Genomic DNA, 126,882 nt, shown 5'->3' with positions numbered 1-126,882 from the left:
TTATGTATAAAAGACATCAACAAGTGCATTTTGCATGATAGGTCCGCTTTAAAGAGATTATTAATTTATCTCCTAAATCGCCATTTTCCTCCCAAATGTGTCTGCAAACATTTACACACAACCTATTTTATTTGTTATCCCTATACTATTTGCAATTAAACAATATTAACGCTCTTATATTTATATTTAGGTTCAACTCAGAGCTCTTGGTTGAAATTAGGGAAAAAGTTTCCGAGATTTTTTCAATCTTGACCCTAAACCACAATTTATTTCTGTCAAATACTTTTCTAAATGTATTTAAACAGGAACATTTCAATTTCCTATGTCGAAACCTTGGACTTTGTCTATGGTGCAAAAAGTGCACACTTATTAAACCATAGAAAACTCATGTCAATCAGTCAATATCATTCATGCAGAAATAACATTATAACATGGAATATTTAGGAGTCAAGGTTGCTCTTTGAGGCACTCGACAAGAGGAAACGTTACACTGTTTTAAAGCTGGAATATGCTGAACAGGATTACCTTCATGTGTAAAGAAGTTGATATTCCCTTTAAAGTATGAGCTGGAAGGTTAATTAGGAAATCACTCGCTCTCATTTAGAAAAATAATCTCTGACTGTCATGCTTTTCCTAACATGATGCCAAGTCTTGCTTTTTGTGCTATTTATCCACATTTACCTCATCGCGAAGTCAGCTTTGAATAATGTTGCTATAAACCCACCCCCCCTTCTGGCCTAAATTTAATTGACAGATTTAGTTTCTTTCTGCCGGAGCTGACCAACATCAGGTCAACGACTCAGTGTTCAGTCCAAGCAGCCGCCACGTCAGTCTAAATGAACATTTGCTTTATTCAGCTCAGACTCTGCATACTACCTACTTTGTATTTGATAAGTTAACAAGCCATATGAGTTGATGACATGAAATCAGCTGGCTCTTCACAACCAGAATCTGAAACAGGTGTCCTGCCAAGTAGTTTTTCACATTTAGTTGAAGGAATTAGACTAAACGTTGTTATTGTAAGATACAATAGCAGATCAAAGCCGGTGTTTATGCAGACCCGCCGTGAAATGCACCCCCTGGCCTGCCGTAAAAATCCCACCCTCAAGCACTTTGGATGGTATAGTTGTAGGACTAGTACCAATAAATGGAGCAAGTTTCATGTATGTGACACGTTTATTGTCAGAGATAGCAAGGGTGCATATCGTGGCAACCAGGCTGTTCATAAAAAGCACCCCCCAAAATCAAATGTTTCCATTAATCCCACCCTCAAGCACTTGGTGTAAAAATAAACAATACATTGTAAAGCATAAGTACAAGCACTAGTAAATCATAATTAAATAAAAACATATATTAAAGGGGACCATTCATGCAAAATACACTTTTGTACGTCTTTTATACATGAACATGTGTCCCCGGTGTGTCAGGGAACTCACCAAGTGTCAGAACACACAACCCTCTCTCTTTTCTTCCATACCCAAATCTCTAAAAACGGGGCTGCAACTGATCTGATACAGACTGATCCAGATTTCAAATTGTTCTGATGTCAGAAACGGGGTGCTCCGCCTATATGTACAACTCTCCACCTATCAGGGGAATGAGAGGTTGGGTGGCATGTTGACAGCATGTTAACAGCATGGTAACATGACGCTCGTGCCTCGCCCCCGTCCTTTGCAGGGGGGCGTGGTCAGCTGCAGCTCATTTGCCACAGAATCAGCCGTTGTGAAGACAGGGATGGAATAGAGCAAATAGAGCGAAATGAGGCATGGCTAAAATGCATGATCTGTTTGGTATTTTGAAAAAAACACTTAACAGACATGTTTTATATAGGTATGGCCCTACAATATATTATTCAAATATAGCATGATAGGTCCACTTTAAATAAAAAAATAACTGAAAGATAAGTGACGAATTAATGCAAAATCCAGGATTCGACCACCCAACCATCAAAAAGACAACATAGAATAGCGGACTATACATTCAAATGCGCGTTCCCGTGTCTAGGGGTGCATTTCACGACTGGGGTGCATAATTTGACACAACACCGGCACTACAGTAGCAAACAGCGAAGATACAAAAAATGCACAGAATAACCGTTTCTTAAAGTAAAAAGCTGTACATTTATGTTCAAAATGTGAACAAATGAATCTGCTAAAGTTTACGGATTAAAGATTTGTAAATAGCTGCTGGGTGGAGCCGTACAGCGAGTTGGGAGCAAAGTGAGCAATACACATGATATTTGCAAAGCTTACACAGAGTTACAAATGAGGGTACATGGAAAAAAACGATACACATTTTTCAGTTCACCTTACCTTGAATCCTCTATTTCTACTTCGGTCACCTTGTCTTGACTCTGTTAGTCCTGAATTACGTTCCAGCCCGGCCACATATTTACGTTTTTTTTTCTGTCAGCCTTTTAATTTTGTTTCGCTAGCAGCTGGCGTGCATTAGTGTTTTCTGTTTTGTGGACAGCTTAACTGTGCAAGGTCAACGAGACGACTGGAATCTTTTCAATTTTAGTGTTTGCAAATATGTTCTTGCTGGGCGTTTGACCTCATGAACGTCTTTGCAGAAGGATGTGCTTTCCAAGGCCAGATGGTGCTACAACGTGTAGCATTCCTCAAGCTCAGGGACGCGTATATTGGGAGTCTAATCATAAAATGTAAGTGAAAAAGAAAAAGAAGAAAGGGATAATAAAGAAATGCTTTGCTTTCTATCCGCTCTCCTGTTTGAAGCACACTTGTGTTACCTTTACGATCAATAGTAAAAGGAATAGGAATAGTTGTGCTTGATTGAAGATGGGCTGTATGAGGGTTTTATCTATTGTAGCTGTACTGTTGTGTACGAGGGAAGCGTATTTCAGCCACAAAATCAATATCAGTTATAGTGTTCGCTATATTTAGAACAGCCCTTTCTGATGGTGAATTAAGTTGTTACATCCGTCTTTTGCTCTTTTTATAGTCAACAAACGTAACGAAGTACGTTTCTCCTTGCATGACAAGAAAGGTGCTGCTTCGCTTCTTCCTAAATTGGTGAGTTTGTTGGTGTTAATGTTGCAACACAGTCTCACGGCATTTCATGTTATAGTCACGAAATTAATCTATTTTTCTATAATGGTGTCCTCACAGGTCTCACTAAAAAATCTATTAGAAAGCTGTAGCTGATTCAGAACGCTGCTGCTCGAGTCCTCACTAACACTAAGAAAGTGGATCACATCACTCCTGTTCTGAAGTCTTTACACTGGCTTCCTGTGTGTTGAAGAATACTGCTGCTGTTTATAAAGCACTGAATGGTTTAGGCCCAAAATACATTCCTGACCTCCTGCTAAATTATGAACCATCCAGATCTCTCAGGTCTTCAGGGACTGGTCAGCTTTCTGTCCCCAGAGTCAGAACTAAACATGGAGAAGCAGCGTTCAGTTATTATGCTCCAAATATCTGGAACAAACTCCCAGAAACCTGCAGGTCCGCTGCAACTCTTACTACTTTTAAATCCAGGCTGAAGACTTTTCTTTCTGTCGCTGCTTTTAATTGATCTATTCATATCTTAGACTGCACTGTAACTTTTCTCCTTATTTTTCTTTTAATGTTTCTTTTTATTAACTTTTCTTTTTAATGACTGATTTTAAATGCCATTTTCTTAATGTCTCTCATTTTTTGTTAAGCACTTTGAATTGCCTTGTGTTGAAAAGTGCTATATAAATAAACTTGCCTTGCCTTGCCTATTGATTCGTGTTCACCAACACGATTTCGCCATTTTTTTTGTGCCACACATAACGATTTGAAAAGCAATGTAAATAATAACAAATTAGAAGGAAAAACAGATACAAAAATTACAGATTTCCGCATTCTGACACAGAACGATTTTAGAAGCAATGTATTTCTATTGGTAGTATGTTTCGTGCCTGCACCAAATAATAATAAATCAGAAGGAAAACAAGATGACAACAAATACAGATTTCAGTATTCTGAGGCTCTGAGCCATTTATTTTCCTCGTGGACGGCAACAAAACTCCGACATTATACAATTTAAAATAAAAGGGATAGGGTTAGGCTTAGGGTAAGATATTGAGGAAGAAAATGTTTTTATGAACCACACAGCTTCCGGTCTTCGAAGACCCGAACGGACAAAAAGACGTGGTGCAGGCATGAAACATACTACCAATAGAGATACATTGCTTTTCAAATCGTTCTATGTGACACAAATCAATAGATTAAATTAATGTTGTGACTATAACACGAAATGCAGTGAGACTGGGTGAATCTGAACCTCTAACCATGCTAATGGATTCATGCATTCACAAGCTCACAATGTGGCTGCCAAAGCGTTGGGAAAAATGTTTTTAACCAACATGATCCTATTCCATACTTTTAAATTGTAGTTAAAGGTTTTAAACTGAGCTAAAGCTAAAAGCTTAGCTTAGTTTTGCTAGCAAGCTCCGATTGTAAGCATGGGAAAACAGCTAGCCTAGCTCTCTAAAGCAACAAAAGATGCTAAACAAAAGCTCTTAAGATCACTTACTCGCATGTTATACTTTGTTTATTTAAAATATACACAAATAAATGTAAAAACAATAATGTATGGACGCTTATACTGTGCTGCAGCTTATCTTTGACAAACAATCGCTTTTGGACTTCCTTTCATTTAGTCAAAAAATAGTGATATCTTTCTCTAAAACCACATAACATTGTTTTTACATTTCTTGTTTGTCTTCATTTGTTGATCGTTGTTGACATTTTATTTTAAGAATTAGTCAGGCTAGCTTATGCCTACTTCCAGTCATTTTGCTAATAGCTAGTGTAAGTGTAGAACCCTGAAGGCAGGAGAGACTGAAAAGAGTCAAGGGAAGCTTATCAAAGTTAACAGCATTTAATTACACAAAAGATGCGGTGGTGTACAAAGGAAATGTGCGACTGGAGGCGCTCTCCTCATCTGGCCGTTTGGGTCAGGGGGTAGAAGAGATCGATTCTTGGCTTGCCCTTCCTGTTGTCATCTGAGGTCTTCTCCTATTGGCCGGCGTCGTGGGGGGCGGGTCCAATGCAATTCCTGCCTTTTTCTGTTGTTAAAGGCCATGTAATGCATCTAACACAGGTGTTTTTTAACATGTAGTTTAGATATCACCAGAATAAAAATAAATACTTTTTTTTAAAGTTTGGTCATAATTAAATGACATATACGTTAAAAACCGATGTTGGTTCCGAAGTTTGCCGAGTACGCCCCCGATCACTCCCAAACGAGCGGTGACGTCACACGTGGCAAATATTGCCATTTGATCAAATCAGTCCAAATGGCAAGCAACGCGACAACTTCAGACAGCGACAGCGACAGCGATCATTCAAGCTCAGATTCGGTGGGTTATCTGGATTCAGTTACAGAAGTAGAGAGCAAACCAGCTAGCCTTTCACTTCAAGGCATCTTGCCTTATCAGTACGAGCCTCCTGCCCGGCAATCGAACAACGAGGCAGAAACTTGTGAAAGAGAAGCGGATTCCGCAGCCGGCGAGACTCGAGTCGGCAATACTGAATGGTAAATTCTGTTTTATTTAATTTGACCTGCACTAAATGTCGATCTTAATTTGTCATCTGTTCCTCACACGTCCGGCAGATATATATTTTTATGTTATGTACAATATTCAGGTGTACATGTCAATGCTGTGAAAGCATGCCCACTGCAGATGAATGTGTATGCGGCAGAGAGATCTGGCAGGTGATGGAACAAATAGACAGTTTGCAACCTACTGACCAGATAGAAGACACCGACGAGAAACCAAGGTGCATTATTAGCCACCCAGGCTTTAGAGAAGGCTGTCTCAGTGTTTGGACACTGAAAATAGCGTATCTTCAATACAAACAACAACACAGAGCAGTTGATGGCCCACTACACCAGTAAGTAAATATTGATTGACCCAACTGCCTATTGCAGCTTTGCTTTCATATAATACTTTTAGTCGCTAGAGATATGGTACACTTTTAAAGATACCATTAAACTCTTTCAAGCAGTCAAAAACAGCTTGGCTTTTATTTTTTCTGTGTATGCAAGTTCAATGTATGCTTGGGAAAAGAAACAACTACACATGTGAGGTGAGGAAATATATAAGAGGTCTATGATTCTGTCAAGCAGTCATGTACAACCTCATATTTATTTTGTACAAGTAAAATACAAATATCATGTTATAAGCCAATTTGTAACCATTGCTACATAATAGTACTACATAACATTTTATTTTTCTCCAAATATATTTATAATCTGTATACTTTTTTTTCATTAGGAAGTATCGATATACAGCTTATCGACAGTTTGTACGTTGGTGCTGGGGTGTACTCGGCCCAAAAATCAGAGTCCCGCTGCCTGCATGTGCTGTAACCGAGATACGGAAGACTTACCCTGAACCGGGAGGCCGCTATCAGGGATTTCAATGGCCAAATCTGTAATTTGACATAAGTCATGCAGCTGAACTGGTTAAAATGGTTTCGCATGATGTAAATAATTTACAAAGTACATCATTTACAATATTATTTTTCCAAAGAAACATGTAAATATAACAACATTTTCCAAATCACAAGTTTGTAAGATTGTATTAATTTACTGTTTGATAAATAAAAAAGGGTTCTTTTGTTAATTTTTCACTTGTAACATTTGATCTTTATTGCAGTGTACATTAGTCTATTTTGGTATGTGCGAGCCCACAAATAATTAAAAGTGGTAAAAATAATAAAGATATTCAGAGGTAATTCATTTTTGGCCTTACTTATTTCACTTCAACTTTTATATATTTCAGTCACTAGGCAAGTTCACTGTACTCTGGTGACATTTAGCTCAAGCTGGCATAACACCTATAGTAACTTAATTCTGACCCGAGTTTTGTGCACAATCTTCCAGCACCCATGATCAATGTTTATAGCAATCAGGAAAAATTCACAGCTCACAACTACACATCGCTTCCCCATCATGAATTGTTAGATAAAAAAAGTTTAGCGAGGTCCGGTTACACATATGTTGAGCGAAAATAGCGGAAGGATACAAAACAAACAATCCATACGAGGCTGGTGTTTGCCACGTGTGACGTCACACAGCTGGGTTAATGGCTGGCAAGCTTTTCGCTACCGGAGCGGAATAACACGGGAAAGTGGCACACATTTCATGTTATTTGGGGGGTATTTATGGAAAGAATCATTTATGTTGATATGTCAAATGAAACAGTGGAAAGTGATGAAGCAATTTATTAACACAAAATAACGTTTATTTTGGACATTTCATGGACTTTAAATTACATCATTCTGGTGTCTGTGGTTAATTAAACATTCCCTGATAAACGTTATTGAGCGGCAATAAATGAGTGCTAAACCCAGTGTGCTCAGTGTACAACATCACATGTCATTTCACCTTCGATTCAAGGTTTGAAAACGTAGCATTTCGCCACATGCTAATGCTAACCAGAAGTGGAAAATGTTCAGAATAAAAGTATTAAGTTAATAGTTAGTGTGAACTTCCGGTTTTTCTGAATAAAACTGATTTAAATTAAATAGTGTATTTAATTCAAATTACGCCATATCAAGATTGATTTTAATTTCTAACACTAGAAATAAAATACAATACAACATAAATACAATTTTTTTCAAGTAATTTGCAGCAAGACAGTGAATAAATATATTTGTCCCACAGTTCATTGATTTATTGAAAGTATTAGTTACATTCTACAAACCAGCTGCAGACCAAGAACTTGAAAATCTGTTAAATATTCCTTCTATGCTGTTTAAAATGTAGTTTTACATTATTGTCTATGCCACAGGTAGCCTATCTCAATTATACCCCTCAATTTGCATGACTTTTTTTTCTTACCTTGAAAGTTGTTTTTCAAGTAATTGATTGAACAGAATTATCCCTCTTTCCAACATTGCATTCAGCCCAAGTCTTCCGCTCTCCCAAACAAAAACACCTCTTGTGTCTCCCACATGTTTTACTCACCTGTTGCACTAATGACTGTTCTGCTGTTTGTTGTCAGATGGAGCCAATTAGTCAGGTGTGTGGGATTCATCGAGTCCAAACACATCACATCACTTTCCCCGGAGCAATGATCTGCAGCTGTGTACAACGCTCAAAGTGTTTGTTTGTTTGTTCGGTTGCGCCTTTGTATTGTTTGCATCCCTGAGTTTCTGCTTATTTGCATGTTTCATGAGGACTGTGAATGGAAATGAGACCTGACATCATGCATGTTGGACTCTTCCCTGTCCACTTGTGTTGCCAGATCCTGTTAACTGGTGTATTTCACTACTTTCAAAGTAGCTCACCAGTCCAGACATTGTATTCAGTTTGTAGCAGAAATACACAAGATACATGTGGGAGTGAGCAGCCCGTCTGCTAACTCTTTAAATTATCTATAATATGTGAAAAGTGCATGAAAGATGGAGGAATGCATTGTGTTTTAATGAATTCCATGCAGGTTTCTTATAGGCTCTCTAACAATAGCTGCTTGTATTCACTCGGGTGGCTCATTAATGACTTTCATGGAGCAGACATCACTTTGATCGCCACAATTTTACACCCACCTCCCTAAAGAAATATGAGCGATACACTAATTGCCTCATGTTTATATTGATTGCATGCACCTCCTCCAGTAGTTGCTCATCCTTCCTTCTCCAGTTTCTCGGAGCATATCGAGCCTGTCAGGAATCAGCCGCGTTCACAGGATAAAGTGTACGGACTGGCACGACATGTCAACAATTTTCAGATTATCTGCGGCAACAGAAAACATTCAACTGTGACTAATGAGCCGCTCTGAAAAACTAAATCTCTGTGTCGTGCAAAGCTACAGTCTGCATTTGTACTCATTGGAAATTCTTGACAACAATTTAAGCGTTGTAATAACGAGAAATAAGTGTTTCGCATCGACTTGGTTTGTGTATTATACTATATAACCAAAAGCAAAATAACGTTTCAGTTAATGTCTGTTTACAGCCGTCCCTTCGCATCCTTTCATCAACCTTGATGTAATCAAAGTTTACAACATCCCACATTTCCTGTGGGCCTGGAGGTAATTGAATTGCTCTAAAAGGTCTTATCTGTGAAAAGCCTCCCTTTGCTCATCACAATCAATCACCCAACTCTGATGCCTATTTATATTCCCCTGAATGCATCAGCCACAGGTGTTCTTTATTCATTTCCAGCTTTATGCCGATGACGTCCTGGTTTGTGTGACAGCTGATGGATGTGATTGAGCGCTCCGTCAAATACTCTTCTGGGAAGTGTCAGCTGCTTTCAAGGTGCATCAGGATCAAGAGGAGAGCACTCTGGGAATGGGGACGTTTCCTGGGAATTAAACGCTGCTTCTCATCCATTCAGATGCACACACAGCCTCCCGTGTGAGTTCACCAGCAAACAGAAAACCAGTGTTACATGGTGTTTTGGGTGTATTGGCAACCAAGCAGACTATTCTCACTCTCAGTTCGTACTTATACCAATGGAAAGTAATGCATTTAATCGTGAGCAGGAACATGCAGGGTGTGGGCAGTTAGGTGAAGTTGTAAAAAGAGTGTAAGGCCAACATTTGGGTGGATGGTTAGATCAAGCAATACAGGGCTTTCACCTCGGATGCCCAGTGGCGGTTCTAGACCAATTTGACTGGGGGGGCCAGGCTGGGGCCAGTTATTTTCTGAGGGGGGCCCAATAAATGCAGGACGAAAAAGACAAAGACAGTATGAAGTAATTGCGCATAAGAAAACAATGCAATGCAGTTATTGGTATTTGTTCCAGTACACATATTTATTTCAGATATTTATAGTTACAGTTTTTACGCTCTAATGCAGGGGTCTCCAACCTTTTTTAGAATGAGAGCTACTTTCAAAATATAAAACAAGTCGTGAGCTACTTTTACTCCTCTTTTGTTGTTTTTTCGCAGTGTATATATTTAGCACATTTTAACATATGCTTACCTTTAACCTTTGTGTGCTGTTTGGGTCTGTGGGACCCGTTTTTAGTGTTTACTAAAATAAAATCTATGCAATTTAATTATTTTAACCTGCTTTATTTACGGGGGGACCTCACCTCCTCTCGGGGGGGACCTCACATCCTCTAGGGGGGTCCGGGGTCATGCACCCCCGGGAAATATTTGTTTTAAATGTTGAAGTTAAATGCATCAATCTGGTGCACTTTGAGCACCAAATGAATTGATAGATACAGCTCTCAACACTCAGATGAAAGGGAGATGTATACTTTTCAATAATCCAAACATCTTTAGAATATGATCACAACCAATACCAAATCATTTCAACTTGTTTATTCTTATTTTATGTTACCTAGTTAGTATTCTTTCTTTTTATTCATGCATATTTTACTAATCACTCCCCTTTTAAACTGTTGCAAGAACGTGATTGGTCGATGAAACCTGATGTACTTATATGATTCTGTTTTCTTCAAGGTTGTATCTTCCTGGTCGAATGCACTTATTGTAAGTCGCTTGTAGCGTCAGCTAAATGCAATGTCATGTAATGTAATGTAATGTAATATTCATTGTGGGGGGTGGGGGGAGGAGGGGTGTTAGATAGATATAGAGTCGTACTAAGTACACTCACAGAAATGAATCATGGTAGAGTTTATTTTTAAGAATTTAAATCTATTTGATTTTATTTAAATACTCATATTTTTTAAATGTATGTATTGAAATGAATTATAATCTGTATAATTCCTGTAAATTCTAAAATAAATTGAATGTAATTAATTAGAGGTTAAACAATAGCAGGATACAGTTTGCTATGATTGAGCTTTCGTTTATGCATAGGGTAGATTCTTTTAATTACATTCCCTTTTTTGTGTGTGTATTTTTTACATTTTGGGTTTGCTTGGCGAGCTACTTATTCAGGGCTTGCGATCGACGTTTTAGAGACCCCTGCTCTAATGGGTCCGACTAGAATGACAAATAGCGTTAGTTACGCCTATTCCATCAGCCAAGAAATCATTTCATCATAAACTTTTTTTTTTTTCATTTTCAGGGTGGCCACAGGGGGTCCAAAGTCAGTGTTAGGGGGCACTGACCCCCCCTGCCCCCCCCTAGAACCGCCCCTGCGGATGCCTCTGTTGTTTGAAACCAAAATACAAATTACTTTAACTTAATTTTGTTACGTACCTTATTTACTTAAATAGGGCCACCTTGAGTTGAGTCACATACGTAGGTTAGTTATTTGAACGCAAAACAAAGTATTTTCCAAAGCTTAACCAAGCAGTTCTTTTGTCTATAATTAGGGTTTTTCACTGCAGATGCTTTGGTTGATCGTTTGTGTTGCTGGACATTTGTAGGAGAATGCACAAATAATATCAGAATAATACTTTATTGTCCCTGTAAGAAAATGTGTTCTGGACTCCGCCTTGCAGTTCCACAAAAGATGTAACAAAAACAACATATTTACACACGACTTATGAACATATACACAGTTTGCAAATACACAGACAACACAGTGTCCATGGTGACCTGTTGCATGAGGATACACTGCTCTGAATTGGTGTTGTTGTTGATTGGCTCGTTCAGAGTTTATTTAACTTCCACTCTTTGCAGGATCCACTTTGGATTATTGCAGGTGCATCTGGAGCTTTGGCTCTGACTTTTCAAGACCTCCTATTTTTATCAGGTAAGTGCCTGAGTGATATTGATTCATTTATTACGAACCTCATTCACAATGGTAAACATACGCTAACTCAAGGAAACCTTATTCGCTTGCTAGGCTAACAAGAATTAAATGGATGCTTCACACTTAGATAGAAAAAACAGCAGACACAAATAAAATAAATATATCTATCTAGTTTCATTAGTCAAACGGTAACTTTAAACATTTGCATAGTGCAGATAATTCAACCAGTAAAGGTACATTACATGCTAGATGTGTCTTAACAGCTTATGAGCTCATTATCACTGATGATCTTTAACTTCTGTGTTTCCTGTATTTATTTATTCTTCTCTCTGCTCCTCCTGCAGCTTTTTATATCTGCACTATTGGGACTCATAGTTAACACTGACCCTCGACGAAATGGTAAGATATTTGTAATGCTGCTTAATACTTTGAATCTATGCATCACTGAACCTAAAACCATGTACGCTTTCATGCTCCAGCTCATTGTAATGGTCTCATTACTGCCTGGTTGTGATACTCTGAGCTCTGCAGCCTCCATGATGACCTGAGGGTCAGCAGCCCCTCGCCGTCAGAGAACAGAGAGCCGCTCTGACATTTATTACATCGGAGTGGACAAACAGCCCACCTCTGCCAGGGAAAACCAGCTCCCCAGCTGCATTTGATGAACTGTTTAAATTCCACTTTGTGCTCAGCCTGTCCGATGAAGAGTGCCTGGCCCTGATTTACACCTTTGTGCTGGCGAGCGTTTATAACGTCGACGCTGGAACAACAACTGAGGCCATCTTTGAACTGCAGGCAAAAACTGAAAGTAAGAGATGAGAATTTCAGCACGCTCTGGTGTTTCATTTGTCAGGAATATGAGCAGCCAGTCAGCGGTATCTCCACTTCTTTGAACTTGTTGTTTTTATCTGAGCTCAAAGTTGAAGGCAAGCCTGGGCAAGATTATTTACAGTATAAAGCACATTTCATAACAAAGCAATCCAAACGGTCTAACAAAGAAAATGAAAAACATTAAAGTAGCCCTTCTGCCCATTTCAGGTTTCATAATATTTTGTTGTGCCTCTACTGTAACATGTTTACATGCGTACATGTTACTTAAATATTAGCCTACACCAGAGCAGCTTACAAAGAAGAAATAAAACGTGGTCCTTTTACAACTAACACAATTTGCTCTTTTTTGTTTTTGTGTAACATTGGAATCCTGCTAGTAATCCCCAAGTTTTTAAAATGTTACAGTAATCTGATTACGTATTTTTTTAATGTAACTTTTAGGGAACACGGTTTTAAAAAAAATCCTGTTACACATAATCCGTAACTCCCCAAGCGTGCATTTCATATCTTTAAGTGAAGAGAATGCACAGATGGACAAAACAACACTACACCCGGATGATATGAACACATGTCCTTCACCAATATATGTTATATGAGGACATGAGGGACATAAGGGAGCCACTTGGTGCTACTGCTGCTGATGAGTTGATTTAAAATGCCCGAGCTTGAAGCTTCTGCACACTGAAGAAGTCAAACATCTGTCCTGTTTAGCTTCCTATACTGAATGTAGTAACTTTTAAATCTAATCTAAATACTTTTGTTGTACCATTGCCTTGACTTGTTATGGTCTTGGCACCTCAGCAGTAATTTTTTTCATTACAGATGAATATATTCACTGGCAGCGCTCCAGCTTCACAGAGCAGTTTTTCTTGCCATTATTCTCCAGCCAGTCAGGGCTCTTTTTAAACTGCCTCCAATCATCTGAGTGATAAGTACGACTTCACAGGCAGCGAGAGGAGATGTTCACAGCGCGTTTGCAGCCATGCCAGGCCGCTGAAGACATGAAAACATTCACTGACTCTGCGTGCCAACTTGGCGAAATTTTGGAATACATTGACAGTTTGATGAATACCTACTCTGCTGGAAATGTGCCACCAACTTCAGCATATTTTTGTGTTCCCCTGAAGCAAAGTAAAATTGCTGAACAGCCTCACACAGCCGTTGTTCTGCTCCTAACCAAACATTTCATGAGTACAGTGATCACTCCTGCCTCAGAAACACAGTGTACATGCTGTCTCTCTCTCTGGGGATTCTCACACTGCGGAGACAGAGAAGCTTTCAAAAAGCCTCCTGAAAATTACATCTGTCCAAACCAATCACAAACAGAGCGGGGCTGCTTCCACAAAGATCCTCGTGCTGAATGATGAAAGGACTCACAGTTGTTTTCTCATCTGTCGGTCTCAACGCTTTGTGCAGGAATCAGATAATTGATGAAATGTGATCCTGCTCAACACAATGCAGGGAACAAGACTGATGACTGACAGAGAGACATGTCTTTCTTTGTAAACACAAGTAAGTTTAACAGACGGTGTTTAAAGATTGATTCATGCACCTGTACTTCTTAATGTTTGTAGACATGCGTTGGTTTTTAAGAGATAGTGCTTTGTTTAGAGATACAGCTTTAAACGTTTTGGAACCATCTATGGAGGAAATAATGATTATAAAAAAATGATACAGAAAAAAAAACTATCATTTCTATGGCAGTATAAATTACTTATTCATTCATTTATTTATTCATTTATTTACTTAATTTCTAACTCACTTAATAACTTTTTTTTTTAAATGTTTACACTGCCAACTCCAAACATCATCAATGGTTCCCATTTTTAATATGAGCACAATTATACAAAGTTAAATGTTGCAGACAGTACATCTCAACTGCAGCATTTTTTAAAGGAACAGTGTTGCAATTTCTCCGACACAGAGACAGACATTTCTCATTAAAAACATTTTCTTTCACAGATAGTTCCAGCAGCACAAAGCTTCATTTTTCTTTTCTAACTTTAATCAATCAAAAGTCAACTTTAATCCGGGCAATAAAATATTTAAAACGAGTGCACAAGATTTACCTTTTTCAAATAAGTCTGATTCCTCAGCTAAGTCTGGTGTGTCCTCCAAACCAACTCAGTGTTTTAATGAACTGTATAAATAATGGACAACTGCAGAAAGAGACTGGTGACAAGAGACGTGTTGCTGATCGACTTGCAAGAAAAACCAGAATCCATTAGTTTTGCACAGTCTTAAGTTCACTCAGATATTACATAACCTAAATCATTTTCTGTTACTGACTCCTTAGACAGTGTGCCTTTTAATTCATCGGACTTCAGCAATAGTTATATAACTGAATTGTTTTACTATCTGCAGTTTGGGTTCACACCATGTTCTTGAACTTTTCTGGAAATTAAGCAGTTGTTCCAAATAACTCAATAATGTGCGCGCTGAAGTGAAGTTTGCAGAGAGGCTACTTCATACAGACAGATGTGCTGTATGGGTTTACTCAATATAACCCAATGTAAGACATTCTCATATATATACATTCATAAGTCAAGGTGAGCAATGTTTTCTGGTGTTTATTTTCTGAAACCATTTGCAGGATTTCTGTGGGATGAACCCTATATTGACCTTATCAATTCAAAACAAATCACTGAGTAAATTTCACAAAATAAGATGTCCAATGACATTACAGCACTTCATATATCTCTCATTTAAAAAAAACAGCACTGACTTGGTTTCTTTTATTCCCAGTCAGCTTTACAAATGATGCAGTCCTGCACTCCTGACCTCCAACAGCTCCCTCGCCACATAGCATCTGCCCCCCCCCCCCCTGTCCCCCCACGAGAGTGAGCAAGTCGGACCGTAGTGTGTTTCCCTACGGGCCGGATGATGAGACGGTGCATTACATCAGTCCAGTGAAGCAGCAGCAGAGCATCTGGCAGAGGGAAGGAACTAAGTAGATTTACTGAAGTACCGTGGTAGTCTGGGCTCATTTGCACCCTTTAAGTTTATTTATTTATTTGTATTGATACTATTTTTTTATGTTCTTTCCCACTATTTCATTTCATTTCATTTTTATTCGTCCCGCTCATGCTTGTGACCTGCCCTTTTCTAAAAAAAATAAATAAATACAAATAGATGGTCTGCCCTTCATAACAAAAATGTTTCACAGCCAAACATAACAGTATCTTAGGATAATAAGAGAAACACACAAAAAAATACTTATTTCCCACTTGACGGTTAATGGAAAGAAACAAAACAACAAAAAACAACAACACCAAAACATCAACACCAAAACATCACATCTATAAGGAAAAGAAAAGGAAAAGAAAAGTGCAACACCCTCATCTGAGTCCTACTGGAGAAGAAGGTGGAAAGCGGCGCATGATCATAATAATAACAATAACAACAATAACAATGGGACCTGTAAATAAAGAACAGACATCACATCAAAGACATCAAAAACATTTAACAATGCAGGACCAGAGTACATAGACTTATTCACATTCTGCTTCATATACAGTAGTCCCATCTTTCTTACTTTATACAATTTCTTTAACTGAAAATATACAATTCTTTAGATCCTTTTGTTGAGAATTCCACAATTTTTCACCAACCACCAAAATACACATTTGCTTAAGAGTAGTCCTTGCCTAAGGATGCTTACAATTTAATTTCCTTCTGTGGTCTTCCTTGTCTGATCCAAAAACAAACAACAGTTGTAAATATACTGGTATGTCATTCAGTATGTTATTTCCTGTCATGCTATGTATTTTCTTTATTATTTCTTGTTGGCTGTTATGTTTTTACTCCATTATGTTTATTTAACACCTTTAGTTACTGGATCTGGATTAATGATGTGAAATATAATAAAGTGTTAAATCAGACTTTAGTTCCACCTGGAGTAAATTCACAAGCTACCCTGCAGTTACAAAGTCATTAAAACTAGTTGCACCTTTACCAGCTTTGAGAACACTTTAATGATCAATATAAAACATATCATATATATTATTCTGAAATGGACCAATCTGCACAATGACTATTTCTACTTTTGGTACTTTAAGTGTATTTTGATGTTTATAGTTTTGTACTTTTACTTGAGTAACTTTTGAATGTAGGACTTTTGCTTGTAACAGAGTATTCCTACGCTCCGGTACTTCTACTTTTACTCAAGTACAAGATCTGAGTGTTTCTCCCACCTCTGGTATCTGGTGGGTCTAAGCTCACATCAGGAGCCAAACGTTCACACAGACTGATCCTCTACTGGTTCACAGTCAGGTCATAAAGTCAGATAAACAGTTATATTCAGAAGTTAATTAGCCATTGCTCATTCAGCCAAAGTGTTTGTGAGCCAAAGAGGGAGGCGGGATCCTGGCCGGCTCCTCAGGCGGTTATAAACAGAGAGGGAAAGTAGAGAGGAGAGAGGGGCCCCACATCTCTTGGCTTTGGCAGCGAGGGGACCAGGTTTTTGTTTTCAGGGGGAAATTAGGGCGGAGAGAAAGTCATTTGGTGAAATTACCTTGGACACCAACTGCAATCTGCCTCCCAACAAGCGGGGAATTTTCCTTGGATTTGAGCGTGACTTTCAATAAAGATTCAAATGGAAGGGGCTGAAAACGGGACATTAGAGCGGCACTTTGTGAGATACACTTAGGTACACCAAATGTGAATTTCCATTAGCTGGAGTGGAGGATGGACACTCTAATGGCAGCAAGCACAGCAACATTTTGTGAAGTGTTGCATTACACCAAGATTTGCTGTAAAAGAGAGGTGGAATAATGCAGTTCTTCAGCTGAATTGGGTAGACATTGCAGAAATTGTTATGCCCTATAGCTGAAATTAACAATAAAAGCACCATTAAGCATTTATCAGACTGCTAAATGCAGCAGAATCCATTCATGTTTTTATATGGACAAGAACATGTCATGTAACAATGTCAAATATTTCAGCATTTAAAGCATGTTTTAGTTTAAGGCCCACTACGAATGCACACTATCTCAATACTTCAACATATACTGAACAATTCAAAAACACTATCAATGTTAAAGCAAAAAAACATAGATAAAAACCATAGACTGTATATATATATACTGTAAAAACTCAAAACTGAGCTTCTTGAGAATATGGCGATAGAGAGAAAGACGTGGCCATGTAATAAATAATAATAATAATAATAATAATCCTTATATTTATTATAGCGCTTTTTCAATGACTCTCAAAGCGCTCCTTACAAATACACATTACACATACATATCATACATGTAAATTAATGGTCATGTACTGTGGACAATACCCACATGAGCAAGTTCAGGTGAAGCGTTTTGCCCAAGGACACAACGGCTTTACAGACGCATACCTTTATATCAATGCACAGCGCACTGCGCCACACCGCCCATCTTCACACCTCGAAGTCATCAAGGCGCTTTACAAGTACACATTGATATCATACATGTACTGTGGACAATACCCACAGGAGCAAATTCGGGTGAAGTGTCTTGCCCAAGGAGACAACGGCCTGGCGTAGTGGCGGCGGGTTTCTTTCGAACTGGAGTTCCCCAACGCCCCCTTGATCTGATGATATGTAAGATAAGGAAGAGGAACGAGTCATAAAACCTGGGAATTAATTAGCATTTGACCACTTCTGGTTCCCTTGCCTTGACAATGCGAACATGTTTTTGGTTAAATGCCTTCAAAAAGTGTGATTAACAGAAGCTTAAGCAATGTTCACATTTTAATCTACGACACAACAAAGGCCATATGCCGCCTTTAGCTTAGTGATGGTGACATGAAGGCATGTGACGTGATGTAGTTCGTTTATAGCCTAACGTTAGCTTTTTACTTCTGAAGATTGCATTAAGACTTCAAAAGTCATAAAAAATATGTTGAGTAATGATGATCATACTGAACAAAACGTGTGTTTGCCACGCAGCTTATTTTCTGAGAAAAGCAGTGTGATGCTAACTTCTGGTTCGACCTACTTTAAGTGTTTTGACCAATCTGTGACTATCTCAACAGCCTCCATTTTGAAATAAAGTGCTTCACATACAGAAAAACCTATAAGCAGCAACAATAACAAAGGAAATATACAGTTTGTACAACGAAACACACCAATAAACAGAGATGCCATGTAGAACATGTTAAGAAAAATTTCGTTTTAGAAGAGATTTAAAAGATAACTTTGATTTTGCTACAGCCTAATACCCTCCAAGTGGTTCAGTGGAGACGTTGGTGTTTCTCCATCTTGTGCTTTCTTTCTCTTGACTCAGACTCGACCCCGTAGAGCTCGGGTCTCCCTCTCTACTCGTGGTCCAGTCACCCCTGAAACTAGATTCCCTCTTCCATCATGCCTGAGGGAACAATTTAATTAAAAGCCAGCTCCGAGCAAAGGACACCCATCACCCTATTCTTGACGAGTCCACAGTCAACAAACATGGAGAGTGAATAAATCCTCCTGTGGACAATGTCCCTGCTCTGCTACACTAACTATAAATACATAGCGAGTGAACAGACGGTGGGGTAGTGACTGTAATTCTCCGGGTTAGGGGCAGGATTGAATATATTTTGTGCTTGGAGTTATTTTCATGAGAATGGTCCCGATGATTGACGTTGTTTAATTGAATCCGGTCCCTGTTTTCCAATTTGGTACAACCTGAATGGGCTTCATTTTTATGCTCCTTCTGGTAATATAATCCATTCATTTCTGCTATAATTACCTGTCAACTGTTATTATCATGTTAACAATGTGTTTATCTCACAAAGAGCCAAACCTCACTTCCACTTGAACTCCATGTTTCCTCTGCTTCAATACACACTGTGTTCAACAGTTAAAGAGCGGCCTGGAGGTTTTTAGCTCCATAAAAGTGATTTTACTTTCACATTTTTCTGATTTAGTGAAAACATACCTGATTGCTGAGTTGTTTAAATAATGTTTGAACATTGAAGAGCATTTTATTCTACATTTCTTTGTAGATTAATCTCAACTCGAGGTCCCACGATGGGAAGCACATGGAGGACGTTTACATCTGATACCAGAAATCATCATTTAAAACAGACAGGGGTAAATATGCCCACAACAACAACAACAACAACAACAGCAACAACAACCTGTTATTATTCTGACTTTTTCTGAAAGTGGATACAATACTATAAGAGGTAAAAGTCAGTTGAATAACATTGAGATATTGAGTTTAGTAGATGTTAGAATAATAGAGTTTATCAATACAGCTACAATATAGACATCATCATTTTCATTTAAATTGGCTGAAGCCCCAATGTCATAAACTGTACTTCATTAGTCACCTTTTGGAAGTACGTTAATCAATTTTAATCTACCATCATGGCTGCCATTGTTTAAATTAATTTTGTCACAATGTGAAAATGAATTAGGCAACAATAAAACCTTTTAAATTCCTCCGCTCCCTTCACTGGCTTCCAGTAACTGCTAGAATCCACTTCAAGACACTGGTACTTGCGTACCATGCTGCGAATGGATCTGGCCCTTCCTACATCCAGGACATGGTTAAACCGTACACCCCAGCACGTGCACTCCGCTCTGCATCAGCCAAACAGCTCGCTGCACCCGCACTGCGAGGGGGACCCAAGTTCCCGTCAGCAAAAACACGTGGGTTTGCTATCCTGGCTCCAAAATGGTGGAATGAGCTCCCCATTGTAATCAGGACAGCAGATAGCTTACACATCTTCCGACGCAAACTGAAAACTCATCTCTTTAGACTCCACTTCGAGCGATAGAATTACTAACAAAGCACTTATATACTAATAAAGGGCTGGCTTTCTAAATGCCAGTTGAGTAGCACTTGAAATGTTTGGCTCTATGAAACCTGATGTACTTATATGATTCTGTTTTCTTAAAGGTTGTATCTTCCTGGTCGAATGCACTTATTGTAAGTCGCTTTGGATAAAAGCGTCAGCTAAATGCAATGTAAAAAATGTAATGTAAATTAGTTTAATTTGTCACCGTCACTGTGTGAGAATGACATCTTTCTTTGTGTGCAGGTGTAAGTGCAGACTGATGGCAAATAAAATACAAATATGAACCTGTAAATGAGCATAGTAAGACCTCTTAAGTACACAAATATTACATAATTTACACAATTTCCTGGTATTAATCCATTTGACAGTAGGTCTTCTAATTTCTCAGAAATGTAGCAAATACCATATAACTGTACTGTTTTACGATATGCAGCTGCTGTTATTACCGTGGCAACCTTCATTGAACTTAAGCAATTGTTCAAAATGGCACAATTGTGTACGCGCTGAAGTGAAGTTCGCAGAGAGGTTGCTTCATACAGACAGAGAAATATGTGTTTTCTGAATAGAATCAGAAATCAGAAACAGAAACAGGTTTATTGCCAAGTGGCTGCAGAAACAGGTCTACACATACGGCCGGTCCTAGACATTTTGGTGCCCAAAGGCGAGATTATGATTTGGTGCCCCCCCCCCCCCCCCCCCCTACTCCAAGCAATACACTATAGAATATATAAAGAATAAATGAAAAATCTCACAAAAGACCAGTACACTACAAAAACTGAAACGTATCGACATGTTGGTTATATACATAAAGAAGGTTTCAAATGTTTTCATTATTGTATGAACATGTTTTAATTGGCGGGTGGATGTAAAAAAATGTTTTAGATCTAGGGGGTACAACTCTAAACACCCATATGAAAACGATCGGTTTACATTTTAATAACCAAATAAGTATGTGAACATAACCAATAACCTACCATAGCCAATAACAAATAAATGTAACTAATTTTATTTTTGTTGTTCATTTATATCTTTTTTTTTTTTTTTGAGTTAACATTTATTTATTCATGCATTTTTGTAATATCTCCAGTTTTAAACGATATTTTTGGTTTACTGTCCTATAGTATACATTGGAATGATTTCAAATCTGTTTTTATTTATCCTAATAATTATAAAGGTGTGCCTTGGAAATATGTGTTTACATACATTTTGACCAAACCGTTTGAGACCCACTGAGATAACTTAGACTAAAGTGAACTATCTAAACACTCAAGAACACCAAAAAATGAAATCTATTATAATAAAATGATAAAAAAATGTTTTATCATAACATGAAAATACAGAAAATTATTTACATGAAATAAAGATACACCAAAAAGCTACGTAAAGTATACCGTGACAAAATAATATACGTGCAGTATTGTTATGAAAAGTGGAAAGCTGTGCAGATATTAAGAGCTTGTGTACAAACGGAGGGGTCAATATAATTCAATATTAGATACACACATACATTCATACACCAAACCCCCTTAGGATTGGGTCTCCCCTCCTCTGGTATTCACTGTTGCTCGTTCACCCGAACAGGACAGCCGGCGAGCGTTTAAACGGCTCATAATTTGTCAGAGGACCCAGGGGTAATGAACGGGGTGAATTGGATGTACTCTCTAATTATGGAAAGGACAAAAAGCCGGTCAGATTCTCTCGTCAAGGTCCTCCTCCTGCAGCTCTGTGGGAGGCAGCTCTCACTCATAAATCAGATCTGCGGAGGATTAGAGAGAACATAAAACTGAAAAATATAGCACCGTGCGGACTCCAGACAATCAACCATGTAACGGCCGACGACAGGAAATAAGTAGCAGGCCCTCCTTCCTATAATAGGCATCGTAAACACTGTGGTGGCATCAAGTGAAGTACAATTACTCAAAGGGAATTGTAGAGATATTTCTACTTTACCTGAGTATTTTTTGTTTTTGCTGCCTATTACTTCTTATCCACTACATTTTGGAACCAATATTTTACTTTTTTACAGCACTAAAAGTATTTAACCCTCAAATCTAATAGCTACTTTTTACATTTGAAACACATGATATACTTGTACTGTACGTGATGATGATGATGATGATGATGATGATGATGATGATGATGATGATGATGATGATGATGATGATGATGATGATGATGATGATGATGCAGCAGGTAAGTGCACAGACATTTGGAGGGGCTATTGCTCTAAACTGGAAAAATGGCCTCCCCCCCGAAAACAAACATAAGACCTTTTGAAAATTGTAACTTGTTTTTAATGTAAAAGAAACCAAATGATTATTACATCAACTAAATTGAATAGTAATTCACATCTCATAACAAAATAAGCTAAAGCGACTACTTGCATTCGTTGACTTAATTTCAAAAATGAAAATCCAGGACATTTTTGGTTTTGCGGTCCATATCTCATTAAAATATCTAATGTTAGTAACTATTAAAGACAAAATGGGGACAATTCTGTTCTAATGTAGTTTGACCATTGTAACTGCTGTGCAGTCCAGACATACTGATAAAATAGGGCCTCTAACTAATTAGGCTACCTTAAATAAACTCACTAATTAAAACCAGTTCAATACGCATTATTCTTATTCTTATCATTATGAGCGCAGCCAGTAACGGTAATGTATCTAATTACTTATTTATTTAGTATTCCGTAACTTAATAACAGAGATGGTCCAACTAAAGAAGTAGAGACATGGCAGAAATCCTACAATGAAGCGGGACAGTGAAGTGTTCACCCATGAGAGGGCGATCAAGAAAAGAGAGCGAGCGGCCCGGTTGAAGGAGTTTACAGATGAAAAGACACACAATCACAACAAGTAGGCTATATTTAGGTGTTTTTTTGTATATAACCAACGGTATCAAGAGGAAGTAAAGTCCACTGGTTTGTCCCTTATTCCCTAACTGCCATGAGACAACTCAAAATCATGTTTCCAAAATCCGACAATGAGGTGGTCTTAACGCACCGGCAGATGACAGCGCTGACAAAGTGTGTTTCCCGCAGCGAGACGCTACTAATTGTGGGCTTATCATGTTGATTCGGCCACAAAATAAAAAATAAAAATAAACTCCCACTCTCTCCAGAGGGGCAGGTCAGCCAAAAAGGCCAAACGTGCCGTTGCCCTGACAACATTAGCCCGTACCTGTGCACGTCCCTGTGAAGCAGTACTGTAATATTTAGCAACCAAGTAGGCTTTTTTATAGTGTATCTTAAATTGGCTCAACATAACAAGCTACAACATTACTTTATAGATGTATAATATTAACTAATAGAACATATTAATTAACTAATACATAGCAGTATAAAGCAATATTCAAGTAATTACAATTAGCTCTTTCTTTAGCTGTGATGAAACAATAATCATTATAAAAAGTAACCTACTTTTAACCGCACATTTAGATACTTTATAGATTCAGATTAAAAGCAAATATAAAATAACACATAAAAGAAGATTACTATATAATTATAGGTCAAGATCCTTCCTGCTGCAGCACATGCGAACAATTAAGAGCTTTTTCAACATTAAAGCATTGAAACATGTCACAGTAGATGAGCTAAATACAAATATGAACCTGAAAAGAGCATAACATGTCCTCTTTAATGCATCAATAACCCTATCAAGTTATTAAACATATATGATTATGAAATGAGCCATTACACACAACGAGTCCCTTTTACTTTTGGTACTTTACGTGTATTTGGATGTCAATAATTTTGTACTTTTACTCAAGAGCTTAAAACCACCAGACTCAGGGACAGTTTCATCCCACAGGCCATGAGACTGTTAAACACCTGAACTGTTGAAAGAACATCCATAACATTCATCTGTCTGCATCTTACAAATGATTTATCTTATTCCATTTACTTTTATAGACTCTTCTTGCACTATTTCTATTCTACTTTAATTGTATTTGCTTAGACTATGTTATCTGTTTTATTTGATCTATGTCCAATATATATGTTGCGCTGTTGGAGGAGCCTGTGGCCTAAGTTTTTCATTGACATATCTACACTGTAGCTAATGTACAAATGACAACAAAGCCTTGAATCTTGAAGTCAAGTTTTGAATGCAGCACTTCTACTTGTAACAGAGTATGTTTAGTAATGCTACTTTGACCTTATCTGAGTTATTTCATGAGAGGGGCACAATAAAAGTGGGTTAAAAAGACAAAGACAGTATAAAGTAATTGTGTAAAATAAAGATAAAATAATAATTGGTATTTGTTTTTGTAAAGTTATTTGTTTTAGTAAATTACAGTAACAGTGACAATTTCATTAAGGTAATGAACAGTTTAATCTCCACTGTACATCCGGGCCTCTGATCTGATTTAGTTCCAATACATCGTAATATTGTAATCTTCTTTTTTTAAGGGGGGGCCACAGGGGGGGTCCCATGGTCAATGTTACGGGGGCACTTGCCCCTGTTGGCCCTCCCCTAGAACCGCCCCTGCAGTGAACCGGACCATCAATGGCTTCTCTCTGAGCACAGTGACCTCAGTGTTACGAGCAGCATTAACATCGATCAACACGCTGCTGCTGCTGCTGCTGCTGCTGCTGCTGCCGGCATGTTGCATGTTGATTGCATTTTAAATGTGTCTGACTGCTCAGGGATCGTCATGGCCGAGCCGCCAACACACTGGCCCCTCATGAATACTCTCAGTAAAGCTTGTTGTAAAACGACTTGAGTTAAAGTTCACTAAAACTGTTGTTATTTTAAGAGTTAGTGCACATTTCTCTTCCTGAATGCTTCTTCCTCCTCCTCCTCCTCTCTTGAAAAGCAGAGAGATCACTCCAGCAGAATTACCAGCACAGACTTTTAACAGCACATGGAAAACAAAATAGCTCTACTCTAACTTCTCTCTCTTCATAACAGTTGCCACAAACTCACACTGGATGTTTGATCCTTTTATCTTACAAAATAATCATGAATAATGCATAAACACTAGCATAGCATTGAATATTTCCTTTCATTTAAATCCTTTTTGAAGTATACCAGAATAAACCCCTGCTAATCATCGAAATAGAAGCATTCAGTCGCATGTAGTTATCGTGTTCATTTCCTTTTGAAAATGTGTCCTCGTTCTCTAATTTTGAATGTATTTGTAACTCATGTTGAGGGACTGTAGCAGCAGTTTATAAAAACTCGATGAATATTAGTGCAGGTGTTTCCATGTATAAGTCATGTTCAGGTGGCTGTGGCTCAGTGGATAGTGTGCTGGACTTCGAATCAGGGGGTAGCAAGTGCGAGTCCCACTGCAGTCAGCATGTCGTTGTGTCCCTGGGCAAGACGCTTCACCCCAAATTGCTCTTGTGGGGATTGTCCACAGTAGCCTACTGAATGTATGTAAGTCGCTTTGGATAAAAGCATCTAACAAATGACATGTAATGTAATGTTTACTGCTAAGGGCTTGATGAACTTTTGGTACACTTTCCTCCTTTTTTCTAAGAGGAAGTAAGTATGTAGGGGATAATGTGCTGCGACGCGGTCATTATGGGGAAAAGAACACCGATAGGCTGATCAGGAGCCCGACGCGAAGCTGCATGCAGTTTGCTTTTCGGCCAAACTGTATACAGTTAAATCGAACGGACTTGTTTGTGCAGATGTGAGCGTCCTTAACAACGGTCAATAAGTCCTTGACAGCGGTCTGTCTGTTCGGTATTAACAACGTGTCACGTGTTCTGAATTGACCAATCAGAATCGAGTATTCAACTAAGCCATGTAATAAGCACATATAAAATGCTCTCCTTAAAGCTGCACTCGATATTTCGCTCATTGTCTATCCGGGGATTATTACAGTTTTATGTAAGAAATAGGATCTAAGCTTCTTCTCTCTAAAGGGTAAAACACAACTGCAATGAAAATGGCCATGAACTTAATGCATGCAGTGAACAGTGGTGGAATATAACTACACATTTCAGGTACTTGTACTTAACTTAAGTATGTTGGTTTTTATGCAACATCATACTTCGACTCTTCTTATTTCTTTATTATTTAGTTACTCTACAGATTTTGTAATTCCTTCCTGTCCACTGAAAACTATGTATCTCAAGAGGTGTTGAATGTTGAACATTCGTCATAAACCGAACAATTAAATGTTTTCTTTCTTTGTCGAGAACATAATTGTAACTTCTTAAGCTAAATGAACAGTTTTAAACCCCTCGAGGATAAGCAGGAAATGCATTGTCACAAAGCTCAAAACAGAGCTGTTTATTAGAGCTTGAGAAAAGTTGACTTTTTAGAGATAAGTGGGTCTCAGAGGATGTGGGCGAAAAAACTCATGATTATCTTTTAGAATATGATGCATTGCTAATGATAAAACTACCCAACAATATTCAAGCACAACCTTAAACATTGAAACCAAGAAAATGCAACATAAATGCAGCATCAGGAAACATTTAAAACTAGCCATTGATAAATAAAATGCTCTTAACAAAAAATGGAAAGGAATTGGGTTTCTATTTCTGTCGCAGGCGGTACTGTAATCCACACTCAGTCGTTCAACACTTTATAGCATGGCAGCTGTGAAAATACTGTACCATAGCGATGTTTGTTGTTTATGTTCATTATAATATATCTGAGTCCTTAATGATCATTTTGTGGTACTGGCCTTTTAGGTCGGCCTGAAAAGACTGAAAGTCATGCCAAGTGATTCATCTTTATCACTAGATTAATCAACTTTTAGATTTAGTGCTAATGCTGGAAAAGAGCTGGTAACACTGGGCCTGGTTTTCCAGTTTAAAAATCAACTTTACTCTTGCTAGCTTCCCAATGTTACATTCCCAAGCTTTAAGTACATCCTGCTCAATTTTATTTGACTTGATTACAATTTTTAAAGAGGACATATTATGCTTAAGTTTGAGGTTGATATTTGTATTCTGTGTGACACGTCTCAATGCTTTAATGTTCTAAAAAAGCTCTTTATTTTCCTCATAATGCCTGTGCTGCAGCACCTCTTTTCACCCTCTGTCTGAAACCAGAGCCCAGTCTGCTCTGATTGGTTAGCTGGCCGGCTCTGTTGTGATTGGTCAACCGCTTAGAAACGTCTCACCCCTTAGCCTATCACGTGCAATGTGTTGGAGCGCTAACTAATAGAAGCACAGGTGTTACAGTGTGATGTCAGAATGTTGCAGACGTAAACAAAGGAGTCCAATGGATGCGATTCAGGCAAGGGGGGGGGGGGGGGAGTGTGTGAGAGAGAAGGGTTTTTTAGCCTTTACAGACCATTTACATGCACACAAACCTATACATCACACTACAGGAAATGGAAAACCACTACAAAGCATAATAGGGCCTCTTTAAGTGCAGGATTTTTTTTCTCGTAGTGACAGTTTTTTCATATGTGGTATTACCAATTTTGTAAATAGTCTGAATACCTCCCATACTGTGCAAAAACACATGAAGACCTTTGACAGTTATCTCTAAAATGTATTTGCCAAATTCCTTGAATATCCCCATTTAAACGCAGAGATCCACATGCCCTCTCCCTGCCCTCAGTAAAAGCACACTTCAAAGACGGCCTCCCTTTGAAACTGTTTTTCTGATGTGCTGCGTTTGTTGTTGTTATTGTTGTTGTGTTTCAGCACATTATTCCCCCGTGACAACGATGGCAACACTGATGGGGATTACTGCTTCTGGGAAGTCGCTCATGCATCTCCCGTGGGGGTCTAATTTTTTGTAAGCAGATTATACAGAGTGACAGGCAGATGTGGGTGAAACATGCAGCTGCCCCACAGCTTTAATGCATTGTTATCTGTGGGTTTAACTGTCCATTGTGGATTAATGTGTCATGGCGACACAGGGAGATACGTGGAGATGAGGTCATTATATAAACTATTTAAAGGATTAATCTGTAGTCATGTCATGTTTCTTTTAGGGATACAGCTATTTCCGTGGGCCATATATCTCCATTGTTGTCGCACTGGGTGACATGTTCCTTCCTTTCAAAGATCACAAAGTCAATCCTACATAGTATCCCTGAGAATGACATCTAGTTTGAACAAATCTGAACCTAATACCCCACATATCATGTATTTTGTTTTTGCTATGTTTGTCAAATGTAATTTTCTTAAATGTTTTATGTGAGGGACTGCGGATGGAAATTAGCTCAAAGCTAAATCTGGCACTGTTACGCTTGACACATTTGAATGTTTTAAGTGTTCATTACTGTGCATTGTCCCTGCCAAATAAACGATTAAATGAAAAATGAACAGTCATTAAAGGAAGTAGTGGCTCTTCAAACACTGTACTTCTAATCAGGGATTTATCAGAATTAACCACTATCATTGTTCCGGTCCAGCAATGCAGTTGACGTGCACTGTTTTGGTAACGTAAATAACCACGAGAGCATCAGATGCATATCGTTTTTTAACATTTGCTATGATAACTAAAGTAACCAGCTATTTAAGGGAATCATTAGCATCTGTATAAAAATTGATTAATAATATATTTGTATGCATTTTTTATGGCCACTTGGGGTCAGCAGAAACAGCTTTAATCACCGAACTGGCACATTATCACATTATAAAGTTGAAAGGGGAAAGGTGTTAGCGGAAAAGTTGCTTTTTTAAATATCCAACAGGTAAATAGCAAAATTAGCCTTTAGTTAGAGTGAAAATTCCCTCTCCTCTCTACATTTTGAACAACTCCAGCAACAAGACTTCAAACTAAATCTACGATGATCTAAGACCTGACTGTATTTCTTTTACCTCGTCGATTTTAAATCATCATTTTTTAACATTTCTTTTACCACCTTTCAAGTCTTCTGCTGAACATATAGCAAACATCTCAAATTAAATCCAATCAGTGTTTTAAAAACATGGTGTTACATTATTTTTCTTCTTCTCTCAGTTTCTTAGTGGTAACTTTAACTCTATGTACGTACATGTATACTATACTGCATGTGCATATTTGGTCGTGCACTGAATGTATAAATATCTACACATGCATGCACATATTTGTATATCAACATGTGCACATATGGGAAGCGTTACACAGTGGCTTCTGCTCAACAGGGATATGCATAAATCAACACTAAAACAGGAGCAGTGAAAATTCAGCACCAGGCTGCATGCTGCGATAATGTTGATGTACAGTGAACATGATTAGGTGTACTTATATTTGAATACTGACATCCAAGCAAACTGATTTATAATAGCTCTTTTAATTCAATAAGAAAGACACAAGAAAATAAGGTGTGCAATGCACTGAATACAGAGAAAACTGAATAGATAGATAGATAGATAGATAGATAGAGATATATATATATCCATCTATCTATCTATAGATAATATAGATAAATAGATAGATAGATTGATAGAGAGACAGATAGAGAGATAGATAGATAGATCGATAGACTAGTATTATATTATATACTAAGATAAAGTTAAAATACCTCAAATGAGTTGAAAACTGCAGTACTTGAGTACAAATACCTCCCTGATTAAAAATGACTCAGTGTTTGGTTGCTCTCCAAGATATCATCGCAGCTGTTTAGCTTGTCTTGCATTCATAATCCCCATAATCATACTCAGTGCAGTGGAAGAAGGAGATGACACGGAGCGGGTTCACTGTACTCCAGAGTAATCCGAGTAGATTTCAATCAAATACTGCTCAGCAGGGGCGGTGGGTACTGTAGGCTAGGGAAGGCTAAACCTTCCCAAATATTTGTGTCACTGCATCAAAAGAAAAATATAATGTATAATGTTTGTGTCTTTGACATTAGCACTGCTATGCAGCCACCTGTGCCCTGTACTACGACGCTGGTTATCAACTCGGTAAATCACGCCGGGGTTTCTCTCTCCAGCTGAGAGCGCGTTCACGTGAAAGGGGCGGGATTAGCAACATTTAACCAAACAGGAACAAGTGTAGCCTACTGACAACGTAGCGTCATACTTCATTAATGAAAATTAAACTAATAGACAAATATGAACTTTAAACATCCATGACTTCAACATATAATCCAGGATACAAGCCACATAGCCTAGTTGCACCTGCAAGGTGAATACAGCTGGTAACAGAAAAAGTGTTTGAATGCGTACATTAACAGTTGTATGATATCACTGCCCCGTCTAAGACACGAGTGGATCTGACTTTAATTACATTTGACTTGAGTGTTTCGTCAACTTAATGTGTTGCTTAAAATAATACTTCTGCTGCATACAGTATGTGACAATGTAAGTGTTGCACGGCCAGATACGGCTCGAGAAGCTGACTCAGATAAGGATATATATGATATGATATTATATGATCGATGATCTGATTGATAATGTGACATGAATGATAAGTGCGACACGTCGGCATCTTCTCTTCATACGGTGGTTTAAACTGTATTTCTTTTATACTTAATAGATTTAAACTCCGCACACTGAGTCATCAGGCATCAGGCCTATGATGAATTGGAAATGGGGGACCCTGATGTAAACCAGACGAAAGTCTTTCTCTGGTCTGCATCCCCTTAACAATTGTATGTTTTGAGCTGTACTGTACTGTACCCAATATACAAGCTGTTAATAAACTTTCAATCAATCAATCAAAGGCGGTGCTTTCACTGAGTTGATCTATTTTCTATGACGCCCCGGTCGGAGGCAGGCAGCGTCAGGTAAAACAAGTTATTTAGCCTTCCCAAACCTGTACCTCACGCTCCGCCTATGCTGCTCAGCAGGAAACAACCATTAAACAAAACGGCCTTATCACCCTCTCGCAGGTAGTCTCTTTAATTAACTGCGCCTATACTCTCCCAGCCGCTGTAACTCGGGGGACTTTAAGACCCGGCAGAGGTGCCACAGTGAACATCTGTCGCCTCGTCTCCTCACTATGAATGCGCTGAGCTCCGGTACGGAGACAGTCAGCGGCGGCAGGAGGAAAGGAGAGGAACCGGGACGAGAGCAGATGGACGATGAGAGAAAGTAGAGCCGGACGCACTGAGCTGCAGGGATAAGACGGAGCTCCGCAAAATGAAGACACCTATGGTAAAGCTTTCTGCCATGCTGCAACTGTTTGGGCTTTTTACACCCAGCATTGTTCAGTGAAGTGCGCTCCGACCACCATAACGCGGCTGTGTGCACTCTGTCGGATCAAAAGATTAGGATCTGAACAATGGTGATACAGCTGTGCGCTTTGTGCCACTAAACTCCGGATTTTTCCTAAAAACACTAGACAGCATGAGGGGGGTTTCCGGGTTTTTAAAGCAGATGCATTAATCTTAAAAGTGCTTTTTGTATTCTCTCTATCTATTTTCCTAATGCACGCAGTGAAATGAAAAAATATGCACATTATCAAAACAAAAATCTGCTTATGGGCATGTGGGATTTCTGTATGCACCCTTTGATTTACAACGTCAATGTATGTTATTAACTTCTTCTTTTTCTACTTTATGGCTTATTGTAAATTCCCGTGCAGATGTGCACCTGTGCGTTACAATTCATGCATGCAAACTAAGTAAAGATTTTCATTAACAACCTGGCATCTTGTCAATGTCATGATTCTGACTGTGCCCTTAAGTTAAGTCGATAAATATGGGCTCAGAACAGTCTCATAATACACACATGCACACAGAAGGATTCAAACTTGTATTTCATGATCCGCAAAAGGATTCACTATTTTCGGATCCACACAAATGTGTTCCGTTTCATATACATGTAAATAAAATCAAAATACAGAAAAAAGTTTTACATATGTATTTATGATCCACACATTTGTTTTCCGTTTAAAACCTCTGAACCTGCAAACACAAAAAACACTTTCTGTGCACGGATCGCTGTGCATTTGTGTGTGGGTTTTTTGAGACTCCCCTGACGCTCACCCGATTCGTACTTGTAATTGTTTCTATCTATAGCCAATCAGATGTCTCCTCAATTCTAAGCCAATCACATGAGCGCGCCCCCACGAGGCTATCATTTCTTGCGTTCATGACACTTCATATACGCATTTTGCGCAGTCCGGTCAGCTCGCTAAACAGAGGGCGGAGCTTCAGGTGATCATGCAGAGCTGCATGTCTCCGTCAGACTCAGCAGCTGATCTGATCTCTCTCTCGCGTCCGGTTACACTTCACTCGCGTTTATGTCCATATCGATCAGATACAGCTATCCTGATCGGCCTTTATAGAGAGCACCGATCAAACTATTTAGAGTGAATATCGTTCGATAATGACCGGCGGGGCTCCCCCCGTTGACAGTTCACTGTCTAGCACTGGCTTCGTAGTGCACTGATCGATTAGGCTAAGCTAACCTGTAGCTGCTCCCTCCACACTCACAACAACTTCATACAGACATAAATAAAGCAGCTGTATTCGCCATACAGGAAACACACATTTAAAACGGTTTTGCCTGCCGTTGTTGTGTACACACAAGCATTCATCAATGGTTCGGAAAGTGGCGCTGAACCTTAATAATATAAAGGCTTGTATTTTCATTGCATTTCCTGTTCGGAAAGTGGCAATGTACTGAGAGTGGAGGTGTCCTGAGATTAGCGCCTGCAGGCAGGCTCCATGGACCTGTCAGCTCCGGACTGCGCAAAATGCGTACATGAAGTGCTACGTCATTAACGCAATAAATCTACCCTCGTGGGGGCGCGCTCATGTGATTGGCTTTGAATTGAGGAGACATCTGAATGGCTATAGATAGAAACAATTACAAGTACGAATCGGGTGAGCGTCAGGGGAGTCTAAAAAAAAACACACACGAATGCACAGCGATCCGTGCACAGAAAGCGGTTTTTGTGTTTGCAGGCTCAGAGGTTTTAAACGGAAAACAAATGTGTGGATCATAAATACACATTTAAAACTTTTTTCTGTATTTTGATTTTATTTACATGTATATGAAACGGAACACATTTGTGTGTGCATTGAAAAACACAAGTGTGGATCCTTTTGCGGATCATGAAATACAAGTGTGAATCCTTCTGTGTGCAAAACACAAGTGTGGATCCAGAAATATAAGTTTGAATCCTTCTGTGTGCATGTGTGTATTATGTGACTGTTCTGAGCCCAATGCTAAAAGCTGTTTGTTTTTAATTGTGTTCACACGTGACACGACTTCGAGGAAGTTGTGTTAATGTTGATTGTCAACCGACAGTGAGGGAGGAAGATGAGGGTGCAGGAGCAGTTTACAGTCAGTACGGTGCAACAGGAATAATCTGTATCTGTTTGTGTCTTTGCCTCAGCGCCATGGGATAGCTGTGCTCCTCGTGCTCCTCCTGTGCGCGAGCTTGTTCCTCGTGTACAACGGAAGCTTCAACGGCACTTCTTCCAGGGACGCCAACGACACCCACACACACACCCACACACACACCCACACCCAGCAGCTGCGGCGGCCCACTGAAGCCCCCTCCACGGCCAGGCCTCACCCCCCCATCCTCCAGGGGTACAGTGGCATCATCGACCATAAGGTAAACGTGTGTGTGTGTGTGTGTGTGTGTGTGTGTGTGTGTGTGTGTGTGTGTGTGTGTGTGTGTGTGTGTGTGTGTGTGTGTGTGTGTGTGTGTGTGTGTGTGTGTGTGTGTGTGTGTGTGTGTGTGTGTGTGTGTGTGTGTGTGTGTGTGTGTGTGTGTGTGTGTGTGTGTGTGTGTGTGTGTGGCTCTCATAATGCATGGAGAGGGTGGATGATTGGCTTCAAAAGTTTGGATAATGCGCTGCAAAATGGGCACCAAAGTGAAGCCAGTCTCTCCCTTAAGATGCCCATTTGTGCTCTGCATCTCCATTCCTTATTACCTGTAACACACACACACACACACACACACACACACACACACACACACACACACACACACACACACACACACACACACACACACACACACACACACACACACACACACAACCACAACCCCATCCCCCTGTCTAATGGCCAGCAGTCATCTATCCGCTCAGCTCTTTAGAGAAAGAACGCCTCACCCCTCTGTCATTTATCACAATTTTCTCCAGCACAGTGTAGCGCCACACTCAATACCCACCTGTCGTTACTAATAACAGCTTAGGCTACAAATGAAATTCTTGGCTGCATTCTTGCTCTCTAATTGGTAAACCCAGGAGACCTGCAGCTAGGTGAACCCTGACGTCACAGCAGGAGTGTGTATTGACTTCCATCTATTTACCAAGCCAGGAGAAAACAATCAATGTGAGTACCTGGGAGCGAAGCCGCTGCAAGTTAAGCAGACCTAATCACCTTGTAAAGGCTTTCTCTTTTTTAGGCAACATACAAGGCAGCTTCTCTGCAGGCAATTTGGTTGATGGTGGGCGGTGTGCAACTCTGAGAGTAATGATCTATGCAACTGTTCTCCAACCCGTTTGGATTTAAGATGCTAGATTTAGATAATAGAACGTTTTGACAATAGATCCAATGAAAAACACGCAGAAATCGTTTTTGTCTCTCTGTAATTGTTTTTGTAGTTGCTTCATATCTCTCTGTAGTTTTTTGGCATCTTTTATGGAGTTTTTGTGCCTTTCTTTGTAGTTTTTTTGCATGATTGTATTCAATTTGGGGCTCTTTGTCAGGTATTGTTTTCAGCTCATGTGCATTTCTACTGTATGTGTTTTCATGCAAAATGCCTTTTGTGGTTGGAACTACAACAGAGCCTTATGCCAGGTGTTAGATGTCTATACGGATGTGGGCAGATTTTGTCACGGTGATAGAGCTGCAACAGTGCAAGACCCCGACACTAAACTTTACAGATGTGTGTTTGATAACAAAATGAAGATCATGCAGCCTGACAGGGGTGGCAGAAGGGAACACTTTATCTCCCTGCTTTACTCTTCTGACATGATTGATTGTCATGGCTTGAGTGATCCCATTACAACATGGTCTCTAGTTTTATTTGTTTTCCCTCCCTGTAGAAGTTTGTGTGTCTTTGTTGTCGATTTGATTGACTTTCCGCCGATAAAGGTTAATAGTCACTTCGACCAGAGCCCTGAGGGCCTGTGTCCGGGAGTATCTCTCCGTGGCAGGATGGATGACACTTTGAGTGACAGAGCTAATTAGTGTTGCCATCTTTCTCTAAAGAAAATGATATGTTGGCTGCTGCAAAACTGCTTTAAATCATCAGATTTATGTCACAGGTTGATTTGCATATGAGTAATTTCACAGCCTCCCCTCTGCTCTCAGAAGAGGCTGTTGCTTTGACAAATAGGCAGCGTGTACGTGTATCAGCTGGACAGATTTGGAAGTAAACACATTGTTCGTAAATGTCAGAAAAAGTAGCCTGGTAGGGAAATGAACTTTTGCTAAATCAAACACCAGGGGCTCTGAAGAGTCACTTAATCTTGTGAAAAAGCACTGCAGGTTGGCAACAGAAGGTAGAACTATTATTCATTAAAATAAATCCCATTGGTGCGGAAACCAACAAGTGCAGAAGCCTCTAATTTCGATGGCTGTGAAAGGTTCAGCTGGCAGAGTTTTCTCAGGAGAAATGCTGCTCGTCTGGCTACTTCAAATTCCCATTTGAGTCACTCGGCTCTACAGGGAATGCACGCTGGGGATGGTGTGAACCGTGAATTCGCAGTTCACTTTATGTATGACATACTGTGCCCAACTGCATGTAGTCATGGTGACTTAATATCTATGTGAGCAGAATGAGGCAACCATTTTCAACCTATTTCTAAGGAACCTTTTCAAAGGGTTACAATGAAATTCAAATATACATATTGTATTAATGGGATGCATTCTCCTGTGACTCAGTGATGATTAATAAATCTCTATATGACTGTCTGTGTGGGTGTCCAAAGATTACAGGAAGCATCTCTCTGTATGTCTAAATGTAATGGAACGTATTTTCGTCTTTGTAAGCTTTACAAAAGTTCGTTAATGGATACTGAAAGAAAAGGAAGTAGCTCTCGCAGCCTGAAAAATATTTAACGCTGTCTGTTCACGCTTGCAAATGTGAAAAAAAAAAATCCAGAACAAATGCTGTTTGTGAGCTCCCTATTTCAGAACTTTGACCTCCTTATATAATGGACAAAATATATAATTGTCTTACGCGCATTTCTGCCTTTATATTGAGGACGTTGTGTTTCATTGTTGGTGCTTCGAGCCAAAGATAAATAAGCACCACGACTGTATTTAATTATATCTTACTTTTGTAGTTTAGTTTGGTTAAGGCATAAAGCTTTGAAGGTTACTTTCAGTTTTTGAACGGCCATGAATGTCTACATGGGCCGCCTCTCATACAGCATTGACATTAATCACCATGCCAACAGTGATGTGGGAGCATGGCTCCTCGGGCAGATATCCAATGGAGTTGAAAGGGGACATATCATACTTATTTTCAGGTTCATGTTTGGTTTTCGTACTCTGTGACATGTTTCCATGCTTTAATGTTCAAAAATGTCTGTTGTGATTGGGGTGGAGTGGGAAAGAAACTCCCTGTGGATGGAACTGCAAGATCTTAGCCTTAGCAGACCATTCACATCCTATAACACACTACAGGAAAGCTCTATATGGTCCTCGAAATACATTTTGTTTCATTGAATGGACAATTCTGAATAACATTTCACAGGCATTCATCTTTTACTTTAGATTATTTGGTTAAAGCTGATGTTTTTGCCCACCCTGTTTGTCCCTAAAGATGTATTTAAGGACTCGAACTGTGTTTAGTTCAGTTGCTTCCTTGAGATCGTAGTACTTTAACTTGTTTTTAGAATCTTCATTAAAGTGTGTACACTTTTTAATGTTGTGACTCTGTTTATAAGTGGGATGTGAGACAGGACATTATAATCCAGTTCATATTTGTTGTGGTCAATATGCCAGAGGCTGTATTAGTGTTTGGTCTTGAATTCAAAATTAATATTATGAGTTCTGACAGAATTTGCGCGATGCACATATAAATATAAAACGAGTTATTCATATTTAAGCCAAGGGGACACGCTGCAGCATCTTTTTTTCTCAAGGCCTGAAATGCCAATATTCAGTGACAGTGTTGGTTTTGATTTGATGAGGATTTGTCTGTAATGCGTCAGTAAACCCAGCTTTGGATGGGAATTGATTTTCCCGCTCCGACGGGAGCAGCCGAGCATCCTAAGTAAACCGCCAATTTATTTTTTTCTCTTGGCAATAAACTTATTGACATTTTAGCGACAAGGGACATCAATTAGGGCCAAGGCTCCACTGAACATCATTCATGCTTTTTTCTAAAGCTGCTATTATATCACCCTTCACATTGTTCCACTGCAAGCTGCAATCAATACTCTGATTCAAATGCACTCTGCTACTACAGCATGTGGAAGTGTAAAACACAGGCCGACTTTCAAACACATTTACGTTCAGTTTTTCGAGACATTTTGTTCTGCCGGCGGTTTGACTTCACAGATGAGCTTTCTCTGTACATATGGAGAGTTTAAGAAATGATTGACCTTGCCTCACATTAGTTTTTCCGCACTGCTGAATGAGCGGTGTTTGGAAAAACTCCTCTGACATGAACATTTGTCTTCTTCATCTTTGCTTGCTGACCTCTCTGCCATATTGATCTCTCCAAGATACCAGCAGGCATGCGCTCGGTGCATAGCCAGCCAGCCTTTGACCATTTTACTTTATCTTCTACCAGAGTATCAAACTCATCACGACCCTGAGAAAACTCAACTTGAAGCCTTTCTGTACACTTTCTTGCCAAGATTTCTAAACATTTGAAGAATATTGCAAATCTTTCTTTTTCGGGTTATGAACCGATACTTATGACAGATATTTGTTTGTATCTTACAGACACTATGTATGAAACAGAAATCCATTAAAACCCTGTGTACCAGTATGTTTTAATGCTGATGGGATTTAGTGTCATTGGTTGGCTGACCGTTTGCATTGAGGATAGGGACGGAAGGAATAAGGAAGCAAAGAAAGGAAGTTGGGATGGAAATAAGAAGGAAATGACTCTTGAAGACTAAGGTCCAACAGAACAAGAGAAGAAGACAAAAGTAAAAATGAGTGGAGATTGATAAAAGAGAATATAGGAGCCGGGAAAGGTTCAGCCTACGAGAAATAGACAAGTGAGTGAAGGAGGCAGAAACCAAGAGCGAACGATAGAAAGATCCCGAGGGGTTTCCTTTCTTCTAGCAGTATCTTACATTTGATTCAGTCAGTGAGGAGGATGAAGGAAACCAGTCTTGCCCGTCTCTTGTGGGAGATGGGAGGACAAGTCAGCGTTACGCCTCCCTCTGATTGCCTCTCTGAAACCACTATCATGCAGATTCTCCAACTGATATCCTGTCAGACAGGGGAGAAGTGATGGAGGAGATTCTGGTGCAGACGAGGAGTCTTATCAAACACGAGGGACGCCCTGATGTCACGCATTCACACCGCAGTACTTTTCCCACAAAGGTTCATGAGAACTTAGTTCATGAGAACTCTTTCTCATGAACTAAGTTCTCATGAACCTTCACACCGGAATAAGTTCCTGGGGAAGGATTAGCCAAATGAAGCCGCTGACGTCACTTCTTCTTCTTCTGCTTTGGGTTTACTGGCAGGCCACAAACAACTTTGCAACTTTCCCTAGACCTTTTATTTATTACCCCCCTTTTATTTTATTTGTATTGTTTATTTTTATTGCTTTTTAGGAATTTTACCGTGTTGTGTAATGTTTTTCATACTGTTCGTGCTCACTGCTTCTAGCACTTCGGGATTTGAAGTCAAATATGAAGTGCTTTATAAATGAAATCCATTATTATTATATTATTATAACTTCACGGCGTATACTGCCACCCGAAGTCCCCGGCCGGAAATCCCCGGAGTTGGGGACTGGCTTCAGTAGACTCAACGTGTCTCAACAAAACTTTTTTAGAGTTTTACGGGGCGTGGTTTGCATTCCGCCCAGCCGATCAGACATAGGAACCTTTTTCTCCCACGAAAGTACCTGCTCTCTAACAGGGACGGAAAAGGGGGTAAAAAAGGTTCTGATCTTTTTGGTGTGAACGCGACATTTCGGAACTATATCGGAACTAAAGTAGGAAAAGTACTGCGGTGTGAACGCGGCTAAAGAGTCTGCTTAAGAGAGCACCCGGAAGATTTATCGCACTCCTCTAACAATGTCACGATCAGGATGGATAGTTAAAAAAAAGACGATAACGTTTTTCTCTTTTTGTTCCAAGTCTTCCATATTGTCAATTCTTACATGCGGATGTAAAGCAAGTAGGTTTACCATCTTCAAAATCTTTAAATAGTTTTTGATCCGATCGTAAATATTGAAATGTTGACCTTTTGATCATAGTGCTAGATAAAGTTAAAGAAATTAGCCAAGTCATTAAAACGAGTCCTAATGGGGGACATGAATATATCTGTGCAAAATGTTATGACTATTCATCTGTGATATATTTTACACAAAACCAAATTGAGAAGTCCGTGGATCAAGAATGTCTTTAGGTCTTATCCTGTGAGGACGGTGAAAGTTTGAACCAAATTTCAAATGTCAAACTCGTTTAGTACATCTTGAGATTTTTCAACAAATGTGAAATGCGTGAAACGTGCTGATAAAAAAAATCGAATTAATCACCAAAAACTCTGGGAACAATGAATGTTTCCCTTACATTTCAGTAACAATCCATCCAATAGTTTTTGAGATATTGCCATAAAAAGTGGTCCAGCTCCAGGAGATTTTGTGGAGTTGGAGCCAAAAGACGACAAAAAAGATTCACAAAGCAGTTTTTTCTGCCCAAACTCTGGACCGTCTTTTACGACCTGCTTCACTCTGAGCCAACGGAGAACAAAGCCATCTGTGCCAATGAAGAGATGACAAGGCATCCCTCTCCCGACCACTGCTTTACTGACAGCTGGAGGAATGAGATGTTCAATATTTCATCTCAGGCAGCCACATCTTCTGTTTTCTCCAAGCTACAAAGTCATTTTTCACCATTCATTAGGGTGTGTGTGTGTGTGTGTGTGTGTGTGTGTGTGTGTGTGTGTGTGTGTGTGTGTGTGTGTGTGTGTGTGTGTGTGTGTGTGTGTGTGTGTGTGTGTGTGTGTGTGTGTGTGTGTGTGTGTGTGTGTGTGTGTGTGTGTGTGTGTGTGTGTGTGTGTGTGTGTGTGTGTGTGTGTGTGTGTGTGTGTGTGTGTGTGTGTGTGTGTGTGTGTGTGTGTGTGTGTGTGTGTGTGTGTGTGTGTGTGTGTGTGTGTGTGTGTGTGTGTGTGTGTGTGTGTGTGTGTGTGTGTGAAATAGAGGTCTTACAGTATATACTCCTGTCTTGATGTATCTTGCATTATTGAATTCATCCAGCCCGGGATATTGTAATCTTCGATAGATAGTTTCAATAATCCGCTTATTGTTGTGTTTTTTTAGTTTGTTTTTAATCTAGATCCGCTGTCTGTATATTCTCCTCCATAGAAGCCCAACCTTTTAGACTAATGAAAGCATCACCTGAACAGAAAGTGAATAACCAGAATACAAATGATTCCAAAACCTCTTATGAAGTGTGTGTGTGTGTGTGTGTGTGTGTGTGTGTGTGTGTGTGTGTGTGTGTGTGTGTGTGTGTGTGTGTGTGTGTGTGTGTGTGTGTGTGTGTGTGTGTGTGTGTGTGTGTGTGTGTGTGTGTGTGTGTGTGTGTGTGTGTGTGTGTGTGTGTGTGTGTGTGTGTGTGTGTGTGTGTGTGTGTGTGTGTGTGTGTGTGTGTGTGATGTCCTAGCATTACTATACTTGTGGGGACCTAAATCTGTTTACACAGTCACGTGTGGGGACTCGCCTCCCTTATGGGGACAAATTGGAGGTCCCCAGGGGAATCATTAATTTTAGGGTGAAGACTTGGTTAGGGTTAGGCATGTGTTGGTTAAGGTTAGGATAAGTCTCCGGGAAATGCATGTAAGTCAATGTAATGTCCCCTGAAGTGATGTATACATGGTGTGTGTCTTGTGTTTTCTACCTTTCAGAGTTTTACGTTACATTAGCAGCCAGATAACCAGTATTTTTATGCAGAGACTCTGTTAGAATAATAAAAATGCTCCGTTGCGACTGAAGAGAATAGTGATTTCTCTCTACAGCGCTCCCAATTGGGCCACAGTCTTGGATTTCAACTTATCTCCAGTGCATTCTGCTCCCGCTAAACATAACAAGGCTTCAGGGTCTTTCCAATGCTTACTTGGAAAGCAATTATGAATGAGGAGTGGGAGGGTGGAGGGGGGGGGGGGGGGGGCACGTCTCGATAAGCATTCCCTCGACGGAGTAATCTCACACTTGATGCCTTTTGGCATTCGGTGGTTTGGGAGTCGCTGGTGAAGTCGTACATTTTTCAACATAAAGGAAGTGGAGGGAGATTTCCTGAGACGTGTGTCATGAGCTGAATGGTGATTTCATGCTTCTGCGTGTTTTAACCTTTGGTGCTTGTAAGCGGCGGCCTGTGGGGGGCTCTCCTCATCTGGCCCCTGAGAGACCTGTAAAGGATCTGAAAAGGTTAAACTATGATAAATGGATGATACCTTTTGGCACAACATCAGGAGAGAGATGATGAGCCGCCGCTGGCTTCTGCATCGTTGAGGGCAAATGCAAAGAGACGGCTGGCAGGAAGCTCGGCAATAAAACCCAATTTCTTTGCTTTGCCTTCCTCTGGCTCCCCAGACCTACGAAAGGCTACATTACTCAGCTCTTTAGACGTGATTAATGAGCGTGTCCTCCATGGTGGGGGAGAGGGATGATCAAACTCTTACTTGTATTTTGCCGTAATCGCTTTCTGTATGCCGTGAGCGTCCCCCAAAACTCCCCAGATTAGAAACATATTGGATACCAAGGTCATTAATTACGGAGGCCTGGGGCTTGTTGGTTGGTTTCTTTGTCAAAAAATAGAGCATAGGAGCTGTGTTTAGAGGTTGGAAAAGTTTTTGTAAAACAAGAAACCACGCAGGAAACATTAAAAGAAAGAAGTAGCGTTGAAGTGTTTTGCTGATGTGACATTAAGTCGTTGCACCCCGATGTTTGCCTTCAATAGAAACAGTCCCAATTACAGAGAAGACTTTGATATACATCCCCCCCCTCATTGAGGAGACCCTGTCATGGTTACTCATTGAAGATATTTTGATCTCCAGTGGTGTCGGAGTAAGCACTTTTTCCTGGACGTTATACAAAGCTTATTCCGCCTCCTCTTCCTCCCTCACTCCTCGAGGGACTCCACATTAATTCAAGTTACATCAACAGCAGGGTCTTTCACGGGACCACGACTCTCTATAGCGGTGGGTCGCGACCCAAAAGTGGGTCGTGTACCCGTTTCGAGTGGGTCGCTTTGTGTGAGTGAAGAACAAAAAATAGAAGAAAAATAATTGCTTTTTATTTTTTTGGGGGAAAAAGTCAAACTTTTATTTTGAAGTCCCGATTTTCTAATGCTGTGAATGCAGTAGGCGTTGGACTGGAAGTACCGCAGACCATAAACGGTTTTGAAAAGTTCTGTCACGTAATGATCATCTTCTCAATAATATATCTTTGCTGATGTTTTTTCGAGTCTTCTGGCCAATCAGAATCAAGATTGTTGCCGGAAGTCCCCACGGAGAATAACTTTGCGGTAGAACTACTCTTTATACATCCATGGGTACAACTTCAGATACAAATTAACACATAATGAAATATATGTTTGATGATTGACAGGTCACAGAACAATGGGGGCTATCTACCCTTACCCATCATTTAAAGTAATTCACACAGACTATCTCCTCTTTACTCTTGAGGAGCAGCAAGTTCAGATGTCAGAACTACGTGAAAAACAAACAATTGCATAAAATATTATTAATATGTCGGGTGGAATGGGTAGTTTATATGTTATTATTTCTACAAATCTCCTGGGGGAGAATGGTTTTTCAGCATGTCTGCCTTTTTATGTTAAACAGTTCAGCTTTCATTCCATCATCTCATTGAACCTCATTTAAAAGCATTATTTTGATCTGTAAAGGGATATAAGGGATATGTGCACTGTACTTCACTTTAATTAATATTGTATGCTGAAAAGCGTATATATATATTACAGCACGATGTTTTGTTGAATAGATTTGAGTGGTTCAAAATTTCGGGTCGCGATTTATTGACAAAGGAAAAAGTGGGTCTCGAGGCCTGACCAGTTGAGAACCACTGAGATACCGTAAATACTCCTTATTCTCTCTCAGGGCTATTTCAGAGGACGCATCGTCCCCTGCACTGGAAAAGATCAAAAACAAATGGCAACAAATTCAAGAAAGAAATCAGAATAAATGAGTGTAAAGCAAATGCAGATGCATGCACAGAAAGAAAAAAAGAGGCTCGCTGGATGGTTTAATGAGTATGAAAATGAGTTTGTGATTCATATGCTGTGGCCTTCAAAGTCACCAGATCTCAACCCAGTTGAACACCCATGGGAGATTATAGCGTGACATGTTGCTCTGCATCAAAATGTTTTGCAGGAAGTGTTCCTCCAGTTAGCTTCAGAGACTCTAGTGAGATAATGTCAGTAAGGAGCGGTAGAGACACATTTGCAAATGTGCATTAATACTGTACATAAATGTACAGACAAAAGATGCCGTTTGTTCTGGAAGCCTCTTGCAGACACTGTAATCATGTCAGATAAGGTGCACTGCAATCAGCCAATATTCTCACCATTGAAAAAGAAAGGTGAGAACAGCATTTCATAAACGTGAACCTGTTGCTGAGTTGTTATGGTTATGTAAAGACGACACAGTGTGAGTGAAAGCCTGTAAAGAAATGCAAAACCTTTTTGTCTGGCCTGTATTCCGTTAATAAGAGTTATTATCCAAAATGGTTTTGTTATGCTAAACTTCACAAGTTCTTCTTCTGGTGTTTTCATTAATTACCACTGCACTCTGCTCACAATCCTCTGTAAGCTAATGTTAGGAGCCGTTGTGATGCACTTCCATTCTAATACCTGCAATATTGGATATATCGGAGCCTTCAGAAAAATCCTTGTAAATGTGTGTTGATGTTGACATTCACCGTTTACAAGTCCATATCTCGTAATAACGATAACTCTGATATGACTTGATGGCAGAATAAAACACTTTCTTGATGCCTGTGGGTTCGCTTGTAGAGCAGCTACCTATTGATAATGCAACAAAAAGCTGGTCAGCATATTGAGCGAGGGATGATAAAACCCAAGTAGTCGTTGGTAACAAAATATCGATGAACTGGCAGCAGAATAAATTAAACATCTCCTTGTGTGGTGTGCGATATAGCCGCAGCGATTAGATGATTAAAAGCAGCGAAATAGCAACAAACGTTTTGATGGATTGATCCTTATCATAATTTTCATGCAAAAATGAAAGAAAATACAGTTTCATCCTCCCATATAGGAGATGTCTTGCTTTTCCATATTTTATTACATATTAAAGTGAACATCTATAATGAATGTCTTTCGGTTTTCTACGGACAAGACAAGACATTAAAAGACATCTCCTTGTACTTTGAGAAACCGGGGTGGACGTATTTATATATTTCCTGACATTTTACAGACCAAAGGATTAAACAAGAAGATATTTTACAGCTTCCTCACACCGCTTCGCTGCGGGAAGTACATTTGAGTTGTGGTTTGTTTATTTTCTGAAAGTATATGTCACCCTGCAGTTACAGCACCTCTCACCCCGGCTCTGTTTTCCTAGAGATTTGAGGTTTTGTATGCAGCGCAGTGTTCGCCTCAGATTTGAACTTCATTGAGATCTTTGACAAGTCTCAGCAGATGCAATTGGGTCACAGTGACATGTAGGTCAACAGAGGAAGTGTCTACGATTGTCAGTACGACTAAATAGATTTTAGGCGAGGAGGCGGTGGGTATCGTTGTGGTGGCTCAACACAATCTCATTAAAAGAGAATTTTCCTGCAGTCAACACAATAGAATATAGATATGTGGAGAAGGAGGAAAGGATGGTCCCAGAGGTTATTTTTCCCATTATGTGTTATTCTCATGTCATTGTTTCTTTCTAAAATAGAGTGGTTCAGTGATGACCTATTTTTGTAGTCCGAGTCAGAAGTTGGCATGGCAAGAGCTCCCTCATCAAATAGCAATGGGATTTTTCCCTTGTTTTTTGGAATCTTGTAGATACAGTAATAAGCTCTGTGACAAACAGAAGTTGGTGAGACTTACACGTTTTATTCAGCAGGATAATCTCCACATGTTAACACCACTTTTATAATAGTTGAAGCGCAAATGCAATGGCCAGAAGTGAAAAAAGCTAACGTTAAACACAACACTTCACTGCTAGGCTTAAGGCGGCTAGTGTGCATCTCTTCAGCTTGTCTTCACTACAGACCTGTTTCAGGCATCTCACCAAACAGTCATTCAAAAAACAGTTTCCTTTGAGACCAGGAGAGAACTACAACGATGGTTCATTTCCATGTTTTCACCTGAAACCTTTTTATCAAATGACCAGATATGCTTCTAAGCAGTTGGTCTTTTGCAGCGATGATCCAACAAGGAGGGTGTTAAGCCGTGTTAATTTTTAAAATTTTTGTTTCTTTGTTTAAAGTTTTATCAGAGAAAGCAGAAAATCTCCTAAAATCCAAGTTGCATTAAAACACACAATCAGATAAAGATAATAGTAACAAGTGCTATGAAAATGAAGGTAAGTTTGAGTACTTGAAACAGTCAGAGGACACATGCAGTAACTACAAAAAAAATCTTCTGCTCAGTTCTGGTTCTTGTTTCTACACTAAAACACAATATTAAAAGCAACAGTTGAAATTCTGCTTAACGTTAAAGTAAAAACTAACACACAACACAGCGGCACTTCCTTCTCGCCTGGAAGTCCAATATCTAAACCCCTCTAAAAAGGGCAAATCCTTAATCAAATTATAATGAAACGTATCGTCTTTACAGATCAGAAAACAGAGGTTCTTATTATAATCTGCATTCAGCAGGTATTTCATGTCTGCAATAAAATGTATGACCAAAGAGAAAGTGTTGTCGCTGAGTCTTTGTCCTCTGTTGTGCTCTTGCAGAACTAAATGAACCTGCGCTGAACAAATAACAAATGCAACAACAAACAAATAAATTACAGCCCGACAGCTTCTTTAAAGAATCAATTATTTTAGGTAATGAGCTCAATAACAAGCGGGACTCGTGTTCGTCCTCAGCCAGAAGCAATGTTTTAATCAAGCATCGTTTGAGTAGAAATGCAAACAATCTCATCAAAAAGTCCTGATGTTGAAACAGTCTATTTCTGATCTTTGCAGCAGAGATTTAGGTTTTATTTATGAAGGAGCTTAAAACGTTGCCTTTTCTCTATCAAGCTAAAAAGCAGTAACGACAAGAGAGGTGGCTTAAGCGCATTTTATCCTTCAGTTGTTTCAATCGAAGCCTTGCTCTGCTTTGGTTAATAGGCGTTCTGAAGTGGTCCCTAAATACCTGAATTTCCTCTACGAACACTGTTAACGCTTTGAAACTCCACAAAGTCAGTTTCTAAAGATCAACACTGAGCTGGGAAAAGGTTTGACGCTGTAAACACTGTTTCTTGTTGTTACAGTGATGAAGAATACAGCTGGCTACAGTTACGGAAAATAAACGCATTCAACAGATGCAGAGGCTCGCTTCAGAAATGCAAAAGAGTATCCGTCTGTTTATGAGCCGAAGATGACTCAATTTTCCCGGCTCATAATCACAGTGTTAATTCCATCCTCCATCATTTTCTAGTTAATACAGCAGAAGCCTTGATGATGATGATGATGATGATGATGATGATGATGATGATGATGATGATGATGATGATGATGGCATCAGATGCTCGGCTAATAACTGAGAGGAACATAGCGACCATTAATACGAGCATTTAATGCTTTAAACATGAGAGTAACTTGTACTTTACTTTGAAGGAGCCTATTTCTGTTCAGGTTCATATCAGTATGTAGTGTCTCTTCTGGGACATGTCTCCATGCTTTAATGTTCAAAAAGCTCTTTATTGTTCTCATACTGCCCGTGCTGCAGCACCTCTTTTCACCCTCTTCTGAAACCAGAGACCAGTCTGCTCTGATTGGTTAGCTGGCCGGCTTTGTTGTGATTGCTCAACCACTTAGACATGTCCCGCCCCCCTTAGCCTATTACATACAATGTGTCGGAGCGCTAGCCAGCAGAAAAGTGAGAGTGTTACATAATGAGGTCATGTCTTGTTATATTGTTGTTTTGGTTCTTCTGCTGAAGGGAAGGACCTGAGTTCTGCGTCTGTGTGAGGCTCACCTTTCCTTCAGCGCGCAGTAACGTGAGAGCGCTGATCAGAACTCGTTAGGAGATAAAAACGTTGTGGGAGCTGGCTGCCCCCGACAGAAGGCTGTTAGCATGCACACATTGTTTGTGTTGTTGTGAATTCCTGCGAGCCAGAATCCACTCGGGATTAGACTAATGAGCCCGGTGTGTGTGTGTGTGTGTGTGTGTGTGTGTGTGTGTGTGTGTGTGTGTGTGTGTGTGTGTGTGTGTGTGTGTGTGTGTGTGTGTGTGTGTGTGTGTGTGTGTGTGTGTGTGTGTGTGTGTGTGTGTGTGTGTGTGTGTGTGTGTGTGTGTGTGAGATCACCGAGGCAAACTACCTCCTCGCAGCCATTTACTGACGTGAGGAACATGTGAGAGTGTGACGCTCATTTCACAAGTTCCTCATCACCAGTTTGGCTATTATCACATCTCAGGTGCGCACCCATTAAGCAAATGAATAGGCATTACCATGGCAATAAACATTAGTCTTGTGATTCATTATATTAGTGTTTTCCTGTTATAGTCTGAGTCTCTGGGATTGCAAAATAAAATAAGTTCCACTCGGTCACATTGGAACCTTACGTTTTATCATACAGATGGGAGCATTATTATGAATTAATAATAATGCTGATTTATATTCATATTAATTAGTAATTAGCATTCTTAGGATGTATTCAGGTCCCTTTCACTTAAAGGTGGGGTATGTAATTTATTTCAGATACACTTTTTGTTATATTCCATGGAATGCACTTAACATCCCGATAGCAATGAATATATGAAACGCTTTGACAATAAATACATAAAAAAACATCATCTGTGGAAGCCGTGGCGCTGTAAAAAGCACGACCAATCATCTGAGCCGGCCCGGCTAAAATAACTGGATGGCCTACCTGCCTGTCAGCCTTCATGTGCGCGTTCGTGTGTGTTGGAGGAGGGGCTCTGTAAGGAAGAGGCAGATTTTTTCCGGTTGTGTATTTTCAAATTCTAGCCACCTTTAATTAAAAGTATCAGTACAAAAATGTAATAGGACAGCATAACAGTAATGTATTAGTCTTTTCTTTTCCTTTAGTATCTTATCTTATTTTTAAACACAAAGAAAAATGACAACCAAGATGGCCACATGAGCAGAAAACCCAAAGAAATCAGGGTTATCAAACTAAATAGTTGAACAGAATATTCCTCAAGTCTTTGTTCATGTGAAAGAAAGACTGATACATGGAAATGAATCCCCAACCACACCAAGATCACGTTAAAACATACGACCGCTGCTCTTCAGGAATAGCTTTATATCTTCAAACTCTGCCTTGTCTTTAAATGATATGTTGAGTGTAGTAACCCTCTTTGAACTAAACATGGTTTCTGTGCTTTGGCTTTACTTGAATCTCATCCTTTCATTGTTCCTTATCGCTAGTAGTTCTTGTCTGACTATATTTAGGTTGAACTGCAGATTTCCTCCATTTCAACACATGGTAAGTGCACCTAAAAGCAGGTGGATGGATACACACATCTGAAAAAGGACCTTGATCAGGCACTACTTTTTTGTAAGAAGATTTAGAAACCACTGACTCGATCTATAATGTTGAATTGTTTTTTTAAAGCTTGTAATGTTTTTATAAAGACTTGATCGGTAAAGTTACAGTACTGGGAGAAAAATGTAGTGATAGTGTAGTCATTTGTAAAGTAGCTTAGATTGTGTATTCTCAGTTAAGTACAACTATGTCAAATAGTACTTAAGTATTGTACTTCAGTAAATGTACTTTTTGTTGCACTGTGGATGTTGAAAGACTCTCCCATGCGTCCTGCTTGCAAATATGAAATCTGTCGCCTCCCAGGAGACTATTTCTGCTTGAGTGTTGTCACTGGCAGCTGGTGTTTAACACACACACACACACACACACACACACACACACACACACACACACACACACACACACACACACACACACACACACACACACACACACACACACACACACCTTCTTCTTGGTAACTGAATATTGTGTACTTAAAGTGTTGTCGAAGGGAAGCCGAGCTTTTCTCCGCAGGACTGTAGTGTTGGCAATGTTTTATTGATGTCTTCTTTTTGTTTTTCTTGGGCTTGTTGTTATATTGCGAGAACACAACAGTAATTGCTCCTTTGGGATCTCCATCAATGGGATTTATTACACTTGCACTCCAAGATTTAACAGCCGGTCTGGAAGAGGAAGAAGTTGGTGGAAAATTGCCTGTTTTCCCTTGTTCATAACAAACGTGTCATCTCAACTTTGACGGTTAACGGTTCCATATTTAGACACACTCCCTACACACACATATATGCACCTTCTTAAGACAGAATGATACTGCACCTTCTATCTTTCAGTTTTATTTCCATCTCGTGTAGAAATCTGTCTTTTTCAGTGGACGTGATGTGAAATAATGTCTTGCACCTTTTTGCTCAGACCTCTCCGAATAATTCCTCTCGCCAAACTCTTAATAACATCATCTTCTAGTATCGATTGAGTCCATTGTTTATGAGGGATAACCATGACCACGAGTCCTAGCAACTGATCTGAGAGGATTATGGGAACGTATGAGCCCACCACAGAGGGGTTGGGGCCCAATAACCAGGTCCAAGGAATAATCAAATCCAAAAAGCCGATAGCCAAAATTCTTGTTTCAGTGTTCTGGTTCCTAAACATGGCATTATAGGAAGATTCAAAATTCAAAACTTTGTGAATGCAGAAATAATGAAAAGATTGTTAGTTGATCATTTTATTTAATAACAGCAACCAAATTAAACTGAATGCAACTCAGTTTCATAAACCACAGTTTAGAGTCAATCGTGAAAATGAATATACATTCTAGTAAAAGTTTCATATATTCTATATTTTTCCTTCCCCCCCCCATATATAGTAAAATATAATTAAAGAAATGTAATAGATAAGGAAATAAAGAATAATAACAATAATACATGTACCCATATACTCACATATGTACACCCACAAATACACATATATATATGTACATACCCACATCCATACCCACACATTTACATACACATACACACACATACACATACACATTTACATACACATACATACACACATACACACATATACACATATACACACACATACACCCATATACACATACACGTATATAAAAAACAAAATAAAACATACATTCATAGTCCCCCCTTTCTTCCTAACTTAGTGTCTTAAGTTCAGCTATGTACTGTAGGCTAAATGTTTTTTTTATGTAATAAGCATGCTCCTGTTTTGACCCCTTAAAAAAAAAGGAGAACCGATAAGAACCAGACTCTTTAAGCAGAACCGAAAATGTGAACCGTATTTGGTTAAATGCAAACACCCAAACCTTCTACCTCATCATAAACATCATGTTTAATGTTCTCATAATCAAACTAAATGTGGTGTTGATGAAGGCGAGCTCACTTGTGAAACCGACCTTACTGTCTGACGTGCTTGGGAGGAGAGATCGTGCAGATGTTTTAATGAGGGGTTCCAATGATTTGTAATTGAATTGATATCGCATTATGGACCTGTGCAATATCTGAATTGGCCTTTTATGGTAAGCTAGCAATATGACTTTTTCAGAGTTTCAGAGATGTTTTCCAATAAAATTTGGTAAATAAATGTCTAGATTCATGTTGATATTACTAAATCTAGTACTGCCTTCTGAGTCTCAGAGTGAAAGAGTGATAATAATTTATATAGCACCCTTCATGCATCGCATTCAGCCCAAAATTGCACACAGATGAGCAAGTTAGGCCAACACAGGATATGGACATGTGCTGTTAGGCCAGTGGTTTCCTGTTAGGCCAATTCAGCATATACAGTAAGATGAGCAAGTCTTTTTTTATCATGAAAAACACATTTGTTTTTTTACAATTATAATTGATTATCTTTTATGAATATATCTGGTTGTATATATTGCTCATTTTCCATAAAAGAAACAAATGCATTTGAGTTTGTGTTTTATTTGAGTTTGATGCATACAAATACTGTACTGTATATGATGATTACTTTTACCATAGAAGGCCAGCTTGACCATTTGGTAGAGGCCCATAAAGACAACTGTGTGGTCAGTCAAAAAAAAAAATGTGTTTGTGCTTATTTGTGGCCCATTTGATAAGAAAATGCAAAAAAATTATTTTTCCATAGCTTTTTTCTTGGTCCGGCAGTTAAAGGGTTAAGAGCTTTGTAAAGGCAACATATGGGAAGACATCTCAATGAATTGTTGTGGAGCCGTAGAGAAGCCGGTTCTACAGACTCAAAAAGGAATCCTTATTTTGTACAGATCCTCCTAAAAAAAGAACCAATGCTTAATTCAATACATTTTAAATGATAATAAGAAAAACATTCCACCATTTAAAAAGTCGTGCAGCTCTAGTTTTAATGAAGTGCCTGAGTCGGCTGTTTCACACTCACATCTTGACCTCATCAGATATCATCATGCCGCGCTGCTGTGAAGCAACGAGTGTGCGTTTCTTACTTTCCCGTCATCAAAGGATGCCCCTGAAATCTCTTGTATCTCTCCGTAGGCCTTGCCCTACATTTCTTGGCCTCCAAAGTGTTTCATTCTCTGACAGCCACTCCTTTCTCTTGCTCTTCTTTTTCATCATTCAGATTGCCTTTCATTTCCCTCCCTCCGCAGCCCCCCTCCGTCTGTCACCTCCTCCCTCTCGCTTTTTGTCTTTTCCGCCCATCTCCCTGTCCCTACTTGCTTTCCCCTCCTCCGCCTTCTCCTGCTGCTGCAATTTCAGAGTGAGAATACAGGCAAGGGAGGGAGATTCTTTAGTGAATTGCACCTCATGCCAAGGCAATCATTCCTTCAGGGAGGTGTCTGTGTGGTCCTCACAGCAGCCCCTCGTTCTGCGTGGAGGTTATAGGGACAAGCAGTGGCTGCATTGTACCGATTGCACCAGGCTGATACAGAGCCCATTAAGGGAAAGAAAGTGTTTGTTGTAACGAGGCGCAACCCGATTGTCTCCACACTCCCACTGACTCGACACGTTGCCTTCGATCCGCTCTCTCCAGCAGCTCAGACTAATAGAAACTCACAGCAAGCTCCGGGTCAACCTTACCTGACGAGGTGAAGAGGAGGAGGACGAGGAGGAATCACGTTTTATACAGAGAGAGCAAGAAACGAGATGCAGCATTCTTCTTTTCACCTTTTCTGCGAAGGTGGTTGAGGAGAGTTAAGGTTTAATGACACATCGTTGCCTTCAGGGCAGAGTCGGGCTGCACGTGACCTGCAGAGGCGTTCGCTGCTTCAGATACATTTTAGATTAGGGAGTAGACTGTGAGAAGGGAACGAAGACGTGGACTCAGTGTGGGTGGACACAGCTATAGTAAGACCTGTATAACTTTAGTAAGACCTGTATAACTTTAGTAAGACCTGTATAACTTTAGTAAGACCTGTATAATAAACAATAAAATACAGCCCAGTATAGTAGAAGCACTGTGGTCAAGCTTTGTTGAGACAGTGCACAGAGATGATGCTACAATGTTGTGGTCAGTTTTGACGACATAATATTTGGTGTTCTTTGATTTGATTAATATTCTATGTGTGTTTTTTTGGTCAATCTACTGCCTGTTATACCCTGCAACTGCAGTTCCCAATTGTTTGACCTCTTAGTTTGAAGGAATGTCTTCTTGCGAGCTCTTGATTTAAGTAAGATTTCTACAAAGTTGTGCGAAATACAATTGACATTTCCACAAGATACGTTTACTTCGAGGCCCTACAGTATGTAAAGAGTCTGAAATCCCTGTGTTGGACTCTTTTGGTTACATTACATGTTAGACGCTTTTATCCCAAGCGACTTAATACTCAATACTGGGGGCAATCCCCACAGGAGGAATTTGGGGTGAAGTGTCTCAGGGACACAACGAGATGCTGACTGCAGTGGGACTCGAACTTGCTACCCCCTGATTCGAAGTCCAGCACACTATCCACTGAGCCACAGACGGCCGATTAACTCGAGAATGACATCACGATGTACCACTTGCACTCCTATTGGCTAGCGCTCCAACACATTGTACGTGGCAAGAGGTGCATGAGCATAGTATGTCCTCTTTAAAGTGATGCATTAGAACTGTTTTTATATTTCTTACCTCAGGAGTCTTCTCACGAAGCCAGTGAAGGAAAGTGTGGTCATGTAAACATTGTCTTCAACAAACTAATGTGGACAGTTGGTTTGGTCACATTGTTTTTCTCCCCGTGACATAGTCCCACATTCGTCCATAAAGAAGGAAGTTTTATGGTTCTGTTGTGACTAATAAATAAATGTTGAGCACAGCGACTGACTGTAAACATTGCATCAGAGCCATTCTGCAGCTTGTTGTCTTGTTGAGTGATATTGTACAAAACAAACTTCCAAACACAATTCATCCGGGTTCCGGCTGCCAAACTCTGATTTGCAAGTCTGCCACAGATCATACTGAAACAGAGAACTCTCAAAATGAATTTGTCATTGTAAGGGCCTCGGTGAAAATGAATAAGAGATGGAGCGAATGCTGGCAGGTGTGACGTGACTGAACCAGAGACTTCCTGTAGCTGGAGGAAGAACTCACACTTTCTTTATCTTTGCTCCCGAACATAAAATTGTTTTAATTGTTGTGTTATGTGCATGACCACAACATGTTGACCACAACATGTTGACCACAACATGTTGACCTCAACACATCCGTAGTTTCCAGACTCTCAATACTATTATTCTATTTCCTTTGAATACAGTCCAACACGTTGTCTATTATTTCTTCTTCCTGTAGGAAAACTACTAATGCTACTAACGTTTCCAATCCAAAACAACATTAATCTTTAATGTTTTAAATTCAATCACATCTGACAGGAGCACACATAGTCAGCTTTACTCAATAAAAGAGCACATGAGAGGAAATGTTGTATCATTAGTTTGTCCAAGATGCATTTTAAATGGTCAGTTGCTTTTATTAAATGGATTTAAGTGCCTACTAATAAGATGATGGCTAACTTTACTCAATGACAAAATCCTTTATGGATTAAATGTGCGTTTAGTGACGGCTGCATTGTAACGGTTTTTGAATTACACATCATTTTAAACATTATCTTTTATTAATGTTTTTCTCTCCCTATCCCTATCAGGCTACAAGATGATTCTATTTGGCCTTTTTATAACTGAACAACGACAGCCTGATTACCTTTCTGTGTGTGTGTGTGTGTGTGTGTGTGTGTGTGTGTGTGTGTGTGTGTGTGTGTGTGTGTGTGTGTGTGTGTGTGTGTGTGTGTGTGTGTGTGTGTGTGTGTGTGTGTGTGTGTGTGTGTGTGTGTGTGTGTGTGTGTGTGTGTGTGTGTGTGTGTGTGTGTGTGTGTGTGTGCCTGTGTGTGTGTGTGTGCCTGTGTGTGCCTGTGTGCCTGTGTGTGCCTGTGCCTGTGTGTGCCTGTGCACATGTTTGTGATCAAAGTAAAAGTGTTCGGCCAATGGAAAGGGATGCAACAGTTTACAAAACATCACACACACACACACACACACACACACACACACACACACACACACACTCAGTGAAGAGCCCTCTTTACGCTCTTGCTTGCTTTGAAGATCAGAGCTCGGCCGCCAATCTCTCCTCTTCTTCAAATGCTGTGGATGGACTCAGCTCTCGTTTCAACTCTAGCCCCCCTTTAGATGATCAAAACATTCTCTACCTCCATCTATGAACTTCTATTACTCTCTTTTTAGGCCAGATGCTGGAAAGAAAAACAGTGAAGTAGATAATTGCCCTCCATCAAAGATGCCTTCTTTTGGAAGGTGCTCACAAAAAAGCTCTGCCCTAATGAAGACCAGAGGGTCGAGCTGTCAACCTGGAGTCCCTCCGCCCATCACTGGATCTCTAATTGCCCCTGTTTCGATATCTCCCTTTCTCTCCCCTCCTCGTCCTCCTCGTCCTCCTCGTCCTCCTCGTGTTCATTAGTTCTCACTAGCGCTCGCTCTTCTCTCAGCCCTCTCTAATGAGCGGTCAACGAGCTGCCGGACATTGCACACGGCCTTCACCATCGCCTGCAGCCCCTCTAAATAAAGCTGCTTTCACTCGCTTGTTCCTCCGCTCTGTTGTTGCCTCCAGCTGTTTAGTTTTGACTCTAATTGGTAACTGCACTCGTCCCGCCTTCTCACATCCGTTCCTCCTGCGCAGCTTTCAACTCTAAATGCCGTTTTGTTATCTCTACATTCATTCACTCTCTACACCGTCTATTTCTTTATCCTCCCATTTGCCCCCTCTTCCTCACTTCCCTTTTATCATCTCATATCTTATATTGCACATTTTGCCTCTCACTGCAGGAACCAATTAGAAGTTAGCTTATTACTCGGGGCATTTTTGTCCCTTTTTTATCTGATTTTCAGAGCTTTTTTATGGCCCTTTTCAAAGCCAACGTTACTGAATGATGAAACAATACATTAGCATTGCAAATATCAGCTGGATCCAGCCTTGAGAGATTTGCTTTAACTTCACCGCCCTGTTAGGAACAGCTGGATGTTCAGAGTGTTGTGATGCAATTTCCCCCAACCAGCCTGTCCTCCTTCGCTTTGTTGGAGTTGATTTTGTTTGAAGATTTCTTTATTTTTTCATCATATTGGTTCTTTTATGCAGCTGTTTGCTGTTCAGCAGTTTTAGCCGTAGCTGCAGGGAGGGAATAGTTGGTGAGTCTATTGGGAATATTTCAACATCAACTTTTTATTTGTTAAGTTAAAATAGCAGAACATCTACCAGATATGATATAAAGCAGACAAGAAGCACAATTTCTCCATATTTAATTGGCCTCTAACAGCCTTTTTCTGCCATTTGTTGCTTTCCGATCAAGTGATTATCAAAAAGGTTGATGTCTGTTCATATATAAGTATTTCGTGCCCCTTGTGACATGTTTCCATGCTTTGACGTTCAAAAAGCACTTTATGTGTGTGGGAGAGAAACTCCCTCTGGAGACCACTTACATGCACAACAACATATCACTACAGCAAAGGGGAAAGCATAATAGGGACCCTTCATCCTGGAAGCTCTATGAGTGGTTTTGTACTGCTGTTTCGTTCATCTCCATGTATTCTTTTGGTTATTCGTCACACAATCGACACTGGAGAATGTAACCCGTGGGCCATGAAGGACATCCACTGCCCCGTTTGCAACACATGAGCAGCGTGACCTACGACAACAGATTCTTATATGAATATTCGGCTCAGAATTTCCCCCTTTTCGCTTTCTTTTTCACAACTTACAAGAGCATTTTTGGCCACCATTAATTTCTGACTGTGGGTTTGAAGGCATTCCTCTGAGGGAGCAAGGCCAAGAAAAGAAACCAAGGCATCTTTGAGGAGCCTAAAGGTCAGGCCGGGGGCCCTGAGGAGGCTGAAAATGTTCTGTTCTGTTGTTGTGTATCTGAACATGAGACAGCCAGACGGCGTCCTGCTGGGCTGCATGATTGCCGCCTCTCAGCGCGAGCATTTACCGTCCATATCTTCCATTTCACATCCTTTAAGCCCTCGCTCGATCCCCCTCCCCACTGCATTCACCAACACAAAATCAATAACAACACTCCAATGCCATTTCTCCGCTCAGAGGGGGTATGGCTCACGTCAAGCGTAATGGTTCACTGGAGTGTAAGTGTGTCTTTTCCTCTGGGGACACAGCTGAGTTGGGGGAGAGAGGGGGGGGGGGGGGGATTCGGGCGAGGAATTAAAGCTGATTTCATGCCCCCTTAAGACCCATGTGAGTTTTAACCACCAATTATTGTCTGTGTTAGCCATGGGCAGCGAAGGGCCCTGAGCACCAGTGGAGGAAGAATAACTCAAATCCTTTTGACTTTAATAGTACATTTTCAGAAAGACTCTGTTACAAGTAAAAGTCTTGCATTTTAAAGTCTTACTTTTTTATTTTATTTTTTATTTATTTATTCTACTAAAGTCATACAAAAACAAAAACGTATAATTCATACACACAAATGAACAAAATTAGTAGAAGGGGGAGGGCTGAAGCATAGCTTATGGGAAGTAGCCCTCCCGTGCATCATCATTAGCATCAATATAACAATGGCATTTATTTTGTCAAAAACGTATAGAAATTAAGGAGAACAAAAAACTAAAGAAAGCTAATGAAAACTGAAAAACTGAAAAAATTAAAAGTTAGGGCAAGAAAAAAGTAAATGCATATATAAATAATACTGGGAATATCCAATATTTGTTAGCTGGAGTAATCTGCAAATAGAATTGTTTTTACTTTAGTTTTGAATTGTTGATGACTAGTAATACTTGAAAGGTCTGGGTGAAGTCCATTCCACGTTCTAACTCTGATTATGGATAAGCTGTGAGTTGATGGTTGTTCTACAGAGCTTGCTACACAACCAGTTAGGATGCCTGGTTGGGTATTTCCTGACTGTGGTTTGGAACTGCTTTTGAATGTTAGTAGGCATTTTGTTATGGAAAACTTTGATAAAAGTACAAAAGTATTGGCATCAAGTAATACAAAAGTTGCATAAAGTAAAATACTCGTAATGGTCAATTTCAATTGACTTCATTATGACTATTGATGCATCACTGGTAAAGGTAGAGCTACATTCAAATCTGCAGAGTGAGTTCTTTTAATTGTTGGTACTTAAAGTATATTTAGATGCCAATACTTTTACTTGAGTAACATTTGAGTATTCCTACACTCTGGTACTTTTACTTTGACTTAAGTACAAGATCTGCATAGTTCTCCCACCTCTTGTATTAGCTAAGAGTAAGTCACTTTTTCACATGTTGATTAATGGTGCAGCCCTATCCAGAACAACCTATTAACACTGGAAACACACTCATGTTTGTTCAGAGCTTAATAAGCAGCAGAACATTATCTTTGGTCCCCCGTCTCCCTCTGCTCTCAGAGATGCTGCCTACCCAGGTGGTCCAGGACCAGAGCTTTCTCTCTCTTTCCCATCCTCTCAAGGTTAATCCCCTCCGCTCCGACAGCCATGTTCTCCTCGGGTCAGAGAGCCGGGCAAGTCAGAGACGTTTCCCTGTGAGCGAGGCGTCGCCGGACAGAAAGAGGAAACGGAGGAGGGCGGAGCGGAGATATGTACGATACGATAATACTTTAATGGTTAGATCAAGTCGGAAATTGGACTGTCATCACAGCGGCTCCATGTGTAACATCAACATAGACAGATATCAAGACACCATTTTTTTTTTTTACATTCAGCTCTGTGTTTACTGTGAGGATTGACTGGAGCACAAAGGAGTGCTTCAGTCTGACTTTATTGAATCGCGGGACCCTGTACCTCGTGTGACTGTTGTCTGTCGGTGCCTTTGTACCTTCACTAGGACGCTGTGGATGGATGTGCTGTTTATTGAAACCAGGGCAGGCTCCCGGTGTTTGCACCAAGTGGGACAAGGTTACACTATTAGGCAAGAAGACTCATTATGAAACGAAAACAAATTATTATGTCGCTTTGTGAGGAGTGAGCTCACTGGGTCAGGATCCTCAAATGTGACAATATACTGCTTTTCTCTATTTGTTATGATTTTAAATGGAGTTTTGGGCAAAACTATAGCTGGGAAAGAGTAGCTTAACCCTAAGCTGCTTAACCCTTACCCTGACCCTAAAAAACTAACCATTTATTAACTAATCAACAAAGTCATCTGAGTAGCAGCTTCACAACGATCACATATTGTTTAAATCATGAACTGATATACTGGACGTATTTTCCTTTTCAGCTCAATTGTCATTTCCTTATTTTACTCACTTTTTTGTTTATTTCTATTCTTGTCAACATTTATTTTTATCATTGTTGACATTTAAAATAGTTTTTTAAAAAGCTTTTTAAAAATAGTAAAATATGTGTTCTTGAATTGTTCCACTTAATTCCTCTTATTGTATTCATGTATCCGCTAGGGATGCCAGTGATTATTCGATTATTCGAATATTCGTTACAGTCTCCATCATCGAATATTATTTTTAAAAATCGATTTTATTTATATATTTTTTTATTATTATTTATGTTTTGTTTTTTCTGGCTTAGTTTCAACCAAAATATAGACTAATGCTAATAATAGTAATAGTATTAATAATTGTAAATGGCCATTGGTCACACCACCAGTTTGTTTTACTGTAAACTTGGAGGAAGCCTGCGTGCAGAGCAGACTGCTGCTGCAGCACGCTACACACCGACCCCGCCCCCCCCCCCCCCCTCCTCCCCTCCTCCCTCACCCTCACACGTGCGACTAAAGATGAACAAAGCGGCAGGTAAAAAGAGTTCCTCCTCGTGGAACTACTTCGAAATTACAAGTCCAAAGGAAGTTAAATGCAAGCTCTGCGAAAAGACGTTGGTCTATCACAGCTCAACCTCAACAATGCGTTCGCATTTGAGTGCGAAGCACGCCAAAGAGGTTACAGAGAAAGACGCTGCACTGCTGCGCATAGCGCATCTCCAAATAAAGGCAATGGCAGGCACTTTAGAAAATAACATAGTCGAATAATCGATTATTATTCGCCAGGGCTGCCGAATAATCGATTTTGATCATGTTCATTTTCTGGCAAGCCTAGTATCCGCTATACACCAAATCAAGTTCCTTGGATGTGTTAAGACTACTTGGCTAAATAAACCGGATTCTGGTTCTGATATTTGATCTTCATGTGTTCTGCTCCTCTACAATGCATCAGATTAAAGATGGATATTGATCGTCCCTGAAGGAGGGCCTCAGCCTCACACGAGGGTACGGTTGACTTATACATTTGTGCCATACATGCATCGATGCTGAATTATTTATGCTTCTTAAAAGGTCTAGCTGTACTGCCTGTTACATTCATAACTGCCTCTTTTTAACGGGGATGGCAGCCACTTACTCGATGATGCTAAACTACTTTGACTTGCTTTTATCACTGATGAATCTGTGTTTGCTTTGAGCAAAGCAGACAACATGTTTTCTTCTTTCTTATGTCTATTTTTATACCTCCAGACAGAAATAACCAAATGTTAATCCGAATTAATTTTGATTGGATATTCATTTGTGTGACGTTGCTGCCTGCAGCTTTGATTAACGGCACACTGATATCCTTCGCTTTAAAAGAAAATCCAAACACCTGCAGTTTTAATCTCATAAAAAGGATCAAAGGTAGGTTGTTGTGAATTAAAGAACAAAGCCAGCGATTTCAAAACACATTAATGATACATGTGAATTATGAACCATTTATCACATGAATAATTGAGCACAGATTTCATTGCTGTTTTGTCGAGGATGAAATCCATCTGAATGAAACATCCAGTTTCTATGAACGATGGGCAGCATGTCTTATTAGAATCCCCATAAGCACCAGCTATTAGCGTTAGCATGAATCCACATTAGCATTAGCAATTCTACCTGCCGCCCAAACACATATTTACACACAATAAACACATGACGCATAATTAAACATCTCATCTCATGTCATTAAAAATTAAGTATTAAGTAAAAAACAAAATTATCATCCTTTCAATTATCATCAAGCCAAAAATAACAAGATCAACTGCACACACACAGACACCGTTCATTATAATAAAAAATGAAGATGCTATTTAATGGTAAAAACCTTCCTTTTTAATAAAGCATGTAGTTTGGGCTGGTTTCAACCGACTAACATCCGTACCATGCTGCGAATGGATCTGGCCCTTCCTACATCCAGGACATGGTTAAACCGTACACCCCAGCACGTGCACTCCGCTCTGCATCAGCCAGACGGCTCGCTGCACCCGCACTGCGAGGGGGACCCAAGTTCCCATCAGCAAAAACACGTGGGTTTGCTATCCTGGCTCCAAAATGGTGGAATGAGCTCCCCATTGAAATCAGGACAGCAGAAAGCTTACACGTCTTCCGGCGCAGACTGAAAACTCATCTCTTTAGACTCCACTTCGAGAGATAGAATTACTAACAAAGCACTTATATACTAATAAAGGGCTGGCTTATCTAAAGCCAGTTGAGTAGCACTTGAAATGTTTTAGCTGTATGATTCTGTTTTAAGTATCTTCTTGGTCGAATGCACTTATTGTAAGTATCGCTTTGGATTAAAGCGTCAGCTAAATGTAGTGTAATTCTTAGATATTATGTTTAATTTTACTGTTTTTGTTTGTATTTTACATTCCATCTTGTAACTTTATCATATCTTTAGAATTTTCTTACATCATTTTACATTTTCATTCATATCTGTTGCTCTGTAAAGCCCTCTGAGATGGGTTTTGTGATAATGGGCTCTATAAATAATATTTGATTGGATTTTTATTTGAACAGACATTTGATCCAATCTTTAGTATTCTCTTGTGCACCGGCAATGAACGAGATGAACTCCATCGACTCCATCGCCTCACACCAAACCTCCATATTGGATGGCTCACGTAATTCCGGCTAAAATAGGGAGTCTAGTCCAGACATCCAGCCTATTTCTCAGTAATAGCCTGATGGAGCTCCCTGAAGAGGCCAATTCTGGCCAGCGAAGCCCCACTTAAATTCTCCGTGAGACAGAGGAAGAGAGAATAGCGTCTGCGGAGCCACTTAAAAGCCCCCGGGTGAAAATGGGTTTTCTGACCTGCTCCACTGGTGCCGCAGCTCTGTGACCAGATTGGCTGCCAGGTGGGAGAAGGAGGGGGAGGAAGAGGGGAGGAAGATGGGAGGAATGGATGGATGCTGCTGCTGCTGGTGATGGTGTAGACCGCTAGGACCTCATTAGCTCGACATTTCATCAAACACTACGGCACCGGGGTGGCTCTCACTGCCTCCATATATCTCTTTCTCTTAAGCCAGACTTTCTTTCTCTTTGTTTTTATCGCTTTACTTCACTCTCTTTCACACCTTCCTCTCTGTGCCGCCGCTCCTCCAGGTCTCATTAGCCAGATGAGGCCGTTCGTCTGGTGATCTGACACTAAGTCAAAGTCAGCAGATGAGGGTGATAACGACGCATTTCCCATCTACTACACTCACACTCACATCCAGCTATAATCATTTGTTCTTGTTAATGCCACGGAAATGTAAATTTGTTATGGCTATAAGAATGTAAATAACATCATACTTCTGCTGGGGAGATAGTTCAGGTGCATTAAAGGGCTCTGCAGGGCCTGGTTTGCATATCATTGCTGCTCAGTGCAAGGGGGGGGAATCAGAGACACACCCACATGCATCAAAAGTACATGAGGAATAACATCTCACACACACACGCACACGCACACACACACACACACACACACACACACACACACACACACTAACAACATGCAGAGCAGCTTTACATAAATAGATCATTAATGCTCATGCACAGAGAGAAAAAAGCACATTCTTAATAATACATATGTATGTGTGCAGAAGCTTGACTTCCTGTGTAGTTGAATCTGTGGCGGGGTCTTTAACAACAACATGATGACATATAACTGTACTGTATTTTTGTAATACTTTATAGCCATATAATCCAACAAAACGCTCAAGATGTCCTTATAAAAAACAAATAAAGTTTGTTTCATAAAATGAAACAAATAAAATGACTCTTCTGATGATGGGCTGATACTTTGTTCTTATTATTGGTCAATGTGTAAACTTTACTCTTGTTGAATGGATTTAGTCGATTAATTGTCAGGAAATAGTGAAACATGTCATAATACCCACAATTCAATACTTCTATATTGTTATAGTTATCAGATTTGATCTTTTGTGGAACTTAAGGATGGAGTCCAGAACAAATGTGACAGGACATTAAACATTATGCTAAATTGAAAATGCTTGCTTTCTTATCTAACAAGACTCTGAAACCAGAAGATATTCAGTTCATAACATCACATCATTATCATGTGATGTTATTATCAGTAACATCTTCCACAATATTCCTCTAGAGTTGCTGAGTTTGATATAGTATGCTGAGTACTTTAGTTTGATATTTGATAAGAATTCAACATGCGTTTTGTGCACCCGGCCTGTTGTTTTGAGGTAAACACACATTCCTCAGTAGTGTGTGAGTGGGAGAAAGATGTAAGGTGAATCCTTTGTAAGACCCCGGGGTTTCTACCTATCGCAAAAGTAATATGACAAGCTACACATCCCCAGGAGGCTCTGCCACTACCCATTTGTCAACAAAGCATTTTCTTCCTCAAACACACAGCGAGGCTTTTTACCACACTCCCCTTAGGTGTGCTTTCCTGTCTGCTTTGCATATTTCTGTATAAATCGGGGCTAAACACAACTTTCAGAGCAATTTTGACTTCTGGAAGTAAACTGAAAATATGGAGAACAAACTTAAAATTCAGCTGTCAGTGCTGCGAGTGCTTCCACCGGGAATAAAGAGGCCACACATTTCAATTCACAGAACATCATATTTGCAAAACAAAGTTCTATGTTACTGTACATTTGTAATTCAACATGTATATTTTCAACTTTTGATTCTAATGCTATTTTATTTCTATTGAGATGTTTACATTTTGGAATGTTTAATGTTAGAAAAATATCACTCGTCACCGGCTTGAGCTTCAATAATCAGGAGACATGTATTTATTATCCTTGTAAGAAGTAGTAGTCATCACATACAGAGCATCAACTAGTTCCTGAACAGTGTCCTTCACATGACATGCAAGAGAGGGAGTTACACAGTCACAAGATGGAGGAATAGAAAGCAATATTCAATGTTTACTTCAGATTAGCTCCACGTCAGAAATGATCATGCTTGTCATATGTCTCTCTCCATAGAGGCTGAATCATCATGTTAATCACATAGCTATCATATGCCTCAAACAGTCCTGATGCTCTTCTAGGTAATCACACATCCTGTTACGTACACAGCTACAGTTGGGATACCTTTGTCATCATGTGCTACTCTGATATTGAAAGAATACATTCAGTATTTTCCCAACATACTTCTTTTAATTGTTATTGTACAATGTATTTTTAAGCTGCTGCAACGCAAACATGTCCCAAATTGGGATCAATAAAGTACTTTTTATCTTATCCTTATCGTATCTTATCTATTTTCTGTTTGCTTCAATCTTGTTTTTCTTCCCTCCCCAGCCTCCCAGAATGCACTGCAAGACCTGCGCCCTGGTGACGAGTTCGGGTCACCTGATTGGAGGAGGTCGGGGGGAAGAAATCGACCAATCAGAGTGTGTCATCCGGATGAACGACGCTCCCACCGCCCGGGGTTTCGCCCGAGACGTGGGCCGCCGCACGTCCCTGCGCGTGGTCGCTCACTCCAGCATGCAGCGCGTCCTGAGGAGCCGCCACGAGCTGCTGAACGCCAGCCAGGACACCATGTTCATCTTCTGGGGCCCCAGCAGCTACATGAGGAGGGACGGGAAGGGCCTGGTGTACAACAACCTGAGGCTGATGAACCAGATGCTGCCTAAACTCAAAGTCTACATCATCTCCTGGCAGAAGATGCTGCGGCTTGACGAGCTCTTCAAGAAGGAGACCGGCAAGGACAGGTGAGGGAGAGTTCAGAGTCAGAATACCTTTATTTAGTCCCACTGAGGGGACGTGTACATTGTTACAGCAGAAAAGAGCCAAAGACAGCTTAATGTTACCTAAGAAGCATGCATAAAAAGTATTAAAGATAACAACATTTACAAAATACACATCCTGTAACAGTTCTGAGGATTTAGCAGCTAGGTATATATGTATATTGCACATCACCCTTTAAGGCTAAAACTGTGACATTAACATGATGAGCTCAAGTGATATGTCAAATACAGGAATGCATTCAGTTTTGGGGGACATCAGAGGTGCATTGTGGACAGCGTGTTCAAATAATGATTCGATTACATTATTCGTCGATTGTGAGAAAATCAGTCCTCATATTCCAAGTAAGAGGATTAGCAACATATAAAGAAAATATTTCAAACATCTGTTGGTACAAGATTCTCCAGTGTGAGCATTTGCTGCCTTTTATTTGACCAATGTGATTTGGGAGTCTTTGGAATAAATGTAATTTGGCTTCTTCACTTAGGGCTTTGGGAAAATGTGTTTTTTTTTACTTTACTGAATGATCCCTACTACTGAATCAGAAATCCTTTATCAGTCCCACAGCGAGGTCATTTACCGTGTTACAGCAAACGTTGAATAGCAGGTAAGAAAATAAAATAAATGAAATGTGAAATAATAAAAAAGTAAAGCACACATTAGTAATAAAATATACAAATAAGTATACAACCATGGCGAAAAATAATACGCAGTCATTTCAGTAAACTTAGTGACAAAGATGGTATTGAAGTATTGTGACCTTGAAAGTATTCTCGTACAGATGAACTGATAATTAATCTAATCTTTGGAGACTTGAATAACAGTGACATGGTTATATGGTGGTAATGCTTTGGGTATAAGAGTATCTTGTTGTGTAGCATTTTCAAGCCTATTAATATAATCCATGCTCCAAGCACAGTTAGATTTCTGTCTATCTGGTTACCAGTATATATTTCTCTGTGCCACAATTCTTTAGTAAATGACCTTACTTTTATGATGCTTTTATGGAAATGATTTGGCCAAAAAGCTCCTGCTCAGATAACCTGCCAGAGGAGGCAGGAATGTGCCGCAGCGTGAGGTTCACAGTCTGGTTTGATATTAGTCCAGTTGGAAGGCTGTGTGATAAGAGTTTCTCCTCAGGGCTCCAGAAGTCTATTTCTTGAAGTGGTCAGTCTTCATGGTTTGAATGTAATGGTTTCACTTTTCGCCCCAAGGTGAAGAAACACTCAAAGTGCAACATGCAAGCCGGCTAACATAAAACTTTAGAGGCAGCTTCACATATAGAACGCAAGGATAGTTTTCTATTTAAAACCAGTGTCATGTGATATTACCTGACATCAGGGAAACACATCTTAGACTGTCCTGCCATTAGATCACAAGAGGCCCTATTCTGCTTTGTGGGGTTGTCCCATGTCCTGTAGTGTGTTGTGTAGGCTTTTTGTGCATGTCAATGGTCAAAGACTAAAACCCCAGAGTTTCTCTCCTACACACTCCCCCCCCCCCCCCCCCCCTGCCTGAAACAGCTCCATTGTTTACATCTGCAACATAATGACATCACTATGTAACACTGGCGCTTCTATTGGCTAACGCTCCAACACATTATACATGATAGACAAAGGGTGAGACATCTCTAAGCAGATAACCAATCACAGCAGCCCTGGTTTCAGACAGAGGGTGAAAATAAGTGCAGCAAAACACGCCAGTGCGTCACCATCTGCCTTTTGTTTTTGAAAATCAAACTCAAAAGGCATCATTGGGTAATGAAAGTGTATCAAGTTAATGTTTCCTGCTGGGACTTCACCGAGGGAACATTTTCAAAGTAAATGTGAAATATACTTGCAATGAAAAGAAGAAATAATGTTTTGTTTACGTGTGATGTACAAATGATTTAGAAAGTCTTTTTGAGTTTCTGCAGTGTCTTTTCTCAAGCAGTGTTAGAGGGCTCAGATGTAATGAGTCCAAGCTGAGTCCTCAGTCTTGAGGCCATTAGCACTTAATGAAAATGCTATAACACACACACACACACACACACACACACACACACACACACACACACACACACACACACACACACACACACACACACACACACACACACACACACACACACACACACACACACACACACACACACACACACACACACACACACACACACACACACACACACACACACACACACACACACACACACAGCGTTTAGACAGATGTCAGGGGGAAAATGTCGAGTCGAGGATTTGTTGAATGGCCAAGACCTCCTTCAGGATCTGTGTCTTCTTCATTCATGTTAAATGTTTACAGGGAGCAAGTGGCTTCTGATGTACTGTTATCTTTTTTATAGCATTTGGCATTAATATCCGTGGGGCTTATTTGAGGTCATTTCAGTTCTGTGGAGCGTGGGAAGAGAGAGGAAGAAAGCCTCAATGCTTTTAAATCATTTTAATGATGGATAAAAGTTTAAAGGAAGCTTTCGGCATGAAATAACAACATTTTAACGCATTTATAGAACGAGCCCTATAGTTTTTTCCAGGACTGCGAAGCTGTGTGAGCTGCAGTAATAGCAGAGTCTCTGGGTAATCAACTGTGCGATCGGCAACCCGATAATTGTAATTATGGGTTATTCCGTTTCAGTAAACGTAATTAAGACGGTGTGGGATGGTGTCACATCCACCCATTTTCATAAAGCTGGCAGAGGAAAATTAAAAACTGGTGTCCCCCTGCATCCTCTGTGTTCAACTGCCATGCCTGAATGAGCCTCAACCGATGATTAAAGGCAAATGAGCTTTTTTAATTACTTTTTTTCCCTTTTTATTTATATACATCATTTTATGCTCCCATAATGCTTTGTTCTAATCACTTACAGTCTCGCTGTGTTTTACTGTAAGGTTTCTACTTGATTCTTTTGGGAAAAGTAGTTTAGTGCTGGAACAGAGTGTGTAGGTGTCAGGTTCATTCAGTTACCAAAAGACAGTTTGACCCTTTTAAAAGTAAATCTAAATGCTGAAAAGAAGATGAAAAATGCCAGCTAAAGCATTGACATTCCTGCAAAACTAAACTGGGGTGACTTTAAAGGTCAAAAAGGAGAATGAGAGCAGCAACAGAAGGCCTCGTATTCAACAGAGAACAATAGACTGTAGAGTTTACATTTACAAATCAGGTTCATATCAGTATGCTGTGCCTCTCCTGGGACATGTCTCCATGAGTTAATGTTCAAAAAGCTCTTTATTTCTCTCATACTGCCTGTGCTGCAGCACCTCTTTTCACCCTCTGTCTGAAACCAGAGCCCAGTCTGCTCTGATTGGTTAGCTGACCGGCTCTGTTGTCATTGGTCAACCGCTTAGAGATGTCCCGCCCCTTAGCCTATCACGTATAATGTGTTGGAGCGCTAGCCAATAGAAGTGTGAGTGTAACATAGTGATGTCATTATGTCACAGAAGTAAACTTAGGAGTCCAATGGAGGTGTTTCAGGCAGTGGAGGAGTGTGTGGGAGAGAAAGTCCCTCTGGAGGGAACACAGGGAATGTAGCCTTTGTAGACCATCCACACAAACGTATTTAACAAACTACAGGGAAGGGAAAAACCCCAAAAAGTAGAACAGGGCTTCTTTAATTAAACTTAGAAAACTCTACAGAGTCAATTATGAATAGGTATCTTCTAAAAGTTGGAGAACATGACACATTTTTCAAAAGACATAATTTCTTGTTTCAACAAAGTGTAAGAGTAACCTTTAAAGGTCGTTGTTTTTTATTAAAGTAGTATAAAAGTAAATTGGAGATTCTACAATTTGAAGGAAACTACTAACAGATAAAAAGAAAAAAAGATATCTAATCTGCTGCCCAAAGAATATACATTACCTGTGTGGATGCACCTTCTGAGCACAGGCCCAGAGCATGTAGGAATATATATCCACCATCTTTTGGAATAAAAGTGAGATGTTTAGTTACACATCTTTCCTGAAGCAATGAATGACTTGTAAAGAACAAAAAATAGCCTGTAATATATGTATATTTTAATAAAACAAAGCATTCCAGGAGCAGGGAAGTCTGCAGCTAAGTAAAGCAAAACACACTAGAAAATATATACAAATAAATATGGTTGTATTGGCTAAGAAGTACAAAAACGCTGTGTGAGAAGTGATTGCAAAACAAAAGAAATGTAAGCTTTATTCTTGATGCTTTCACGCCTGAGCAATGCAACACAACGGGAGCTGTGATCAGAAGGAAAGCGGCCTGAGAGTCACGTAGATACAGAAGTGAAGTACCATAAATCAGTAATCAACACCAAACTGCTTCTAATCAAAGCAGTCATTAGTAAATAAACTGTGCCTCTGCCTTCTTCTAATACGAGAAGACCTTTCACAACAAAGAATCTGCTTTTTTAAACTAATATTAAGCTCGGTGTCCGGGTGCATTTATTATGATGACAGGTGTTCAGCTTCAACGTCTTGGTTTGAACTTTACCTCACAGCGGTAACATAAACACCATTATAGTAAACTACACCTGCTCTTGAGAAATGATCACAATAAAACAACAGAATAACCAAAGAGCAGCACGATTCTCTTTCTCTCATGAGCTTCATAATTAGAAAGATTTACCCTTCTTGACTAATTTGATTCTATTAGATTATTTTTCTCAAAGTAAATGACAATATGCCTGCTGGGTCTTGTTGCCAATCAACTTCAGCGTCAATATTATGAAAACAGCCATCTCCTTTATTAGATACGAGCACTCTTTTCTCGCTCTTTTAATAGAAATACGATTTGAACACCCAAGGATCAGACTACAGTTAAACTCCTCATTAACTTTTGCTAGACTTTCAGAACTGTGTAAACACGAGGAGAGGAGACGTTTTCCTTCGCCGGGATAAATCCTTCTTCCCACTCACAGCTTGCTTCCAGTCCTTTTTAAAGACAGCCATTGAAGCTAAGAGCTCGACATTTCACACCACATTATTCATCAGCATGTTCATAAACAAGGAAAAGAGGAAGACTTCTTCAGGAAGATTAGCTGCACGCCTCCGGACTAAGACCTCCGCGCATCCACCAAAGACGGCTTGGTAACAACATGTTGCGCTTTGAACTTTGGAAGTTTTCTAATTTGGTGTGTGTGTGTGTGTGTGTGTGTGTGTGTGTGTGTGTGTGTGTGTGTGTGTGTGTGTGTGTGTGTGTGTGTGTGTGTGTGTGTGTGTGTGTGTGTGTGTGTGTGTGTGTGTGTGTGTGTGTGTGTGTGTGTGTGTGTGTGTGTGTGTGTGTGTGTGTGTGTGTGTGTGTGTGTGTGTGTGTGTGTGTGTGTGTGTGTGTGTGTGTGTGTGTGTGTGTGTGTGTGTGTGTGTGTGTGTGTGTGTGCTGTTGTCATAGTAAAGCCACAGGGCTGTGTTTGCATATCAAAACAAATCAACATGTTCCAGACAACCTGGGTCCTGTCGTAATGAAATGAAATGAGAAGTCTGTGCTCGGGCAGCGATAGCATCACTTTGGTCAGACACTGTTGTTTGTCCCCAGCACACAGACGTTAATAAATATGAAAATCAGACAAAAGTGCGGCATCACTATTCATCACCCTGTCAGTCGGTGCAGAGCACACATATTGATTCAGAGGGTTTGGGTGTTGTTTGGCCACACGGTAAAGCAGCAGGATGTGTCCATTTGGAGATATTCTTCTCCAGCAAACACAATGTTGTTGTATTAAAGGTCGGAGTGGGGCGGAAGGGGAAGACGATTGCTGTTTGCTTGACTGCTGAAAAAGAACAAAACTTAGGATGTGTCTCAAATCGCTCCCCACCTCCTACACAGTGCACTCTATTCACGATCTGCTTTGTTATTTCAGTGTCCGAATGTTTCCGAAATGTATTCTGATTAAACACTCCCTCAAAAACGGCCACAATGGATCAGTTAGTTTTACGTTGGATATTTGACATTCACTCTGGTCTTGTTACTGAATTTTACATACACAAGAGGCTTTAGAATCCACTAAAAAGAGGTGTGTCCTACTCGACCAGTTGATAAAGGCTGCATTGATTTAGCCACAGATTTTCCAAACACTATTCGTATAAAATAGAGGAAGCACTCAAATCGCATAAACAGGTTTGTCCTACTCGTCCAGTATAGTTATGTAATGCTGCTTTGATTCATAGTAGTTGTACCCGATGACATGAAAGCTACTGTATTGTGAAAACCTAAAATGATCTTCTATTCAAATATTATGTAACACAGTGATACAAATATAGGACACGTGTTTAATACATGTTTTAGCATAATTTCTCTAATACTATTAACTTGAAAGCACAGAGGTATTGAAAATAACATACACAAAATATACCCGTTTTAACAAGGCAAAATTCTAACTAAATTGTTTAAATGAATTATGCGAATATATATTCAATCCATTTTCTCCTTTCTATGCAGCCGTGTATACTCTGATCAAGATTACATTTTCACACCAGTAATGATCACCACTGGACACAACCTTCTATATGCAAAATGTGCAAATATGGAACAACATATTGATTATGAAGTATTTCGTAATGTTTAAGCAGTTGTGTGTTTCTTTCCGACCAGACGTTTAGACTGTCTTTACTCCATTATTGCAAACTGTTGCTAAATAGCCAAATTCAGTTTCATATTCTCAATGCACTTTGTTCAAGTTCAAAGAATACTCTTGAAATCAAATTAATATCAACACAGCCCTCATCGAAATAATGTGTGTTAGGCTTTACTCAGTCAGAACATCCTCACAGATGATACTGTTTACCTGTCCTGTATCATATTCAGATGATACTGTTTACCTGTCCTGTATCATATTCAGATGATACTGTTTACTTGTCCTGTATCATATTCAGATTATAGTCATATTTGGAAAGGTAGTGGACTGTTAGTATGTCTGTTACCAAAGTCCTTTATTATATCTGTTTAAAAAAAGCTCTTAACATTTCCTTACCTGCTCTAAAGTGTCCCAGGAAGATGTGGTTTTTATCTGCCTCTCCTTAGGCAGGGGGAAATGCTCAGAATTCAAATGCTCAACAGGCTTTCTATTTAAAAGCTTTCTGTCTGTCTGTCCCCCCTACGCTGCTGCCTCTGTGAGAAATAAGAGAAACAGCTCACAAGCAGCCAGGCTAACCTCCACTCAGAATGTGTCACCCTCATCAACCGAGTGAGGAGAAAGCTGCCTGGTTGTTCTTGTCAACACTTTTCTTAACAGGCCGAGCTTTGTTTCTTTGAGTTGCTGTGGATGCTGAGAGTGTCTGTGCAGAGTGTGTGTGGGAACAGACGAGGAGCGGTAGCAAGCTCTCTGAAAGCAGCGGGGAGACGAGGTGGTCGAGAGAACGGCAGATCTGTCAAACTGCACTTCATCTTCTGCCTCCTCGCTGCTATTTACAGCATTCAAAAACAAATGATGACCAGGAAAGCTTATTGTAACGCAGGTTTAAAGTGTTTAAAGCAGGGGTGTCAAACTCAATTTCATCATGGGCCACATCAGCATTATGGTTGCACTCAAAGGGCCGGTTGTCACTTTAAGACTATATAAAAATACATATATAAATATTTAATATATATAAACGTATGTATTATATTTATATTAAATTATATATATTATATTATATTATATATACATTATTGCCTCTGCATTGGATCATTATCGGATAGGGTAATAACTTCATAATTAACTACGTCTGAAAGCAGAAGTCTAGGGCAAATAATTGCAAGTCTCTTCAGTGAGAATGTCACAAAAGGATTTAAAAAGAAAAGCCACATTCTTGAAAAAAATGTAAGATTCTGAAAAATATGTCATTCTAAGATAAAAGGCATATTTTTGAAGAAAAAGTCAAATTCTGAGAAAAAAGTCAAATTTGAGATGCATTGTGGGACATGTAGTTTATGGGCAACGTGCTTCTGTAAATCGGCATGTAACCGTATAAACATATTATATTCTTTAAAAGCTCTTGTGGGGCCCCATAAAATGAAGTCACGGGCCGGATTTGGCCCCCAGGCCTTGAGTTTGACACCCCTGGTTTAAAGCAAAGGTAGGATGAAAAATAACTTGTGATTGACACTTGGCTTTATTTATCGTTTGGTCTTTTTCTCTGTTTGTTCATCACTTGTTCACGATGGAAAAAGCGTAACATCTATTGGACGGATCTCCGTGACATTTAGAACAAATATTCATCATACCACGAAGACAAATCCTTATTCCTATTTTTTATTCCTAATCCTATTTAGTCCAGTGTTGTAATACCATGCTGCATTGATTTAGAGTCACTGGGTCACATGTTATGGAAGCTGTTGAAAAAAAAAAACGTTTAAACCCAAAAAATGCTTAATTTTATTACCAAAAACCTGCAAACCGTTTAGTGCTAATTTCCAAATGTAAGTATTGTGGATTAAGACGATCATAGTCAACATTATACTAGCCTAACAAGGTCAACTGTAAAAGTGAAAATTCAGATTTCTGTAATTAACAATATCTTGCAAACACACATAATTAGTTAACAGCATCTTCATAAGGAAAGCCTATAGTATCACATGCCAGCCCATCACTTCCTGCTCTTCTTTTCCCCATCAACGTTCACTTCTTCTGTCATCTGGCAAAGCTCGCACGTGTTGGCTCTGCACCATAAAGCTATCTCTTTGTGTTCTTTGTCCCAGAACGTTTCTTTAAAGTCTCGGCCAATCTGATACTTACGTTTATAAATGACTCAATGTGCTATAGGTGGCCCTGCTACCTCTTTAAATATTTGATGAGGAAGATCACATAATATAAATGATGTGCTTGAAGTAGAACACATTTCGGATTTATGAATCTGTTGCAGCATTTCAAGTAAAGGCTGCAGGCATTACTTATATTTGTTTTTGTAAGGACGTTTCCAAAGATGCCATCTTAAAATACACCTGATAGCGGATGCCTGAACACCTCCTCTGGTCCCCTGGCATATTCCCAGTGAGGTTTGTTTGAGCGTGACAGGACCACAGCTGGGCTGACTCAGCTGAAGGATTCAAACTCATCCCTGCTGAATAGTGTTATATCAGCTCATACTTTTAATATGTCACACTGTGTGTGAGAGAACAAGAGCAGTTGTGATTCATTTTTGGAAATTATAAATGTATTTAATGAATGCTGATTGTTCCAAAAGTGCACAGCAGCTAAACCTCCTGCATGACTGTGCTTGGCAGCGATTACAGACGTGGCTTCGAGCCGACCAGAATCAAGTTTTCCTCCTTTGTGAGACAGGAGCTAGACGCCATGCTCTGCTTTGAGCTAAATGTTAACATGCTCATAGTAATGTCATCATGCTGATGGTTTTCTACCCCGTACTACAGCCTCTCAGAAAGCGTTCAACTTTAACTCCAGTTACAAGTCGCATTTAATTGAAGAACGCTTGCAGTGATTGTCTGCGAGCAAAAAAATATGATTACAGTTTATGGTTTGAATCTGAAATGTATAGTGTATAGCTGTGGGGGCGTGTGGTGCAGTGGGTTGAGCGTTGTTGTTCGGATCAGGGGGTCACAGGTTCAAACCCCACTGCAGTCAGCATGTCGTTGTGTCCCTGAGACACTTCAACCCAAATGTATTTGGGGTGATCTATTTGGTCACAAACCAAAGATTTGGGAAACATCTAAGTTTGAACCTGATGATGGCGCTAGATAAGAGATGTTGAGTTCACCAATGAAAGATACACTGTCTTCTCTATGGTCATTGATTATCCATCATATCCATTGTGAAATGTCCTGGTCACACATTCAATATGTATGAAGTGATTTCACCCAAAACCAAAATGTGAGCCACAAGTTTGTCAGGGTTCATCCCCTGAGGATCATGAATATCTGCCTATCATTTCATGGAAATCTGTTTAAAAGTAAATATATTTCAGTCTGGACTAAAGTAGTTGACGGACTAACGAAAACATTTTAGCCGTCCATTCAGGCCATTAAGGCAATTTGCTGTCGGTTAATCATCAGTTCTGCAAAACACACCCTAAATACATTGGCTTGTCCCAAATGTGAGAAAGTTAACTTGAAAACCCTCTAAAGGCGACCTTAAGAGAAAGTGTTTTTATTCCACAGCCTGAATAACAGAAGCTTCTGTTAAACCGTGTGTTTTTATATTTCTACATGTTCTCATTTCTGCGTATTTCAGCTAACTTTGATTTGGGCTTATTTATTCATTTTTCTGTCAAATCCCCAGAATCAAAGTTTTGGTTATTTTGTTTAGTGTTAGTTTGAGTATTTTACTTTGAACTGAATGTTTTTTTTAGTCCTATTAGGAGTGGTGTTTGAAGTTGTATGGCTGGAGCCCATTAAATCTATTCAAAACCAACAAGGGATTCTTGAAAAATGCAAGATAGTCAGACTGTTATGTTACCTCATCTGACAGAAACCCTATGAGACGGGTCTCTCTGATGGGCATTTAAATATAGAGAGACTATCTAATGCAATGTAAAAATAATTTCATATTTCTTTCATAACAGCATTTCTCAGAAAACTCTGCTCAGTTCTTCGGGGCTAGACTGAAAACTCTCCAGTGTGAAGCAGATGGTTCTGCAGCTGAAGCTTTGTCCTCTCTACTTTCTGCACCACATGCAAATCAAGACTGCTCTCTGATTGAGGGTTTGATTATTTGATAGGGTTCATTTGCATCCATCGATACGTAGGATAGATTTGTATTTTAATGAAGCTGCGAGGAATGATCTTGCAGTCAGAAAAATTGACCTCTAGATCGAGATAAATCTTTATTCTGCCGTAATTTGCCAATGTGAGATTTTCTAAATATCTATCCCAATTAATCACATTCCAAAAAATCCAACGAGGTACATTTTTAATCCTCGTGATCTCCCACGCATGAAATCCATCTAACTGCCTGATCCTCTTTCCTCTGCAGAAGAGTCTCCAACTCCTGGCTGAGCACCGGCTGGTTCACGATGACCATCGCCCTGGAGCTGTGTGACCGGATCAACGTGTACGGCATGGTGGCCCCCGACTTCTGCAGGTGAGCTGTGGAGCTGCATGTGAAACACCATCAGCTCTCTGATACCTCATTCACACCAACGGTGTTTCAGGGCCGGTTCGGAGCTGGAGCTTGAAAAGCACCGGGTTTTCCTGTTCACACCGCAGCGGAGCAGCCTCTTAGCTCCGGAATCCGGTTCGTTTCAAGCACCAAAAAATTGTCCGGCCAGAGCAAAAGCACCGCATACGTCACGCTTACGTCGAGGCAGGGACAGAGGAAGCTGGAGCACAATGGGCCATTGTTGTTTTTGTCGGTGTCAGCTGTGAGAGGTTTCCGCGCGGTTTGGCTTTATGAAGCAGGCACGCAAACGGTTACGTCATGACGCAAACGATGACGCAACGACGCAGCACCAGTCGGACTCTGGGCGGTGTGAAAAGAGCCGGAGCTAAACCGAAGAACCGGTTCTGAACCTGAAAAGCTCTAGCACGGAGCTTGAACCGGAGTTGCATTGGTGTGAATGAGGTATAACTCCATTACTGAGGCTTTTTATAGTAGAGGCAGAGGTGGGAAGTATTGGAGTACAAATACTTCGTTACTGTACTTAAGTACATTTGTCTAGTATCAGTACTTTACTCCAATACTTATTTTCTGACGACTTCTTACTTTTTCTTCTTAGATTTTGAACACAAATACCTGTACTTTCTACTTCTTAGATTTTGAACACAAATACCTGAACTTTCTACTTCTTACATTTTCCAAACAGGCTGGTTCCTTTAGTCTGAATGTGTGTTTGGTGGCCTGATCATTATTATTTAAAGTCATTGCGTGCCTATTGATTTGAACACTATCCGTGTATCCATCATTTCCTGGTCTTCTCTAGAGAAGAGGGACCAATGAAAACGTTGTCATGTTGCCGTTGGTCACCATGGAAACATTCATTAGCTAACAAAGACATTATTGTTCTATTAATATAAAGGGAGGTCAGGTACTCTTTAAAACAGCTGCTAGTTATGGGTACTTTTTACTGAAGTACATTTCAAAGCCCTCTTTACTTTTACTTGAGTAAAGAAGTTTAGTCTGTACTTTTACCAGAGTATTTTTAAACACGAGTATCTGTACTTCTACTTGAGTGTAGAATGTCTGTACTTTTACCATCTCTGAGCAGAGGTTTAAATGCAGTCGCTCTAAGTGTATAAAAATTCACAGCAGCACATCGCTCCGATAAGAAAGATTAAAACTAAATGTATTCAGGCAGGTGATAGATAAAATGTCACTGTGACTGGAGATGATTTGATTGCTTAAATTGCCTGAAGATTAGTAAAAATGAAGAATAATTCTCACAGAGTTTTAGTATTTGTGTGCATGTGAGATAAAAGCGAAAGCAGGGGCCTCACTCTGCTCCTCTGTATGGCCACATCATTGCACAGTGTGTGAAGAAGCTTTGTTCAACATACTGTGTACAGAATGACGTTTTCTGTCATATCTGTGTTGACAGGCTTCCCTCTAGCCTTGAAGAGAGATTCAGCTCGCAGTACATTTGACATGACTTACAAAAAATTCAACATACTACACTATGACTTTTTTTCTGATATTCTTCGTCATACTAGAATGACTACTAAGACTTTTCTGACATTTAACTATAACTATAACTATTGCGGCAGTAATCTTAAACAAAGTGCCGCGAGGGACTAAACAAGAGAAAAAACACTGTGGACGCGCAAAAACTAAGTCTTTCCAACACAGTATGCGTTTGACCTTTTATTTCCAAAGCAAAAATGCAATATTCCATATCCATATGCGTGTATCCTTGTATGTATGCGTGCGTGCGTGCGTACGTGCATGCGTGCGGTCAACAAAAATTGTCCTTCTCTAGCTCACTCCCCCATCTATTACCCAGTGCGCAGGTAAAAGCAACCGGATATAAGCACAAACGTCACCACACAAATCCAATGACACGCCCCACGACTCAAAAACCATGTATCGTAACAAACACAGAAATGGCTTCATATGTGGCTCCTACAATAACTTTTCTTCAAAATTGTCCACATACTGTACTATGACTTTTTTTCTAAATCTTGACATATGTACTATTCCATAACTTGTTTTTCTACGTACTAGACGGTGACCTTTTGTTTTGACATACTTAACTACAGTATGACTTTATTTCCAAATGTTGGACATACTAAACTATGTATTTTTCGACACGCTATACTACAACTTGTTTTTCAACATTTTAGAAATATCAAACTTTTTTTAACAGTCTATAAAACCACTTTTATTTGGATTTTTTGACATACAGTTTTCAGGATTTTTCAACGTACCATACTATTACCGTGTTCATATTTTTCAACTTGATTATAGGGAAAATACTCAGAACAGGAAGTTGTTGACTCATGAAGGAGCTTTTAATGTTTCTGTTATTGGAGGTAGAATACACCATCTTTACAGGGAAGCCATTATAACCAAATAAAACCTCTCAAGATGTTCTCATTATTAGTACGGGCCATGTGGAGGAAATGGAAATAATCAGACAATTACAAACAAAATGAAACTTACTTTAAAACAGAGTGAACACAAAACCAAAATCCAGGATAAAATAATCCAACGTCAGACCCACTGATATTTCTCCCACTGAGTATCTTGAAAAAAGAAAAGGGGACTTTTTACCTTTCATAAATCTCAGAACAAAATAATATTTCCCTCTCTTTTCACTGAGCAGGTTACAATAACGTGACCATGACGCTGCTCCGCTTTAGCACACATGCAAAGGATTATGGGATACATAGCTGAGGGGGACTGTCCTGCTCCTATAGCAACAAACTCAACGAGCGTCTCATTAGCCGAGTTTAATGGTTTGAAATTACAGCTCACGTCTCTTTCCTCTCAGCCAACGCTTTAATTGGGGGATTTTATTGGACAAGGAACAAATCTTATTAGATTTCTCAATAAAAAAGAACAAACTGTAAAATGCTCAGTATATCTTTGTTCCCGCTGCTGATTGATTAAATCATTTTGGGTATAGGCACAAGTCCAATCTTATAATGAGGAAAGAGATGTCGGTTCATTTCTCTGAACAAATGGTTGTCTAAGCTCATATTTGGCAATCACTATAAGTTGTTACAAGTGAAGTCTGCAGATGTTACTGGATGTGATCCAGCTGACAATCACAATGTGTTTTATCGACGTTTTATATTATTTAAATTCTTAATGAAGGGTAGACAACTATGCAGTGACTTGTCTTTTTATTAATGTAGCATGACTTTTAATGACATACTACAGCATAACATTTTAATTACATTACTTTATGACATACTCTACCAGGACTTTAGTACAACAAGGATCATTTCCTGTCATTCTGTAACACAGAAACTAACAAGACAAAATAAAAATGGTAGTATTCCTTAAAGGTCACCTATTGTGCAAAATCCACTTGTTCATGTCTCTTCTACATCAACATGTGTCCCCTCTGTGGAAAGAGACTCTGAAAGTTTCAGGAAAAAAGATTCTCTCTCTTTTTGTCCTGATCCATTTATATAACAACCTGTCTGAAAATGTGCTGATCAGATTTTGGCCACTTTATGATGTCATAACGATGTTTTGGCTTGTGTAACCATTAGCCAATCACCAACCAAGGTAACCCCCCCCCCTCTCCTCCTTGACTACCATTGTGTTCTTTGTAACCAAATCTCTCTCAGAGGGGCATGGGGAGGGGCTCCTTATTTTCATCTAAAGTAACAGACAGAGAATCAGCACTTTTGAAACAGGTCTGAAACAGAGGGGATTATGGGTAATGCTGCAATGATCTGTTTGGTGTTTGGAGCCAAACACTTCAGAGACATGTTTTGTATCTGAGACCTATAATATATTGATGAGAAACAGTATGATGGGGGACCTTTAAGTCTGTGCTTCTTCCAGCGGTCGGACAGAAGAGCTCACAAGAGGACATCAGCCTGGTGCATGCTGGGTAGTGGAATAGCCTGAGGTCGTAGCTGGGTTAGCTTACTGTAGCTTCCAATCTGAAAACTATACTGACCTTTTTACTTTTCTCAGACACACTTTACTTTGACTAAATCCAATATTACATTTTATTTTATTACGATACCTTTTTTATTTTTGTTATGACATACTATATTATGACATTTGTTTTCGACCTACAACACTAAGAAACTTTTTTTGACATGTAGATAATGACATTTTCCATCATTTTAGACATGTTTTAACCTACTATACTGTGACTTTTTGTCGTGTATGCATGTGTGGTGCATATTCTGGTTGGAAAAAAGTCAGAACATGTTTTACTGAATCAACATTGATAAGAAATAGTCATCTATACCTAGATTAACGAAAGAATAAAAGCCACATATATAGTTTTAGAGTTTGTGCATGATAAGTATCCCGGGGAGTGGGATTTAAATATTTGAAATCAGGCAGCAGGGTAGCAATTAGTAATACATCTTTGTATGGACCACCCGATGTAAGAAGAGAACTCATACATGATGTGATAACGTGTGAATATTGGAGGCTCTTTTGTCCTAACTTTCATTATTCATGCTTAAACTTTGTTTCTTAATTTGTCTTTTTCATTTAGTCATGAGCTGCAGGTGGCATTTAAAAAGCTATTAAATGTGGTTACGTAATCCATGCAGAGACGAACAAATAAATGCAAATCAGTCCACCTCTTTAAACAATACATGAAGAACACTGAAGCTGAAGTGACTCATAAAGCGTTTTTTAAATGTCAACCCCCTCTGCTACTAAAGGTGACCGTGTCTTTCAAGTGGTGCCAGGCCCCCCCCCCCCCCCCCCCAATACTTTGATAATTTATGAATTATATGATTCCTTAGTTGTTACTTGATGTCACCACATTTTTTATACCTGCAGGGGACGCTTTTCATAAAAGGATTGGCAAGATATAGATGGTTGACTTGGTCCATGTGGCTTTCTGTCGTCCATCTTGGTTTAGAGAGATGTATCGTGCACTTACACTGACTTTCCACTGAGGGGCAGTGTATGGGATGATGCAATAGGGTCCTATGTAGTGGCTGATGGTGCAACTATGCAAAAGAAAACAATGCATATACAAGAAAACACCTTTTGAAAAGCTGTCCACTATAATTATTCTGTATTTCTGCAGGGAGCCGCAGCAACACTCCGTCCCGTACCACTACTACGAGCCGCGGGGTCCAGACGAGTGCGCCATGTACATCTCCCATGAGCGCGAGCGGCGGGGCAGCCACCACCGCTTCATCACGGAGAAGAGGGTCTTTGCTAAGTGGGCTCGGACTTTTGACATCCACTTCTACCAGCCCGACTGGACACCCGCTCCTCTCCCAGCCAACCAGACTCTAGAAGCCACAGCCACCGCGGCGCCCCTGGTACCCCAGAAGACGTGAGCTGTGTTGGGAGGGAGAAAAATACTTGAGAGGTTCATCTGGGGAAAAGACTAAAGATGGGGAAGTGTCCTGCTGGATGTTTGGTGCGAACATTTCTCCAGCTCCAGCAGTGTGTTCGGTTTACTCAGTTCAAAGTTGGTCATCCATTGTACAACCTTGTAAAGTGATTTTATACAAAGAGAAACATCATTACACACTCTCAATGCATGCAGTGTCTTACTGTGGATCCTCCTCGTGTGTGTGTGTGTGTGTGTGTGTGTGTGTGTGTGTGTGTGTGTGTGTGTGTGTGTGTGTGTGTGTGTGTGTGTGTGTGTGTGTGTGTGTGTGTGTGTGTGTGTGTGTGTGTGTGTGTGTGTGTGTGTGTGTGTGTGTGTGTGTGTGTGTGTGTGTGTGTGTGTGTGTGTGTGTGTGTGTGTGTGTGTGTGTGTGTGTGTGTGTGTGTGTGTGTGTGTGTACCTGAGGGATCGTAGCGGATACTAACTTGAGTTTGGGCTCTCCACAAAGCCTCTGCTGGATGAAGGACCTTTGCAGAATTCAAGGCTCAAAGTGCTCAGAAAGAAAAATACCATTACAATGTACCTAAGTGGTGCTGGAGACAGTGCCAGATGAATAACTGTAATAGTAGTTAAAGTCCAAGTATGATTCATTACATGTTACTTGTTAGACCTGTGCTCCCCTGATCCGAACACCAACGGACTAACCCACTGCGCCACAGCCACAGCGTTTGATTCATCACCATAATTCTCTCGCTGGACTCAAAATGTGAAGAGGTCAAGTTGGATCCGATTCTTTGTGCCGTGCAACAAATCCGGTACGAATCACTTCCCTGACTTTCATTTTGACTACCTTTCAGATGTGTGCATTGTAAACTCACAAGTCTCAAACAAGTCAAACTTTGCACCCGACCCGGCTGAGTGACATGCGTGTGCTATTAACCGGAAGCTTTTATCTCGTGTGTGTGTGTGTGTGTGTGTGTGTGTGTGTGTGTGTGTGTGTGTGTGTGTGCCTCCTGGCCCGTACGTATGTATCATAAGGCCTTGTGGGCTCCTGTCAGCACCTAATAGTGCAATTTATAAAGCTACAAGCCAGATTTCCGTGTAAATGCAAAGCCATGTCACACACGACAAGTGGGAGATTAAAATGGAGAGCAGCTGCGCCATCCATCCTACTCTCCAGCGCTCATCTGCGGCCTGAATCTCCTCGCAGGAAAATTGCAGTTTTTTGTTAAACTGATGAGTGTGTGATGTGTCCGTCTTCTCGTCTCTCGCTCTCGATTGTGTTGTGTAGCACTCTCCTCTCATTTGATGGAGTGCATGCGGCTTGTAGACTAGCCCTTCCTCTATATTCTCCTCCGTGAATAAGAATCAGGTGTCTGCAGAAAGTGATGAGACCTGTGCTTATCTTAATGATTCTGGTCCCAAGTCCGTATTGATTTCCCCCTCATCTCTGTAATGTAAGTAATGAGAGGAGGAATGCCGCGGGTCAGACACAGAGGCGCTCACACAGAGCTGCAGGAGTGATGATACTGTACTGAGAGTCCTGCTGCTCGAGGAGAGACAAAGATATTTGTTTGTTTACTCATCTGTGTGCACCGCAGTGTGTATCAGCGGAGTGATACACACACTCACAGTTTGTCTTTTTTTGGGCTGCAAGCTATTTTTTATTTTAGATTAATTGTTTGGTCTCTGAAATGTCAGAAATTAGTCACCATTTCCCGGAGCCCAAGGTGAGATTTTCAGACTGCTGGTTTTGTACAAACAGACAAAAACCCAAAGATATTCCATTTGTATAACAGAAAATATAAGGTTTGGTGTTACTCTCTTCGTGCAGATATTCATTTGGACTTATCTCTCGTATCTGTACAGTAACAATGTAGCTGAAGCCAGCAGATCCTTACAGTAGCTTAGCATGAAGTGAAAATTGAAAGACAAGTCCATTGGCTGTTTTACCGGGGTTTTACATGCCTGACTACTTTTAGTCCCAGCCAAGAAAAACAGCACATACTAAAGATAAAACTTAAAATATATAATGTACTACCTCGTGATCTTTGGATGGTGGTGTAATATAACCAAGTATATGAACTAAGTACTGTCATAAGTAAAGTACAAGTATGTCAAAATTGTACTAGAGTATTCCTCTGTTATACTACTTTCTGCTTATATTCCAGGGAGGGAAAAGTCATTCTTACTCCACTACAGTTATTTGACGCTTATCTCAATTTGGCTCTCCATTGATGAATCCCTTAAATACTGTCACATGTATTTGTATGTTATAAAAACAGAATTATATAAAATACCTACCACATTGAGAGGAGCCATCATGCAGATCGCTGTCTTCTACTTCTGATACTTTAGGTAGATTTTGCTGATAAAACTAGTTAAGTAACATCTTGGATTCTGAACATATATTTGAGTATTTTTAGGACTATGGTATTTATATTTGAACTGATATATGATTTAAGTCCGTCTTCCACAACGGTCTCTGGCTCTCATTTCTGTTTCTATGCTAAGCTAAGCTAACCAGCTGCTGGCTCGGCTGCATATTTACTGTACAGACATGACAGTGGTATCAATCTGTACTCTAAGAAGTCCCATTTCTCATAATGTCAAATATGCCTTTCAAAGGGTCACTCAACTGTTAAAAATGTATTTCCTTTTGAAGGACTAATTGACTAATAATTAAGCACCAATGTTGTTAATAGGATTTTTTTGCAAATGATGAAAATGTGTCATTCCACTCAATAAAACATGTTTACTAACGGTACTGCATTCAGTAGTTTTTCAATAGAAACTGTGTGTGTGTGTGTGTGTGTGTGTGTGTCTGTGTCTGTGTCTGTGTGTGTGTGTGTGTGTGTGTGTGTGTGTGTGTGTGTCCTCAGACATGAAGATGAAACATGGAGGGGAGGCCAGTGACTCACCTTCACCCTCCACTGACGGCAGCTGTGATTCTTACTTTTCAATCTCTGTCTCCCTGTCTGCTCGTGACATCAGGCTGTGCCACACTGAAATAATAATGAAAGACATGCAGCGTTACAAGGCCATTATTCCCACGAGCTAAAAACATATCTGACCGACTTCATGGCTGAGTGCTGGACCATCTCTTTTGTGTTTGAAAAAGTACAGCCTCATAAACTGAAGGTAACACAGATCAAGCAAACATCAGAGTATGATAAAGGGAATACAAGTATGTATTAAAGGATGATAAACAATTCAATAGTGAGACAGATCAATAAAATGTTCTTAACGTGCATTAAGGAGGATTGATTTCTCATTATAAAGTATAATATCATATACTTACTTATACTAGTATCATTTCTTTGTTATATATTTTTTTTCTTTTTCTTTTATTCATTTGTTCTGTCTTTGTATACATGTATGTATGTAGGTACGTGTATGTATGTGCATTTGTACATGTGTGTGGGTATGTACACACATGTGTATGTTTATATGTGGGTATACATATGTGAGTATATGGGTGCATGTATTACTGTTACTATTCTTTATTCCCTTATCTATTAATTTTCTTTTAATATTATCTTCTACATTACTTTACTTTTACCTATACATGTATCGATTTATTTAGTTAGTTATTTAATTTACTAGCTAGGACCGGGAGGGGGGGAAGGGGGGGAAAAATATATATATATATATATATATATATATTGAATGTATGAATGTAAACACATTATGCCTGACTCAATAAAAAAAATATTTAAAAAATAAATAAAGTATAATATCATAAGACTTATGAACAGAGATGAAAATGTAGGCTTTTTATTTTTAATATCTTCAATTTAAGTCAAGGTACACCTACTGGAGCTTTTAACCAGGTCTCACAGTCGTGAACAGCAGCAGCCAGAGTTGTTCTGTTTTCATCTGCTTTTAATACTATTCTTCTCCAAATGATGTTAAAAAGCTCAAACAGCTGGATGTGAATCCTTACTTCATCAGATGGTATCACTCCTTCCTAACTGAAAGACAGCAGCAGGTGAAAGTAAACTCGACCCTCTCTGGCACACAGGTCAAAAGCACAGGGGCACCACAAGGCTGCCTTAGCTCTCCTCTTCTCTTCACACACAGATGAGTGTAGGAGTCAGCACACACACAACCACATTATAACGTTTTCTGATGACACAGCCATACTTAGTCTACTGACTAGAGACTCAGACATTTCTATTTATAAACTTGAGATTGAAGAGGTCGTGAAGTGGTGTGAGGCGCTCAACCTGGTGTTAAATGTTAAAAAAACAAAGGAAATGATCTTTGACCCCAAGTCAGTAGGTGATCACAGCCCAGTCCTTATCAACAGGGAGGGAGTTGAGCAGGTTACAAGTTTGAAATATTTAGAGATTTATTTTGATGCTCAGTTAGGCTGGGCCCATCAGGTGGATCAGGTATGCTCAAAGATAAGCCAGCGCCTGCATTTTCTGCGTAGGCTCAGGGTTCATGGAGTGGATAAATGTTAATGTTCTACAGAGCAGCAATTGAGTTTATTATTCGTTATGGCATCACAACCAGGCTTGGATTTTTGTCATTTTAGGGGCAAGGCCATTTGGCCTTTGGTGTCACTTTTTGAGACTGAACGTAGATTTTTGCTATATAGCACCGTTACTAAAACTACTGTTTTCAAGGCCAAACATAAACTTTAGATCTCATGCATTTTAATATTCATCGTGGCATTCCAGCATATCAAAATGACTTCCTACTGTGTGCTTAAAAAACCACATGTTTGTATCAGCTGGATCTTCTTTGCTTTCTTAGTTTGTTCTTGGTGTAAAATTGAGTTTGCATTAATAAAACAATGCAATCTGGACTCGGAACATAAAGCTGTTCATATCGGGCTTCACTGAAATGTGGAACTCTCTCCTGTTCTTTATTTCTGTTCTCAAGTTTGAGCTAAACAAATATTTAAATTCAAACCCACACTAAACAAGAGCCACAGAGCATTTTATATATGCTGCCGCTATTGTTGCTGATGAGAAGGAGAATCTTTGACTGCTAAAATTACTATCATCACTGCTGGGAATGATTGACATTTCAAAGGCTGGCTGACAGGAGAGCAGCTGGAAATCCTAGAGTTGTTCTGTAAATTGGACAACCTGTCAGGCGCACACCGTCTCCAAACAGCATGTGTGTGCTTCTCTGTGTTAGTGCGTGAATCATTAAATATAGAGGGCTGCCACATGGGACTAAATGTCAATGTTGTTCAGCTTTAAAGACAACAAGCAAAGTGTGTGTGTGTGTGTTCACTGGTGATAGAGATTGTCGTTTGAACAACCTGTGTGACACATTCAGAGCATCCTGCTTCCACTGCTAGTTTCTGCGTCTCTTTGGAGGTGGCTGCTCTGATATTGTCCTGTCACTGGGTTTTCTCCCAACTAAATCAGGTGTGAAGGAAAACAGACACAGATCTTTATTAGCATTTTGAATCTATAGTGACAGAGGAGACAGGAGAATACATCACCGGGCTGAAAGGAGAATATATTCAATTCCGTCTGCGAGTGCTGAAGGAGCAACGAGAGGCGCAGAGGAAATTGAGTTGATTTTGAAGTGGGTTTAAGAACAAACAAATCCATCTGAGATAGGTTAGCTCTAATTTATTTATTGCATCTGCTGCCAGCGTATTGTTTAAGATTGTGTATAGAGGCTGGGGTCCAATGTCTTGTGAAATACGAGACTGCAACACAAAGAAAACTACATTTTAAAAGCCTCTCTGGGGATTATGTCCAAGCGGTATGTAAATTTAAAGTTTACAGATGTTAAGTTTATATGTGATTTAAAATAAGTTTAGACTGAGCTGGGCATACCTTAAAAGTGGGGTAGTCATTTTGGAGAAACTAGCTCGAGTGCGCTAGAATTTGAAAATACACAACCGGAAAAAATCTGCCACTTCCTTACAGAGCCCCTCCTCCAACACACACGAACGCGCACCTGACCAATGAGGGCACGAGATACGTTTGTGCAGAGAGAAGGCTGACAGGCAGGTAGGCCATCCAGTTATTTTAGCCGGCCCGGCTCAGATGATTGGTCGTGCTTTTTACAGCACTACGGCTTCCACAGATGACATTTTTGTATGGATTATTGTCAAAACACTTAAGATATTCATTGCTATCGGGATGTTAAGAGCTTTCCATGGAATATAACAAAAAGTGTATCTCGAGCCGGTTTCTCAAACTTACAGTTAACAGTTGAATCAGATCATGTGTTTCTATAAAGATTAATAATGGAAGGAAAACAACAGCAAAAGCATTCATTTAATTTAGTGTTTCATCTTTAATCAGGCTACGAAAATGATCTTGCTCTCTAGGAAAGGGGACCAGGCAGAATGAGATTACAGGAAATTATACACGGAGAGGAAGAAGAAATAAGCATTGCATACATAATACATAAGAAAAGGTATTAGGTGGCTGACGCAGCAGCTGCCCTCTGATACATATGGTTTCATTTCCAATCCCATCTATTTTCTGCTTCAGCTGCAGAGCACAGTTGCAGTGGATGATCCTCGCACCGAGGGGCAAAGACAAACTACCGCAGGTTCAATCCGTATGCTTTGAGAATCAGTCACTCCCTCCAACAATGAGCCTAATGCAGAGGAGTTACACATGCAGGGGAAGAGAGAGGGGCAAAAGGAGGTAAACAGCACCGAGGAGATTCATTTAGGACGGCCGGCCGCTTACTAGGTTATCACTCACTTATCGCTGCTGTAGCGCCGGGCGTGGAATGGCCGGAGAAATAGCCGTCCATCATCCAGAATACAATCAGCGGAGTACCCAGCTGGGGAGCTAATGGATGTTTCCACAGGGAGGGCAATTTGGTGAATGGGAAAGTGGATGGGTCCATCGGGCGAGATGGGATTACGTGCGATTGTTATCCTTCACGAGCGTGATATGACAGTCAAGGGGTGTAATGTATATAGACAAGAGACATTAAATAGTAATCTCTTCACAGCCCACTCACAGCCAATCAGCCGCCCTCATCACACACTTTCCTTCTCCTGACCGAGCAGACACTCTGAGTAGCACTTAAACAATAAAGGTTGCCGCCGCTACTGAAATATGTAGAGCAGCGCTCTTTCAGAAATACATTAAATTATCTGCAGACTAAATTCAGTGCATTTTTTGTAACGACTAACAATGGAATGGCTCGACAAAGCAGACACTTTCCACACCAAAATAAATAAATACAAATCCAAGAAAAACACCTACAACATGTAAAATGTCCGTGGTATTGAGGAACTGCAAATCCAATGCATGACTTTGAAGTATTTGTCCCTTGTCACATTTGGAAAAACACACACATGCTTACATTTCATCAACGGAAAGAAATCACCCAAAAGAAAACAAAAAAAGGGGGCACCAGCTGCAACACACAGTTCCTGGGAAAGCATTTGTGGTGCTAAACATCCCTTTCCACTTTACAGGAAAAATAAGCCTGTCACACCCCGCACCTTTTCCTCTAATATCCCTTCAGCGAAAGCTCCATATCTGCAGCTTTGTGTCCTCTGATATCCAGCGGTGAGAATGCTGAGGACTCAGAAGATGTGTTTGAGGTGCTTCATGCCGTACGTCTTGAAAAACACCAGGAGGATTAGAGTCCACAGGCCCAGGATGAAGCCATCAGGGGGGTGCCAGTCTCTCTGCTTTGGTTTCTGAAGGGAGAAAAAAAAAAGGGGGGGGGGGGGGGGGGGTGGATGATGAGGGAGGACAGTGGAGAGGAGTGGGGGGGAGATTGCAGGTTAGCTGTGGTGTGTATATTTCTCCTGTTAAGGCCACCACTGATTGTTCTGTCTCACACACATACACACACACACACACACACACACACACACACACACACACACACACACACACACACACACACACACACACACACACACACACACACACACACACACACACACACACACACACACACACACACACACACACACACACACACACACACACACACACACACACACACACACACACACACACACACACACACACACACACACACACACACACACAAAGAGCGGGTGGTAATTCTCATCAGCACCCCCCCCTGTCTTGTGTTTGTCCCATTCACTGCCACATCATCACTTTGTGTATGATTATACTTTTAAATCTCCTCTGTATTAAACATGCATCTCACAAGGAGCACATTTATATGCTAATGCGTTTGCAATATTCTGCGGAGAGATGAGATTTAACCTCTAAAAAGTCTTCCTGACTCCTCCACTGGCGACAAAGATATAGACAGGCTGCAAAGACGCACTTAAGAGATTTCTGTTATCCCTCGCTATACATGCTGCCTTTATCCAGGGAGGCAAGGAAGCAGCAGTCAGAAAAGGCATAACCCAAAGCACCAAGAGTAGCCACACACTCTCATAACACACAGTAAAGCTGCAACATAAATACGTAGGAGATGTGATTGCTCTATCTGGGATGAGCGCTAGTGTACATTCAGCCTCTCTGAAGTCCATCCAACAGTGTCAGGAAGATATGGAGCCACGCCATTAGAGCTTAGTATAGGGGCATTATTACTAGCCATTATCAAACAAGATAGTGACAATAAGAAAAGAGATGTTTATAATATGGGGAATTGTCCCTATACTTACATCGATCCCAGTGTTTCCCCTAGGTTTACTGCTTTCGGGGGGGGGGGGGGGGGGATCCCATTGTACAGGCTTGAAGCTTTTTTTTTTTAAGCTCACTGATAGAGAGGCGAAGTCCCACCCATCTACTTGGGACCTCATTTCAGAAAAATTATGTATTGAAGTCAATGGGGAGAGAAAACGTATCTGTCCATCCCGTTTGAATTGATGATGTTTGTCAATCTTAAAAAATAATTTCCATGTCAAAAAAGTCAGTTTGTCGTAAAACTGTTGAAATATAAGACTGTGAAAAATACGTAACTAAAGACTACAAATCCCAGAATCCCGGTCCCGCATGCTGGCTCTTACGGAACCGACTAACTCCCCTTGTGTGTATGCACAGCTCTCAACATGCCCATACTTGGAGTGATTTTCACCTCTTTTAATACTTTTCGCCTCATTCTGAAAGAAAGAAGTGAAATGTGCCAACGTCACGGCCGTCTTGGTGTTGGTGCGAGTTTTTACGACACATTTTCATTTTTTTAAATTGACAAACATCATATGTGTAATTTGTGGCACAATTCTAACGGGATCGAAAGATACGTTTTCTCTCTCCTTTGACTTCAATACATACTTTTCCCGAAATAAGGTCCCATGGAGGTCCCCCGGAAAGGGAGGGACTTCGCCTCTCTATTTGGCTTTACAGCGTATGTAATGTATGGTTCAGTGTCACAGCGCTCCTATAGGCAGCATTCAGCAGTCTGGGCTACTTTTCTGAAGAGTCGGGAAACAAACCATCACAGAGCTAACAGGGTAGTGAATATTGTTCTGATCGATGTTTCAGTATAACAGAGTATAAAACACGTTCAAATAACCTCTGCCATTAAAGTCTGGTGTTATTTGTCCTCTAGTTATTCTCTTAATTAAGAGCATTTTAAATCGGAATTGTGACAAGCTTTGGGCGATGTTATTTGTGGGAAAGGTTGTGTAGCTACTTCAGTTCAGACGACATTTTAAAAAAAGTTGAAAAGCCAGTGGTTAAATGAAAAAATAGCTTTTGGGAAAATGATGTAATAATGATTTGTCTAAAAAATAACAGATAGTATTTTTTTTTGTGACAAACAAATAAGAAATAAAGAAATTCCCATGATAACAAACCAGATAATATCCACATGAGAGCCAGAAATAGGACTTACACAAATAATGTTGACCTAAAAAAAAATCTGAAATTGCGTCTGAATGGCACTGCATATCGTTTAGTGACTTAATTGCCGTGCAGACAGAATCGTTTTTATCTAATTTTTGATGACTGATGGCATTTGGGTGTTGAAACCGTCTAATTGCCCGGCAGTTTAGAGGTGAATTGACCTGTACAACTCAAGTAGACATTTCTGCTGACTTACACTTTTTCTATGAGAGGTTGAAAACTGCTGAATTGGCATATGTGCAGAAGACAGCACTGGTGCATTAAAGAGACTGGCATATACTGAAGTGTTAAATATGTGCAGCACTGAAATCACCACCCACTGAGCACCAAATGCCAGTAAAATTTGTTTCTGGCGCCTGAAATGCTCCCAGAACTGTCTGAGACTTTAACATCCAACACTTCAGTTATATTCAGTTTCCTGTTTATCTCCTTTCTGAGAGACAGCCAGTCAGTTTGAAGCAAAAACAACATCTTTTTAATGACTGACTGCAACGCCCCTGCTACACAAAGAACATGTCTCTCGTTAGCTAATGGAGAGGCAGTGATGGTGAACTTGACCCGGTGCATAAAACAGCGAGTCTTAAATAACACATCGCAGCTGATTTTATTCATGAAATATCATTTATAGCAAGCATCATTATGTTTTTCCTTAGAATAATGAATATGAACTACTCAGGCTGGTGGAAATTATTGTAATTTCTCATTACTTTTACGGCTCCTGGTAAGGGAGGCGAAGAGTGAGTTTCAGTGAGTGTAGTCCTGCCTCTGGGTGCCTTTAAAGCTCCTCTCAAGGCTGTCTTTGCACTACAAACTACACGAGGACGCAACAGCGCTGCCAATTCCAGACATGGACAGACTGGGACAGGAGTCAAATTGGATTACGGCAGACTTGAAATTTATTTAACAGCTCAATCAAGAAAGAAATCAATAACGCTCCACTGCCATCCAGAATGCTGAAGCGCAAACGGTGAGTGATCAGAGCTGCATTCAGGGTGAAGACTTTCTGCTTCCATTCATGTTTTACTGGCAAACAACGGACAGCAATAATCATATTTCAAACAAAATCAGAGTTTAAAAACAGGACTGGTGTTATATTGTGATTTTGAGAGGAGCTGTAGGATATTAGATGAGATAAGAATAGATTTTATTACATTTTTTTACCCAACATTTGGACATTTTCTTGTTACAGCACATGTAGAAACGCCATTGAGTCCAATCAAGGAGGGAATTTGGAGAATAAAGGGCCCATGTGATGCTTTTCCGGTTATTACCCGTCCCCTTGTGTGTTATGAAGGTTTTTAAGCATGTAAACGGTCTGCAGAATCACAAACCCTCAAAGTACACCCTAGTGACACAGAACAGACGTGTCCATGCTGCCCCAGAAGGCCTCGTTGGACATTTCTCTTTTTCTTCCTGGGTACAGTGACGTGCCCTTACCGAAATGGACCAATTGATAAAAATGTACCAATCCGTGGAGCCGTTACGTTACGTCTTCCTCTCACACACAGTCAATCTTTGCTCAGCTGCAGCTCCGCCGATTTCTCCTCCCTGAGACGGCGGGACGCGGCGAGGCTGTGAGAGTGTGAGTGTGAGTGTGAGTGTGAGTGTGAGTGTGAGTGTGAGTGTGAGTGTGTGTGTGTGTGTGTGTGTGTGCGTTCGGGCTGGTCTCGCTGTCTCTCAGACGGCCACTGGGCTCACAGTGAGGGGGGGGCAGGAGCTCTCACAAGCCGTTTAGGACAGAGAGTGAATACACATACTATACAGAGATGCTGTATGAGAAACCAATGTGAGTTTGGAAAATTGCATAATATAAATATATTCTAGTAGACCTCAACAATGGAAATATGATCAGTAGAAATGGCCATGACATGGGACCTTTAAAGCCTTTGCAGACCATTTAAATGCTCAAAAAACTAAAAAACACATTACGAGAAAGGGGAAACCCCAAAAAGCACAAGAGAGACTCTTTAACTGAAAGTCATGCTGAAGAAATGTCGACCGGTTCTTTTTACTCGTGTTCAATTTGGCTACATTTTGTAGGCAAATGTATTGATACAAAATGTAATTCAATAAATAAATGATGGTGTAATATTATGGCTTCATTTGATGTAATGTCCAGTTGACTTTTATTTAAGGGCCAATCCTCCAGTCAAAGGCACCTTCACTAACACCATTCATTCACTGTATAAACTTCATCTAGCGGATAGTGTCTGACGAATACCGAGCTGAAGGTTATTTGGTGGAAAAAACTGAGCGCTTCGACCGCATTTCAGTGAGTAGTAGCAGCAACAGCAATGAAGCCCTGACTATAAAAAGGGATATTTTCAGCGTCTGATTCTTTGTAAGAGAAACTACGGAAACAAATCTCAGACATTTTGGTTTCATTTGTCTGACGTCAAAGTAAGAGCCGGGTACAGAAATAGTCCTTTGTGAAAATAGGAACACTTGTAACTATATGAAGGATGAAACACTGTAATTTCTGCCAAAGTTAGAACAGTTTTAGTCTTCTCACATGAGGTATTTAAAATCTGATCCATTAATGTGGCACCTACGGAGAGAGGAAGATAGAAGAGCTCTTGAGTGTTAATTCTTAATAAAGAAATGGACATGAACCATGATATTTGAAGTACATTCGTGTTTAGGGGTCTTCATGTTTACTTGATGCACATTTAGTAATAAATACCTAAAGATGCTACAGTCAATATATTTAGAGGAAAAATAATCAAAAGACAATTTGAAAGGGTTCACTCGTAGTGAACAGAAAATAACTGATGTTTAAGTTCCCCTCGGTCTTATGATGAGTTATTAATATACAGCGATGCAAACACAGCTATGGTGAAAAAAGAGAGAACTATTCGAAGTAGAAAAAAAACTGCGTAATATACCGTCTGACAAAGGCCTGCGCTATAATGCTTCAATTAACTGGCTGTTCTTTATAATATACTCAGATCAGTAGGAGACAGAGATGTTAAATTATAAATCAAGGGCTTTTTCCTTTCAATTTTTAAAACATCCTTCGAGGGCCGTACAAATGATTGAACTCAACCTCTGCTTACCTAAACTCCTCTAGGGGGGGTCCGGGGGGCATGCTCATGGGAAGATTTGTTTTTAAATATTGAAGTTAAAAGCATGAATCTGGTGCACTTTGAGAGCAACATGAGGAGATCTATGGGTACATCTTTCAACACCCATATGAAAGAGAACTGTAAGCAGATTTTTCTTTTTGTATATATTACAAATCACTCCCCTTTTAAACTCTATTCCTGTTATTTTTAACAACTTTTTTGTTACTGTCATACAGTATTTTATACCTGTTTTTCATTTAGCCTCTAATGTCTCATTAATAACTATAATGATCATATCAAGGTGTGCCTTAACCTCACTGAGCTGAGGTTATTTGAGCCTCTCAGGAGAGAGCTCTCTTCCACCTGGTTGTAGAAAAGCTCTTTAAATTCGTTAGCATAGCTAGCTAACCAGATGCTAATAACAACAGATCGCCACTGTGCTTACAACTAAAGACACAGCCACGCAAACACTGCGGCATGTGTACGGCTCCTTATGGGTACTGCAATATTTGAAGAGCTTGAGCGGCGGTCCGGTGCTCTTCTGTCCGCGTGTGTCTCTCTTTGCGTCACTTTTCAGCAGCAGCACTGGAACAGCTCTTTAAAAAGTACTGTACACAATCTTCATGTTACAAGCCCTGATATTTGCATGATCTTATATAACATTTAAGGATGAAGGACATTATTTAGTGTCTAAATCATGGTTATATTCACTGTAAAAAGCAGCCATGGTTGCAGGTCGGCTTTGAAGCATCTAATTTTCCTCGCACTAAGTTGAACGCTCGTCGATTTTGACCCGTCTGTTTAGCTGGAACTCCCCAAATCCCAATTAAATTTGACAGCATGCTTGAGTGTTCGTCCTCCATGTTTTACAGTCTAACAGACGCAGCGCTGTGACAGCAATGAGCTGTCCCACTGAGACTTTGACATAATATCATGAATACTGACCTGACAGTTCAGGCTACACTCATTTGAAACAAATGTGGTCTAAAATACATTTTCAACGCGGGTTTGTCCGTCTTCTCTCACCACACTACATGCATCAGATCTGTGTTACAAAATAAAAAGTGAGTTGAGACACTCTGAGCTACAGCCTTGGAGACAAAGGGTCCGGTGGGAAGACAGCTGAGGGTTAAACATCTGGAGGATGCTGGAAACTCTTAGGTCACAGGATTCTGCACTGTTGGAGAAGCCTGTGACCTAAGGTTTTCATCGACATAACTACTTTAGCTATGGCTGTATGAATAATAAAGAACCTTGAACCTTGGACAAAGCAGACGATGTTGATAGGAATCGACTGGGAGTAGGCGGCCATTGGGGGGGCAGTTGACCTCTGTGACAATGCAAGGAAGACGTGTGTGTGTGTGTGTGTGTGTGTGTGTGTGTGTGTGTGTGTGTGTGTGTGTGTGTGTGTGTGTGTGTGTGTGTGTGTGTGTGTGTGTGTGTGTGTGTGTGTGTGTGTGTGTGTGGTAAGGAAGAGCAAAAGGAGATGGATGAATTGTGACAGGAGGCCCAGTCAGCACCGCCGGCAGAGAGAGGTACATTATGTCAAGAGCAAAGAGAGAAAGTCAGCGGACAAGAGTGGTAACTACACATTTCCAACTAGTACAAATCAATCAACTACTTAATTGATCATTTGTTTAGTACATGCAATGTGGCGAGCCCAATGTATTTATTTAGTAAATAAATATGTATTTGGTTGTATGCAGACACAATTCACCAATACACTTAAGTAATTAATATGCAATTTTCGTCACGATGTTTGGTCACTTTTTGTTCTGCCTCCGAACATACCACACTCCTTACTTAAAAATGACAGATCTACACATACTGTTCTACCCGTATGACTGTAACACGATGTATTGGTCTGGCTCTGATGTAACATGTGAAAGAAAGGCTTTTATAAGTCCAAGGTCACATCTTTGATTTCTCCTTTTTGTCTCAACTGCAGCCAGAAACCCACACGGTTATTTTAACATGAAATACTTATATATTTATAACAGAGAAGCAGGAAACAGATTTGTGAAGCTGGAACCAGCAATGTTTGGAGCTTTTGCTTGATAAATGACCTCAACGTATAATCTGTTATTAAAATTGCTCAATATCTGTCGGTAAACTAATTGCTTAAATGACTAAATGCTACAGCCCTATATTCAATAACATATTCAAAACCTACTTTGAATATTAAATGTGGATAGCCACGACCATGGAATGAAAAAACAAGCCTACTCTGTAAGATTTCTCTCACTACCACACATTCAAAAGATTTCAGCTTCTTAAGGAAAAGACTGGAGGCTGAAGAAGAAAAAAAAATTAAGCACAGAAATGAGAGAACAAACCTGACCTTCACTGAGGGAACCATTCACATCTCAAGGACAAGGACTTCAAGCAGCCCGCCTGCATTACACACGCTTTGTGTTGCGTATTCAATTCACAAGTAAAATCAATTAACAGCTACCTATCTGATTGATTGGAGCTAATTAACGTGGCCATGCAGGATGCTAATGGCCGTTGAGGGAGGTCTGAGACGCCCTGCCAAACAGTCAAGGTCAAAACTGCAGCAAATGTATGTTGATGAGGGAGCAGGGAGCCTTTCTTCTCTGCCAGGACACTCCACTGTATTACCCGGACATTTGAGTGCTTGGACAGACAAAGCAGTGGGTGTATTATTCTCTCATAAAGCATGTTTTGCTTTTCAAGAGGATATAATCTTTTCACTCACAGGAGAAGCTTGTCGGAGTGGGTTTGGCATGTGATCCACATCCACTTGTAGAGAGTGTTGCAGGCTCAGTGAGGGAAAGCGGGAAGGGAGGCAAAGTATTAATTTCCAGTGTTTCCACTTTCAATTCTCTGAAGCCATATGGTGTGGCGTCAAGCTGGCAAAAGAACAAATATCAATTTGACGTCAGAGACCAGAACTCAAAGCGGCGAGGCATGAAAAAGAAAATCAGAATACACAAGGGAGTGAAAAAAGGAGCTCCTACTCGTTATTTCCAGCGCTGAACATATTGTGATTAGGTGTTGGCAACATGATGAGATGTGTGCGGTGAAAAGGGAAGGTGGCGGGAAGAGGGGACTCACCCTGTCACCAAGAGCGAGCTGACAACATTGACAGGGCATTCATCAACTCTCTATACACACACACACACACAATGAAGGGAAGTTTGTACAGACGCCATACAGCACAGGCTTATATTCCCGCTGTCAGTCACTGTGATGACTTTTCTATTTACAAGCCGTCGCCTGGTCTGCTGGCAAAAATTGAAATGGAAAAATGGTTTCCTTTGAAGATAAACACAGTGAGAAGATTCGTTTTTTTTGTTGAAGGCAAAGCTGAAATCGCACCACTTGGGAATACTTTAGACATCAAATCTTATGAGATTCAATCACATGGGGTCCTTCAGATGAGTGCATCTGATCGGCGGCAACAACAGATGCTGCCACGGTGGCACGAAGACAAAGATATATCTCGGGGAGTGGCGCGCACAATATGACAGCTAATCAAAAAGAGGAGAGCCCGTCAAAAGGCTTTCTGGACATTGGTCATTCTGCAGCAGTGCAGATGGATTATGTTGAAGGGGGGGAGAGGTGACTCAGACTGTCAGGACTCCCATCCTCCAACCAGCAGGAGAGCTAGCCGATAATCAAAATCTCTGACAGGGGTCGCCGGGTCGATGAGTTTGTTTCTGCGTTGTTCGTGCGGGTGCATTTGAAAAAACGAGTGGGGGTAGACAGAAATAAATGTATTGAGACAAAAAAAGATATGAAGCCGGCGGAGAGTAAATGGCTTTAATGACCTTTAATAGTGTGATGGCTTCTGTGTTGAGAACATTATTGACGAGGTTGTTTCTTATGTGAGCAGTGGGAAGTCGATCTGAGGCCAGAATGTATTTTCCAGGCACTTCTCAGAGATCAATTTCCTGCCGGGCACAGAGACCCCTCCTGCTTCCCATCCCGATACTCAATAAGCGCCCGACAGCGCTCCGGCCCGTGGTCAGCTTCATTTCTCTGGGCCAAATGACTGTGACTCCTTTTAAAGACTAACAGCAGCAGAACCGGAGACTTCTTCTACGATTTGTTTTAAAACTTAGCTGCTCAGCTGGACCTGACCTTTAGTATAAACAGTCATTGGAGAGGAGAACAACATCAGAGTTAATTCAAATGTCAGCAACTCCTCCTCGACTGTAGTCCCTGAAACACAACCAAGAGCCTTTCCACAGATCTATCCTCACCAACTGAGTCTTTTCTGTTTAGCAGATTTATAATTAGATGCCTCAGTATCTGCATGCTAATTAGAAACAGCCACGGCATCATGTTATGTGTTTTTGGAGAAGTGGCAATTGTGTTCTTATGAAACCAACCAGAAAGCAGCTGTGGTTTTAAAAATCACAAGGCCAGGTTTGACGATTGGCATTAGTTTCGAAAAATGACTTTTAAGCATTAATGTGGGAAACACAATAGCTGAATTGTTCCATTTATTCTCAGTAAAACCATCCTTTCAAAAAGTCTGGATTGGTCATTATCCCTATATCAGATTGCAATATGACATCCCATGGGGTTTTAGACAGAATGCTTATAGCTCAAACTTACTGGATGGAAGTTGTAAATATCAATTCATGTTCTGTGGATTGTGTGTTTTAAAAAAAAAATGTATTATTAACTAGTACTTATTACTACTATTACTTAGTCTTATACCCCGTTATCTAGGCCCTTTTTGTATCTTGTTTTATGTATATGTGTCACACTGTGGGACTGCGAGAAACGGTATTTCAAGATTTCTGTATGTATAACACATGTAGAAATGTTGACAATAAAGCTGACTTTGAAATATAAAAAAAATATATATAGCTTTGTTGAAATGACAAGGTGCTCAAACTAGCTGAAGGTATACCCAATTAGCTTGAATACAGACAGAAGCCTGGATGACAGCTCAGGAGCACTTTGGTAAAAAAAAGAAAAAAATTGTCCTTTTAATTAGTTTAAAATAATTTGTATGAACGTTGAAGCACTTTAGTTGGTGGGTTTCGAGGCACTCCAGATACTCCAAAACACCTTTTTAAAATAAAAATATTGATTACAGAAGCTAATCATGAGGATAGTGAATACATGAGGGATGAGATTTATCCATTAAGTTGATGATTACATTTTGATTTGGTTAAAGCCCATGTGTACATAAGAAGGGCGGGCAACCCATTTAAAAAAGCTCTGAAATAAATTGTGCCAAGGTGTAGCTTTCACTGTCACTTACTGAAGCTGTCAAGGTGAAATCAAATACTGCTACAGAGTTGATATAACATGTATCCGTCTCTGTTAGGATATAGCATTGGATAATACTGTGAGGATGGTCGTGTTAATGTTTTTAAATATGGGTTTTCAGAGGCAGCTGAACCCCAAATGTAAGCTCCACATAAATGTCTGCTCTTGCCGGTGGCAAAGATGAATGTGACTTTGTTACTTTTCTGCAGCACAAGTTGAAGGGGAAGTATAGAAATAGTATCTTTGAAAGGCTCTTAATGGAAGATCTTACAAGAGGGATACAGCCGAGCACAGACGGTGTGTTTTGAATGCCGAGCACACGTTCAAAAGGTGGAATGAGGAGGAATAGGTGTTCATTTGTGAAGGTCGGCTCCACTGAAAGGCACAATCCATTTGGGAATGAGCTGAATGCACAATTTCTCGCCACAGTCCTACCTATCCAGTCTGCTGGATTTCACGGTGGCCCCTTCACACCGAGTCTAGGAGGCACTTGCATTTCACACTTAAGAGCCGTCACCATGGAAACGACACAAAGACATCTGTTGCCGATAACTTTCTGTTCTGTGTCCAAATTGAAGACGAATGTGTGGACATGCTACGATATACAAAAACAGCAACAGGTGTCTTGAAAAAAATATGTGAACCCACAAAAGGCATTTGACGATTCACCACAAATAAAATGGGTGTTCAAAAAATGTCGAGATCAGAACATCTTGAAGGTAGTTTGCTGAATGACATGAGGTATGCCAATATTATTAAATGTTTGTGTTTGGGGGAGATACTGGAAATATCTGGCTACCATTGATGTTACTCAAGTGCTGTGTGTAGGAACAATGTTGAGTTACTTATAATTTACTTAAGTATTTCCATTCTATGCTACTTTATACTTCTACGTCTCATAAGTAACTTCGCTATTCTTATCTTACAGCTTTTAGAGACTATTCAGAGATGAAGATTTAGCATTAAAAACGTCTGATGAACTTTCAACAAAATGCATCGCCAAATATTAATCAGAAAAAATAATCGCTTGAGGTACAAACAGGTTAAAATATCTAATTTTCGTCGTAAACATAAATAATTTGTGTATCAGATGCACAGACTGTATAATTAAAGTAAAATACTACTCAATGCAACCATTTTAACAATTAAATGGATTGACTCTTACTTTTAAGCAAATTTTTATGATAATACTTCAGTACTTCTACATAAGAGAGATTTTAAATGCAGGACCTTTACTGGTAATGGAGTATTTTGACATGTATTGGTACTTTTACTCCGGTATAAGACCTAAATACTTCTTCCACCGATGCTGGCAACTCCGAGAAGTGTTTGGGAGAAAGATTTGCGTGTTTCATTTGATGAAGATGAATGTGCTCACATGTAATTAAAGGATTCAGAGACAAGGTGTTGTGATGGTTGTGTCCAAACATCCAAAACATCTGGAGGAACAGCTAACCTCCAAATGTCATAGGTCCACATTTCGAATTCTGTCCAAAACTTTTTTCCCTGAGAGGTAATTGGAGGTTTGGGTTTGCACTTTCTCGATGTATAGAGAAACGGACCCAGACAGCAGTAATGATAGGGTGGCAAAATGTTCTCAAGAAATACCTGCTATTCAGGGTCGGGGAAACGGAAATGGAAAAGGTTGCTGAATTTGAAAAAATGTCATAAGAACTGTGAACGAACAGAAAGAGAGTTGGGAAGGTTATATACCAGAGCACAGATAAGGGCGAATCGAAGAACGATGTATAGTCAGCTAGATGTTTTTATGTTCTTAAAAGGGTTCGTCTGTAATGGGGATCTTTTCTATTTATACAAATCCACAGTATGAAACCCATTTGAGTCATTTTGTCTATTGCACCATTTATACTTATTTTACTGTTATATTAAAGAGGCCCTATCATGCTGTTTGGGGGTTTACCTCTCCTGTAGTGTTGGTAGATTTGTGTGCATGTAAATCCAGTCATCAGGTCGCATTCACACCTAATAGTCCGCTTCTCTGGTGCGCATCAGACCACAGTTTGTTACATTGTTTCATTTTTCAGAAGGTTTGATTTGCATTCACTCAAACGGACTATAAACTTTAAACAAGTCATGTGCACGGAAATGCTGTTCAACCATTGGTCAGACATTAAGGGGGTAAAAACGCAAATCCCGGCCATTTCTACCGGAGCCTCCGCCATGGAGCATCGGCAGGTTATTTTCATGCTGTTGTTAATCTGAAGAGCAGATCAACAGACTGTAGTGGACGGCACATATGATTATATAATCAGACAACGTGCGATAAAAAACATTATAACACATATAATGAGAGGTTCTGCAGTTAGGAGGGCGTTTCACCGACGACAGGTGGCTCTGACTTTTATGTATAGTTTTTTGTTTGATTGTTGTTTTTACTTTACACGACACCGTCCAACCCTTCATTCTGCTTCACTCTTTCGCTAACGATTTTTGAAGACATCCGCGTTCTTGTGACACGTAAATACTACGCTTCCTATGTTTTGGTGCGTACTGCGTTCACACCAGCGATGAACCGCTCCAGAGATCACTAGCAAGCGGTCCGAGACCACCTCTTTTAGGCGGACCAGAGTCCGGTTGTTTAGTTCACTTCAGAGGACTGCGTTCACACCGACCAAAACGAACCGCACCAAGCGGCTAAACGCACCAGGGTTCGATTCAACCAGGCTATAAAAGGCAGGTGTGAATGCAACCTCATATATATACGATTCTGAAATGTGCCATTACACATAACAAATACTTTTACACGTGGAACTTCAAGTTTATTTTAGGGCAACACTTTTGTACTTTAAGATAAGGTTTTGAATGCAGGACTTTTACTTGTGACGGAGTACTTTTACAATTAAGTATGGATACTTTTACTTATAATCTGAGCACTCCCTCCGCCACTGGTTAATGTTTCTATTGTGCATATGACAAACAAAGCCTTTGAACTTTGACTGATTTATGAATGATTTTGTACCCCTCTTCTTCTTGGGGTTACACGAGGTGAGGAAAGAGCAATGGTGGAGAATATAATATGCACTTGTGTGTTTGGCTATTATAATGAAAAATAGAAATTGCAAGTAATAAGAAATATCATCATCATCATCATCATATCATCGAGGACCTTTTCTTGTTGTTTTGAGTGTCCCACCCCTAATGACCCTGAAGCGTGTGTGTGTCTCTCTCTCTTACCTGATGGATGATCTCAGACACCGGCAGCTGGTCTGCATAGGAGTACTTCTCTATCTGAAGCTCTTCATTGACAGGACTGCAAGACAAAACACACACAAAACGGACTCTGTTAATATTTACCTGAAGTTAATTGCACTTTGGAAAAATTAAGCTTTTGTTAAATGGGACGCCATTATTCAGAAATGAATAAAAGCTGTCGGGATGAGGAACGAACCTGAGCGTTTCTGTTGGCAGTGTGTGTCTAGAGGAGGTGTGTGTGATTAACACACCATTTAAGAGCTGAGTCAATGACATGCAGTAAATCCATGTTTTCGTCTTGATAAGTCTCCGTGTAGAGAGTGCAAATCATCTTATTAAGTTCATCCTATGTATATCACTACAGAAGACAGATGGTAAAAATACTACAGGAAATCATTTTGTATGTGATACTATATGTAAAGTCTGTTTTACCAAGCAACCCACACAACCTTTTTGAATGTTAGAGGCATTAGTTGAGCTCCAAACAAACAAGTCTCCCAAGGTGCACTGGTTAGCTTTTAACTCTGAGTCAACATCAATGACGAAATCAATGTTGAGCCGCTAAACCAAATAGTGTTGGTGGTTTTTTGTTGATGCTACACAGCAAACATCAGATCTCTTATTGATTAGATTTCACAGATCTCCAGCAGTACTCTAGTGGTGAATCATCTTGGTAGTTCTTATCCAGTTTAAGGAATTACAAAGGAACATTCTGCTTTAGCTTTTAGGCCTTTCGTGTGGCATGATCAGTAAGGCCTTAAATAACCAGCATCCCAAAAGAACTCTGGAAAAAGCTTATAATTCCCCATTTTATAGTGTAATTATTTTCCTTAAGACTTCTTTAAATAATGAAATAAGCACACACAAAGGACATAAAACATCCAGTACCATTTCACAAAACAGAAAAGAAGATTTAATGTGCATTGTCCCTATTCAAATAAATAATTAAATTAAAAATTAAATGAAGAATGGAAAACTACTTTTAAAAGAAGTTGGTTATAGCGGTAAGCATACAGGAAACGGATCATTTAATATCCAATATGAATGAATTATTATATAACACCACTTCAGGCAGCGTGAACGAAAGGTTTTAGAACTTCTTTAAGACTTTAGCAAACACTTTGATGTGTAACATTTTAAAAAGTATTTCTTAAAGTTGTGTGCCATTAGTGACATCTTTCGCTCGCTCAATATATTGGGTTGTGGAAGAAGTTGATTAATTGATATAAGAGTTGTAGTTCTATGCTTTATTTTTTACAAGTCAATGACATAAAAGGAATATTTAAAGTGCACATTTTGAAAGATTTGTTTAATTACTTTTTTTATGTTAACTAAAAGACCTCCAGCAAAACTGTATGCCTTTTATCGGCATGGTTTCAAATAAAGAAGTACCGTATCCTCGTATCCACGGCCAGCACACAAAGACCATATCAGGATAACAAGGCAAAACTACTCAAAGTAAAAAGAGAGAGTCCTCAGCGCCTATTAATCCTTCCTGACCGTAAAGCCTCCGTGCATTGAGAGTTAGGAATAAAACCAGTTGTATTTAGAGCCATGCATTCTTATATTTTAGAGACTTATATAAATGGAGTAAGTTAAGGGTCTTGCTCGAGGACAACGAAAAAAAGTTCCCTTCGTGCCAGTTGCTGGATATTCATTAGTTACTATTAGACAAGATGCATTACACCTGCGACCTTTGCGACTCAGCGCTGGTTATCCAGCCACAGAGCGCTCTGCTTCCATCTCGGTGTAAAGCCTATTAAAAAAGCATTAATGAGCCACACTGGCTCTCATGTTGCATCATCACAGCAAACACAGGTGCAACCGTTTACTTTGTGTCAACCCCACATTAAGCATCCTACTGATGTAAGGGCTCAGTGGAGCAACAGAATCCATGTCTGAGGATAGTTACCTCAAACAAAAACACAATTTACTCTCGTTTCATTTAGCTCTACACTACAAAGCTCACTTGTATTGGGCTCAATTAATCTGCATTTGTGCAGCTTGATATTTGTGACGGACGGTTTGTTGACGGTAATGAAGGAAAAACACAGACCAGCCGAATCCATTAAAGCTATATTGACATGTTTTCTTTTTCAGTTTCAATATTAAAGGGTCCCTTTTATCTGATTTCAGGTTAATTAGTTGTATTGTGCACACTGGTAATTAAACTCTTATGGGTTGACTTTGTTTGAATTTATGAGAAACAGAAACATCCAACTGCTTCAATGTTAAGTGCACTGATATAGTTATTTAAAACATATTGCAAAGATCATAAAAGGCAAAGAAACACAAGTGTCAAAGTCACATTAGACCTACAGGTTTATACACTTGTCAAACCCATTCAATGATCTGGATGCACCAATACAACACAATTGAAATTAGGTATGTATGTGCCTCCATTCATCTCTCTTTTCTTCTGTTTTTCTGCAACATCACAGTCATGAGTCAGAAAGCAGACTCTCAGCTAAAGGTCACAGTCGAGTGGAGGTTTGACAGAGTGGCCTTTTTTGTCCAATCAAAGAAAGTTCAGGTCAGGCAGCTGCTGACAAAGTGGGCAAAATCCCCCAGAGAGCCACCGCTCGCTGTGTGAAGCAACCGGTTCTGCTTTTTCTTTACTTTCTCTCCCACTGAGTTAGTGTTGCTCAAATTATTTCTGACTTTATGGCTCATGTCATTCCTCCTTTGTTTCCGTCTTCATCCGATTAGTTTCAACCCATTTCTCTGCACGTCTCTTTTCTCCCCATGTCTGTGCAGCGGGGCAGGAGGAGCTTTGATAGACAGGAACAGAGACAGAAGGAAACTGGTCGGAGACGACCCCCCGCCGAGCCCCCTGTGAGCTGCCAGCTCTCTGCTACTGGAAATATGTCACTGAAATGTGTCACCGCTGTTTCACCCTTTTTCAGTGAGCACAAGAAATACTCTCATTCAATTCAGACCACTTTCCATGTAAAGAGAGATGTTTTTGGAGTTGATGTTCCAATGCACTTAGCTTATTCTAATCGATGTGATCGGCCCACCCCACTTACAGCTTCTGTATTACTCCAGCGGCCATCGTTAGCTCAAATTTCCTTTAAAAGGTGCCATCTAGGTTTTTGTGCATGTAAATCACATGTGGCCAAATCAGGCCCTTGGTGGATTTAATTTCAGCCCGCAGGATCATTTTTAATTACTATTAGATCTGGCCCGCTGGTATATTGCACGCACACCTTCACTCCATCCTGAGGGTTTCCTCAGCTCAGAGCCTAACCCCAAACATTGATGAACTTGCACCCGAGATGAGATGCCAAGTATCTGGGCTAGCATCACAGCAGCACACAGAGTTTACATGGATGTTTCCTTCTGCACTTTCTTTCTTGAGACAACAGGGCATGTTGGGTTTTCTCTTTGAGGGAAATAGTTTTGTTGAAGCTGTTGTTGGCCTGTGGAAAAATGTAATCATAAGAAATGACTCTGGAAAAGCTGCAGATAGAGCCATAATAAAAATGAATGCAACTGATAATTTAATGTTGTTTTTATAGGCAATAATTTAAGCTTTGTTAGTTCCAGGTTTAATTTGTGCAAAAAGTTCATTTCAATAAGTTTTGCAATAAACATTGAACCAGTCCGGCCCTCGACTAGTACCCATTTTTTTATTTTGGCCCACTGTGTTGTGTGTGTGAGTTTGACACCCCTGATGTAAATGGTCTGCAATGGTTACAATCCCAATGCTCCATCCAGGGGGAGTTTCTCTCCTTTGCCTGAAACGCCTCCATTGGACTCTTTTGTTTACTTCTGTAACATAGTGACATCGCTGTAACACTTGTGCTTCTATTGGATAGCGCTCCAACACATTGTACGTGACAGGCTAAGGGGCGGGAAATCTATAAGCAATTGACCAATCACAACAGAGCCGGCCAGCTAACCAATCAGAGCAGACTGGGCTCTGGTTTCAGACAGAGGGTGTTTCTCAATGTCGAGTAAAGCTGCTCCAGAGCCACTATTTCAAGGATACTACGTCATCGAGTCCCGCCGAAGGACTGTTCCAATGTCCAGGATGATTGGAATTCTACCGAGGCCGGCGTGCTTCGTTGCGGGAAATTTCGAGGCTGCACATGCGTAGACTCCGCGGTCTTAAAATCCCCACAATGCTTTGCGCACGGACCAATTTCCAAAAATCTTTGTCGGAAATCGTGCTCCATTTAAGGCGGGGTCTCGCATATGACGCACACCTGCACACCTGTTCCACCATTCTTCGTTTTCCAAGGCTAGGGAGGACTCTTGCCTCGCTTCTGAAGCAACTGACTCGGAGGTACATGTGCTACCAAGGAAGCGTCCTCGACATTGAGAAACACCCAGAGGGGGAAAAGCGGTGGCAGTATGAGTAAAATAAAGAGCTTTTCGAACTCTAAAAGGATGTAAACATGTTACAGTAGAGACACAAAATACAAATATTAACCTAAAACTTTGCATAATATCTCGTCTTTAATTCAGACCACTTTCCACTCTATTTTCTAAGTGAATAAAGTTATTTTTGGAGAACATTTTCCAATGCACTTAGCTGATTCTGATAGATGTGATCGTCCCTCCCCACCTACAGTTCCAGTGTTACTGCAGCTGCCACCTTTAGGTAAGACACATTTCCTTTTAACATCTTTTCGACTAATGAAAAGTACTTTTTGGAGAGCCTCTCCAGCGCTGCAGTCTCACAAATGACATTAAATGCACTTTATTAATCAAAAGGGGGAAATTAATTTGGCTTTAAATATGATAATCTTTGGAGCTTTGTGACCCCACAAGACGACATGTTTTGGTCAATAAGCACCTACGGCTGGACGTGAGTCATTACACTGTTAAGCTCATGTATAATGAAAATAATCGAGGGGTCCATTAAAATGTCCTCTGCCTCAAGAGCAATTCACTTAATGGAAGAGCTTGTTCTGAGGCAGAAGCGGCCGTTTAGAAAATGGGTGGGAGGAGAAGAGAGGATAAGGGAGGGATGAGTGAGCAACAGAAAAGAAAAATACTTACACACTTGGACACTCATGTACCCATCTTCTCTAAATATCCTGCTGCACCTGTCGGAGAACCTGCACTATATTTAATAACAGCTTTTTACAGAGGACATCTGTGATATTTTCTCCCTGGGAACACACACAGCTAACTACATTCCATGTTCAGGTCTTTCGGAAACGCTATTATGTAATTTAACCTGTGGTGCCGGACACAGAGGTCTCATAATGATCCATTTCCGTGATTGCTTTTTTGACACGATCCAGATGTGTTGCAAAAAACAGTTGAACCAAGCCCAGTCTGGATTTAGAAACACATTTATATAAAAGAGGTTGGATGATGTCTGTAAGTAGAGCTGCAACAAATCATTATTTATGCTATTGTTAATCTGTTATTTTGCCAAATTAACCGATAAGAACGTGCAAATAAATGTTGATTTAAACCCTGAGGAGATACATTTGAATGTGCCTGTAACAAGATATCCAGTTATATATAATAAAGAAAAGCAGCAAGTCTCTGTTTGAGAAGCTGGATTCTGTTTTAATGGTTCATTGATTTCGACTTGATCCAATCAATACTCCATTAATAGTCCCAGTACCAATTTTCTACTGTAAATCTGGTCTTTCCCATCATTTAAGCGTCTAGAGAGAGACGCTTGTTTTTCTGTGTTTCTGTGCATCAAGCTGGATTTTCTGTAACCAAGAAAACATAAGGGGGAAAACATATATGTTACATGCAAGACCCTGCACGAATACTAAAGAGCTACTGTATTTCTATTTTGTACGTGGTCGTGCCGTGAATAACATGCCTTTGTTTAGCCTTCTGTTATTTTGTGTGGCAAGCTGCACATGTTTACACTGGCAATACAGTCACCTTGAAACTATCCCATTTCTATTACAATACATGACACAATTTGATAATCACCCTGGTGATTCAAATCATGTTTTTATTCTCTGAAAAACATCCTTGTATACCTAACCTCCTTTAACAATTTGCCAGAGAATATTCCATCACCCAACTCACAATGCAATATTAATCTCACCAACATGTTACAGGAGACCTATTGTGCTTTTTGTAAGCATGCCTGAATCCATTGGACTCCTTGTATAACATAAAGACATCACGATGTAACACTCACACCTCTATTGTGCCAGCACGCCAACACATTGTAGGTTAAGGGGCGGGACATCTCTAATGGCGCTTTTCCACTGCAGGGCCTCGCACGGCTTAGTACGGTATGGTTAGGCCTTGGTAGGCTAGGCTCACTTTATGCTGCGTTTCCATTGCAGTTTAGTAGCTGGAGCAGTAACTATAGCAACGCAGTGTAGACGTCATCTTCAATGCGAACCACAAAACCAAAACATCAGCCGTTAGCAGTTAGCACTCAGAGCTCACAGCTCTTCATATCTGTTCAGAAACTAGACAAAAGTTAAACAAGTACAAACCACAGACTGTCTGTGTCATGGCGAATACAGTCGCTGGTTTATTTATGTCTGTAGGCCGTTGTTGTGAGTGTGGACGGTCGGAGCATATATAACGTTAGCGATCCGAACTCCATTCTGAAAACACGCATTTCAAAAGTTTTTTCGCCTGCCGTCTGTCCTCAGACTTGTATCAGTATGTTGTTACTTCGGCATCATTTTGAAACGTGTATTACAATTAAATCACGGTCAAATATGTTCATTTTGTTGTAGTTGTAGCCCCCTTGCCAGTGATTCTCTCTGACCATTCAGCAGTCGATAGTGTTTACATCACTAGTTTAGCATATTCAGCCCGGTTGTTGGCTCGGTAAGAACCTTGATTTTGGAGGGCCAGAATACAGGTGAAAAAGTAGCCCTGAGCCGGAACTACCTCAAGTGGAAAAGCAAAAAAAATGGGCCGGGTTTGGAACGGCACGCTTAAACCGTGCTGCAGTGGAAAAGCGCCATAAGCGGTTGACCAATCACAACAGAGCCAACCAGCAAACCAATCAGAGCAGACTGATTTTGATGGTGAAAAGAGGAGCTGCAGCACAGGCAGTATGGCATTAAAGCATCAAAACATGTCACAGTACAGGTATGACAATTAGCATACAAGTGTCCCCTTTAACAAAAAACTTAAATGTGACAGCCAAAATGACAGAGAGTGCTGTAAGCCTCCTCAACACCTTTAAACTTTTTACGATAGTGTTTTCTATCATTCCTAAAAGTAGAAAGAAGCCGCTAGTGCTTTGCTGCATCAGTAAACTGAGCTCCGTTAAACATCAAATGAATGGGGATTGCTGGATCTTACATCAGAATGGTAGATGCAACGTCTCTCTAGGACTGAATGAGGGCAAGAGGCAGCTCGATACACCGCTGCTGTGTTTCTTTGTTGTATGAGATCAGCAGACCTAGAGTCAGCCTCTAATCAATAATAAACTAATAGGGGAAGTTGTGTGCAATGACTAACTAGCCTAGAGCCAAAACAGCAGATGACTAAAATCAGTTTAGCAATTACCTCTTAATTACGAATTAGCAGCCAACCACATGAGGTCCTTTCACTATAACACCTCCCAGTGGTTCGATTAAATCCCATCTTGATGGAATTAATAGAATAGTGAGTGTAATAAAGTTTTAATTTCCATCACATCTGTTTGTAGAGCACTACAATCTATTCCTTACCTTCAGCCTAATGAGCCAAAATAAGGAGGAGTGATTGTATTTTGGTGCATTAGCTGAGCGTTTCCAAAAACTCCAGGGGATTAGTGTGTGGGAACTAATATGAGAAAGTTAACCATATTTCATGACACAGAGTTTGACAGCTCTCTACAGACATCTAGTGGCTGAATATATTTCTCACATCATGTCTCGACTTGATGCTATGAGAGAATGAACTGAATTCAAATTTGGATGCATTTGGTTAAATTCATCCCAGGGTGGCGCCACATTCAACCAATCAGAAGCACCGCTGCTCACTCAGGGCCACTGATGAAGAGTTACTGATTTATAGACTACACAGGCTGTTCAATTATGATCCTCACTTTGTTGCGAAAGTGCAGGAACTGATTATAAGTACCATCTGATTGAGCTGTATTAACCTCAAGCAGCCATGTCATTGGTCAACCGTGGCAGGTCTTAAATCACCTACAGGGTAGTCATAGCAACTCACGTCATTAGTAGAGAAGTCAATATAGCTAATAAGAGACCGGAGAGAAATCAAAGGTCTAGCAGGTTGAGAAACAAAAGCAAAACGAATGTTGTCCGCAGCACTTCAATTAAAACAAAGACACCTCAATTCACGTTTTTTTACATGCAGGTTGTCCCCAATCCACCTTGAACATCACTTCACTTTAGACGTATGGGGAACAAAAGGGTTCATACGGATTAGTTTCTATTATATATTCTATTGATGAATATGTTTTATCATTCAAATATTATTTGTTTAGTCTTGTTAGTTGATTTGGGTCGACTTACACAACGTAAATACACTTGTAAAAAAGATTAAAACAAAATAAATAATGATTTCATTATCTTTGAACCACTTATAAAACAGCAAACTTATACCACCGATAATGGAACAACTATATAAACAGAACATTATCAGGCAGTGAGAAATCAAGTTGAGTGTTTGTCAAAGAGAGGGGTTATAATAAAAAGAAAATAGGTTTAGGTATAGACTTATTGATCAAGCCTGGTTGGGAGTGGCAGATTGCTTCCGATGGCGTCCAATAAGAAGGTTAAAATACCTTAAGTTAACGTTTTAAAGACCCAGCGAATAAAGTCATTTTCATTATGTATTTTTCTATCTCCCTAGCCATACATATTCTAATCATTGCCAAATAACTCTGCTTACCTCAGCTCCACCTGCTGGATGGGGTCGGTCAAGTTGATGGTTTCCATGGTGATCTCAATCTTGCGCACGCTGCCAAAGAAATCAGTGATGAGGACACTTCCTGGGTCCCTCAGGAAGAGGTCAGTACGGTGGCCCGGAGTGGACACACACTGACTCTTGGGACACACTTTGAACTGGGGAGAAAACACAAGCAGTGTGTTAGAAATATTAAACTTCAAAAACAGCAAAAGAGGCAAGGCTCCATTCACATCACAATCTGCCATTTACAAATAAAAACCCTGTCAAAACTAAAATAGTACAGTTTTAAATCTGATAAGCATTTATTTGCAAAATGGAGTTCATCTCAATTTGTTGCCATGAACTTTAAAGTCAAATCCAAATTTGTATTAATGTTAAACGACAAATGTTAATGTTTTACTTTCTATCTCCTTTTAAGTATGACTATTGATATCTTTAGAAGCTCCTGAAACTTTCATTTTTAGTGTCAGTGTTGAATGGGGAGACAGAGGAAATGACGAAAACGAACCCTTTCCAAACTATATAAATAAATGCTACTAGATAAATATCTGCAGTACAGTAGACATCTGCTCATGCTGCTGTCAAGAGCTTTAGCATCAATTCAATTGTGCAGGTCACTTTTTCCAGGAGACAGTGGGTCAGATGGTGTTAAAGAGTTTCACTTTCTATACTACAGACAGGAGCCAGCTGCGTCAAACATGGCTACAGCGTCAGTGGGAGCTGTTCAAAGGTGCAAGCAGCATGACATTTGTTTATGCCATCATCAATCAGAAATCTTTCAGTGATTGGTTGAATGAGCTCCCCATTGACATCAGGACAGCAGAAAGCTTACACATATTCCGGCGCAGACTGAAAACTCATCTCTTTCGACTCCACTTCGAGCGATTGAATTACTAACAAAGCACTTATATACTAATAAAGGACTGGCTTATCTAAAGCCAGTTGAGTAGCACTTGAAATGTTTAGCTCTATGAAACCTGATGTACTTATGATTCTGTTTTCTTCAAGTTTGTATTTTCCTGGTCGAACGTACTTATTGTAAGTCTCTTTGAATGAAAGCGTCAGCTAAATGCAATGTATTGTAATGGTGTGTCACCACTTGTGGGTTAATCCTCTCAAGTGTTCATCAGTGTTTTCTCTGACTGGTCTCTTCGTTTGAAATGAAATGAAAAAGAAAATCATTAAACCGAGGTTAGCATTTTGTCTATCAGACAAACGAGGATTGGACAATTGGAGGAGGATTTTGTTGAGAAGGTGGAGGCAATTTCTGATTCATCAAAGGGCAAGCTTCTGCAGACTGGATTAAAGACAACAACAGAGGGCTCGTCCGGGAAATCCATGATATCGATCCTTAAATCCACAACATAGCTGGAGAACAAAGAGTGCATCTCCAGAAAAAGGAAGATTGGAGAGAATAATAAGCGTTAGTCAGAGAGCATTGATTTAGCTGGCGCTGAGTGCAGGGAGAGGATTTCAGGGCAGTTGATTTTAACTCCTGGTGAGGAGGCAGTGGATCTCTGCAGGACTGTGGAAGATAAAAAGGGAGGCCGTGGCCTGAAGCAGCGTGTTCTCCCATCACCTCCGTCATGGCTGAAAGGCCAAAAAGCCTAAACACAGTATCAGACATTCTGCTTCAAGTGCTGTGTGACTTTCATCTCCTTTAGGACCACAAACAGCAGACAGAGGAGGAAGAGGAGGGAAGCTGCATTTACCTGCCACAGTCACACAAAGTGGATCCTGCATGGATATCTGTTAAATCTGCCACAATCATTTTCTAAATATTAACTTATTTCAGTTAACCAATACATCTTTAACAACAAAAGGAACACTCCATTTTCTCAGGACTTAAATTGAGGTCTTCAAATCGCTTATGAGGTTTGAAATCCAATTATAATCTAATTAGTGCCGAGTAGGTACTTGCAGTGCTATACAACATAAAGGAATTACATACACACAATAGAGAAGCAGAATCCAGAGAATGTTTGGCATTTGTCTTTATAAAGCTGATACAATTCAGTATTGTCTGGTGCGGTGAATTATTTTCAATTAACTTAGGCCCCGTCCACACGGACACGAAACGGGTTGTATCGGAACCGTGGAAACGGAGCCCTCAAACGGCAACGGGTCCCAAGGTGGGTAGATCTGCGGAAGAAACGCTCTGGGGGGGCCTAACGGCTCCGTGTGTACGTCCTATACGATCATTTCCTGATAACCATGAAGCCATAGCCCCGCCTCTCCCCACCTCTGCTGCTCACTGCTGTAGCATGGTCAGTAGCAGATGTTAGTGCAAAATCTACAGCTCCTCTACCACAACCATCAGCAACAAGTGGACATGGAGAACTACATGAACTACATGCTAAATCCACCGCGGAGAATAAACAGAAGGGCAACCAGGCAACCATGGCAACCATGCTCGGGGGGTCTTCTTCGCTGCTTTTGGCGTATTTTGTGGCGGAAGTACAGCGCCACTTACAGGCCCGGCATATGTACCACAGCGTCTCCAGCGGGTCGAGCGGTCTCGTGTGGACGGACACGTTTCTTGAGCCGATACCGTGTGGACGGAATACATTTTTGATATCGAATTTGGTTATTTTTCGTGTCCGTGTAGATGCAGCCTTAGTTTACCAATTCGACTGATTCTATAATGTCTGCTCTACAGTACGTTTGTTCTCTCTGACATTAGTTAAAGTCACACTCACCAGGTCATTCATATTGGATTTGCTTGCAGGGTGGATGTCTTCCAGGAACTCCAGCAGGTAGAAGGTGTAGCGGTCCATCAGATGGACTCCGATGGCCAAATCTGGCTGATGCTGTGGGAGGACAAAAAGAAAAAACATTTGTATATTCATTGTCCAACAACACTTTAGGTGATGGGATGTTTTTTTTTTACTTTTGGCTCAGAAATCCTTCTTTGCCCAAGACTGGGAACAAGATTATATTTCCTTTGGATGATCAAATAAATCCCAGTCATGTCTCATCCACCACAAATAACTCTTTACCCTCAGGATACATCAGGACAAAAACATGCCACTTTGTTTTAATGTGCGAAAAGTGTTATGGTTTGACGTCGTGTGTAATTATGTACTTTCGAAGTCTGATAAGCGAAGTTTGGCATTGTGAATGAATACGCTGCATGATCACTGCAGATCAAATATAAGTACTCCTCACAACTGCACTTCATTTTAATATATGGTATGAATGAAATAACTTGCTAGTGCTGGCAGTCGGCCATATTGACTGACTTCCAACACCTTCAACTACACTGTGGTATTGCAGATATGGGTGTAAAAGATTTGATGTTCAGAATGAAATAACCGTCCTTCATTCATTGTCAACAAAATTTTTTTAATGCACTTTCACATTAAATCAAACATAATTTGCTTCACTTCCATGGTGTGCTACATTCCTGATTATGTACAGATCTTATCATTACATTTTTTTTTTTTGCTGACGTATCAAAATAAGAAGTTTGTTATTTACCTGAAATCAGTGCATTTTTATTTTGCCTTTTTTATCTACGCTGTAAATTACTCTTCTAAACTGAACTGCATACAAAACATTCACAAAGGTTTTCCAAAACCACGCTTTTTGGTTAGATAATCATGTAATTGTAAGAAAGCCAACATTGTAATGGTTGATAATATGTGTTTGATTGCGCAGCAGAGGGCAGCACACACAGACATCTCAACTCGTGCTTAACAGGTCGTACAAAAATTATTCAGAAGGATTCATTTTTGTTTATAAAGTATTTTTGGAAAGATATGACTTTTGTGCCTTTAGCAAAACAAATCTTTACACTTGAGATTGTATTAAGGGGAGAGTGTGTATGAACACGTTGCTCTGTCCTAGTCTTGAGTTGCAATGTGTTATGAAACCACGCGGCTTATTACAAAACCTGACAAACTGATGGATGATTTTTAATTTAATGTTAATTGTGTGAGGGCAGGTAACTCACCGACAGAGAGTCCTCTCCGACCTGACTGCTGGCCAGAGCCATGAGGTTTGGGGAGTAAAACCGCTCGTACATGGAGGCGCCCTGACAGGTGTCTATGATGAAGAGCAGCTCGTTATACCTGGAGACACACACACACACACACACACACACACACACACACACACACAGAGGATCATTCTCAAACAGGACTGATGAGAAAGAACACAGATGGCATATCTCTCATCCATTTGCGCCAATAAAAAAAAACCTGGCACTACACAAACCTCCAAACCATCTTACATAATGCAGTTGCCATGGTAACCAAGAAAAACCAACACACACACACACCATGTATACATCACTTCAGGGGACATTACATTGACTTACATGCATTTCCTGGAGACTTATCCTACCCTTAACCATCACATGCCTAACCCTAACCAAGTCTTCACCCTAAAATTAATGACCTCCATTACACACACACACACACACACACACACACACACACACACACACACACACACACACACACACACACACACACACACACACACACACACACACACACACACACACACACACACACACACACACACACACACACACACACACACACACACACACACACACACACACACACACACACACACACACACACACACACACACACACACACACACACACACACACACACACACACACATCAACCCATTCCAATGAAAGCCTCTCCTTCATAAGAGGTTTTGGAATCATTTGTATTCTGGTTATTCACTTTCTGTTCAGGTGATGCTTTCATTAGTCTAAAAGGTTGGGCTTCTATGGAGGAGAATATACAGACAGCGGATCTAGATTAAAAACAAACTAAAAAACACAACAATAAGCGGATTATTGAAACTATCTATTGTGGGGATTTTTGTGAATATCATCGCATTAGTGACTCAAATAGAGAAGAGAGAAGTAGAGCCTGATTACAAAAAATACAGGAAATAAAAACTCAGTTATCCTTCATGTATGCCTAATGATTTATGATTCAGTGATGTAGGGCTGCAACAAACGACTAATTTGATAATCGATTAATCTATCGATTAATGAAACGATTAATCGATTATTCGGATCGTTAAGGTTTTAACTGTACTACTACTTATATCAATACTGCTTATCGATCCGGTCCTTTCAACGATAGTATTAACGGTTCTTTTGACAAGAAATAAGGTAAACTAACTCAACAAATTGTGAACAAAACTAACATTGCTTTTTATTTTAATTAAATGCATAATATTTCACATCAAAAGAAACAACAATGTTTTAACAAATCATATTAAATAATGTGATGACAGAACTGTAAACAGAATAGCTGAAACTTTAACAAAATAATTAATTCAGTTACCTCTAATCATTAACCTATGTTTTTATAACTGAGTTAACTCTGCGTGTTGCTGCTAGCATACATAACACCTGACGTGGAAAGGTTACTCTTGGAAGGGGCTACAGAGCTACTAGAAAGACAGCCGAACCCGGTGCATTTCTCCGTCTGAATGTGGTGCACTTTTGCTAAATGTTTAGACAAATTGCTCGTTTTACCGCCTTTATATTTTTTTTTTTTGATGTTAAACACGACCAAAACTGAAGTTATTGTACTTGGCCCGAAGAATCTACGAAACAAATTATCTAAAGATATATTAACTATGGATGGCATTAATTTGGCCTCCAGTGAGGCTGTAAGGAATCTTGGTGTTATATTTGATCAGGATTTATCCTTTAACGCCCACATAAAATCAATTTCAAGGACCGCCTACTTCCATCTACGTAACATTGCAAAAATCAGGCATATCTTGCCTCAAAACGATGCAGAGAAACTAGTCCATGCATTTGTTACTTCAAGGCTGGATTATTGTAACTCCTTATTATCAGGGTGTACCAAGAAGTCAGTCAAGTCGCTTCAACTGATTCAAAATGCTGCAGCTCGTGTACTAACCAGAGTTAGGAAAAGGGACCACATTACTCCTGTTCTGGCTGCCTTACACTGGCTCCCTATAGAACACAGGATAGAATTTAAAATTCTTCTTCTCGCCTACAAAGCCCTTAATGGGCAGGCGCCATCTTACCTTAAAGAACTCATTATACCCTATTGTCCTACTAGGGCATTGCGTTCCAAGAATGCAGGGTTGTTGGTTGTTCCTAGAGTCTCTAAAAGTACAATGGGAGCCAGAGCCTTTTCTTATCAAGCTCCACTTTTGTGGAATCAGCTTCCAGTTTGTGTTCGGACGGCAGACACCCTATCCGTTTTTAAGAGTGCGCTTAAGACTTTCCTTTTTGATAAAGCTTATAGTTAGGGCTGATTAGATTCAGCCCCTAGTTTTGCTGATATAGGCTTAGTTTGTCGGGGGACATCTTACTTCTTCCTTCTCTCTGTCTATACCTGTGTACTCTCATGTTCCGATTAACCCAGCTTCCCCAAATTTCTTTCTTTTTGGTGTCTATATACGTCGGGATCCGGAGTCATGGATGATCCTGCGGTCCTGTGTCATGGATTGCGAGTCCTGGATCTTGAGTCGTGGCTGCGGTCCTGGATCATAAGTCCTGGATGGATATCCTCGTGGATTCATCTTCTTATTATACACACATGCATTTCAAAACATTTGGACTACCTATGTTGCAAATGTATTATCTTTTCAATTTACACACGGCATCTATTGCACGTCTGTCCGTCCTGGGAGAGGGATCCCTCCTCTGTTGCTCTCCCTGAGGTTTCTCCCATTTTTCCCTTTAAACTGTGGGGTTTTCTCTGGAAGTTTTTCCTTGTACGATGTGAGGGTCTAAGGACAGAGGGTGTCGTATTGTCATACTGATATTCTGTACAAACTGTGAAGTCCACTGAGACAAATGTAACATTTGTGATATTGGGCTATATAAATAAACATTGATTGATTGATTGATATATGATAAACTGTTATTGCAATTTTGGTAACGAGCATTGTCCACATCGAGACGGATAAAGTTTAACCACACCTCGGAGCGCGTTCTCTCCGCCATCTCCTGCGTGTGTGTGTAAACTGCCCCGCCCCCTCGCAAGCAGGCGGGGGAGAGATCGCTCGTCTGAATTCGGAAGATCGAAAATACATTATAGACGCATTTTGTAGTCATATTGCATATTAGAAACTGAGTTGGCGACACTAAGACTGCGATATAATGTTTATGTAGCAATAATACATAACATATGTTTTTAAATGTCTCCTGTACCCATACAAAAGAGCGATAACGTTGGAGTTTAACGGGGTGTAGAACACATGTGATGACGTCACCAACGAATCGACGACTGAATTAGTTGCCAACTAATTTGGTAATCGATTTTAATCGATTAAGTCGATTAGTTGTTGCACCCCTACAGTGATGGCAGGTGAGATGAAACTCATTTGAATTTCTCAAATCTATTCAACAAAAAAACATGCTGTAATATATACGCTTTTCAGCATACAATATTAATTAAAGTGAAGTACATTGCACCTATCCCTGATATCCCTTCACAGAACTAAAGTATGCTTTTAAAAAAGGTTTAATGAGATGATGGAATCAAAGCTGAACTGTATAAAAAGGCACACATGCTGAAAACCCAACCCCACCAGGGTCTGGGGGGATTCTCCCCCAGGAGATTTTTAGAAATACTAACAAACTATGCATTCTGGTACACTCTGAGAAGAAAATAAAAAAATCTATTATTACCCGACATATTAATATGTTAAGCCATTGTTTGTTTTTCACTTTGTTCTGACATCTTGCTGCGAGAAGAGTAAAGAGGAGATAGTCTGTGTGACTTACTTTAAATTGTGGGTAAGGGTAGATAGCCCCCATTGTTCTGTGACCTCTCAATCATCAAACCGGGGGTCATATTTCATCATGTGTTCATTTTTATCTGAAGTTGTACCCATGGATGTATAAAGAAGAGTTCTACCGCAAAGTTATTCTCCGTGGGGACTTCCGGCAACCTTCTTGATTCTGATTGGCCAGAAGACTCGAAAAAACATCAGCAAAGAAGTTTTATTGAGAAGATGATCACTACGTGACAGAAGTTTTCAAAACCGTTTATGGTCTCCGGTACTTCCAGTCCAACGCCGACTGCATGCACAGCGTTAGAAAATCGGGCCTTCAAAATAAAAGTTTGACTTTTTCCCAAAAAAAAAGAAAAAAAAGAATTCCAAACTTTTTTTTTCTTCACTCAGATATCCGCGACCCACTCGAAACGGGTCTGCGACCCACTTTTGGGTCGCGACCCACCAGTTGAGAACCACTGCTCTAGAAGGCCCGGTAGTTAACTGGCTCGAGACAGAGGATCTAGATTCTAGATGAATGCCACGAAGCAATTCATGCCGTTTTATTGTTTTTAACGTTGTGCAACAGGTGAAGATGATGTTGTTGCGGAATTGTTGTGAGTACCCTTTTGAAGACGACAATTCAGTGAGAAGACGGACACTATAACAGCGGGGGGGGGGGGGGGGGGGGGGTTTCTGTGTCTACAGAAGGTCCAGTTGTGGTAGACACGGTTCGCCCCTGATCGAACGTAATGATAAGTAAACATCTTGAAAAGTTCTGTTTCACAATATTAACGTATTTCACCAAACACTGACTGTTTCCGAATGAAGTCTGCTGGAGGTATTTAAAAACAATATTTTTGAGTTAATTTACTCCTGAAAATCTACAAAATCTTTTAGCACCAAAACATTGAAAACACAATGCATTTAAACACTGATTAATAATCAAGGTAGTGAATGAGCAAAGTCTGTGACACTGTAAAATGTGTATTTTGTATAGAGCCCTGCATTTTAAGAACACGGCTTATAAAAGCAGCCAATCTCTTCCTGAGTCGCTCCTAAAGACTTGATATATATAACATGTCATTAAATGAGTATTGACTTGCTTCCTAGATAATTGGCCCTCAGGGGAATTAAGGAAATAGTGAAGAGGACTTACAACAGAGGGAACACAGTGTTGGATGTTTCCGCACGAGGCCCATCACACTTCTATGTGAGTTTCCACTTTATTTACCTTCTCTTCTGCCACATCTGCTCAAAGGCGTCGGCCAGCTCCACGTTGCTGATCTCCTCAGAGTCCTGGAACTTCAGAAAGCCGTTTCCACCATGGCCTGTTAGACAAACACATATTATTCATTATGAATTCCTCTCTGATTCATATTGCTAAAAATAGAAGAAGTTAAAGAATAGAAAATAACAAGCTGAAAATAAAACCGGCTGGCAGCCGTGGGGGAGAAACAACTGAAACTCTCCTGCATGCAGCCACAGATTAATAATGTAAAGAAATCAAAACAGACTCTTTCAAACATATATCTATAAAAACAAATCTCAAGAGTTTAGAAACATGACTCATGATGTGACATGCCTTTTAAGGGGTAGATAATGCTCAGTGTTGCGAATATTGCATTTTCAGCTCCCCTATTGTAAGAACCTTTCCGTCAAACAACTTAATAGTGTCAACTTTTTAATGATTTTACCTTCTGGGCCAACTTAAAGGTGGGGTAGGTCATTTTGGAGAAACCAGCTCCAGTGCGCTAGAATTTGAAAATACACAGCCGGAAGGAATCTGCCACTTCCTTACAGAGCCCCTCCTCTAACACACACGAACGCGCACATGACCAATGAGGGCACGAGATAAGTTTGTGCACAGATGGAAGGCTGACAGGCAGGTAGGCCATCCAGTTACTTTAGCCGGGCCGGTTCAGATGATTGGTCGAGCTTTTTACAGCACTACGGCTTCCACAGATGACATTTTTTTATGTATTTATTGTCAAAGCATTTAATATATTCATTGCTATCGGGATGTTAATAGCATTCCATGGAATATAACAAAAAGAGTTTCTGAAGTGAATTACCTACCCCACCTTTAACCATCGATGCAGTAAAGATCAAACACAGACAACCTGAACTCATGTTAATATACTGTATTTCGTTGCAGCAAACACGATGTGAACTAACACAGTTCTGTAGAAAAACTATTTGAAGCTTTACTGAAATGTAAATTAGAGGAGGTGCTATACCTCACCTGAAAAACAAATCTTTAATATAAATCATAATACTGAATTAACTGAATTAACCTTAACCCACAAGAAACAATTAGGGTTAGAACAACGACAACATATGCCATATATTTAATGAGTGTTGCTGCTATGAGTCTGTCATCTACTAAATGTAGAAATTAATTAAAGACAAACTACATGAAGATGTGGAAAGTTTGGTTACATTATATACTGATCAATACCTGGCTATAATATAATGCTCTGCGCCTGCATGTACTGCTGGGGGTCTCTCTCTGTTTTTATATTTAATTGTACTGCTAAGACTGTTACTACTCTATATTTCTCACATCTGTGAATCTGATGAGCTACGATTCTTTATATCTTAAGTTGAAATCTTCACTGAAGACACACTTTTTCTCTCTGGCCTTCTAGTCAGAGCTGAGCATGACACCTGACATTTCTCTGTGTTTTGTTTTTATATTTCTGCTGTAAATTCGTGTCCTTTCTATTTTCTTTTCTTATGTTATTGTAGTGTGCTTGTCTTACATGTACAGCACTTTGGCTTGACTAAAAATCGTTTTTAAATGTGCTTTATAAAAAAAACTTGATTTAAGTTGTTATTCTATTGTATGTCTGTATTGTATTTGTATGTTCAGGACCCAAGACAAGAGGCCCACTTGCATCCTTCTTAAGGAAATCCCCTGAATAAGCTACAAACTACATACAGGTACTTTACTGACAACCATAAGGAGTTCTTTCTCACATCCCTCTCTGAAACATGTGTCTCTTTAGCTAAGCAGGGTTGTAGACACTGTAAAAGGAATATTTACACTTCTTTAACCATAACAGCTGATCGAGCATTACTTCATAATTACCGTAATTTTCGGACTATAAGGCGCACCTGAATATAAGCCGCAGCAGCTAAATTGAATGATGTGTACATATATAAGCCGCACTGGACTATAAGCCGCAGGTGTTTTAATGTTTAATTACCATATGTAAGGGTTCGTGCACAGAGGGGATTATCGGGAAAGAGATGGCTGTTTGAGGAAGCTCCCATTTATTAACATTTCAACAAACAAGTTGCATATTTGCATAACGTATTCAAGTGTTAGCATTTAGTGCAATAGTAGCTACAGAACATGTGCTGTGTAAACTGTACTGTATCACATAGCGTTTCAGACACACAAACTTTTCAACTTTCAAACTTAAACGGTGCGCTCCCAGCGCACGTACCGGCAGTGATCTACAGCAGTGGTTTTCAACCAGTGGTACGGGGACAAACTGTCTCGCTCTCGTAATGTCTGTCTGTCTTGCTCTCGTTCTGTCTCTCGTACCACTCTCGGTTCCACTTTTACTTTTGCGCGCTACCTGTCTCACTCTTTTCCGGCCTCCAGCTTTTCCTGCTGGAGCCCGCCGCTTAAAGGTGGGGGTCCGCGGACCGGCCATAGAGCCCATAGAGTTAAAGGTGGTGGACTGTAACCTGTAAAATCCATAGATTTAGGAGGTCCCCTAGTGGCTGCTAGCTGTAAAAATCCATAGATTAGCCGCACCGTTATATAAGCCGCAGCGTCGAAAAATGGGAAAAAAGGCGTGGCTTATAGTCCGAAAATTACGGAGTAGGGCTGCATGATATATCGTGTCGTGACGATAATCGCGATATATACGCATGTTCGATATTCACATCGCAGGACGTGCGATTTTTTATTTTTTTATTTTTTAGGACTTGCGATATTAAGTAAGCAAATGAACTCAAACACGTCATGTTATAATTATTTTGCTGCTTGCTACAAAAGGAAAACTTCCGCGTCTCTTATGTCAGGGGTACTTGAGTGAGTGACATGCAGCAAACCACCAATCACAATCAAATCTCCAAAGCAAATGGACCCGGTGATTAAAGGTAAAAACACTGAATAAAGTCGTTTCATGTGTTTCTCCAGTTCGGCGCGGCTAACCGAGCTAGCTCAGCTTGTTGCTCTGATAACTTAAGATCCAGACGTCCGCGACTAAAATCCTTCATCCGGTTAAATATAGTTAAAAAAATACCAATTGTATAGCATTAAAGTTCAAGAAAGGATGATTTGCGGGAAAAAAAAAAACATCTTTTCTCCTGTCAGTTTTTTCCAATATCGTGCAGCCCTAGTAGAGAGTGTCAGTGGAGTGTGTGAGGGTGGATCTGTCCTTTAGTTACCTGTCAGATATATGAGGATGTTGCTCCGGTCGTCAGAGAGGAGGCGTTTGGAGCGCGGCGTGCTGGGCGGCAGCCGGCCCGTCAAAACACGCAGGAAGTTCTCCACGGTCACCTGAAGAGGATACAGATACAATATTCCTGCATGAGTCAGATGTGATGTATTATGTAATGTGCGTATTCTAATTCAACACACATCCACTGAGGCTTTGTATAACAGTGAGCAGTGACACACACACATTTAAAAACTGAACACCAGCATCAGTGGGGTCAGTATAAGGTGACTGCTCTATCTTTTAATTAAACTGTGAAAATCAATATTGTATTATTTTCTTCTTTGTTCCCCCTCTTGATACTTTATCTGCTTTTCTTGCCTGTAATTACCGTTGGACAGCAAACATTGATCGGTAGCGCGGTATTTGTTCATATTTAAAAGGACACGAAGCAGGGTAAATAATCAAAAACAAACTGTGATAAAGAGTCGATACGCTACAGGGAACTCCGCCTTGTGTTAACAAACACAACACCTAGAGCAGACTCTATTTGAGAATGCAAATAATATAAAATCATTTCCGGCCCAACCGAAAGAGCAAACACTGGACTCACAGTGTTGACATTAACAGCTTCCAGTTCCTGACTGCACCTGTATAATATTTGCCTACAAGTGATATTATACATCAGTATTTAGTTACTATAAAGCTGGTGAAACACTACATGGATACATCCACCTTGCATTGCATTTCAGATTTTAAACTTTTTATGAATGTCTTGTTCATTAAATAGAAAACATATGCAAACATGTAATAACTGTGCCTGATGTTTAAAAGAGAATATGCCGGTTAAAGCTCTCACCAAAGGGGTAAGAATATATTTCAAACAAATGTATGAATTTTGAGATGTGGAGTAATCTGTTTTTTTAGCCTTCAAGATGCAGACATGTACTATTAGACTTTGAAACAGATTGTAAAAAGGGAAACTGGCTTTCTTGTGTGAATAACCTTCTGACTGCAATGCAAACAGACCTCATATCCTCTGTAGTCCACCTCCACGTCGTCACCGTACACGTTCAGCTCCATGTTCTTGTGGCTGAACACGGTGGCAGGCTTGGGGTTTCTGTGGTTACAAGCCATGTCATCAGCCAGCATGAGAACTATGCGGCTGGAGAACGAGAACACAACAGAGACCATTAAAGATGACGACATTAGAAAACAAGGTAATGCTGCATTTGTCCTAAACACAGGTTCAGTGTGTCGTTAAATACCATTTGTGAACTGATTAGTTCAATTCAGTTTGGTTTTCAGATGCTTTTTATAAAAAGACTTTTTTCACATACACACAAAGGATGATATATTGAATTGAATATATAATGAATATATAATGTCTACTTGGGTGGAAGAATATATAATGAATATATAATGTCTACTTGGGTGGAAGTTTAAATAATAAATAAGGCAAGCAGTTAGTTAAGCAAACACAAAGACAAGGTCATATTATGCCTCACAACAGTTCATATCATGAATTAATTCATATCTGTTGCTTGGATCTTCTGAGACATTATGTAGTTAAGAATACTGATAGCACTTGTGATGAAGTATGTCTTAAATACATTTTCAGTTGGCAGAAGCTCAAGATTTTAAATGGCAGAATAAAGGTCGAGAGGCTTCTGCCGGAATACTCGTCACTTTCTTACTTTTGTAAAGTATGATCGAATGTGTTTTAGTGCTTGCCAACTATTTAGTTTGCCACGTATACAATCATAGAAAGTGTATTCCTAGAGTTTAGGTGACCATGCCAGGCAGGAACAGGAAAGTAAAACATTTGTAATAGTAGTATTTTACACTGAAAAAATATCTTGACTTACAGCGAGATAAAATGGTTGTGAGGATTTCTTGTGAGGCTCAAATGGGAGTCCAGAACTGTACCTATGTTTTTACATGTTTGCACATTTTCAAAATGTTGGCCAAAGTGTTGTGATCGATTATCATTTTTATAGTTCATTAATCTGATGATTGTTTTGATGAGTGTTTAGATTAATAGACTAATCATCTAAATCTGTCTCTGTTCTAGATAACCACAAGATCACGGTTACGTATCCAAAGATATGATATGAAATTAGACATTTTCAATACAGAAATGTTATTAAAGTTACCTGTCAGGAATGCCCAGCCTCTTAACACTCCTGTAGACGGATAAAGTGTTTGCCACATGACGGTAGTTGAACCAGAATCTGGATGTACACACCTGAGCATCAAACAAATAAGAAAAGCAGCTTTCACAAACATGTTTTCGCTGCTGCCATCATTAATGCAGACAATCAATTAGCTAAAAATGAAATGTTTAAATCAATAAATACTCACCAGAACAGCCCAGTTGTTTGTATGACCACTGCTAAACAACTGCCCTGCGCTTTCCTAAGAAATGTAGGGGAAATTAATAAATAATTGTATTAGTTTCGTCTCATACGAGCAATCAGGCTCATCACCACAACAGCTAGCATGACAGCAGAGAGAGCTAACATGGGAACGGCGTTTCAGGTGAAATTCAAACTAAAACAAACTAATTTACGGGATAATAATAGCTGCATGTGAAATAATACAGACTCACTTCGATGTTGATGCTGTTTGCTGATGAATAGGCGGCAAATAAGCTGAATAAAGTGAGTATTTTCATTGTGCAGCTCTGTTAGCTGTGGGCATCAAGGAAGTGAAAACCGGCGACTCCGTCCAGTAAGTGCTTCCGGTAGAATTAATTTCAAGATAAAAGCGGAGGCATGGAACATGTGGAAGGAGAAAAAAATATTATTTTACTGAAAGAATAAAGTTAACCTCTAAGATAGATAGCTGCTCTTTTTCATGGTTAATTGTTAAGAGATTTTATGTTGACAGTTAGCTGGTTCATCATCTCTAGTCAGACACTTTAGGCACTTTGTGATTAAACCATTTAGCTTTTGATAAACTTCAAATACAATGGAGTATGTGCGAGGAAAATATTGTTTTGTTTTTTTGTTCTACTATACAGCACGTGCTCATTGAAATAATGTGTCCCCTAAATACAAAAAAAGCTTATATGTTATAGCTTTTTCCAACCTTTTTCCGCATATACAAACACACATCAAATACACATACAGAATGTGCAAATCACAAACAGATGACATACATGCTAGTTGTAAATGAATTCATGAAAAAAGGAGATATTTTATGTTATTTCACTTTGATATTGTAATGAGTTGTTTGGTTTTGTGGTTTCTTGGAGTTGTTTTTCATGTGTCAATTCATTTAAGACACTTAAGGGGTTAGCATTAGACACAGATGACTGCATGTCTAATTCAGCGAATAATAATTCAGTCATATGTGGCAGATGGAAAAAAGAAGATTAGAAGTCAAGTAATGTTGACAGCTTCGTATTCAAATGCCTAGCCAGCTAATTGCTGAGGGAATTCATAATGAGAAGTGACATGTACT

General features: G+C 40.0%; 2 protein-coding genes across 3 annotated transcripts; one reads left to right on the top strand and one right to left on the bottom strand.

Annotated features, from left to right (window-relative positions):
- The first annotated feature begins 31,023 nt into the window (after nt 1-31,023).
- Nucleotides 31,024-83,899, top strand: st6galnac5a (ST6 (alpha-N-acetyl-neuraminyl-2,3-beta-galactosyl-1,3)-N-acetylgalactosaminide alpha-2,6-sialyltransferase 5a). 2 transcript variants are annotated; one of them, XM_079652565.1, is made up of 5 exons: nt 31,024-31,221; nt 33,413-33,637; nt 64,363-64,775; nt 75,681-75,788; nt 80,881-83,899. In XM_079652565.1, the coding sequence occupies exons 1-5, from the start codon at nt 31,207-31,209 to the stop codon at nt 81,137-81,139; spliced, it is 1,020 nt and encodes a 339-aa protein (XP_079508691.1). In that variant the 5' UTR covers nt 31,024-31,206; the 3' UTR covers nt 81,140-83,899. The 2 variants fall into 2 exon arrangements, with proteins under 2 accessions (XP_079508691.1, XP_079508690.1); XM_079652564.1 differs by lacking the exon at nt 31,024-31,221 and adding an exon at nt 32,878-33,006.
- Nucleotides 83,900-87,391: 3,492 nt separating this feature from the next.
- pigk (phosphatidylinositol glycan anchor biosynthesis, class K) lies at nt 87,392-126,170 on the bottom strand. The gene is made up of 11 exons (XM_079651942.1): nt 126,026-126,170; nt 125,779-125,832; nt 125,571-125,662; nt 124,444-124,579; nt 123,425-123,536; nt 120,249-120,345; nt 115,230-115,347; nt 113,974-114,084; nt 111,257-111,429; nt 102,434-102,509; nt 87,392-88,786 (listed from the first exon to the last, which is right to left on the bottom strand). Exons 1-11 carry the CDS (start codon nt 126,089-126,091, stop codon nt 88,670-88,672), a joined length of 1,152 nt encoding a protein of 383 aa, XP_079508068.1. The 5' UTR covers nt 126,092-126,170; the 3' UTR covers nt 87,392-88,669.
- Nucleotides 126,171-126,882: the final 712 nt, after the last annotated feature.

Source organism: Notothenia rossii (genome assembly GCF_949606895.1).
Source record: "Notothenia rossii genome assembly, chromosome: 9".
Lineage (NCBI taxonomy): Eukaryota > Metazoa > Chordata > Actinopteri > Perciformes > Nototheniidae > Notothenia > Notothenia rossii.
This window is presented reverse-complemented; position numbering and strand designations above follow the sequence as displayed.

Coding starts and splice junctions, on each gene's coding strand:
- pigk (XM_079651942.1), bottom strand. CDS start 126,091: ATGAAAATACTCACTTTATTCAGCTTATTTGCCGCCTATTCATCAGCA. Junction 125,663..125,778: donor CAAACAACTGGGCTGTTCTG/GTGAGTATTTAT, acceptor TTTGATGCTCAG/GTGTGTACATCCAGATTCTG. Junction 123,537..124,443: donor TGGACTACAGAGGATATGAG/GTCTGTTTGCAT, acceptor TATCCTCTTCAG/GTGACCGTGGAGAACTTCCT.
- st6galnac5a (XM_079652564.1), top strand. CDS start 32,935: ATGCACAGCGATCCGTGCACAGAAAGCGGTTTTTGTGTTTGCAGGCTC. Junction 33,007..33,412: donor GTTTTAAACGGAAAACAAAT/GTGTGGATCATA, acceptor TCTTTGCCTCAG/CGCCATGGGATAGCTGTGCT. Junction 33,638..64,362: donor GTGGCATCATCGACCATAAG/GTAAACGTGTGT, acceptor TTCCCTCCCCAG/CCTCCCAGAATGCACTGCAA.